Source organism: Mus musculus, chromosome 12, assembly GCF_000001635.26.
Source record: "Mus musculus strain C57BL/6J chromosome 12, GRCm38.p6 C57BL/6J".
Taxonomy (NCBI): domain Eukaryota; kingdom Metazoa; phylum Chordata; class Mammalia; order Rodentia; family Muridae; genus Mus; species Mus musculus.
This window is the reverse complement of record NC_000078.6, coordinates 64,901,001-65,022,896: the sequence shown is the minus strand read 5'-3', so window position 1 is coordinate 65,022,896 and position 121,896 is coordinate 64,901,001. Positions and strand designations below refer to the sequence as shown.

Genomic DNA, 121,896 nt, shown 5'->3' with positions numbered 1-121,896 from the left:
AATTTCCTGTAATTCAAGAATGGTAACTTGGGCCGGGCGGTGGTGGCGAACGCCTTTAATCCCAAAACCTGGGAGGCAGAGGCAGGCGGATTTCTGAGTTCGAGGCCAGCCTGGTCTACAGTGAGTTCCAGGATAGCCAGGGCTACACAGAGAAACCCTGTCTCGAAAAAAAACACCCCCCCCCCCCCCCAAAAAAGGTAACTTGGGTCTACTCTTACCTTGCAGTGATAAAGCCAATGGAATAAAAGAACAGGTCAGTATTAGAACTTGTTTTCACTTTAACATATATGAGAGTTAGAAAAATAGGACACCTGTCACACATCTACAGAAATAAATCCTTTTATTTTAAACATTCCTTTTCTTCTTTAAGATGCATACAGTACTTGTAAGCCCAAGAATTCTGAGAAAAACTATAGAAGACCTGGCACTATTTTTGAGAATTACACAACTGGGCAGCAAAATAACACCTTTATAAATGGACAGACATACACAAATTAAAAATTTAGTGTTTGCACACAAAAATAAAGTTACATTCAACACGTTTCTTGAACGTGCATTCAAATGTTTAATGTTTTCTAAGCTTTGGTCATCATGCTTTATTATAACTCTTAAATTTCACAATTGTGCAGATGATCAAACCCAAAAGTTTAGCAAATATATCATAGTAACACAGCAGCTATAGGAAGCTAATACTGCATAATCACATTAGCAGATGGTTTAAACATGTTATTCACAAACAGCACGCAGACTTCGTGATAACAGTTAAATGACGTTTCTTCCACTTCATAAAACAAGACAGAGTAATGAGACATAGCAGAACATGATTACATAATAAAAAGTATATTTTTAATTACAAATCTAATTGTACATATGGGGCAACAAATTGCAGTTTCTATAGAATAGTGCAAATGAACAGGATTTTTCCCAAAAAATATTTAAAATTTAGTTCATCCCAGGTGCCATGGATTTCATATCATTTTATATTTCATATTAGTTTATATTCATTATTTTAGGTTTTCATGTGATGGCTATCAAGACAGATCTGTACTCACAGGTAGGCTGCAAATAAACATAGCCCCTGACTTAATTTACTGGACATGAAATTCAGGCACTCAAAATAAAAAATGTAAGTTTAAAAAGATTTCATCTGTCATCAAGTAAATTGTTCATCATAACTAGTTCATCAAAAACTCATAATTCACTTAAAACTGTCACATCAAGTAATTCCTCTAAACTCTTTTTGATATGTGGTGGTTGAGATGCAGCCTGATTTAGTAGATTCTGACCCATCTGGGTAAAAAGTGCTTTTGATAATTTAGCTGTGGCTGTTCGAATATTTCCACCAGCTCCAGGCAGGGAGCCACTATGTGTCATATTCCCTAAGAGGTGCCATAAAACCACCAGCACTTTCTGTTCTGTGGCATGAGGCTTCCTTTGATAAAGCTCCGTAACAATATCTGCAACAAAAAACATGAGCAACAGTCAGAGATTCCCCAAAGTAAATTCAAGGTCTCTTAAATAACGAGTATCCAAAATATGGGCTTCTGCCCTGGGCTACTTGTCCTAAAATGTTAGGCCTACAAAACAAAACAAAACAAAACAAAACAAAACAAAACAAAACAAAACAAAACCAAGCAGGCAAAACTGGGAAATACTGGGCTTGTCAGGTGTCAAGAGTGCCCTATATATGACAACTAGTTCAGAAAAAGAAATGCTAAAGATCTCAACATTTCCCACATACAGGTAAATACAATTTATAGAGCTCAACTCATTGACCTTTCATCAAGCAAACAAAACACTGAACCCTCCTTCATTCATGAGCATCCACATTGACTCTAATGCCTGTTTAACACAGGAAAAACTTCTTTTCCTTTTCCCTCTCCTCTTTAAACACTCCAGTGTTGGGCATCAAACCTAGATGTTTAGAAGCCTAAGGAGGTAATTTATTATAGAACTACAATTTCAGCCCTAGAATTATTTTAAAGACTACTTTGGAGTACATGTCTTAAACTGTTCTTTTGTAGACTATTACACAATTTATTTCTAATCTGTACAGCAGTCATATTGAATTGACAGCTATAATAAATTAAATGGAAACACCCATCAATTTATCCTTAATACCATTTGCAGGAAAATAAACATACCTGGAGATCAATATCATAAACAATAACATATGTTCAATGTAGAGGATATACCTGTATAAAAATGTCTTTATATAAACCCTATGCTAGGTATAATGAATATATCACAATAAAAATTATTATTAAAATACATTACTTTAGAAATTATTACTTCAGACTAGGCAGTGGTGACACCTGCTTTTAATCCCAGCACCAGAAGGCAGGTGAATCTCTATGAATTCAAGGACATCTTGGTCTACAGAGGAAGTTCTAAGACAACCAGGACTACAAAGAAAAACCCTGACTCCAAAAAACAAAACAAAACAACAATAACAAAAAGGAAGAAGAAAATAGAGTTTACTTAAAAATATTTTACCAGCAAGCTTTTCTGTCATATCTTGTTTTGCTTTTCCATTTAGAAACTGAGCTTTTGTGCAAAATGGCTGTAGAAGCAAGTAATTGTCTAAAATAAAAAAAAAAAAAAGAACAAGAATCATGTCTAAGAACGAGATCTCAATAATTCTGAATAACAGCAATAATAGGAAAAACAATCTCAACACTGCAGATGTAATAACTTAAGAAGCCCACATACTTAATCCCTACTTAGAGTTTTCTGTAACAGGTAAAGATGAAACAAAAGTATCCATAAGACACTGAAGAAGCTACTGCAGGGCATCTGAACAGCTTAGTTTCAAATGATGGTGGCTTTATAATAAAACAAGAAAATTGTTTTTATGGAGAAGTTTTTACATTTAATGATATTTTTAGAAAAGTATTTTTTTTTATTATAACTACATCATTTCTCTCTTCACTTTTCTCCTTCCAAACTCACATTTCAAAAGATTCACAAGAAGTTATAAAGGTAGGACTGACAAGCCTTTCGCAATGAAAGGTTACATCTCATATAATTATAGGAAAATATCAAGTCAGGTAGTATGGTGCACTCAGGAGGCAGAGGCAGTCGGGAGTTCAGGGCCAGCATTGTCTACAGAGTAAATTCCAGGACAGCCAAAAAACCCTGTCTTAAGGAAAAAAAAAAAAAGAGGTTCATGCAACAATTAAGTTACAGAAATCCAGTTTACTGAATGCATAGATCATTCTTTCAAAATGATTCTAAAGCTTTATTACATTATAATGCCATGACATAATTTCCATGTTATGCCCCAAAAGCATGTAATATTTTATATTTAAATCTATAATCCATTTTAATCTCATGAATATGAGGTTAAAAAAACGAACATCCAATGAAAAAGATAATCAATTTAAATATTTCATCACTTAAATAATTTATGAAAAAGTTTCAGATACACTATTAAATGCTATTAAATGAAAAATATTACTTATTTCAACATATAAAAATACATGGGTTCAGAAAGCATGAAAGTGACATCAAAAAAATGTGAGTACCAATTTAGGATTCCTTACCTACATGTTGACTCAGTGCGTGAACAACATTTGTGGCTGCAGCATAGATGCCTGGATTCTTGGAATTCAGGTTGTTATCCACAATTGCAGGAATCAGCATATTGATTATAGGAGACAAGTTGTCTCTAAGTAAAGGAATCATTTTGTGCATTGTTTCTAGAGCCACCAGATTCACTTTGCTGTTAGAATCATGAAGTCGAGACTTAAAAGCATCAAAGATCTGGAAATAAACTGGTAAATTACTTAAAGTATAACAATGTTCATCCTATACTAATCCTTTTGCCATTTCATTTCTGCTTTACTCTCTCTCTTTGTACACACACACACACACACAATTTAAACTGAACTTAGATAACATAAACTTTGATTTGTTAAATTTAAATTTTACAGGTAGTAAATATGTACTCTGAAAGCTGTATTAAGGAATGAAGGCTGTAAATGCAGCTAGATGGCTTCACGGTGAACATGAAATGTGCTGTTAGCTAGAAGATGCTGTTCAACCTCATGCTAAGAACTTGGGGAAATTTTTTTTATCTTCATTCAGAACAAAGACGAAGAAATTTTACTATAGATACTTTATATAACTTTAGTTTAAGTTGTTAGCACAACTAGATGGAATGTCACCTCCTACCCCTGAACTACAGGAAGATCAGAGCAAAGGCCTCATGCTTTCATCACTACGCTGGATCTCTAGTGCCTACATCTTCCAGTAATTTAGTTTTCCAGGCTGCTCATGACTTCAGCAGGAAGACTGCAGGCATGCTCCATACGCTAGCTTATGTGGTGCTGAGGATCTAATCTTTTTGTGTTTTAGGCAAGCACTCTACATCCACAGCCTTCTCAGAATAAAGTTGTATGTTTTAATACAATACTTCAACAATTATTCCTTTTCTTTAGGTTCCTTAACTTTCATAATCTCAACACACAATAGAGTTGACTTTAAGGAAGCTTTACGTCAGGTCAGGAAATCAAGGAGCTGCTCTATGAAGCGAAGGCCATTAACTAATCATTCCTTATACTTACTTATTTTTAAGTTTTCACGTGAAAAATGATTTAACAAAGAGATTTACTTTTATTTAACAGATACTAGAAACCTACTCACTGGAATGCGAAGTAATTATGGCCTGTTTATCAAGTTTAATGTACTTATGGAAACTTAAAATGGAATTTAATTAATAAATTACTAACAGGATTAATTCAATTAAGTTCTAGTAAACAGCCAGGCATGGTGGCTCACGCCTTTAATCCCAGCACTTGGGAGGCAGAGGCAGGCGAATTTCTCAGTTCGAGGCCCTCCTGGTCTACAGAGTGAGTTCCAAGACAGCCAGGGCTATACAGAGAAACCCTGTCTCGAAAAAAACTAAAAAAAAAAAAAAAAAAAAAAAAAAGTTCTAGTAACCAGAAGTAACCTGTATTCTCACACTACAATGTTTATTTCTATGTCCTTTGTTTATATAAAACAAAAATTATATAAATATATAAAGTAGGATAAAGTATATATCCTATTTTTGTATACAGATTTCTAAAACACATAAAAAGTTTTAATGTCTGTAATGAAGCCATATTGAGTTTCTTAAATTGTCATTTTTTTAAGAGTATGTACTGAGTCTCTCAACATATATTTACTGAAGCCAGGCTGAGAACTCACAAAATACTAGTAGCTTAACAATATGTGGGATGTTTCAGAGAAATACTGACTCTCTTCTTTTTAAGACTTTTATTTTTATTTCTGTGTATGTGTGCTCCTGGGTGTGCTCAAAAGTACTGGAGTTTCAGGCAGCTGCCAGAGTAGGCACTGGAAAGTCAACTCAGGTCCTTTAGAACAAATGCTCTGAACTGCAGAGCTGTCTTTCCAGTTCCCTACATGACCATTTTCATATGTTTTTCTATTACATTTTAGTTGCCACAGCACACAGCCTATGTGATCCATAACTGACATCAAGCTTCTTTCTTCCTTCCTCTCTCTCTCTCTCCCTCTCTCTCTCTCCCCTCCCCCTTCTCTACCCTCTTCTCTCTCTCTCCCCTCCTCTCTCTCTTTTACCCTCTTCTCTCTCCCCTCTTCTCTCTCTCTCCCCTCTCCCCACCTCTCTCTCACCTCTCTCTCTCCTCTCTCCCCCTTCTCTCTCCCTCTCCCCCTTCTCTCTCCCTCTCCCCCTTCTCTCTTCCTCTCCCCTCTCTCTCTCCCCGCTCTTTCCCCCCCCTCCCCCCCTCCCTCTCCCCCCCCCTCTGGTTTCTGAGACAGAGTTTTTCCGTGTAGCCCTGACTGACTGCTGTCCTGGAACTCGCTCTGTAGACCAGGCTGGCCTCGAACTCAGAAATCTGCCTGCCTCTGCCTCCCAAGTGCTGGGATTAAAAGCATGTGCCACCACTGCCCGACATCAAGCTTATTTTTAACACTTTTAAATAACATATATAAAGCTCCATGGTTTGGGATAATTTGCTACACAATTTTTTTTATTGGCTATAGATTACAAATGAAAAGTAATCTTGAAGGGCCATGATACCAAGGCCAAGGACCTGAATTTGATCCTTCAGATCTTGTGTGAAAGGAGTAAACTACCTCCTAAAAGCGGTCCTCTGAATTCCACCTATGGGTAGAACTCATGTACACACGTGCGTACACATGCACACATACACACACACACACCGCAATGCCTAACAAAGTTAACTCAGGTCCTTACCTTCACAATGTTGCCTACAACAAGCTCCTGATTGTTTTCAGTGTCTGATAAAAGTTGTTTAATCCCATTAATACGATCACGAAAGTCTTTTGCATTTAATAATCCTGTTATGACTTTAATATACTCAGCACTTTCTAAGGAATTACGAGGAGCTGATTTTCTGGGGACTTCTCGAACTTCAGTTACTTCCCTAAAATGAAAGGTATATTTCATTTTTACTTCCCTACAAACCCAAATTAAAAATTCTTATTACAAGTTCAATTTTTATTTCTAAGAAATTCTGTAGCCCACCTGCATTGGGAACGCCAATGGTTTACTAGAAAGACTCACAAAGTCAGCATAGTTTTACTAATGGCTGAGATTTATAAACAGATAGATAGCAATCAAAATGTGCAGAGGGAAAGGCACATGGATCTAAGTCTAAAGAACACCAGACAAAAGTTTTGTTGTTGTTCTTTCATTTGTCTGATTGATTTAGGTTTTTTTTTTTTGAGACAGCATCCCACTACATGGTTCCTTGCAGGCTTGGAAACTGTAGACAAGACTGGTCTCAAATTCACAGAAATCTACTTTGCCTCTGCCGTCCCAGTGATGGGATTAAAAATGTGTGCCACCATGTCTGCCTAGATGCAAGCTTTTAAGGAACCTGTCACAGCAGCCCTGCACAGAGCATCATGTGAGATATAGTCTAACAAGAAGATTATTAAAGATAAAGACTCTTCCCTGGATTGTTATGGTGTCTGCCTAGAATGTGACAAAATTACAGACACCTTGAAGTCTCCTTGAAGGAAAGCAGCTCTTCTTTATGTTGTTTTATATGTTCAGACAATTTATGCATAATCAACAAGCTTACAAATTAGAGAATAGTGCACTGCTCTTCAAATCCTATTTTCTAATGCTAGTTAAGGACTAACTTTGCAGGCAAAATTAAGAACAGCATTTTTCCCCCCCAATCAATTTACTTATTTTGCCGATGTTGCTATTATTATTATTTTTTTTTTATTTGAGAGAGGGTCCTTCCAAATTAGCCCTGGCAATCTTCCACTTCAAAAAGATCCTCCTGCCTCTACCTTCCTAGTGAGCGCTGGGATTAAAGATGTGTACCATCAAACCTGGCCAAGATCAGTAGTTTTAAACTGGATGTGGTAATATACATCTTTAATGCCAGAACTCAAGAGGCAGAGGCAGGTGGATCTCAGTGAGTCTGGGGATAGTAAGGCCTTCATAGAAAGGCCCTGTGTAGAATGAGCAAACAAATAAGTAAGTAGAGTGACAAAGGGAGACACTGGATGTCAACTCGGGCCTCTGCATGTACATGTAAAAGAGGACACACACACATACCCCACCCCAAAATCTTTAAAGCACAGAATGTGAAGCCATGATATCTGAAAGGCTTTCTCGGTCATCTATCAACTCATTTAGACTACAGTTGAGCGTGCCTCATAGCCTCACTTTCCTAGCATCCTTTTGATGCATGAATACAAACACTTGTCCTTACTTAAGAATCACTAACTGACTACTGGTATTGGATAACAAGGAAGGGGGACTTCATCTTAGTTTCTACAATGCTCTAGTTTCAAGTAGAAATAGAAATCAACACCCATAAATCCCTTGGGTCCTACCTCCCTCTAATCTGTTACATACAGTTGTTTTGTATATAAGCAAAGATCACAAATGCTGCACCTAAGGTATTTGCCATGGCTTACATCCTATCTAGTCTTAAACCCCTATCAGGTAGCAGGATCAAGACAGGTAAAACAATAAGGTTCACTGCCAAAACTGCTCACTTATATCTTACCTAATAACTTCACTAACCTGCTATGGTTAGTGACCCCTCCCTTCTAATCTGAGACACCTTCCCTCTACTCTGTAAGTGTAAGGAAAGTTTCTGTGGGTTGAGACTGGAACCTATGCTGTGAGTGGCAAGCATTATTAAAAGACATTTCTTTCCTTTTAGTAGATGTATGTGTACAATGCATGTGCACACAATGTCTGTGAATGTAGGCCCTTACCTGCCTTGGAACTCATACAGAGTGTAGACTTTCAATTCGATATTAAATCTATACTGAAGTATATGAATAATCCATCCATCTATCTATCTATCTATCTATCTATCTATCTATCTATCTATCTATCTATCTATCTATCTAAACTATTTTGCTTGCTGGTTTTATGTCAACTTGACACAGAAGCTATAGTCATCTGAGTAAAGAGAACCTCAGTTGAAGACTTCCTTCCATAAGGTTGGACTGTAGGCATTTTTCTTAATGATAGGGGAGGTCCAAGGCCATTGTGGGTGGTGTCATCCTTGGGCTGGTGGTCCTGGGTTCTATAAAAAAGCAGGGAAGTAAGCCACGAGGAGCAAGCCAGTATGCAGCACTCTGCCATGGCTTCTTTATCAGCTCCTGCCTCCAGGTTCCTACCCTGTTTGAGTTCATGTCCTGACTTCCTTCGTTGATGAACAACAATGTGGAAGCTTAAGCCAAATAAACCCTTTCCTCCCAAAGTTATTTTGATCATGGTGTTTTATAACTAGGACACCTATGTACCTATTCATAAGCACTCTTTAAATACATTAAAAATATACCAGACAGGGGCCTTCAGAATTTTATAACATGCTTAAGTAATTTAACAACCATAACATGTTGATAATACAATTTAAAAACTCTATTAAGCTATCATTATGACCTTTCTGGTATGATTTTTGAATTACAAGAATTTAAGCTTGTGCAGAGGCAGGTAGATTTCTGAGTTCAAGGCCAGCCTTGTTTGCAGAGTGAGTTCCAGGACAGCCAGGGCTACACAGAGAAACCTTGTCTAGAAAAACCAAAAAAAAAAAAACAATTGAAGGTTGAGGACCTGAGTTCAATCACTGGGACTCACATAGTAAAAAGAGAACAGACTCTTAGGAATTGTCTGCTGACTTCCACATGCTCACTGTGGCACATGCTCCCCCTCCCAAAGACATGCACACACACAAAATAAACAATGTTATTTAAATTTGTTTTTAGAAACTATGTAACAGGCGCCCAACACATATAGAGCAGAGGACTGCAGGGGTTTGTGTTCATTCAAGATGATGCACCTAATCCTCAAGAGACTGGAGGTCCCAGGGAGTTTAGAGGTCAGGTGGGGTGGGGGTTGGGGAATCCATGTGGAGACAGAGGGGTGGGAAGGATATATGGGATGTGGAACAGTCAGAGGAGGGTGGATGGGTGGGGAATAAATTATGGAGTGTAAAAAATTAATTAATTAAAAAAACAATGCAGCCGGGCGTGGTGGTTCACGCCTTTAATCCCAGCACTTGGAGGGGCAGAGGCAGGCGGATTTCTGAGTTCAAGGCCAGCCTGGTCTACAAAGTGAGTTCCAGGACAGCCAGGGCTATACAGAGAAACCCTGTCTCAAAAAACAAAAACAAAAACAAAAACAAAAACCCCAAACCAATGTAAAAGAAAGGTCATAATGATAGTTTGAAAGATTTTAAAACTTCTATTATTAGTATATAATGATTGTTTAATAGTTTAAAATTGTACATACAGTAATACTTAAAAACTCAACAATACTAATTTTTTTAGTTGGCATTATAGATAATTAGTTAAATATGCTAAAAACAGTTTTGTTTAAAACTGTTCTTTCCTACTGAGAAAGGTCATTAGAACATCCAGTTGAGATAATGAGGGTCACTTCTCAGACATGTGAACCATCAGATTATGTTACCTCTCAGAAGAACTGAAAGCATCTCGAGAAACAGAGGATGACCTTGTGTTCCCAACACTGCCAGGATGAGATCGCCTTCCTTTTGCTGATGCTGTGTCTAGAGGTATCTCTCCCAAGCCCTGTAAGTCAATGGGAGACAGCTTACGAATTGCCTCCTCTACACAGCTCTGATAGAGCACAGCAGCTGTAGGATGGAGCCTGGGAGAGCTCAGTGGGTAAAAGCACAAGCCTGACTCCAATTCCTGAAACTCACACAGAAGCTGAGTTGAGGGCAGAACCAATTCTACAAAGTTGTTCTCTAACCTTGACATACTCACCATGATATGCTCACAACCACACACACACACACACACACACACACACACACACACACACACTATAACAAATTAAACATTTTTCTATTTATTGTACTTGAAATAACTCCCAAATACAATCAACTTCATTTTAGTCATTTCTTTGCATGGCTATTTTAGTAAGTTCTATATGATCAAGTTCTCTATGAAACAGTCAATACTAAGAGGCAGAAAAATTGATCTAAAATGCTTGTTACTATATTTATTTGTATATCCCTTTATAATTGAGTCCTTAGCCCAAGTGACACCAAGTTACAATATAAAAATTGTACACTAAGAACATTAAAATGTACCTTTTAACATTTTACTACTATCCTCATTTTATAAAAATAAACAATGAACTGTTGTGCTGACTACTATGTGGTCAGAATTGTAACCCCAGTCTTACAGTTCTAACATAACAAACATAAGCCTACCATATTTAAGGTTTTATTCTAGCTTGGAGATTTAAAAAAATTATTTATATATACATATATATACATACATATACATATATATACATACATATATATATGTATATGATGAGTACATCATCGCTGTCTTCTGACACACCAGAAGAGGGCATTGGATCTCATTACAGATGGCTGTGAGCCACCATGTGGTTGCTGGGATTTGAACTCAGGACCTCTGGAAGAGCAGTTGGTGCTCTTAACCACTGAGCCATCTCTCCAGCTGAGGTTTTCTTCAATGTCCCACCATCATTTACTACTTCTTCTTCTTTTTTTTTTCTTTAAGATTTACTTTACAAATTATTTTCACTGTTATTTTATGTGTTTTTCCTATCTGCATGTTTGTGCAGCACATGTTTGTCTGGTCCTAGGAATCCATAAGAAGACACTGGCCCTGTGGAATTCAAGTTACAGACAGTTGTAAGCCACCATGTAGGTGCTGGGAATAGAACCTGTGTCCTCTGGAAGAGTAGCCTGTGCTCTTAACCACTGAGGCATCTCTCCCATAATTCAATTCTTAATAAGCAATAGACATTTACTCTATAGGTCCAAGTGTACATATATCTACTTAGAGTTCAAGTGTAGCCCTATTTCAATATAGGGAAGATAAAAGTAAACTAAAAAACAAATGTTTAATTGTTTATATTCTTTATCGTTAAGGAAAAATAAACATTGTACTCATTTTTACTTATTTCTTTATATATTATTACTTTATTTATTTGGAGGCTTTTTGTTTTTGTCTTTGTTTTGAGACTGGGTGTTATGTTGCCAAGGTTAAGCCAGCACTCAATATTCCAGGCCAGGATACCCTTTCTTCTGATTTCCCTGCCTCCACCTTTCAAATGCTGTGAATGCCTGGCTTATAAGCTTTGTTTTTAAAATTATTTTACATAACAAACTTGATTTACATACCTTTAGCCGTAAATTTTTAACGGATTCTTTAATATATGGCAAATCTTTAGATGGGATATACTTTTCAAGTAGTTTTTCAAAGTTAGGATGACCCATCATGAGGAAAAGCATCTTTCGACCATAATACCTATGGATTTGTGAGAAAGACATAAATACTTTTGCATATATTAACACATTCAGTTTCTGTCCTTGATGTACTTTGCCCAGTGGATGGGGCTATGGACAGTGAGACTGCTAACCCCTTAGGTAGATACATCACTCAAATTCAGATACACTGACTACTGAGAGAAAAGCATCCCCTTGCTCTCACATCTGCTCCCTTTTAAAGTCACTGCAGCTTAAATCTTTCAGCCATAAGTCAGATGGAAAGTACAAGGTTTGGCACTTGTTGATTTCGTGTGTGTGTGTGTGTGTGTGTGTGTGTGTGTGCACAGCAGCCCATATTTAAGCTTGCATTCTGCTGGATCAAGAGCTAAGGAAAGTGCATCCTCTCTGTCTTGGCATCCTCATGCATGGACCTTGCTGCTCCTCAACAGCGAAAAGGTCTGGCCTTTGTTAACCTTCTCTACATCCTGTCTTTCTGACCCCCTCTCTCCTTTTCTAACACAAACTTACTGGACTCCACTCTTCAAAATTCTATTCTTTGTTATTAAAGATACAAGTTTTAAAAATGAGGTCGCTGTTAGATGACACAATTAAGGTTGATATGCTACTAAAATGGGGGGAGAGTCTTCAAGCTAGGATTATGTTATATAAAACTAAGCCAACCCCTCTTCCGGTAAAGAAGCCAGTATGAGTCTAATAGTGGAACATCACTCATCATAGAGGCGCATACTGGAGAAATCTTGGAGCAGAGATCTTACTAGCACAGTATTATTCTTAAAAGAGGACTGGCCCTGAGACAAGTCAGTTACTTACGCTGACAGGTGTCAACACAGGAAACTATAAGACTCAAAAGACAAGTTCTTGTGAGAACAGAATGATCTTAGGACAATCTGTCAATCAGATCTCCTCAGTAATGAAACTGAAGAAAAGGACATGATAGCAGATTAACAGGGAACTTTCCCCTCAAATAGGATAGGGATAAAGGTATGCACCACCACTTCCTAAACCTGTATACTTTCCCCATAATTAGACAGCTTATCATGTCCATCCTTCCCTAAACTTACAAAACTGACTAACAAAGACTAAATAACTTAGTGAGGGGCAATAGTGTTAGAGAAAAGGAACTTAATCTAGGTTTCTGAATAAATAAAACTTTTCTGTTTATGCTGGAAAACTATTCTTGTGCACTCTGTATGAAGCAGCATCTACATCATATTTTGTAAAGATATTCTCCTTCTGATTAAAGTGACTAATCTAAGGTGATGGGTTTAATAAAGAGCTGACAGCCTATAGCAGGGCAGGAGACTAGGTGGAACACCCAGGAAAAAATAGGAACTCTGGGAAACAGTCAGATTTGGGAGAGTCTCCAGCCACACTTGGAGAAAGTTGGACATAAGAAACTGAGGAGAGTTCAGGAGCCATATGGCAGAACACAGATTAAAATAAACAGGTTAATTTAAGTTTAGAGCTGGTTGGGAAGAAGCCTAAACAAAGGCCTAAGGTATTCATATTAATAAAAGGTCTCTGTGTCTTTGAGCTGGAGACTCAGAGAGAGTCCAGCACCACTATATGTACCATGCTATAAATATTAGCTAGCCTTCTCTTGCTGATTGTTATTAACCTTCCTAGACTTGTTCAAGTAATATTCATCAGAAATTTATAAAATATTGTAAGCATAAATACTTTATTTTCTGTTGCTATTATGTGGTTAAACATTACTCCTATACTTGACATGTGTACCTCTTTGATTTTTATTTATTATATGTAAGTACACTGTCACTGTCTTCAGACACCGCAGAAGAGGGCGTCAGATCTCATTACAGATGGTTGTGAGCCACCATGTGGTTGCTGGGATTTGAACTCAGGACCTTCAGAAGAGCGGTCAGTGCTCTTAACCGCTGAGCCATCTTTCCAACCCTCTAATTGCTTTAAACACGTAAATTTTCCCAAAATTTTTGTGACTTTTGCCCACAATAAAGTTCTGCCACTTTTCTGCTCATTTTAGTCTTGTGTCACTCAATGACTTAAAATCTTACTAAGAATTATAAACTGGCATGTGTAAATTTGGAGAATTCACTATGTGTTTGTTCAGTATCACTTACACTTGGTAAATAGGACTCTCCCCCAATATCAATCATTTTTCCATTCAGAAAAAAATGTTTCTTTCTTTTTAAAAATCTCCACCTTCTAAAGCCGTATTTCTAAATCTTTAGTGTGGGTAAAGGCACTGACCTTCCAAATGGGTGACTTGAATTCAAGAACCTACATGGTAGGAGACTTAGCAAACTGGTCTTTCATATGCAAACCATGACATGTGTATTCCATGGCACACTTGTGTTCCTCTGTTCCCACACACAAAGTAAATAAATGTTAATTTTTAATTAAGGAAAAAAAATAAGACTTAGAAAATATTACCAGTTATTCACCTGGTTTCTTGTGAGCTGTCTTGAGCAAACTTAGCAGCAGCAGGCAATAAACGATCAGCCATATCCTTTGTTCCAGATGAAATTCGCTCTGGGTCCATACATTCTACTACATCTGCCAAGTGCTGGGCTGTACATCTTCTTACTGCAATGTGCAGATGGCTACAAGAGAACATGATTGAGTGAAACTAACTGGAGGCATGAACAATATTCTAAGAGTACAACACCTCTCTTTCAGTGAGGTGTGCTTCCTACAAACATATAGATCTGAATTTTAATCTCATCAGCTGGTCTGCAAGTTTTATTTTTATGATTCACTTTGAGGCAGGTTTCCACTATATTGCTCTGATTAGTCAGTACCTTGTGTGGCAGGCCAGGCTACTTTCTATCTCAGACCTCTGCCTTCTGCCACCCATAGGCTGAAGAAAGCATGCAATAGCACACATAAATGATCAGTATCTGTTAATGGTGAGTTGTGCCTACTTCTATTTAAGGTTATTGTGGAAAGGCTGGTAATTTGTAGTTTTGCTAACTGGTTCGGGTGGAGTAGACTAGTGCTAGTTCTTCTCTTCTCCCTATTCATATTAGGGCTTGTTTACTGTGTCAGGAATGGCGGGTTTTCTCACATCCGTCTCTTCTTCTGATGAAATGTATTCTTTCCTGTGCTCACATGAATGATTTTTCTTTAGTGTACAGTATTACTTGAGTGTTTTCCTCCGTGCTAGTTTGCTTATCATGAATTGCCTGTTTGTGCATTCTGTTCAAAGTTCCTCATTTTTCCAGTAGATTTAAAAGATAGCTTTATCTTGTATCATGGTTGGCAGCTATTTACTTTTTATGGCTTAAACTATACCATTCCATGTTTTCTGGGCTTTGAGCTGTGAGACATTTGATGTTATTCTGAGGTGCTTTTCTTTATAGGTTAGCTATAAGGGTTTTTGTTGTTGTTAAGTCATTTTTTAAAGTGTGTACATCTGAGTACATGTGTGTGGATATGTATGCTATGGAAAGAGTGTGGAGGTCAGAGAACTCATGGGAATTGTTTGCATCTTGCAGCATTTAAGTCCTGAGGACCAACACACGGTGGCTGGCAGCTTTGCCTACTGAGCCCTCTTACCAGACCCTTCATCATAGCTTTTCCTATTGGTTCTCTGCTTTGCATTTTTAACAATGTTTTTATTAGCATTCATTAATTAATACATAATAATGGGTTTCATTATGACTTTTTACATCTTGACTATAATTTGCCATGGAAAAGTTCTTTTCTGGTCAAGTCTATTTGATGTTGTAAATGCCTTTATGATTAGAGTTGCATTTCCATTGCAGCCTCAGAGACAGCTTCTAGCCTATCATCTTACCGTAAAGTCCCAATGTCCCAGAACTGAAGAACATGACTGACAATAGTTAAGCTTTATTTAGTTTCAGATCTTTGAACATACGTGATATTATTAGAAAAACAATATTATGGTTCTTTTTATGCTTAACACAGGATTGTTATCCTGTAGAAAGTATTTGTACAAACTCTGCTTTTCTCCTCACTATACACAGAGCACAATTTACTCTGGAGTTTGAGGGTATTTCCAGATTCCTCTGAGGATTACCTTTGTCCTCCATTGATGAGAGAAGTGACTGCACGTGCAGGAGTTACATTATTAACCATAGCTTTCAATGCCTTGTCAACATCTTCCCTTATGAAGGTATTCGATTCTCCAGCTTTGTGCAACAAAGCCCTTACTGCACTATCTAGTTCTTGATCCATGCTCTTTTTCAGGTATGTAAAAAGGTCACCTAAGCACACCACAGCAGCACGGGACACTCCAGAGCGTAAATTTTTCACCTAAAAAACAATTATTAAACAGGACTTTTTACCACATGTTAGAAACTCAGCAATATCACTCTGGAATGTGTTTGTCTTTATCAATAAAATATCATAAGATTACATGTTTGCTTGTGTAGCTAAGGTCTCTATAGTCCAGGTTGTCCTGAAATTCTCTATGTCCTGAAACTCATCATGATACATATAAACTCAGAGCTCAGCCTGAATTTACCTCCCCCTCACCCCCAATGCTGGGATTAAAGGCATGCTCCACCATACCTGATTATGATTATGTGTTGTTATACATCCTAAAAATCAACATCAAATACCTTTTCAAATATTACAAATTAAGAATGCTCTACTTTATATACAAGTACACTCAAATCAGGTTATGCAGAGTTGTCTAAACAATGTTAAAATCATGTATGTTAACTCCTAATAAACAAGTCACAACTTATCGCAAAGCATTACCTCTTGAACTACTGCAAAGGTTGTTTCATGCAATTTTGTGTTCAACAGGTCGGAATGGAAAGCAGCTAAGCATCGGACAAAATTCAGTCCCTCCATCTTCTTCTCCCTATGGACACAAAAAGACAAAATCATCTTGAAACGGGATTTAATTAGAACAGAATTTCCAATGTCTTGTCTTGTCTTTTCTTTTCTATTTTTCTCTTTTCTTTTTTGGCAATGAGGAAATTATTTTCTTATTTATTATTGCTTTACTTTTAAAAAAAAATTTATTTATTACACATAGCTGTCTCCCAACACACCAGAAGAGGGTGTCAGATCTCATTACAGGTGGTTGTGAGCCACCATGTAGTTGCTGGGATTTGAACTCAGGACCTTCAGAAGAGCAGTCAGTGCTCTTAATCACTGAGCCATCTCTCCAGCCCCTATTATTTACTTACTATTTAGTAATCCCTAAAATCTCTCTATAAAAATTTTAACAGAAAAACCCACCATAACAGTCAAGCTAAGTTATTATTTCTCTCAGTAAAAGTGCTATCTTCTTTCTGGCAAGGAGGAGACAAATAACAAATCAAGTTAAGAAAAGCTTAAGAGGAAAAAGGAAGACAAAAGTTACTTGTTAGTTAACTAGTGAGGAAATGTCTCAGAGCAGTGAACACTAACAGTGTTTTCTATAGCTTGTATTTTCATCTTTCATTTTCAGACTTAAGGGGTCTGACAAAGGGTCGATACTAATAAAGGAGGTAGGGACTCCACTGTTATTTAGGTTTAACATCATATTTGACGGTTTTCATTTCTATGTATAAAGAATGTAAAGTATGAAACAACTTTAGTTGGTAGCACTGCTGGCATCCATGGTGTGTGCACTTTGTGAGTATGGGCACATACCATGGCATGTATGTGGAGGTCAAAGGACAACCACTGGAGTTCATTCTCTTTATCATGGCTTCTTGGATCCAACGCAAGTGGTCAGGCTTACAATGCTAGCAATTTTACCAGCCTAATTTTGTTGTTGTTTACTGTTGTTGTGGTGGTGATGGTCTTATTCTAGTCCTGCTGGCATGTGTATATGTATTATTTGTATGTGCGCACATGTGGATATGAGTGGAAAAGCCAAAGATCAACACTGGGTATCTTCCTCAATTCCTCTCTATGTATTCACTTGATCCCAGAGGTTGCCAGTTCAGTTATCTAGCTGCTGTCTGGACTAGGGGTCTCAGGTACCTCTGTATCAATGACTTCTGAGCTCTGGAATTGCTGGTGGGCATTATGTGGGCTTGGGGATTCAAACTCTGACTCTGCTTTTTGCAGGGCAGGTACTTTATCCACTGAACCATTTCCTCAATCTATATTTTCAGTTTTTATTAATATTTTTCCTTTTATATCTTCAGATTTTTTACTCTTTTCTTCTACCATGTCTAGTAATCAGTTAATCCCATTCACTATATCTGTCATCTCAAAAAGTAAAATTCCCATCTGTCCATATTTTTGTTTTTTTAAATACTTTAAATCTTTAGCTTCACACATGGAATACAGTTATAATTATAGATATGTGTTTGTTAAATTTATTATGTGTCATTTTCATATTAATTAAAATTGTTTGTTTTATATCTTCTTAGACCTATATTTTCCTTCTTTTTTTTTTTTTTTTTTTCAAGCTTTACAGCCTTAAGGCTCAGGGAGAACTGTGGAAGAGGGAGCAAGACAAAATATCTGTATGAGCCAGAGGATCAAGAAGTTTGCTGAGTGACTATGTTTCACAGGAATGTCAGAAGCTGTACCCAGAAAGTATCACTGACATGACTACCTAAACAGGAGCTGAAGAAAGGCGGTAAGAACAGATAAGAATAGATATGTTAGGTCTCAGGCTCCCAATCTGCCTAGAAATCAGCTCAAGCTGACCTCTACTCATCCTACTTTACTTCCATGAGTTGCCTCCCTGCACTTTCTCACTATGCTCTCTCCACTCTTCCACTTCCTGAGTCCTGGCTATGTCCAGTCTGCTTTCTTTTCTCTCTGCCCTGGGCTCTTTCAGATGCTTCTCGATCTTTACTCTCTCTTATCCACAATAAGAACCGTCTCCAAATAGAGTGGTCCTGACAACAGTTTCCTTTACTGTGCTCCCTTGCAAACACTAAGGTGGATGGGGAAAAGGCCACGGAGTCCAGAAGCGAGTATCAGATACCATACCATCAAGCTGTAGTTATAGATGACTGTGAGCCACCACATGTACACTGGGAATCAAAATCAAGTCCTCTGCAACGGCAACAAGTGTTCTAAATCACTGAGCCATCTCCAGCCTTAGAGTGTGTCTTAGTCAGGGTTTCTAATCCTGCACAAACATCATGACCAAGAAGCAAGTTGGGGAGGAAAGGGTTTATTCAGCTTACACTTCCACATTGCTGTTCATCACCAAGGAAGTCAGGACTGGAACTCAAGCAGGTCAGGGAGCAGGAGCTGATGCAGAGGCCATGGAGGGATGTTCCTTACTGGCTTGCTTCCCCTGGCTTGCTCAGCTTGCTCTCTTATAGAACCCAAGACTGCCAGCCCAGAGATGGTCCCACCCACAAGGGGCCTTTCCCCCTTGATCACTAATTAAGAAAATGCCTTACAGTTGTATCTCATGGAGGCATTTCCTCAACTGAAGCTCCTTTCTCTGTGATAACCCCAGCTGTGTCAAGTTGGCACAAAGCTAGCCAGTACAGAGAGTTTTAAATTCATATATTCTATGTAAAGACATATTCTATTGTCTTGTGGTTTTGGGAGGTGAGGGGGTGACAAGGTAGCCCATGGTGCCTCAAACTCGTTATAAAGTAGTGTCTGGTTCTGAACTTCCAACCTTCCTGATGCCACTTCCAAGGTGCTCTGATTATAAGTGTACGCCACCTCTCGCTCTCTAATATACACCAGCAGAGTTGAGAACTCACAATAAAGACAAGACATCAGCCATCTAAAATATATACTCTCTGGTGATTTACAAAAAATAGTTGCCAAGGAAAGACCATCCCTGACATATAGAATGACTGTAGCTTTGAGAACACCAGAGGACTGAATTCTACAGTATTCCCAAAACAGAATAAAAGAATCAGGAAGCACTACAGCAGGAAGAGAACCAACAAGCTGATATTTCTAAGACAAAGTGAATTTACCAAGACAACCACGACAAAAAAGATAGTGTAGATTTAACAAAATAGTGACTTTAGTTTTAGTGCATGAGTCCTAATTGAAAGACAATTAAAGAAGGTTAAGAAGTGAACAGGAGGTGAAACTGTAGAGATGATGAATCACTTTTCTGAGAAAGTTCAGTTTCAAGAAGAGAGGAAGAAATGGGCAAATGTATACAGCTTACTAAGATTTTAAATAGACATACATTATAGCACACTTTATTTTTGTGTGTAACCAGTGAGTAACACCCCAAGCTCAACGGCACATTGATGTTGATGGACATAGCCTGGCAGAGGAGGAGGAGGAGGAGGAGGAGGAGGAGGAGGAGGAAGAGGAGGACGAGGAGGAGGAGGAGGAGGAGGAGGAGGAGGTTTGGAACTGGACTGCAAGATACTTGAGGAAGTCCAGGAGAATAAGGGGAAAAATGCCACCAGGTGCTCCAGCTGAAACCCTGACAAGGATTTACAGAATTTGGGACATCTGGAAGGGTTGTTAACTTACCAGTCCTCATCGGCTAAAAGCCGCAAGGCTTCTGTAAGTGCTATGTCTGGTTTGGAAAATGGCCGTAGTTCTAATGAATCCATTATCTCTGGACTGTGAGTGACAGAAGACATTCGTTCTTTATATTGTGGAATGACTCCAGAAGATGGTTCATCTAAAACAAAACATTAAATAAGGCAAGAACAAACCTTTACATAAAGGATACAAGCATATTCAATATAGGTGTTATGTGAGTATTTTCTCATATAATATGCATAAGTTTATTATCTAAATAGACAAACAAAAACTTTGTAGTAAGTCTAAATCACATGTACTTAAAAGTTTATCTTTTATATTAATTTTTTTCCATAGAAAATAATAGCTGTAGAAAGTATAGATTCAAGTTACAGGAAAACACTGAAATATACCAATTAGAATATTTGACTATGCAAGACTGACTATTTGAAGAACTAAAACTTGACACTGAGCAATTGAGTTGCAACCCTAACAACATATAGAGAGTAGTACACATTCAAAATTATTAACATATTCAATGTAATAAAAATGTTTCTAACCCTGAACCACGGCCAACCTAGGATTTTTGTTGTTGTCATTGTTTTGGGTTTGATTTTTTAGGAGCTATTATAAATCTTGATACCAATCACGCTTGATCCATTATTTACTCTACACAGTGAGTTCATTAAAGCAGCCCTTCACAGAAACAGTTTTCACATTGTCTTCAATGACTCTGAGGCCATACATGCATCTGTACCACATTGTGACTATGAGCAGCCTTCTCCGGGACTATCTAGTCCAGCTTCTGTCCCCCTCCCAGAACAGAGCCATCTCCTGTTGGGGGGTGATTTTTGGTCTTGGGACTTGCTCTTTGGAGTCTGTCACTTTTCCACTCTGATAGATGCATGCTAAGAGCACAAAAGCTGTGTGACTGAGGCTGAGATATCTAAAAAACTATAGGTTTTTTTTTTTTTGGGGGGGGGGGGGTTTCGAGACAGGGTTTCTCTGTGTAGCCCTGGCTGTCCTGGAACTCACTTTGTAGACCAGGCTGGCCTCGAACTCAGAAATCCGCCTGCCTCTGCCTCCCAAGTGCTGGGACTAAAGGTGTGCGCCACCATGCCCGGCAAAAAACTATAGTTTTAAGAACAAAAGGAGAGGAATAGAGTGCAGGAAATAGTCAAACTCAGGGCTGAAATCAGCCAAACAGAAACAAAGAGAACTATACAAACAATCAACAAAATCAGGAGCTGGTTCTTTGAGAAAAGCAACAAGATAGATAAACCTTTAGCCAAACTAGCCAGAGGGCACAGAAACAATTTGTTCCAAATTAACAAAATCAGAAATGAAAATGGAGACATAACAACAGAAACAATAAATTCAAAAAATCATATGCCTTTAATCCCAGCACTCAGGAGGCAGAGGCAGGCGGATTTCTGAGTTCGAGGCCAGCCTGGTCTACAAAGTGAGCTCCAGGACAGCCAGGACTATACAGAGAAACCCTGTCTCAGAAAAAAAAAAAAAAAAAAAAAAAAAAAAAAATCATCAAAAGCCTATACTCAACAAAACTGCAAAATCTAGATGAAACGGATTTCTAGACAGATACCAGGTACCAAAGTTAAATCAGGATCAGATAAACCATCTAAACAGTCCCAAAACCCCCAAGGAAATAGAAGCACTCATTAAATGTCTCCCTACAAAAAAAAAGCCCAGAACCAGATGGTTTTAGTGTGGAATTCTATCAGACCTTCAAAGAAGACCTAATACCAATACTCCTCAAACTATTCCACAAAATAGAAACAGAAGGAAGACTACCTAATTCATTCTATGAAGCCATAGTTATGCTGATACCTAAAGCACACTAGGACCCAACAAAAAAAAGAACTTCAGACCAATTTTGCTTGTTAATATCAACGCAAAAATACTCAATAAAATTCTCACAAACTAAATCCAAGAAAACAGCAAAACCATCATTTACCACAATCAAGTAGGCTTTATCTCAGAAATGCAAGGTTGGTTCAAGAGGTTTGGGAAAGGGAACTTGTAGTGTCCACCTCCAGCAGAAAGACAGGACATCAAGTGGAGGGATGGAGTTGCCATCCCAGTCAAAAACTCTGACCCAGAATTGGTCCTATCTAAAATAACTGCAGGCCTGTCTTCCTGCTAGAGGTGGGCTCTGTAAGTCCCCTCTTCCTACTGTTGGGCACTTCATCTAAGGTCCCTCCATTTGAGTCCTGAGAGTCTCTCACCTCCTAGGTTTCTGGTGCATTCAAGGGAAGGTCACAAAAAGAGACCTATCGTGACTGCCCTTTGAAAGACCCAATAGGCAACTGAAAGAGTCAGATGCAGTTATTTGCACCCAACCAATGGACAGAAGCTGCTGACCCCTGTTGTTGAATTAGGGAAGGCTGAAAGAAGCTGAGGAGAAGGGCGGTCCTGTAGGAGGACCACCAGTCTCAATTAATCTGTACCCCCGAGATCTCTCAAACACTGGACCACCAAATAGACAGCATACACCAGCTGATATGAGGCCCCCAGCACACAGTAGAGAACTTCCAGGTCTGTGTTCATTCAGAGATGATGCGCTTAACCCTCAAGAGACTAGAGGCCCCAGGGAGTTTAGAGGTCAGGTGGGGTGGGGGGTTGTCTCCACCAGGAGACAGGGGGTGGGCAGGAGGTATGGGGATATAGAACAGTTGGAGGGTGGATGGGGGGGGGCAGGTAAAATATGGAGTGTAAAAAATAAATTAGTTAAAAAAAAAAAAAAAGAACTGCAGGGACAAAAATGGAGGGGAGACTGAGGGAAAGGAGGTCCAGGCCTAAACTGGGATCCAGCTCAAGGGGAGGCTAAAGGCCTGACACTACTATTGATGCTATGTTGTGCTTATAAACAGGAGTCTTACATGGCTGCCGTGTGAGAGACCCAACAAGCAGGTGAAAGAGTCAAATGTAGAAACCTATGGACAGAAGCTGGAGACCCCTGGGGTTGAATTGGGAAAGGCTGGAAGAAGCTAAGGATGTTGACCCCATAAGAAGACCAGCAGTCTCAACTAACCTGTACTCCTGCCGGAGATCTCTCAGACACTGAGTCAGAAAACAGGCAGCATACACCAGCTGATATGAGGCTGCCAACACATATACAGCAGCAGACTGCCTGGTCTGGCCTCAGTGAGAGAAGATGCACCTAACATTTGAGAGACTTGAAGCTCCAGGGAACGGGGAGGTCTGGTGGGGTGAGGGTGGGGATATCCTCTTGGAGATGGGGTTTGTGGGTGGTGGTGGGGAGTAATGGGATGAGGAATAGTTGGAGGGCGGACCAGGAGGAGGATAATGACTGAATTGTAAAAAAATATTAAAGAATAATAAAAAAAAGGGAAAAAGAACAAAAGGAATCAATGTGGTCTAATTTCTAAAAACTGTTTGTATATATACTTACTTTACTACATAGTTATTAATTTAAAAAGAAAGACCATTGATCTTTATAGAGGCAATTATAACAATACAGACTTTTTCGATTGATATATAATATTTTCATTAATTTACTCTTTGACAACTTTACACATGGATGTAAACTATTGTGTTAACACAATTCATCCACCCTCGGCTCTCCCCCTAACTAGACCCTATCAATAAGTATATAATGAGTATTATAAATCTGAAGTCCATGTGGAGCAATATGAATGGTGCTTCTTCCATAATCAGGTATTTACTAGACATTTTCAAGGCATGCTCTAAGACACTGGGAAAACACTGTCTCTCAGCAATGCCCTGAGAGCACTGCACAATATAAGGTTATGGATTAGAAGGGGGAAAAAAAAGCTAAACGAACCAAGAATGGGCTTTTGTGAGGAAAAAAAAAAAAGAAATCAATCGATTCTCTTTTCATGTAACAATTTTTAAAAAGAAATTATTAGGTACTAGAAAATAATTATCATAAAAGATTATTAACCATGATATTTGTAAGGAAATCTTGTAATCACAAGAATAAGAACTTTCACTTGATGCTGTTCACTAATTATACATACAAATCCTTCAAAAATTGAAACTCTAAAGCAACAATGTATCAGCCCTACTTTATTGGGTTCTTTATTATAGTCCTTTATAAATGTCTTACAGATTCTTGGTTTCTTTAGATTTAGTTTATCTGATGTATTACATCAGTCTCTGTGGGTGTCTGTAGAAGCCAAGAAAAAACAAAGGTGGTTGGGGGACACTCAACACAGGTGCTGAGCAGTGGTACCTCACATGGTAGGAAGAAGATGACAAACAAAGAAAAAATAAACCCATTTCAATAAGCTTTTCTGGTTCAGAACTACTTTTCATTAGGTGTCATGAATGTTTACACACACACACATACACACACACACACACATATATATATATATATACACATATATATATATATATATATATATATATATATATATATACCCCTAGCTTTGAAGTATTATAACCCCAGAAAGAACTGTATATAAACCAGGGCAGGACACGCTTAGAATCTCAGTACTTGGGAGGTAGAGACAGAATGATCTGGAGTCATCTGAGGCTACATAGTGCATTTAAGGCAAGCCTACAAGACATAAAATCTTATCTTAAAAACACTACCACTCATGCTCCAGTGGGTAGCCCTAATCTTATGCACATATGGGCCAATAATATGTGCATAATAGGACTTCATGGATCAACGAAAAGAACACGCAGTTGTGTAGTATACCCAAAATCTATTCATTGGTCTTAAAGACACCCCAAGAGATGGCTCAGTCATTAAATGCTTGACATATAAACATTATTTCTATCCCTAAGATCCATGTAAAAAGATGGGCATGGCAACACAGACCTCTAATCTCAGCAGATGGAAGAAGAGAGGGAAAGATCCCTGCAGCTGTAGCCAGCAAGTCTGGTTGATTTTGCAAGCTCCAGGTTTAGTGAGAGACTCCAACTCAAAAAATAAAGCAGAAGACTTAGATGCCAACCTAGGGCTTCCACAAATGCACACACAGGAAAATGCATGAATACAACCAAGCAAGTGCATACAGCCAAACATGGACAGGGGCACACACACACAAGCATGTGAGCACACACGGCCACACCTCAGGAATGTGTAGAACATAGTAGTACTCAAGGACAAACTGAACAGATCGATAGTGACTTACATTTTTAATTACATTTACTTGTATGTGTGCATGCCAGGTTGCACTTATGAAGGGCAGGGGATTCCTTGTGAGAGGCAGGTGTCACCTTTTACCATGTGCTTCCTAGGATTCAAATGTAGGTAAGGTTTGGCAACAAGTGCTTTTACCCTATGAGCTAGCCTACCAGCCCTAGCCTGATTGTTCTGGTAATGATCTAACATAAGCTAACTTCACTATCTCAATTACCGTAACTATAACAACAGAATAGCACCTTTTATTGAAAAGGGAATAATTCCAGTGAGAACAGAGGGGATTGTTGAGTCAATCTGGATCTAAAAACAATTCAATAGTTTCATATGCTGAACTAAACTGAAGCTGTTCCCAGGTCTTAAAGCTAGGCACAGGCAGAAGCAAACCATAAGAAGCTGCGTGCATATACTGCTCCGTGGTGCATATACTGCTCCGTGGTGCATATACTGCTCCGTGGTGCATATCTTGCTCCGTGGTGCATATACTGCTCCGTGGTGCATATACTGCTCCGTGGTGCCCTGTTGCAACCACTGTATTTAACAAGCATTCACAAAACAACTTACTCTCGGATGTCATTTTCTCGCTTCCTAGATGCTTTATTCGTTCCCAGGGATTCGTCTCTTTCCGTTCACAATCTTTAGCATCAAGAAGTTCTTTTTCTTCCTTTCTCTTTTGTCTCATTTTTTCATAAGTAGATTTTGCAATAGAAACTTTAGTCTGCATGAAAAAGTTGAAATATCTGGAATTACTTAGAAAGCTTGACTTTTTAAATGTATCTATCTCAGAAAAGTGTATGCGTGCATGCACGTGTGCAGGCATGGTGAGAAAGAGCAAGTGAACAGGAGACATACATAAGCGCATTAAATGAAAACAATAGAAAACAAACTATGCTGTCTTGAGACAGGATCTCACATAGCCCAGGTTGGCTTTTCCCTCTCTATGCAGTCCGAACACTTTGAACTCATGATTTTCCTGCCTCTTTCTCCTAACATGCTAAGATTATAGGTATACATTATTGATCCTGGACCAACTACGTGTTTTTAAATCCTTATTTTAGAACTAAGATCTGACAGAATTATATAGTACTAATATTTAATTAAATTCTTGCTTAAGGATATCAATCTGTCAGTGTTTGAAGATACTCCATAAACTGTTGAATATATATATGCACAACCATATTATATAAACCATGAGTGTAGCATAAAAGCATACTATATATCAGAAATTTAAGTGATTAAAAATCAGAAATTTCAATTACCTAAAACATTAAAAATATAAATCAAGGGGCTGGGGAGACAGTTCTGTTTATAAAAAGTATATACACTGTTAAAGTTTGCCGAACTTAAAATTGTAGAACACAAATAAAGCCAGGTATAGTGGTATACTTCTCATTCTTCTACAAGGTGGGAGATGGAAACAGAATTCCCAGAAAGCTTGTGTAGCAACTAGCCTGGCTTATACAGTATAGTGATGGAAATGTTTCCTCAAACAAGGTGGAAGTTGTGGACACACAAAGTTGTGTTTTCACTTTCACACAAACACACACCCACATTCCCCCCCACACACATACATGCACCTACACACACACATATACACCCATACACAAATACACATGATGCAGGAACACATAGACAAGTTCAAAATAAAAGTAAAGTTGTTAATTAAAAGAAGTTTGCCGCCGGGCAGTGGTGATGCACGCCTTTAATCCCAGCACTTGGTAGGCAGAGGCAGGTGGATTTATGAGTTAGAGGCCAGCCTGGTCTACAGATTGAGTTCCAGGGCAGCCAGGGCTACACAGAGATACCCTGTCTCGAAAAACAAAACAAAACAAAACAAAAAAAACAACAAAAAAAGAAGTTTGCCACCCCACAACTTATATAAAATACAATTTGAGATATTATAGCTAAAGATTAATAGATAACCTTACATCTTTGTCATTTTCAACCTCAGGATATAGTGGAGCATTATGCTGGACTGCTCTTCCATAAACCCCTGATGGCGGTTCAATGCTTGGTTTCACTGGAAACGTGTCCTCACTTTCCACAGAGGATATTACTGGCTGGCTGCAAGTTGTTGGTGCTGAATTTGGATTTCCAAATACACCTGCAATCAAACAGTTATTGGTTACGTAATGGCACTCTAGATAACCAATTTTAATATCACGTATTTTTATCTAAGAAAAACAATGCACTGTCAAACACATGTTAACTAATCATGAAATAAACAAACAAATATCCTAATCAGACAAGAAGATAGTGGTTTCTGAAAGTGTAAGTGAAAATCACATATTTAAGTGCGGTTCATGGGAAGACTCATAGGAAGACTGCTATGAACTATACATTTAAGATGACTTCTACATGCAAGACTTTGAACTGGGATTTGTTTAGATACACAAAGAAGAAAGAAAAGCATAAATTTTGAAGTAGATAAAGTTTTATGGAAAGTTTAACCAAAAAAAAAAAAAAAAAACCCAAAACCCCAACAAGCCTATGTCTAAGGTATAGCAGTTTGAGTAAAAATGACCCCCAAAGGCTTATAAATTTTAATCCTTGGTCACTAGGGAGGGGTGCAGTTTGAAAAGATGGAACTATGGCTTTTTTTGAGGAAGTGTGTCCCTGAGAGTGTGCTGCATTGAGGTGTCAAAGGTCCATACCAAGCCCCGAGTCTTTCTCTTCCTGCTGCCTGTGGATCAAGATGTAGAACTCTCAGCTATTTCTTTAGCACAGTGTCTGTCCTGCATGCTGCCAAGCTTCCCACCACATGATAATGGACTAAACCTCTGAAACTATAAGCCAGCCCCAATTAAGTGTTTGTCTTTATAAAAAGTTGCTCTGGTCATTATGTCTATTCAGAGGAACAGAATACTGACAAAGACACAACAAAAATTGAAATTATGGACAATAAATTTTCAGGAATAGTCTAAAGATAATTTGAGGAGAGTCTTAAATGAGATTATCAAATTAAGTATTTCCAACAAATTCTATTTCATAATACTAAACAAAAAGATGCATCCTTTGTTGTGTATCTGCCCACATCTTAGCTTTTCAGTTCAGAAACAAAGGAGCACTAGCACCAGCATTCACCTTACTCTGCTTTCTGACTGCACACACGACAGACGTGCGAAGCACTGCCTACGGATATTACAGCCCAAGCTGGCAGCAGAACTTGGCAGTGTAACTTTATATTTTTATTTTTATACAGACAAAAACTAAGAGTTATATGGCCGTAAAAATTTACGTCAAGGTTCCAGAAAATTCTTGAGTCCAGGCAATGTATGACAGGAATAGGTTCTATGCTGGTTCAAGGTGGACCTTGAGAGGCTACTGAATAAAACTGTGTCCACAACAGTCTCAGGCCTTTGAACACGTGGTCCCCAGATGTTGATATTATTTGAAGGTGTGGCCTTGCTGGAGAAGTATGCCACTGGGAGGGCCAGCTTTGAGAGTTCATAGTCTTGCCCTACCTCTGGTTTGCCCTCTGCTTCCTGCTCCTACCACCATGCCTGTCACCTGATGCCATGCCCCCCTACCATCATGGGATTGTATCTTCCATGGCCCCTGCTTCAGTTTTTGACTCTAGGTTCCTCCTTGAGGTCCTTCCAGCCTTGGCTTCCCTTCCACATGGACTATAAACAGTAAGCCACATAAACCCTTTCTTTTCCTAAATCAGTGTTACCACAGCAACAGATACCGTAGGATAGATAAGCTATGAAGCCTAATTTGTAACGTAGACCTCAGTAGGTAAAGATACCAGGACCATGGAATATTTTTGAGGGAAGCTTCATGCATATAGAAGAGCCAGCTAAAGAAGAGGGCAATGTGCTGCAGATGGTAGAGCTGGAAGACCAGGGACACGCAAAGCCAACAGACCGGAAATTGTGATCACAAGGCACACATGGCTATAGGATTTGGCAACAGTTCTGTTGAGTTTCTATCTTGCTCTGGTCTGATATTACCTTGGCTTTATTCCTCCTTTTTGAAATGGGCATGCTTATTTTGTGTCATTGTATACTGAAGTATGCAACTTGGTTTTACTTTATTTTAAAATTTATTTTATCTTATTGGGGTTCATGCTGTAAGACTGCCTTCAGTCTCAAGAAATTTGGACTCTTTAATGGTGGGACTATGAGAAGTTTTGAAGTTGGAATAAATACATTTGTATCATGAGATGACTGTGACCCTGTGGGGCCAAAGATGGAATGTTATGATTCAAAGTGATGCGTTTGAACATCATACTGACAAGGGGTGTAGACGTGTGATAATAAATCTACTTGACTGAAACTAGAATCATCTTAGAAACACACTTCTGGGTTAGTCAATGAGGACATTTTCAGATAAGCTGACTGAGGGATGGTGCACCTTAAAGATGAGTAGGCTGGGGTCCTACACTGAACAGCAAGCAGGAACTAAGCTGAACATGAACATTTATCTCTCTGCTCCTTACTGCAAATGGAGTGTGACCAGCTACATTGCTGCCATTATGACTTTCCCACCACAATGTACTCTATTCCCTGACATTATGGGCTAAGTTAAAGTCCTTGTCTCTCAAGTTGCTTTTTGTAAGGTATCTGGTTACAGTCATGGGAAAATAAAAAAGGCAGCATTTATTTAAAAAAAAGAAAATTTAAAGGTACTTAAAGTAATTATCCTACTTCAAGGTTGTCTTACATCTTTAAAATATATAACATGGGTTCATTTTGATTTACTAGAAATAATACATTTTATATTAAATTATATTATTAAAGATAAAGACTGCGATTTAGACTTTAAATCATAATAAAATTATCATAGTTACCTTAAAACTGTCCAACTACTTTTTGAAAGTTACTGATATGAACGACCCATAATTTCACTCAAGGACAGAAATAAGAATTTAAGCATTCATTTTTAATTATTTAAATTAATATCGACAAGATTTGCTTATGTGTAAAGAATGCATAAATTGATAGGCTAGATAACTTTTAAATACCTTTTCCAACAATTACTACTGAGTCTTCTGATAAGGTGTTTGTAGATGTGAAGTCAAAACTGGAAATCTGCTGTAAATTTGATGACCTAGTAAATCCTAAAACAAAAAGGAAGAAGAAAGGAGAGAGTAACAAACACATTTAAAAACATTATAGACTATTTTAGGTTATGAGGCCTTTAAAATTGAAAATGTATTTTATAAAAAAAAATAGATGACTGAAGTCAGTAAGTATGTAAAGTCAGAATGCCCACTAGACATTAGCTCCCACAGAGAACGACAGCAATGAAGCCTCCCGTCCCGTCCCTTACGGACTCTCTACAGGCCAGGGTTGAGGATGAGAGAAGCGTATAATCGTACAGTTGTGCACTGATCATCAGAGAGCTAAGCAATGAAAATGGAGGAACCCGTGCATACCATACAGAGATGAGGCCAATCTCAAGAAAACCGCACTCTTCTAGGCTGCTCGAATTGGTTTACTTGCCCAGTTTACTACAGGTAAATACACAGCCTATCATCCTTGACCAGCTGTTATTTCAGATCAGAAAAAAATTAAGCCCCCCCCCCTTTTCCTTTGTGTCATTTTTGAGGCAGAGTCTTGCTATGTAGCCCAGAGTAGCCTCAAATGCAAAAACATCTTGCCTCTACCTCCTGAGTCTTGAGACTGCAAGTATGCACCACTATGTCTAGCTAAAATGGTCATCTTATCTGCTCCACAGTTGTCACATGCCCCCCCACCTCCCAAAAGGCAGCTCTTTACTTATTGAAACTCACAATATACACCAGGTTGGCCTTAAACTCATGGCAACCCTCTAGTCACAAGCTCTCAAAGACTGAGACTCCAAGAAGGAACTACCACCTGACTAAAGAAATTGCTTTAAGTGCAGCTAGCATAGAAGAATTTAGGAAATGGACAAAGCACCCATCCACAGTACTGATCACTATTGCAGTTTAAAAATATAACAGTTACAGTGGCTAGTGACAATAGAGAAGTTCTAGCTAGCAGAAGGAAGGAACTTTCCTGCTGCCACATCTTGGGCCCACGGTTGCCACCTACACAAACAACTTACATGGTTTTCTTACTATATCTGAGTGATGACATTTTTTTTTTTTTTTTTGGTTTTTCAAGACAGGGTTTCTCTGTATAGCCTGGCTGTCCTGGAACTCGCTCTGTAGACCAGGCTGGCCTCGAACTCAGAAATCCACCTGCCTCTGCCTCCCAAGTGCTGGGATTAAAGGCCCACCACACCTGGCTGAAATGTCTTAGAAAAGAAAGCTGTTGGTATGTATGTGGCTGTACATGTTCTTGGGGTAAATCTCAGTATGGATTCCTAGTTTTAACTAATGTTTACTCCTTTGAATTGGCTCCTTTAGACAAGAGCATAGACCATAAACCTAAAGAGTTATTTAAGAAATAACCTATCAGCAGAATGGTAAGTTAAAAACCTTAAAGTTAAGAATTCTTAGAATTATTTTTTCTTGGTATGCTTAGAGAAGATTCTGACTTAGATATATTGAATATTAAAAATTAATTTGTCATGAAATTTACAAACCTTTTGTATACTTTTGCCTTGGGTGTTCCTTATTTTGTATTTTTAAAGCACTAGGTGAAATGTCATGTGACCTATCATCTTCAAAATCACCACATCCAAACCCATAGTTCATACGTTGGCCAATTATGCTTACACTGGGTGTTGTTATCCCTATAAAATAAAATAATATTTATTTAAATAATGTGGTAATATTTACAATAGGTAATATCTTTCCTCTAAATCGATTTTGTTAAATACTTTTTTAAAAGATCAGCAATATTAGAAATTATGTTAGTAATTTTTAAAGTTTTACTATATTTTAAGCCAAGTAATTTTCAGTGAAATAAAAAATATAATGTTTGAAAGTTAGTTAAATAATTGTATGTTAAATGATGTAGTGGTGCATGCTTGTAATCCTAGCAACCAAGAACTAGAGATAAGAGGATCACAAGTCTGAGGTTATCCTAGGCTACATAAAATGTTCAATGACAACTAGGGCTACAAAAATGAATTAAGAACTTAACTGATTAAATTAATAAATAAAATCCTTAAATTTTCACAAAAAAGAAAAATGTTCAAATGTTATAGCAATGGCTAATTATTAAGAAAGAAAGAAAGAAAGAAAGAAAGAAAGAAAGAAAGAGAGAAAGAAAGGTAGAAAGAAAAAAGAAAAAAAATCCAAAGGTTTCAAGAGAGGCATAAAGGGGCCTATGTTCTTTACGCCTTTCTCTTGTGCTCCCATGTGATGAGTGTACACTGGTCTGGCTAATGATGCAGACATTTTGCATAATTAAGAACTCTGCACCTGGAATCATGCTTAGCAGACTAGATTTCTGCCCTGCAGCTTAACTGCTGAGAGATCCTGCTAAGCCATTTCATGTGTGTAAAATGAGAAGGAGAGTAAAACCTTTCCCAGAACTGTCACATGAGTTAAATGCAGGAAATTGAATGCTAGACATAGTGGCATGTGCTTAAAAGCTCTAAAGCCTGGGATGGTGAAACAGGAGAAACACTGTGAATTTGAGGCCAGTATGGGCTACATACAAAAAGGTTAAGGCTAGCCTGGTGTATACAATGAGGCCTTGTTTTATATATCCCCTCTCCCTGGGATTGGGGTGTGAGGGCAAATACACATAAAGAACTTAATATACTACCTAGCATATTGCAAATACTCAAACAATATTATATCTCTAAAATATACTAGTGTTGTTTATGACCCTTTAACAAGTATGTACTACTTGTTAACAAGAATGTACTACTTGTTAACCATTTTCCTGTTTAAATCATCTATACTCTACCACTACTGGAACTTCAAAATATTTACTAAGTAAAAATTCCTATTCAGTATTTTTGCATCCCTGCCAACTTTAATACATAACTCCAATATAAAACAGTAAGCAATAATATACTTCATTTTAAGATAATGCAATACTTGAGGCTGAAGAGATGCCTCAACAGTTAAGAGCACTTAATGGTCTTCTAAAATACCCAGGTTCAATTCCCAGCAACCACATGGCAGCTGACAATTGTTTATAACTCTAGTTCCAGGGGATCTGACGTATTCACACAGACCTATGTACAGGCAAAACACGGTACACATAGAGTAAAAATAAATTGTAAGTAATATAATACTTTAATGAAAACAAAATAACTGGAAAAGTGCTGGCTCTTGAAAGCTGAGCTAGGAAGAACAGGAAATAAAGGGTTTCAGCTAAGTTTACAAAAATCTGCTTACACTAACATGGCCCTAGATTAGATCTCCAGTACCACATAAGACTGGCTTAGCAATAGCAGCACATGTCAGTTATCCCAGAACTTGTGAGGTAAAGCCAGCAGGATCAGATGTTCAAGGCCACACAGCAAGTCAAGACCACCTGGCTACATGAGACTTCTTTCAAAAAACTAAAACAAAAACCTCATTTTAAATGATAATGGCCTTCCAGAAGGAACTGAATTTTTAAATTCTTAGTTTTAATAGTTAATCTAGGTATTAGACATTAGTAGAATATACTGGATTTCGGTAGAAATGTTTCTACTAATGTTTGGCACTGAAGGTATTGGAAAGTCATTTAGGGAGTTCAGTATTATTTACAGTAAAAGATACAAGCATACACGGAAACAGTCCCTGGAAACACTGCAGTCAAGGCATGCTGTCTTTATCATCTTTATACCACTTCACACAATGTCTATTCTGATCAGTATTTTTTCATGTTTTACAATAAACAAAAGTACTTTTGCAGGAATCACTTACAAACAAACTCAATCACTAACAAAGCAAACTCAAATGAAAATGATTCTAAACATTAGGTATTTAATAGTTTGACAGACTGTTAAGTTTATCAAGGATATCTTACACTAAACCCAGTAATAACAGATGTTCTTAAGTTTGTCACTAGAAATCACCAAGATTTGATAAGAGTACTGATTTCTTATTATAATCAGGAGTTCACTAGGTATGAGATGTGGCCTCAGAATCTATTCCCATGCAAAGATTAAGTATGTATGGAAATTATCAAATATTTATTAATTCTGGAAAATGCAATCTATTATACATAGAGGTAGGTACGATTATAATCAATCGCTGACTGATATAAATTCTGCCTAAGTTCACAAAAGTAGCAGCAGAAAGGAACTCAAAACCAGGCTTTAAGTCAGTTATTTTTTCCAATCCTAAAGTAAACTTAGAGTTCCTGTTACAGTTAAATTCAATCTAGGAATCAGCTGCCTCTTCAACCCTATACAAATGTATTTAAAATTCTAAATAATGTTAGGATGCTCAGAATTAAAAAGGATTAAAGGATTTGTTTAAGGCTGTCTTTACGTCTCTCCCTGTAGTGATATATACTAGTGGAAGCCCGTCAGGTACTTTTTATGTGCTATATACTTAAGGCTCCATTACTCTTCTCCAGCTCTTTATTATCAGATTGAGAAACAAAGTTTCAAAGTGTAATTTGTTCATGGTGTAACTATTACTATATATTAATTTGGAATTGTAGTGGTCTTTAATACACTAAAGCTAGTAAATAATGACTCTGTATGTTGAGTCTATATCTCAATGTTAACTATTAGCTTTTGCAAGCTAGAAAGCCAAGCACTCATTTAAGTCAAGTATTCAAGATTAGGATAGGCACTTGGCAGATAACTGAGGAAAACAATCACTGGAAACCAAAACTCTGAGAGTTACCTGGACTCAGTGGCACATGCTTGTAACCTCAGCATTAAGGAGGCTAAGTGAGAGGTACTGCCAGTTCTAGTCAGCATTACATAGAGACTACTTGAAAATAATTAATAATACTAAAAAGAATTTGAGATTCAAAGAAAAAATATAATTGCAGTTAGCATGAGTGTGTGGCTCAGTGGAAGAGGACTTGCCTCGTATGTACACGGCCACACAAGAGACCAAATACATATGCAAAAATCTTATCTGCAACAAAACATTATAAAACATATAATAGTATCCAAAAAAGGTTAGTTATCAATGCTGTCTGTGATAGAGAAAGTACCGGAGCCAGAGGGCAGGATGGGTATACATCTCATCCACACGAGTCTGAGCAAATGCTGAAGGATAGAAAGTGGACTAACTGTGCTGAGTCAACTGATCTAAACCACTGAGTCGAGTGGGCTGATAAAAAGAAAGGAAAAAGGATAAAATGAACTGGGAAAGGTCAGCAGGAGCCAGACTGTTGAAAAATGGCCAATATAGTCAGCTTACAATGGGAAATGGATTATGAGTGAAACAGACTGAAACTGTGCAGCTGAGCAGGCTAACCAGGTAAGAAATAAGGAACTGTGAAAGCAAGCTGTGGTGATGGGATTAAAAATGATACAACTAAAAACAGAAAGTTAATTATCTTATAAATACTCATATATGGGTAAATATAATGTAAATTAACTCTAGAAATGTTAGGAGTTTTTACATTGAAGTCATATAAAAATATAGCCCAGTTTGGTGTAATTTAACCACGATTCGAAACTATATTAGTAATATAGTTTTACTAATCATCAAGAAAAGTCATATCCAGGTTCAACTTTTAACAGACTATAGTGTAAATATTTTTCAAAATGATTACTAATTTCTAAATGTATTTCCTGAGAACTATTTCCTGAGATGTGATAATCTCTGGGTCAGAAAACTCTAACACAGGCATACAAATATATTTATTATTATTAGTTCATGTACATGTTAAGAAATAATAGTTAACTAGTATCAGCTAGTAGTAACTAGATGAATTTATTTTTTGAACCTTGGTGTTCTCAAATTGCTACATATTAGAATTACAAAGGGAGCTCTTGAAATGCTGACAGTCTGGTCTCAATGCATACCGACTAAACAAAAGATCAAATGGAGGAATCTGGCACATCAACACCAATGACTGAGTCAAGGAAATATTTTTTTCCCAGTCAAAGCCATGTTATTCTCATTAGCGTGGTTTTTTAATGAGTTATGATTAGTTACAAATTGTTAAGAACAAAAACCTAAATCTAAGATGTATTTGCTATCTTTTTTGTATTACAAACCAATCACATTCTCTTTTGTTGTTGTTTTGTTTTTCCAGACAGGGTTTCTCTGTGTAGCGACAATCATATTCTTTATAAAGCATATTCACAAAACACAGGATACCTGCACTGGGACTCTGTTCAGCAGCATGGGAGGTTTTCTTTGCAGAAGAAAGCCTTGTTGAGCAAGGTTTTGATCCAAATGTTGGAAATATGTCTGACCTAATGAAACAAAGTAATTTCAATAAACATTTACAATTCAGAACTGTGGAACACTCATATCACTTATTGTATATTCTTTTCCTTAACTCATTAGCATTCTAGGTAAATATGAAAACAAGAAGGAAAAAATATGGCTAAGCATATTTGTTGTTGTTTGTGTGGGGTCATTTTGTTTGACTTTGAGACTAAGTCTCACTATGTAGTCTTGGCTGCCCTTCAATTCACTATTAAGACTCGAAGAGATCCATTTGCTTCTGTTTCTCAAGTGATGAGATTAAACTTGTATATGGCCATGCTAAGTACTTTTGACTGCCTGAACCATAAGGGAACTAAATTATCTAAATTATCTTCTCAATTACTATATACATGTAATCTGCCATTATGTAGAGAGAAATAAGAGACTGGACTGTATTACAAACAATAGCAGAAACTGAGTTTTGCAAATACCATTTTCTAAAAAATTTTCTCTGCTCTACCATTTATATATTATAAAGGCCCCCATGCCTTGCTTTCACAAACCTTCATCATTAAATAATATTAAATCTGGAATGCAAAGAAACCTAGTAAATGTTATAATACAATGAGTGACAGACATTTCACAAAGCAACACCATTTACTAACTAGTTACCATGTATATTTTCCATTGGTCCGATTAAGAAATCAAATTAAGTAAAAAAAATTTTTAATATTTATTTTGTGTCCACAAATGTATTTGTATATGTATGAGTACATGTGTGCAACAGTGTGCATGTGGTGGTCAAAAACTGTTTCTTTCCTTCTACCATGTGGGTCCTGGGGCTCAAAATTGGGTCATTAGGCTTGGTGTTAAGCACCTTGATTCTGAGAGCCATCTCGATGGTTTGTTTTGAAGCTTTTGAAAGAGCCACTTCTCTAGACTACCAGAAATGTAAAATCATATTAAGTATATTTTAGTTGGATGAAAGAAAAATCTTCATTTTAAAAGTATGGTTTTCAGCACTGTTTCTCTTTCACCTTACTGAGAGATGACTTGTCTCAGGAGATAGTGATGTTCTTTGCTCACGATTCTTGAGGCAAGACACAAGTTGTTTAAGAATAATTATCCTATACACAGGAAGCTGAGGCAGGAGAATTCCAAGAGGAAAGCCATCCTAGACTACATAGCAGCCTGGACAGCTTGGTAAAACCATTCAAACAAACAAAAACAAAACAAGACAAAACAAAACACCCTCAAAACATAAAAGGGCTGCAGAGGGAGTCAGGATTCCATGCTTGTTGTCTAGCAGATGTAAGGCCCTGTCTATTCCCAGGATCATCCACATTCCCCCAAATGAATGTATTCCAAAGCTGTGAAACTCAAAGTGTAGAAATCAGAAGTTCTTTAAAGGTAACGAGGTCAATTTCATCTATAAGAGCTCAATACTTAAGAAAATAACTGAGACATAATTCTAAATGTTGCAAATATAAAATGAACTTCTCTTCGCAATTGGTTTGAAATTTTTAACATTATGTTGCAACTGTAGGAGATACAACACAAAATTTCATCTTTTTACAGGATCAATGAAGGACATTAAGTCAAAAAGATCTAAAAATTACTACATGTTTAATGCTCATTGTAAATTGTTACTTTGTTAATATTCTAGATCCACTATGTAAATATATCCCAATATTCTATCTAAGTAGGAACAGTGAAGGAATTTCCAAGAATAAAAGGTTTCTGAGTATAAGTTATGATTTAAGTTAAAATGTGAAAGAGAAAACCATAGGATAAGACAAATTTCTAAAATGAAACATAAAAATTCTTCTAAATTCTATTATTGCTGATATTTAGGCAGCCTCTACTTCCACTTGAGAGAGCTAAATCAAATTGAAGATAATTTTAAATGTGATAAATTTACTTGTGATAGCTGTATATTAACAAATAAAGCCAAAAGAAAACAAAAGACATCAAATTTTAGTAAGAATGAGCAACAGTAATAACTTCCATATTACCAATAGGAGTATCAAATTATGCCACCACTCAGAAAAACTATTCAAATATACATCTATCTACCCACATCATGGCATTTCTACTATTGACTTTCAGTCCAGTCCTAAATAAAGGGAGAATTATTTCAAATGAAGTATTCTGAGACTATGAAGTCACAGAAATTCCCAGAATCCAAGGTGAGGTCACTTTTTCAGAGAAGAGGTTTTCTGGGAAAGCAGGTATAAGGTAGCCAGGACCTGAATCTCAGAGCTGTTAATGTAGGCAGGTCAAATCCTCACTGGGCTGAATGATCTACAAGCATGGAATTCCAAATTTGTAAGATAATGAAAATAACATATAAAAAATAGTGGGGCAACAGCTGGGCCTGCCCTTAACTAGAGTGAACTTGTGCTGACCTATAAAAGTCAACTGGCAAGAAAGCAAATGATCCAGAAAAGAGCTAAGGGATAAAGAATGTTAGAATAAATCTTAGGGAAGCAACTAAAGCATTTGATACAAGGTCACACTCTCTTTCTATTTCTACTCCACTACAGGTAAGTAAGGTGCCGCTGGTAAAACTCCACATTGTGTTTTAAAGGTATTAAACTGTTTAAAGCTTTTAAACTGTTTGTTTTGTCTGAAATGTGGTCTATATAGCCCTAGCTAGCCTGGAGCTTGTTATATAGACCAGGCTAACTCAAGCTCTATTTGCCTCTGCCTCCCCAGTACTAGGATTAAAGGAATATGCCACCACATCCAGCATTTTAAAACATTTTAAGAACTAAAAATTAAATGGCTTTACTTCTTTTCTAGATAGAATGTTAGCGGTCTAGATCACAAATTATAGGTGAATATCAACATGTCAGAAAATAAAGTACATTATTCTCTTCCCCTGAGGCGTTGTAGAAAGAGAAGAGGTCAACGATTCTTGGCTATACACTCCACTTTCACTGTAAGAGCTGATGTTTGGAGAGGAAGCTCGGGACGGGGAGTCAATGGTCAGCTCAAGCTTCATGGCAGAGTCGGGACTGTCAACATCAGAGGTGCTGCTGCTGCCACTGAGTTTGGCTCTTTTCTTAGCTGCACTATTTCGAAGGGACCTAAGAGAGCTGTGCATCTAGGAAAAAGAAAAAGAAACAACCCATGGGATCAATTCTTATACATACATACATACATACATACATATATATATATATATACATATACATATATGTATATATATATATATATAAGATCTGGCCTTAGATTTTTGAACTTCATCAATTAGCCAACTCTCCATCTAGTACAAACAAGATAGATGATGTTATATGCACAAAAGAAAAATAGTATTCCATTGCTTGGGTTAATAAACAACCTACAAGGCTTTGAAGTGCTGTGAAGACAGTGTTCCTTCCACTATTATTAACCATGAAGTCACAGACTATAAGTGAAAGAAGCTAATCAGCTACTACAGCTCCTTCCACATTCTAGAGAGGGTACGAGGAGCAAGCCCTGTCACAGAATGGGACATTTACATGAAACCTGCAAGGGCTAACGTCAAAGTAATGGATCAACGTATGGAACTTCTAAAGTGAGCTACAAGTGAGTTATACTACCAGCCCCCAACAGAAATTATTTTCATAATGAAGAAAAACTGTTATGGTATTGAAAAGTACCATGCTTCCTCTTATAAGCTGTCTATATTACAAAATATGAAAGGGTTTTTTAATGACTTAAAAATGATATTTAGTTCTCACCTCTTCCTGATCCAAATCTTTATCTCTGAAATTCAATTCTGAAAGATCAATTGTAAGATTATCTTTTTCACTTTTCCAAATATCATCAGGCTGTTTCTTCATGTGTCCCATTGTGCTTAAGTCAGCTTTATCAGGCAAGAGGTTTATCCCCCTTGGTATGGGAGGAACAGGTTTGGTCCCATTTAGGCCTCTTCGGGAAGAAGGTGATCGCACCAAGGCAGGTGTAAGTTGAACTGCAGTAGTTTTTTCTTGAAAATTTTCTCCTGCATTAAAAACATATATATTTTATTTTCTCTTATTTTCATAGGAAGTATATTTGAGTCATAAGTATTTAGAATACAGTAATTTTAAATTAAAGAGTATATTATATTAGAGACTATAATATAAAATACGATGAAATAAAAGTATTGCTATTCAACAAACAATAAATACATGAAATCCTTCATATTATATAAAACACTATATATTAAGCTACATCTGGAGTTATCATAACTAACATTTGGCACATTTGGTCTCATTTCGTTATACAAACAGTATTTCGGTGGCTGGTATATGTTAAGCAGCATTGGGAACTGGGAAGAACAAACTAACAAACACACACAAGGTTTTTAGGGATTAAGATTTTTAGGGATCAAACTCAACACTTCATATATACTAAGAGCAAGAGCTCTACTACTATGTTATACCAACAGACCAAAATCCTAATTTTTAATATGGTATTTGATCTCATAAGCAGAACAAACAAATTAATAGAAAGGTATGAAGGGTCAGTGTGAAGAGAATATTGTGACATAACAGGCTGAGTAGAAAAGCTTATAGTTATAAAGTGAACTCTAGGTTTGTGAGTAACTTAAAAGCAGTAAATCTTACCTCAGAGGCTGAGGATAGAAAAGCATGTAGGATATAGGGAATGCCCTTAAATCCTTTAAACTGGATTTGTCTGAATTAATTTACATGCTAATGTCATGACTAGGGTGTAAGATATTATTATTATTAGTTGGTTTGTTTATGTGTTTTCAAGACAGGGTTTCTCTGTGGAGCAGAAGCCTAGCTGTTCTGGACTTACTTTGTAGACCAGGCTGGCCTGAAACTCATAGGGATCTGCGTGCCTCTACCTTCCAAATGCTGGAATTAAGGCATGTGTCACCATGCTCAGCAAGGTTTAAGATATTAAGAGAGAATATTTTAGTAACAAGAGAAAATTTGTTACAATCTTTTTTTTAAGCAATGAATGTCAACCACATAAAAAGGTATCAATCATAGCAAAATATGAAGGATTTTTATATTTTCAATGCTAAAGACTTGCTAGTAGGCCCTTGCAACATGTTCCTTTACACTATAAAGAACTGTCTCTTTCCCAGGTCTTCTTTTTTTTAACTTAAAAAAAAAAAAAAAGATTTATTTATTTATTTATTTTATGTGTATGAGTACATTGTTGCTGTCTTCAGACACACCAGAAGAGAGCATCAAATCCCATTACAGATGGTTGTGAGCCACAATGTGGTTGGTGAATATTGAACTCGGACCTCTAGAAGAGCAGTCAATGCTCTTAACCACTGAGCCATCTCTCTAGCTCTCTTTCCCAGTTCTAAAAAAAGTATCTTAAAGTGGCAATGTAAGTAAAGAAATGGCCATTTCAAAGCAATTTTTTACTGTTTCTTTGCTCTATTAAGTATATTATTATGTACTTTCCTAAATATTTGCAGGCCAGAGGAAAAGACATAATTAGCTAGGTTTTAAAATTTAATAATGTTATATATTAACTTCAAAGCATTAATTCAAACATAAATAAACTTAAATAAAACACTGATCTTCACCATCGTTCTTACCTGTAGGGTCAGATGATTTCTGGTTGGCAAGCTTTTTCTGTGGACTTGGCTTTGACAGTCCTTCGAAGCTCTTAAGAGGCCAAGAATTTGAGAAACTAATGGAATTATCTTGCGACTTCTTTGGTGCTACAGAAAGAGGAGATGTGTGCTTTGGACTAGTTCGAGGTGATGCGAGAGGATAGGATGGAAGGATGAAGGATCCTGGACTTGCATTTGAACCAGAGTATGAAGAAGTTCGTTCTGATTGACTACCAAATGTTTGCTGTGTCTTACTGCCAAAATCAATGCTAGCATATACTGTAACAAAACAAAGACAGTATGTTATTTACATACACACATCCATTGTCTCAGAGTGCAAAGGCTTTTCCTCTTCCACATTTAGATCTCCCATATAGCATTTCTGTTTTTGTATGGTGCCAGGACACAAGTTAATTAATTTTGAGAAAAATACTTCATATCTTCAAATACAAAGCTCTTATCCTTCTGAAATTTTCTACTACATTAGTAGTTATTTTCTTCTTGTAATTTTCTAAAATTGTATATATATAAGCATATATATGCATTTATGTCAAATACATATATAAAAAGAATATTTTTAGTGAATCTTTGTTCTTATTTTAATTTTGGTGGACATATTTCCATATCAACGTATTTATTCTTTGAGCATATGTCTATTGTACCTTTCCCATGTTTACAGTCTTTTACATTTTAAGAAAATTATCTACCATGGAGCTGTATCCCACCCATTAACAGCACTCCCCTCACCCTGACACACACACTTAAAGCAGCATTTCAGAGGAAGAAAATCATCCGATTGCATTTCTTTATGTATGTAGTCCATGCATATGCATGTGGAGGACAGAAGTTTATGTCAGCTGTGGTCCTTAACTGCTCTCCACTTTATTTTTGGACTAGGCTGAAGCACTCTGACAGCAACAGACTGTATTAAACAGAGGAATCACCCTCTGTCTTGCCCACACTGGCATTACAGGTGCACATTCCTGGGCCTGGAATTTACACAGGTGCTAGAGATTGAGGCCCACATGCTTACAAGACAAATTATTAACAACTGAGCCATCTTTCCAGTCCCACCACTAAAATTCAAATAATAAGTTTTTCCTATTTATGTTGGTGGCAATTATTGGTAAGTTTGATTTAATTCTATTATCTTGTCTTTGTTTCTGCATTACTTCAGTCCTATCTTTTGTTTTTGTTGATTGGGAAGCTGCCTTCAAACTTACTACATAGCCTATGCAGGCCTTGAACTTCCTACTTCTAGTTCTACCTTCCTAGATCTGAAATTAAAGGCATGCAAAACAGGCACAGCAGGTTTTGTTTGTTTGTTTGTTTTGTTTTTTTAATAATGGTTCTTGGGTGAAAGCTAGAGCCCGTGTGCTCTAAGCATACAGTCTCTGACTAAGCTACCACAAGTGTCAGATCAAATCCTACTACTACCTGTTTATGCCATCCTCTTACTCCTCTATGAATTTTTTTTCCTTTTGTAATTACGGTCTTGTGGGGAAACTCTGCTAATTAAGGTCAAAGTCCACCTCTAAGCTTGCCTCAATATGGACTGGCAGGGCTTCTCCTCTCACCTTGTCAGAAGCAGTCTAACCCCCCATACCCACCTCTACCTGAGAAGCCTTAGATTACAAGATCAACTCCTGATAAAAACCCATTTAGTTAGCACCTAAGATTCTTGAAATGCTTTCCCATGGTAATGAGGCATTTCAGTACCCTAATTCCTCAGCCAATGACCTTTGCTCATCCTTAATGTTCCTACCCTCAGTTCCCCAAAACTTTATAAGCCTGAATCACCCAAAGTAAAGTTGCATCCTTTTAGCCAGACCCTGTGTGGTCATTCTTCGTAGGTATACTCACAGGGCTTCTGAAGCCTCTGCCCTCTTTGCCCACGTGGACCTTGTCATCCAAGAAGAACCACCCTGTAGCCTCAGTTGGCCCAGACTTCATGTTTATGTCATGGCAATTCTCCTGCCTTGTCCCAAGTGCTGGGATCACAGGAATAAGCTACCATGTACAGTTTATATCCTGTCTCATCTAAAATGACCTGTCAGGAAATTATATAGTTCCTAAGAAGACACAATAAATTCCATGTAGCTTTAAAATTCAAACCGGTCGTGGTGGCGCACGCCTTTAATCCCAGCACTTGGGAGGCAGAGGCAGGTGGATTTCTGAGTTTGAGGCCAGCCTGGTCTACAGAGTGAGTTCCAGGACAACCAGGGCTAGACAGAGAAACCCTGTCTCAAAAAAAACTAAACAAAAAAACCCCCAAAGAACTAAATAAATGCATGTGCAAAGTACTATTTAATTAATGTTACTTTCAACTCATAATAGCCTTCATCGTATGTTTAGTTATATTTAAATCAAGATTAAGAAGTCTAACATTTTAGAGTAATAATTATAAAAATATTAGTATCATCAAATTCTAACAAGCTTTCGTTATGATCATACAAACTGGTGTGTGAGTTAGTGTCATGATGACACTAGTGTAACATTATAAATAACATCCTAAGTGTAACATAAATAATGCTGCTTTGTAAATCTGGAGCTTTTACCTTTATCTTGATGGCCATTGGCTGTCCCCAAAAACTGTAAGTCAGAACCCACACTGCCAGTTCTACAACCTATCTGTGACAATCCAAGCTGCCCACATTTCCCGGGAAGATTTGTCTGAAGATCTGCAGTATTACCTTTGAAAAAAGAAGGCAAGGAGGAACAAAGTAAAAATAAAGGTTATTTTATGAATACATATTTCATAAATGTTAGTAAAATTATATTCTGGATTTTAACTCATGACTACAGGATTTTCCAATGGCAAATGTCATCCTTTTCTTGCCTGCTTCACTTAGGAGGCCAAACACACAAAAATAAGAAAAATTCTGCCTTTCTCAAAGAGCACTCAGGAGACAGCAGAGGCAGAAGATCTGTGAACTCAAGGCCAGTCTGGTCTACATAGTGAGTTTATCTGCCTCCTGAGTGCTGGGATTGAAACCATATGCCATTATAGTCAGCTAAATACCTCCTTCTATGATAATTACACAATTAAACATCTTTCCAATTTCTCTGGCAGTTCTTAGATTCTTTTTTTACTTCCCTTTTCTTACTTTCTGTGAGGAATCTATCTAGCAAATCAGGTCAACTTTACCTATGACGTGTAATCAGAAGGGAGTCATTTTCACTCCAGTCACTGCTGTGCTGGTTAAAGCCTCTATAAACCTTGGCCAGGATTCTGACAGGGAACTCAGTCAGTTCTCCCTCTTTTGCCCTTTGCCTCCTTTCACCTGCTTTAAAAATAACATCCAAAATGCATGGCAGTGAAATGGCAAGTGACAGCACTACCTCAAAATTCTTCTCAGAATGGGCTGGTTCACTTAGCAGTCTCAGGTCTTACAGCGAGGCCTTTCAGTTTTTCCTCTTTCATTTCATTCAGCCATCTTGGTTATTCTGCCCTGAAATCACTTGCTCTTCACTCTTCACATCTAGTTTGCTTCAAACATTCCCCTCCTGAACATAACTGCCTGTTAATCACTTAGTTTAAATAAAATCTCCCACATCACCATCTAATCTATCATGTCTTAAATTGATTTAATATTTGCTCCCCTGCTCTACTAGAACTGACGCTTTCCTGTTTGTTTTGGTTTTGAGAGAGGGTCTCACTCTATAGTCCTGGCTGGCCTGAAACTCTTTTGTAGGCCAACCTGGCCTGGAACTCATAGAGATCTGTTTGTTCCTTCCTCCTAAGCATTAAAGGTGTATACCACCACCTCCAACATAGAATACAAGCTTTTTCACAGTATTATCCCTTTCTTGAAAGCTACATTAAGAACATTAAGAAATATATCCGACATGTAGACTTATGCTCAAGAAATATTAGTGTCTTAAGTGACCTTGGCCTTCCATTACTAACAGCCTACAATGAGATGACCTATGATCTCATGACACAATTATGTCAAAGTGTCTGCTTTTTAGCTAGTCTTCAATAGCATTTATTTCAAATATTTACTCACCAGCACCACATGTAGGAACTGACTCTGAGTTAAAGTCCCGACTACTCTGAAATAAGTTTCTTGATGACCTTTTTTTGCTAAAACATAAATCATCACTGGCTGGCATTCCTTGAGAGGGCTTTAATTTTGGAGACGGGATAAGGTCATGAGCTGAAAACTGAGAAGAGAGTAAGTTAGCAAATTTTTGCTAAGCCTCCTTGGTAACAAATAATTTAAAACCAATTACAAAACCCAGATAAAGAACAGAATTATTGAGTATGTAATGCAAACACTCATTCAGCATGACACATTAACAGTATTTTTCCTTCCAAGATAGAAATGCTAGTTTTTTCCTTCTTTTACTAGACTTCAAGTCTTTTCTTTACCTTTCTTTTATCTGGCAGTAAGAGTGGAGAAAAAACACAAAAGGAAAGGATGTCTGACTCATCAGCAGAAACTACTTAAGTCATTTCAGCATTAGGCAATGAGCAACCTAACAGACAAGCATTAGTGATTACTAATGTCCTGGAGCCCACCTAAAACCACTACAAGCAAAGGTAAAGAATGTTACTACAGGGCTCTGGTTACAACCAGTTAAGTAGGGGCTAGAGGGGTGCTCAGTGATAAAACGTGCTTACAGGCATATGAGAAGCCTGACTAGCAACAAACAAACAAACAAACAAACAAACATACGCCAAGTACACCACACACACAGTTCTTGATGGTTTCCAGATACTTCCTCATAAACAGAGCATAATTTGTTAGTGATGAAAGTTCTTCCAAGTCAGTATTACAATTTCCACAATTGTTCATATAGTAGTAGTTTAAGTATCAAATGGAATTAAACAAGAAGCCAATTACAGTTAACTTCCAACTGAATAATTTAAAACAAAAGATTAGCAGATAGACTAGTAGATGACACAATAACTATTCTTCGCTGTGCAGTAAATTTCACATTGTATTTGCTTTGTAATTAATGTCAACCTTTTTTTAACCCATCCTCTCTCTCTTATTACCTTTCCAAACTCTAATAAGTCTGTCAAACAGTGACAACAGCCCTGCGGTTAGCACTGCTATAAAGCCAAACCACAGGCTGGAGAAAGGCTCAGTAAGTCAAGGAACTCCCCGCCAAGTCTGAGGACCTGACCCCCACACGGAGGAAGCAGGAAATCAACTCCTACAAGCTGTCCTCTGACCACCACTCGCTAACTGTGGCATGCACATAAACACCACAGAAACATCATCTTCCACTTAAAGAAAATCAAAGACAAAGAAAATGCTAGAGGCAAAGAAGAGAAAAAAGAAAACACTCGATTGACACAGAATCCAAAATAAAAAAATAAATACATCTGACTCTTCAGAAGTCATGGAAGAGAGAAGAAAGTACATGAAATAAAATGCCAAGAAAATGAAAGGAAAAATCAAATGCTATCAGCCTTGCTAGAATTCTGAATCCATGGAAATTACCACAAAAGTGAAGAACAAAAAAGCATCCACAGACAAGCAGAAATTGGGCATTTTTCTAGTAAGACTTTGCCTTACAACAAATTTTAAGAGTTCTTCTTATGAAAAGAAAATTAAAGCCAAAAATCCTTAATACATACACACAGAGAAAGCAGAGCGAGAGAAGGAGAGAAAGAGACTGACAGACAGACATATAGAAGTGCACTGGAGAAACAATAAGGGAGATATAACAAATTTTTAAAAATTATTTAGTGTGTGTGTGTTGCCTGTATGTATTTCTATGCACCATGTATGTGTCTGGTGCCCAGGAGGGCCAAAAGAGAGTGTCAGGTCCCCTGGAACTATAATTATAGATGGTTGTGAGTCACTATGTAGGTGTTGGGAATTGAAAGCGTAGCAAGTACTCTTAAGCATTAAACTTTCTCTTCGGCTCCCTTTTTTCTTATTCTTGATTGCTCTAACAACTCAAAACAGTAGTATTAATGTTTTTATTTATTGTGTCTGTGAAGATGTAAACACATACTCTAAGGCAACTATAAAACAAATAGAAAAATAAAAGAGTAATTGATATGCTACAGAAAAGGAAAAGACAGGATCATAAACATTCTCAATTAAATCTATAAAAGACTAAAAATGTTAAAGACAGAAATAAACATAAGCAACAAATAGAAAATATGATATGTACTAATTCATATTAAGTGTTAATAGTTTAATCTATACCAATTACAACACAAGATGGGCTACAGAGATAGCTCAGCAGTTAAGAGCATTTGCTGTGCAAGCAGGAGGTCCTGGGTTCAAATCTCCAGAACACATACACATAAGTGAGTGAGAGAGAGAGAGAGAGAGAGAGAGAGAGGAGAAAAGCAGAGGATGACTGAACTTATGCTTGTAGCCTCAGTGCTGTCAGACAGAGACAAGAGAATCTCTGAAGACTCATGACTATCAGTCAGCTCAGGTTCAGTGAGAGGCTTTGTCTGAAGGAAATGAGGCACAGTGATACAGTCGGACAACAGATACCTCCTACATACATACACACACAGCCTATACCATATATGTATATATATACCACACTCACCAAAAGAACATTTTAAAGGAGTTGTCTGAGTAAAACAAAAAAGCAAAACCTAACTATGTATTTTCTACAAGAAAGCAATTTTAAATATATTAATGTATACATATTAAGTAAAAAGATAAAGAGATACCATGCTAGCATACATAAAAAGAAAGCAGGCACGGGGTGGGAGAGATGGCTCAGCAGTTAAGAGCACTGACTAGTTGCTCTTCCAGAGGACAATGGTTAGACTCCCAGCATATCCCTTGCAGTTCACAAAAGTCTATAATTCCAGTCTCACAGGATCCAGCAACACCCTCTTCTGGCCCCAGGAGCACTGTACATATGTTATACACAGACATACATAAAGGCGAAATACTTATACAAATAAAATTAAAAAATAAAAACAGGAAATTGGGTATGGCTATTAATTTCAGACAAATTGAACTTGAGAGCAAAAAATTAATAGCCATAAAAGGAGTACCTCTCAACAAAGAGATCAATACTCCAAGAAAATATCATTTTAACAACAATATAGTGTCAAACTATGAGATAGAAATAGCAGCAGAGCAGCAAGGAGAAATAAATGAATCCACTACTATAGTTGGCGACTCCATCATCATCAGAAATTGATAGATTCATATGGAGAAAACCAGAAAGGACAATTGCACTCAACAACCTGAACTCGATATAATTATCATCTATAGATAATTTCATCTACAACAGATTGGATATTCCTCTCAAGCTCGCATTCATCAGTATTAGAGAATAGTCTGGGCTAAGAAGACAGCAAGCAGGTACGGCACCTGCTGCACAAGCATGAGGACCTGGGCCTGGATCCCTGTGGATGCAGGATCTGTAACCCCAGTGTGAAGTGGATGGGGCAGACACTGGAGTTACAGATCCTGCATCCACTGGAGCTTGCTGATGAACACTCCAGCTCCAAGTTCAGTAGAAATCACACCTCAAAACAGAAGGCAGACATATACAGAGAAAGGCACTCAATGTCAATCTCTGTCTTTACATACTCACACTTGAAAACATACGCTCATCCACACACACATAGAAAGAGACCACACTCAAGGCCACAAAACACATTAAGAAATGTAAAAGAATATGTCAATAGCTGTTCTGAAACTGAAAGACATTAAGCTAGAAATCAGCAATGAAGAGAAAACACTACCCCCCCTCCAAAAAAATTAAAAAAAACAGTACTTGGAAATTTAAAAAAAAATACTTGTAATTTACACATAAGTCAAAGAAGAAATACTAAGTGAAATTTAAGAAAATTTCAAACTAGATAAAGATGTTTCTGGAATAGCAAAATTGTTTCCATTATTAAAAACTAAAGTTTTGGGGCCAGCAAGATGGGTCACCAGGTAAAGGCACTGCAGCCAAACCTGATGACCAAACTTCAATCCCACAATCCATATGGCACAAGGAGAACCAATCCTCTCGAGTTGTCCTATGACTTCCATATATGTATTATGGCACAAGTGCTTCCCATCTCCCCCCAATAAATAAATAAAATGTAAACAAGGAAAAGAACAAGTTAAAATAAAAGCAAGTAGAGGAAAAATGTAAAAAAAAAAAAAAGCACAGAAATCAGTGAAAACAAGAAATCAAAACAGACACTTCACAAAATTAAATGCTGTTTTTTTTTTTTTTTTTTTTAAAGATCAATAAAATTGTTAAGCTTTTAGTTAGGCTAAAAATGAAGACACATTTTTAACAGTAGAAATGAGAAAAAAAAAACCACATGAATTATATCAATATTAGGATGAAAAAGATAATTTGACCAGGTCAAATCCATTTTATAATCACCTTCCAAAACAGAAAGCATTAGGCACAACCATGTTCATTAACGAAATCTATTTGGCATTTGAGAAGAATTGCTGTCAACTTTCTGTACTCTTTAGAGGACATGCTTAGGGCAGATCTCCTACCTCATTCTATGAGGCTGTGCATATGCTTTCTGTAGGACTGCGACTCCATGAAACTCAGAAAAGGCGAACGTGTGCAAATAAAAAAGGAGCAGTGTTTGGCAAGGGAAGGGGCAGGGAAGGAGGGATAAGCATTCATAACACAGAGGCTATGTATAGCAACTAAACTATTCTTTATGTTATCACCATGGTGGATCCTGTGCACACAGATATACTTGCCAACCCAACAGAATAACAACGCAGGAGTGAAGCCTAACGTAAAGAAGAAACTCTTTGGTTCTTCTTGCTGTTCTTTCACTGACTACAAGCATACGCTCTATCAGTGGTGTGCTGGGAGTTCTGGAGCAGGCTGTTTAAGTGTTAACCACCTGCACTTTTTATTTAGTGTAGCTGTTACCCTAAAGCTGCTCTAAAAACAAACTAATAATACGCAATACACTTTTTTAAAGCTGCATGTTTTTAAATGTGTATATATTTTGTTCATGCTCTCTCCTTTTATAAAACTTACAGTATATTTCTACAGGCATTTCTGGGTACATATTTACAACCTGATTTCTGCGGTTAATTTCAGTTTCACCACTGAAGCTTTCATATATAAATTAGTCTACATGGGCATTTCAGAAATGCACTTATTTTCTGATTCCTGTTGTTAAGGTCAGCACCAGAATCTTTTTATTATAATTTATTATAATAATTATTACTATTGTTTTGACACAGGGTTTCATGTAGCCCTGGATGGCCTCCCACTTATTGAGTAGCCAAGGATGTCCTTTAACATCTCAACTGCCTTGCCTCCACCTCCCATGTGCTAGGATTACAACCATGTGCCACCATGCCCAGCCAGAACCAATCTTAATATAGCCACCAAACATCTTAGATTAGTGGCAGAACAAGCAGGCTTAATAACACTCCTTAAAAGAATGAATGTTTATAATATATAACAGTACAAAAATCAAACAGAAAAGATGGAACTGGAGATACACCTTAGAAGAGTGCTTACCTGGGTTCAACACAGCACAACAAATCACTAAATACAGCCCTTGGGAGAGGGAAGAATAAGTGAGCAATGAGGACACTCAGAAGTCAGTCCCATCTGCTTCTGTACTAGTGCAAAACACTGAACGCAAAAATGCACTTTATCCACTGTAAATCCTTGACTTACATTTTTTACCTTATGGCAAGGCAATATGCATTCAGTACAAACAGTATTTTGAATTTTGATCCTTCCTTGCACTGCTGAGCAGCACTCAGTCCCAGTTATGAGCAGAAATAACCTCTTCTCTACAGTATATTAGGCTGTGAAGCTATGATGTTCAATAGGCTAGACTTAGTAAATGTGTTTCGACTTATGACATTTTCAAGTTACAGTGAGTTTACTAGCGTATAAATCTATCACAAGGAGCATCTGTATTTGCCCTGCCAAAAGAACTAACTCATTCAAAGTTCTTGTAGGTAGTTAAGTTTTTTGTTTTTATTTCACGTTTGTGGTGCTGGAGGTGAGCCCACGGCTTGTACATGCTAGGTAACATTCTCCATCTTCAGCCTTTAAAATTACCCTTTAAGTGGTAATTCAAAGTACAAAAATAACTATGCAGCTAGACATAATGGGACACACCTTTAATCCTGTGCTCAGGAGGTGAATCACTGTGAGTCTGAGGTCAGGCCAGTCTACATAATGAGTTTCAGGATAACCAGAGCTACATAATGAGACCTGTCTTTGGGAGTAGGAGGGTGGGTACCAAAACCAAACCAAAAGGCAAGGAAAGTTATGAAGACATCTTGGTTTTTATTTACTAGATACTTTGGACTTAATTTTTTGTGTGTTAGGTAGGATACAGTGCATGATATTGGAAGTTAGGCTTTCGTTACAAAAGAGGGGAGACCAAATATAGAGTAATAGAAAATATCAGAGAACTTACACTGCCAATTCAATTCAAGATACTCATAAGAAGTTATTAAAACAGGCCGGGCGTGGTGGCGCACGCCTTTAATCCCAGCACTCGGGAGGCAGAGGCAGGCGGATTTCTGAGTTCGAGGCCAGCCTGGTCTACAAAGTGAGCTCCAGGACAGCCAGGGCTATACAGAGAAACCCTGTCTCAAAAAACCAAAAAAAAAAAAAAGAAGTTATTAAAACAAACAAACAAACAATAAGATACCTCTTGGTTCTGTCCACTGAAAGGGCCAATCTGCAATGGCAAGAATTAGCAATAAGTGAAAACATACACAGAATTTGATTTTGAAATACTACTCTGCTATAATGGTAATATTAGGATCCTAGGTGGAGAGTGGGAACAGCTGATTCCAAGTGGGAAACAATAAAGATATCAGGTAAGTCTTAGCATTCTATCTTAAGGAAAGACCCAAACACTAATCATGCCAAATGTGACAGGGAGCCAGCCACTGGTCAAATATGGGACAATTTAGCATTAAAAATCCTAACTTGATAGCTAACACAAAAATGAACTCAATGGTATTTTTAGAAAGTTTTTGTCCCAAAATGCTTTGTCTGAGCATATATGTGTATTTCTAACCCTTACAGGCTTTTGCTTATATAATATGGTTTCTGGTTTTGTGTTTTTATCATATTTCTCAGTGTTCAAGTGTTTCTTGAGCTTTTTCTTTGGCTCGTTTTTGTTTTTTCCTGTTTGCTTCTTTTATCCTATTCTGGTTTGTTGTTTGCCTTTGAGTTGCCTGTTGGTTTTCTGGTGGAGAAAGACTGGGAATTGGGTGGGTGTGGAGGTGAAGAGGATTTGGGAGGAGCTGGGGGAGAGAGATTGATCAGAATATACTTATGGAAAAATGTGTTTTCAATAAAAACTAGAAATATAAATACATTTTTAAAAAGTGTACTCTGGGGTTGGAAAGAAAGCTCAGCAGTTCAGAACTCTGTGACTCTTACAGAGGACAGAGTTTGGGTCCTCAGTATTTACACCAGGCCCATCACAGAAGCCTGTAGCTCCTCTCGCTCATTCAGAGTTGACACCCTCTTCTAGCCTCCATATATGAATACACACACACACACACACACACACACACACACACACACACACACAGACGAATGCACACACAGAGTCATACCTACAGACACATAAATAGAAGTTAAATCTTAAAAAAAAAAAACCTTTTTAATGGCAAAAATTAAAGACAGGAGATAATGATTACATATCAAAAAGAATTTTAGGTAACAAATATAGAGGAAATGTTTTTGTCTTTAATTATATTTTGTAGCTCTCAATGTAATAATACAAATAAAACTATTCACTGGCTGTCAAAAGCAATGAGTAAAACACTGTTGAGGTATGTGTAGTCTCAATGCAATATCTACAGTGAAGGGGAAAATATACCTTTATAATGGATCTTGTCACTTAATCAAATGCTAAACTGAGGTATCACTCAAGGTGGGGCAACCTCACTGTACTGTACCCATGACTGAGGTAATATAGTTGCTAATTATTTTTAACCTGAGTCTACTCAAATAGAAACAATCATATAAATTCATGTGAGATATCCTACAAAACAATTACCCCAAACTTTCAGGGGAAAAGGGGCCTACCATGAAACAAACAAACAAACAAACAAACAAAAAAAAACATACAAGTCCCACACACAAGTAGAGACATAATACTAAATAAAAAGGCACCAACTATAATTGGATAGGGGATGATAACTGTAAAATAAATGTAAAACACAGTTTGGGAACAAATGGAAAAAACTAAATAAAAGCTATATACAATTTAATTACTAGTATTCTATCGTTTTATTACTATTAGTCATAAAATAACTTATTTTAAGACGATGTATGTTATAATGTAAAAGAATGAAATCCAAAATGTGTGCAATTTACTATGAAGTGGTTCATAAAATACAGAGTAAAAATAAGGCAAGATGTTAACTGGGAAATACAGATGAAGTATACAGTACTAATGGTACTCTGAATTTACATGTAGATTAGTAAATTTTAAAACAAAAGCTTCGCAGGGACAGGAATCTGAGTTCAAGGATCAGAACCCTGAAGGCTTTTCTGCTTTTTGTTTTTCTACTGGAATCAGGTATTCCCCAGCACTCTGTACTTCTAGCCTAGCACTTAACACATTCATTGCCGGGTTATAATCCTCTCCAGAAACCACTTGGAAGTACAGTTTAGTTCTTTATCTGGTACCTTCTGGGTATTCAGTGTTTGCTGTATGACTGAGGTGGCATGATTACAACCCATAATTGACACCCACTTATTGGCCATAGCTCATTGTACCTCAAGTTTAATCAAGGAAACCATTAAAAGCACTGACCTACCCCATACTATTATAATGGATGTTCACATCAGCACTTAATTCAAAAACTTAACTGTGAATTCTTTTACTTTTAAGTTAAGAATATTAAGCATACCTGCTCGGTATCTTTAATGTCCTTGGAATTGGAGGTCTGGTTTTCTCCCATGACTCCAGGCTGCTCATTTTCCCATGGCAGTTTATTTTTCCCCTTTCCAGCACTTAAAACCCTTCGGGTACAGATAGTTGGACTGTAGGATCCATAAAGTTGCATGCTGTCCCTGGTGTGGTCACCACAGTAGCAGTGTGCACTCTGAGTCCTGTTACCGGACATAAGCCAGTCTGTATCTGCTCCATGTGCCAAATGGCTTGACCTGCCCTGGGCCGAAGACGGCATGAGTATTGCATACTCCACAAATCCCTGTTCTGTTAGCCGTGGAAGAGTTTTTCTGGCCAATCGGGCCTGCACGGCATTCATCACCCCATCGCCATTATCCTGCAATTCAACAGTATCTACAGCTTTAAAAAGAACATTGGTTTTACCTGAGCCCATTGATGATGCCAAAACAGCAAAGGCCTCTAAAGCTGCCTGGCGTACCCTGCGTTTGCTATCCACAAGAGCTGGAGCAAGATCAAAGGACAGTTTGGGTAAGTCAAAATCCTCACTGGGGTAGGTCAGGAGGGAACAGATGCAAATGTTCACTACTTCCTCCCGTACTCTGGAATGCTTATGTTTAAGGTTTTCCAGGAGCAAAGAAAGCACCCGCTGAGGACCCACTTCTTTCATTAGCTTTAGGAAGATTTTCATGTACTCCTGCTTGATCACCAACTTGTTGTCTGCCAGCACTTTCACAGAAGCCGCTATAACTGGTCCCAAGAACTGTTGCACCTGCTCTCCCAGGCGAATGACCAGCAAATGGAGAACTTGAAGTGTGCCATGGACCACTTTGAAATTGGAATCGTCTAGCAAGTTATACAATAAGCTAATGAAACCAACGAGACTAGCATGAGGGGTCGAACTTGGGTTAAATTTTCCCAGCAACTGCTTTAGTTCTTCAACAGCCTGAGTCCTGTTTTTATAATCTTCCTGATCCAACAGTCTTGCATGGAGTTCCTGGGGAATAATCTCAAATTTAAGATTGCTACTGGAAAGATTCACTACACACGGGGCAGCATCTTCAGAAAACCCGGAGGCTTCTAGCTCCAAATAATAAGGAACCTGACTTCCATACTGGGACTCCAGGCGGCGATTGTAGTGCCTCCTCAGTGCAGAAGGCAAACGCGAGATGTAGGAGTGAAACCTCTCTTGACCAAGTCGTTCTCCAATTTGTTGAAGTGAAGAGAAGGCTGTCTCGGATTCTTCTTCCATCTCCTGATCGCCAAGCTTTCGGGCCAGAGATATTATTACTTCAGTGAGATCCAAACCCTGCAACAAATCCTCAGGAGTGAACAAGATAGGGAGCAACAGCGCAGTGGAAGCTCTAAGCCGGGCATCTGGACTTTCCAGGCCTTGGATGAGAGTTCGCAGGACCTGCCCAGAACTACGCCTAAGACAAATATGCAGGATCTGCAGCGCATCTTTCCGTAGGGCAGGGTTATCTTCTCGTAACGAGACAACGAGCTGAGGCAAAAGCGCTAAACTGAAGGCCTCTTCCAGCTGACCCGCCTCGCCCTGACCCCGAAGAACGTCCGAGAGAAGCTGCAAGCAGAGCCTCTTCTCCTCACTGCCGCCTTCCACAAGCACTCGGCCCAGCGCCCGATATAAGGCTTCCTTGCGGCGGGGAAAGCCAAGCCGGCCGCCTCGCCGCGGCAAGGCAGCCTGCAAAGCCTGGAACGCCTCGGAAGGATCCGGTGCGGTGCGCAGGAGTTGAAGAAGCCGAGTCTCCTCCTCATCTCCGCCCGAGAGCCCACTTCCAGGCCCGGACCAGCTAGTTGAAACAGCCTCCGCCGGTAACAGGAGGGTCGAGGCCAGAGGCGACGGCGTCGCGGGGCAGGAGCCATGATCCCCGGCAGCCCCACGGCAGTAATAGTTTTTCTCGCCTCTCATGGTGCCCCCGGATCGACGACCATCAGTCCCTGGGGCGTAAGGACGACAGCGGCTCAGGAGGCGATAGGAACCAGGGGTCGCAGGAGGCGGCAGCGGGAGCAGCTCGGAAGGCGCGGCCGCCATGGAGGGTCGTCAGGTAGCGAGAGCTGGAGGGAACCATTGCCGTCTTGGGAGGGCTGGATGAAGCCCAGCCTTCCAGTTCCTCTCCAAGCCCCGAGCTGCAGAGGAAGAGAAGGAACGGCTCCGGTCAGCTGCCAGGCCGCTCGGGCCTTCCACTCCCGGAGCCAGCCTCCGGCAAAATGGCCCCCGCTGAGCCTGGGACCCCACAGGCGCCACCCGGCGTAACCAGGGCCACCACGTGACCAAACCGAGCGCTTCCATGGTGATGCACCCAGAGCGGACCTCTTGACCCGGAAACCAATCTGCCGCGGTGGATGCTGGGTTATGTAGTCCATGTAAGGACTTAAAGCATAGGCCGAAGATTCCTGGAAGAGGAAGTCTGAACGTAGCCAGAATGAAGAGGCGGGGTCAAGGCCTTAGACGGAAATGACGCTCCCTTGTCCGGGGCGGAAGTTTTCCACCCCACCCATAAGAGTTGAGGTTTGACGGGAGCAAGAGAGGATCCCATCCCGGGTTCCAGTTTTCCGTGGCTCCTCCTCCTGTTGCTGCAGGTGTTATTCCTGGGACTCAGGTATTTTCCTTTTGCTATTATACAGTGGTGCAGGCTTTGGTGGTGTGTTCCCCGAGTGCCCCAGGAGCCAGAATGCGAGGCAAAGAACTGGACCAGAGCAGGCAGAGAGAGACGACATGTTCTGCACAGTGCTGGTTACCATTGTAAACGTTCTACTCACTGCTGTCCAAAATAAGATTCTTTCTACCTGCAGCCTGCTTAGTAGTACAGGAGAACCTAACCGAGGCCAAGCACACAGAGTACTTTTTTAAAAAAGACTTTCTTGTCGTTGGGGACCTTCCTCGCCCCGCCCTCTTCTCCCTTGCCTCCTTTTCCTCTCTTCACCCGCTGGCTATGGAGTGTTAAAGGCTTCTGTCCCTTTTCATTGTCCGCATCACCAAGTTTTCTTATAGATAGGTAGAATCAGTGTTTTCCCCTTTGCATTAAACGGAGTGCTTAAAGCCTTTATCTTTTAACTCCTCTGTGGGACTTTTCCTTTCGCCCCACCTCCACCTTTCCCATCTCCCCTAGGATACTCCAGAGTCTCTGCAGTCTTTCAGTCTCCTGGAGACGGAGATCGCTAGACAATTTCAGTTGTGGTGCAAGTTCTTAGCATTACAGTCCTAAGAGAATTCTGCACAGAGGATTTAGGTTGATAGACATTATTTTAAGCAAAATGAGAATTTGATAGCTGATGAGTGTTTTTTTTTTTTTTGTAAAAGAAACTATAAATAGACTCAGTTCAACTAAGAGTATCTCCTATACGGCCACACCCCTTTGGGGCATGAAAGAGCAACTTTTTTGTGTGTCTGTATTTGAAACATTAATGCTGAATTACTGTATAGCCCAAGCTGGTCTTGAAGTCTTGACCCTCCTATCAGTCTTCTGATTGTTGAGATTACCAGTGTGCACTGTCAAACCAAGCTTGAAAACAGATTTGTTGTTGTTCGGCAGACTTTTAAAAGAAATAATACAATTACTTTTCAGTGAGAAAAGACTGAGTTATAATTTGAAGTTCCAAGCTTATATTCTTCAAATGCAAAAGTATTTCTGTCCCTCTTTGTATTAAATGGATATCTCTCAATTTTTATTTTATTTTATTTTATTATTTTGAGACTGGGTTTTCCTGTCTAGTCCTAGTTGTTCTGAACTCCCTGTGTAGACCAGGCTGGCCTCCAACTTAGAGATCTGCCTGCCTCTGCCTCCCAAGTGTTGGGATTAAAGCCCTGTGCCACCATACCCAGCTATATTATTTTTTGAAATCTTGAAATAATTGAGTCACATGTATCAAAGTGCTTTATAACAATAATTAATACTCCTGGTGATGCAAGTTGAAATTGTATTTATTAGTTTTTATTATAACATAATTAAAATGTTCTTAATTTTTTATTTTGGAAAAAGTATTAATATAAATGAGGCTGTATAACCATGTATCCTGTGCTTTGGTTTAAAGCTTTGGTGGGTTTCTTCACTTTCTTTTATCTTCTGTTTTGTGGTTTGCTGCTGCTGTTCTGTGTTATTTCACTGTCCTGAACACTGAACCGAGGGGCTTTGTTCATGCTGGGAAGTGTTCTGCCACTGAGTGTCGTCCACAGCCTTCATTCATCATTTGGATGTATAAGTAGATCTGCCTGAGTTTGGTTTAACACATGTATTTTAGTAGAAAAACAATAACAGACGTGCTGCTGTCCCCACCCATTTTCTATTTTTAGAGAGAGTAAGGATGGAAATGAAAACCAAGAGATGATTATAATGCTGGTCAGTGAAAAAGAATGAGTACCGGATGGCTGGGTGTAGGTCTTAGAGAGCACTTGCCTAACATGTGCAAGGTTCTGAATTACACCTACACTATTATGGGAGCTTGGAGGGACAGAAAGACAGATTCTCATATCCAACCTCAAAAGCTTACATGCATACTTCTTTTCATGTATGCTGAGACTTCAGGAACCCAGTCCACATGAAAGGGAACAGGAGACTGATGTATACAGTAGAATGTCCACATTAGAATGTCAGTTTATGTTGAAGTAGAAGGTAATTCTTTCTAGTCACCAGAATTTTCAGATTGAAAAATCCAGCAAACTCTTCATGTATCTAAGGACTTAGGAAGCCAAGTTACTAACCAGACTGAGGTTGTGTTGTAATCAGTATCAAAGAAAAGGAACTTAGGAAGTCTTGGATAATGTTTCATTATTGGTTATGGCATAAATATAAGAATTTTCCTTTCCCTCTGCAAAGAACACTACTGAAGAGACATGGATCCATAAATCAAGCAATAGTCCTATTATTTTCCTGCAAGCAAAGCAAAATGAGTCCTCCTTTCTCTCAGGTCCCTGTAGCTCAATGTGTGTTACAGATTGTAATTTATTTATGTCTATTACATTATGGCTTTTAGAAAACTTGGAAAATGCATTAGTTTCATTGTGGCTGTTTGGGGAATTAGACTACACTGTCACCTTTATTAGTACCTTTTAAGATGATCTTATACATAAATCTTATTTAATATATTTTATTTATATCTATTAGAAGTACTTAAGTTTCTTCTAATCTTATTTTTGAAGTCTAGGAGTCCTTTCTGTATTTACTAGAAAAACATTTGTATGTAATAATAGAATTAGATAAAGAACAGGCTTTTCTCTTCTTTTGGTTTTTCAAGACAGAGTTTCTCTGTGTAGCCTTTCCTATTCAAGAACTCACTTTGTAGACCAGGCTGGCCTTAAACTCAGAGATCTGCCTGCCTCTGCCTCCTAAGTGCTGGGAATAAAGGCTTTGCTTTAAAAGAAAAAAAAAGTTTAATAAGATAATAGGAGTGCATTTTTTTGTTGTAAAAGTAAACCTCAGAAATTTGAATAGAAATATTTAGGGCCATACTAAAAGTTGTAAATTTGAGTGCAGCAAATTTTAATGATTTCAAAATATTTTAAACAAAGTTAGCAGATTACAGGAAGGTATACCTCATTCTTTGAGGTGTATTTAAGTAGCGTAAACACTGTTTCTAGAGCCAGAGATAATGAAGTTGTTGGATGAATCACTTTATGTCTTTGTGTGTTCTTACCTAAGTTTTATAGGCATCCTTGAAATAATGGAAATGAAAACTAAATCCTGTAAACTATAAAAACCTGCACAATTTAAGAAGTCTTCATTAATAAGTACAATGTAAATGAGATGTTATCACTATTAAGCAGTAATTGTAGTCCTTTGTTGTGTGTTATCTGCCAAGTACTGTGCTAGCTACTTTGTAAATACTGATCTAATCCTCTCAACAACACCAGGGTTCGCATTTTAAGGATCAGAGGAAGAAAATAAAACTTAAATTAGTCAATTTAACTCTTTGCTTAGAGCTTTTAGAAGTTTGGTAAAAAGGGGGAGGGTGCTAAGACTATCAGATAAAATTTGATTTTTTCCATTATTAATCTTTATATTTTATGTATTATTTGATTATGTATTTTAATCTATTTTTTCTGTGTCTGTTCTGAATCTTACTAGTTGTGTCAGAGCTTTAATAAAGTTAAGAAATTTTTAGTTTTTGTTTTATTTTGTTTTGTTTTTGTTACTTTGTTTTGAGACAGGGTCTCTCTCTATATATATAGCCCTTGCTTTCTGCTGCATATTTCCAAACCCAAGATATAAGGATTCATGTTAGTGACAGGAAGCTAGTTTTACTTTGGTTTCTCTAGGTCTAATAAAAATAGTTGTCAGACGAAATGCAATTTTGCCAATTTATTCTATAGATATGTACTGGTAAAAATATATATTATAATTGGTTAGATTCTACTGTAAGGAAAAATGAACTGTGGGATGAAAATTTAATGACAGCAGTTATGATAAAAATCTGACTTGTTAAATTACATTGGATTTTTTTACGCAGATCTTCTTTTCTATTTCTGTGCTCGACTGTGATCTCTATTTGTATGGGGACAGTTAATTGCCTCCCAGCTGATTTCAGCACCACCTCTTTGTAGCTTAGGTGTCAATTAAGTAGATAGATACTAAACTTGCAACCTGTCCTTTATTATCTTGGTTATAACAACCTAAAAGTATGAACTCTTCTTTTAACATATTATGGGTGTTGGTACAACATGAATATAATTAGAAATGAAGTACAGTGCTGTTACCTTGTTGAAAGTTTGACATTGATACTGTTTGTTCATTATTGACTTGATTAGTTCATAGATACACAATAGATACATAGTACTCATTTGATATTTGTTTTACTTTAGCAGAAGTTTAAAAAAATATGACTATCATGTAGAGGCAACTCAGTGTATCAGATGTACTGTTACACCATCAGTGAAGGGAATATCGTTACCTAGACTCCTCTTTGATTTGTTTTAGTGCCCTGATGTACTGTTTGTGAGATCTGGGCATTTCCATGTGTGTATATTTATCATTTATTCTTTATAGGCTTACACTTTTAGAATTGTTTGAGACAGGAAGCTTGCTCACTACCAACAACAATTATTAGGAATAAAGTTTACATAAATCTTATTTTTAATGCTCAACTAAATAGTTGCAATTAAAACCTTAAATAAGGAAGGTAAAATAGAAGGTTTCATCCTGTACCCAGGTTGGTCTGGAACTCACCGTAAATCCTCCTGCCTCAGCCACCTAAGTGCTTTGGATTGCAGGCATAAGCCACCAGTCTCAGCCTGATAGAACATTTAATATACCCAGATATTAAATTACCATATATCCAAGGTCATAGAGCTGTTCGATACATTTGGCTAACTTTGCACTTGACTCAGACTTCTCTGGCTCTAGTTCACACTTTGTTCCCTATTCTTTCCTGTTTCCACAGTACTTGCCTGCCCTTCTCTACAAGGTTGTTGTTGGTGAGATAAATGAACACAGTAAAACTGATAGCAAGGGTTTTAAAGAGCAGAAATTATTTTTTCTTTGAGTTACTTTTAGACATTTATATATAAATGGCTAAGAACCAGGTATAATCAAAGTTACGAATATTAAATAAGTTACAAGTAAAATTTACAGTATGTCGGCTGGAAAGAGCTGCCCTGATTCTCACTGTTCACAAGCGTAAGCATCACCAGGCGAGCTGAAAGCAGGCCGTCTGGCTCCCTCACCTCTGCGCTTCCCTATTTTACCTTCTCTATTTAAAGTTCTAACTATAATTATTTTAGCTGAGCATTAAAAATAAGATTTATGTAAACTTTATTCCCAATAGTTGTTGTTGGTAGTAAGCTAGCCTCCTTCTTTTTTGTGGTCAGCACAGACAAAAGTCTTTTAGGTGGGAAAACTCGTGGTCTTAAGGCTAATATTGATACTGGTAACATATAGCACCTAATAGTTATTGGGTACTACATGCCAGCACACAGAAAGACATATCCCCTTTTTAAATGCAGTTTTGACTATGCTAAGCACATGAGAAAACGTGAGATTTTAAGATGACCTTTATAGGGTCATAGAGCTATTAAATAATTTAGATAATATTGTAACGTGAGCAGTCTGATTCTAGTGCTAAATCTCTTAAAATTATATTGTCATGCCTATCTAGATCTGTGTAGTATGTATCATCTATGTGTGCTTATATATATTGTGTGAACACATTATTTACCAGTTATGTTATGCTTTTATACCACATGTACCATAGACCCTAGAGTGAATTTCTTATCCAATACTAAGAGGTAGCACAACATAGAAAGCTAACGAAATTGCCAAGACCTCACTGCTAGACACTGCTTTAAGCATTTCATATGTATACATTTATTTAACCCTCAAATCAACCGTTACAGTAATTAAACAGCATTTATCCTGGGGCTTGCTATATAATCCTCAGTTTTCCATTTTCTATACTCAGAGCCCTCAGATCTATTACTCAGTTGACACAATCTGAAGTATTCTCTTCAATGGATGTTATGGTTTGTTTCAATTCCCTTTAAAGAATGATGCCCAAAGAATGTGCACCTGATATGAACTGACATTTCCAGAACAAAATGAAAGTCTCCTTTCTGACATTCCATGCATTATAGTTCTATTAATAAAGCTTAGGCCTACAGCAGCTTAGAGTATTAAAGTAGTACTGAAATTAAAACCCCTAAATCCTTAAAACATCCTACAGATTGGTTATTTCTATCCTTTACGCTCATGCCAATGTTTTGGAATGTTTATATTTTGTCTCTTTTAAAGTTATTATGCTAGTCAGGTTGTAGTGGCACCTCACACCTTTAATCTCAGCACTTGGAAGCAGAGGCAAGCAGATTTCTCTGAGTTCATAGTCAGCTTGGTCTACAGAACAAGTTCCAGGACAACCAGGGAAGGCTACACAGAGAAACTCTGTCTTGAAAAACCAAAAACCTAAAAAAATATATTATGTTAAAAGTCAGGTTTTTTTGTTGTTCAGTGTTTTTGCTGCCCTTTGTGGTCACTACATAAAGGAAGGGCAGAGCCCTGGAGTGTGGTCTCGTCCTACAATACACCACTAGAATCATCCCTCCAGGCTCTATTGTTTTAGTTGTATGCACTGGGCATCTGCTAATTTACCTAGCTGAACTAGGTTATAATTTTAGATTTGTTCTCGAATCTAAAATTCTTTAAAAATCTCTAATTATACATAAAAATACACTTTTCTGATATAAAATGCTAAGCTCACCATGAGAAGAAACGGTCTCTGATATGCCTTATTCTTGATAACTCCTTTAGATTAGATTCAACTTACTGACCCGTTTTATGTACTCACAGATCACGTCATTCATTATTTTAGAGTGTTATCTGGAGCTAAGGTGATTCTTCTCAGACTGTTTGTAAAATTCAGTCTGGCTTTTGAGACTGGGGTCCAGTCCTACAGCACTGGTATTGAGTTCGGGATCTCACTTCTAGGTCTTTGTAATGATCTTAGTATGTAAATGCTTAGTCTGAGAGAAATATGCTCTTATACAATAGCCATCTCTTCCCTTTCAAACTTTCTAGTTTCCATTGGCATTGTTCTCTGTTCACTGTTTAGCCTGAATATGATTCTCCTTGTTAAACAGTGAGACAAATGAAAATGGGGAGTGGTTTAAAAATCTGCACGTATATAATTAAGTTGATTGTATATAAAGGAATAGACTTTAGAGAAATTTAAAGTTGACCTAGACTTTTGAAATTTGTACTGAGGAAGAAGGATGAAAAGGGAAAGGTTATGGACAATACCTAGCTCTTAGTAAGAAAACATTTGGAAGAGTGCACATTTTATAGAGCTGTAGCATTAATAATCACATGAACAGTATTGTTATGAGAGGCTGTTGTGAGAAAGGATACAGATGAGTGAACATGGAGGTCATAGGGAAAGGCAGTTTAACAACAGCGAACCTTTACAAAGCCAGTCTGCACTGGTATAGTGAGGTGGTTATTGAGAAAATAGCAAGTAGCTAGTGTTTCAATACTAATTTGGCTCGAAGCAACTTTTTCTCCACATATTGATTTTATTATAGTAATAGCTGAGTCTTTAATGAAAATACACAATGAAACATGTAGTTTCCATCTAAAATTCCTCATAGTATACAACATTTTGGTTTTCCACTTCCTAATATCTATGACACAGGAGTTGAATTAGATAATTGTTAAATTCCTTCTAACTCCAGAAGCCTCGAACCCAGCAAATCAACAAGCAAACAAGTCTGGTTTGTACTCTTTGAGACACAGACTTACATTGGCGTGACTATTTTGAAGTAACTGTTCGTGTCTTATATTTTTCTGTAGATGGACCACACAGCCCCGACCTACATGCTTGCTAACTTAACCCACTTACATTCTGAACAACTTCTGCAGGGATTGAATCTTCTTCGCCAGCATCACGAACTCTGTGACATCATTCTTCGAGTAGGTGATGTTAAAATTCATGCTCATAAAGTGGTCCTTGCCAGCATCAGCCCATACTTCAAAGCTATGTTCACTGGCAACCTTTCTGAGAAAGAGAACAGTGAGGTTGAGTTTCAGTGCATCGATGAAGCTGCGCTGCAGGCCATTGTGGAGTACGCCTATACGGGCACAGTTTTCATTTCTCAGGACACAGTTGAATCTCTCCTGCCAGCAGCAAACTTACTCCAGATAAAACTCGTTCTTAAAGAATGCTGTGCATTTCTTGAAAGCCAACTTGACCCTGGTAATTGTATTGGAATTTCTCGTTTTGCGGAGACTTACGGTTGTCATGACCTTTATTTGGCGGCTACTAAATTCATATGCCAGAATTTTGAATCTGTTTGCCAGACAGAAGAGTTTTTTGAGCTTACACATGCTGATTTGGACGAAATTGTCTCCAATGACTGCTTGAATGTGGCTACTGAAGAGACAGTTTTTTATGCATTAGAATCTTGGATCAAGTACGATGTACAAGAACGGCAGAAGTACTTAGCCCAGCTGCTGAACAGTGTACGGTTACCATTGCTGAGCGTTAAGTTCCTCACTAGGCTCTATGAAGCGAATCATCTTATCCGTGATGATCGCACCTGTAAACATCTCTTGAATGAAGCCCTAAAGTACCACTTCATGCCTGAACATAGACTCTCTCATCAGACAGTCTTGATGACACGACCTCGCTGTGCTCCCAAAGTACTGTGTGCAGTAGGAGGAAAATCTGGACTCTTTGCCTGTTTGGATAGGTAAATAGAAGGGTTTCTTAAAGGAGTAATACTGACACATTTTATACTTTTTAAATGTGATGATTTTCTGTATTTGAAAAATATTTTTATTTTCCTTTTACTTGCTGTTATGGTGCTCTTCCTCTCCTTTTTATTCCCTAAAATTTTATAAGGATATTTACGCATATTTTCATACATTCTCTGTGATACTCAATTATTAGTTCTTTCCTCACTCTAAATGTGTACATTTGTCTATCCTGAATGTATACTAATATTTCTTCTGTTTCACTATTTCCTCTTCTTCCTCCTCTTCTTTCTCCTCCTCTCCTCTTCCCTGTTGTCTCTCTCTTCACCCTCTCCTTCTCTTCCTTATGACAGGATGCTAAAGAAGAGAGCTAGCAACCTGCAATGAGGGCAGACTGAGGATAGAAGTTGGTTTGAATGAAAATAGTTAAAGGAATATCAAGGAAATGAGAAAAATAAGAAACTGCCATAAATAATAACTTTCATGCAAAATGTTTTTCATTGTGTTTTTTACAAGGATATTGTAAAACTTTCTTTTTATTTTCCTAACATTTTATAGCGGGGATTGCCAGTGTGTTTCTATAAAGAGCCAAGTAGATATTTCAGACTTATGGGCCCTCTTATCTTTGTTGCATCTATTCAGTTCCACCTTTGTGGGGTGAGAGCATCCATAGACAGCATGTGAATGTTTAAGCATGGATGTGTTTCAATAAAACTTTATTCGTAAAAGTAGATGACCTTAATCTTAGCCCATGGCTGTGTAGCTTGCCAACCCTTGATTTAGTTCTGTATGCAAATCGCCTTTCAACACTGACAACATATTTTGAGGGTTTTTTTTTGTCTTTTCTTTCATAGAGATCACTTCTGAAAATGTTCATGTTTGATATATTCTTTTAATATTGTTGATTTCTTTCTAGCAACTTCCAAAAAAATCTGGTAAACTTTTTTCTTTCTCCAATAGAAAATTTGATATTACATCATTGGCAGTTCACATAGTGCAAATATTTAACCAAGTCTCACTATATATTTTCTTTATAGCCTAAAACTACTGTTATTGAGATTAGGCTACAAGTAGGTTATTTGCCGTGTTAATCACCCTTGTTGATTGTTTGACTTATGCTTGAAAGAGTGGAATATTGGCATGAACTAAATAACTGACCTCATGAGAGAATTCCAAATATGAGTATATACTGAAAAAAGCCTGTGAAATTGCCTCTTGGTTTCTCAGATATTAAAAGCATGAACTTGTTATTGAAAAATCAGAAAAATGGCCTTATATTTATATCTAATAATCTTTTCCTCACTGAGTCTACCATAGCAAAATTTAAAGTAGCATTTTATTAAGCTGTTTACTACAGCATTATTAATAATTGGGAAAATTGGAACCAGGCTGATAACCATTCAGCTTAATTTTACACCAAACAGTGCTAAATAAAGGGCCTTCAATAAATTCACAGTTTAGTAAAATATATTTGTATATAGTATGCTAATGAAATGCTAAAGATAATTCAGTGCAACTATTAAGAGGGGTTATGTATACCATTTAAGGGATTTAGCGAAGATTTTATAGGGATGTTTATGTCTAAGTTAAGTTATTTAAAGGAAAGCAAGAGTCAAGCAAAGAAGAGAATGTGTCAGAGACAGTAGCACGATGCAGTGTAGGTCACACACAAAGCTAAAGGCTGTTTGGTAGTGAGGCAGATGCCGATATGAACCATAGCTGATATTATTGTATGCCAGTGAGGGAGGGTGTGTGTGTGTGTGTGTGTATTGCGAAAGTATTTTAAAGAGGATAGTATAATGATCAGATTTGCATGTCAGATCATTCTGACTGAATTTTAGAGGAACACAAAAGAGCAAAGACTAGCCTCTGAATGGCTAGGGAAGAAGCTATTGTAAGAAGTTCAGGCAAGGAAAGTTGGCGATAAATAAGGATTGGTAGTTTAGAGCATTGGCTGCTCTTGCAGCGATCCAGCACTCAGTTGGCGCTTACAAACTGTCTATAACTCTTAATTACAGGAGATCTGATACCCTCTTCTACACAACTTTTCCTGGCCCATGTAAGCACCAGGCATGAATACATACAAAATAAAGAGAGAAGGTGAGGGAGGGAGGAAGAAAGGAAGGACAAGAGAATGGAGTAGTTTAAAAAGTGTTTGGAGAGAGTAAATTGATGGAGAGAGAAGAAGCATGCTGAAGAAGAGGGAGAAAGCAAATATGGATGAGATCATATACAAGACAAGGAGCCACTTTAAAGGAACAGACACTGGGTTTAGTTTCAGACATATGGAAATTAAGTGCCTATTAAATATTCAAGTAGAAAAAAATATCCTACTTTTTGTTGGATTTGAGTACATATATCTATGCTCTTTTCTCAAAATTTGGAAGTCACACAGGATAAATTAAACTATGAAATCTTTGATGAGCTTTTTTTTACCAGCATAAGTGTCTTTTTTTTCCTTTCTCTCTCTTTCTTTCTTCCTTCCTTCCTTCCTTCCTTCCTTCCTTCCTTCCTTCCTTCCTTCCTTTCTTTCTTTCTTTCTTTCTTTCTTTCTTTCTTTCTTTCTTTCTTTCTTTGGCAGATTAAGAACATATAGACCAGAAAAAGAATTGATTAATGAATGTCAATCTAGAACCATTTTAGAGATTAAAAAAAGAAGAAGAAGCAGCAGCAATGAGTTTCAGGGACCCCAAGGAATTCTAAGTTTGTCAAGAAGGAGGGAAGATGATCAACAAATTCAAGTATGAAGAAAGGTCTAGAAAGAGAAAGATGAAAAAGTAGCTGTTCTACTTGACAGTATAACGATCATTAATGTCTAAGAACCTTGCAGTGTGTTGAGTATGAAAGAAGAAAGTGTAAGTAAAGAGAGCAACAGATGCGTCAGGAAGGTTTGATTTGTTCTATTTGGTTCTTGAATAGAAATATCTGAGTATGTTTGAAAGAAGATGCCCATAAAGAAGAGAGTGGACTGACGATACAGGACAAAGGATGGTTCCTGAAAAAGCAATGTCTTGAAATAGTAGGACAGTAGCAGAAATGGGATTGATAAGTCAGAGAAAGACTAAAATATACAAGTAGTACAGAGCCATGAGAGAGAGGGTCTGGGGAGATCCCGTTCTGTGGAATTTTTTTTTTTAATGTAGGGCTTAAGGCTTGCTAGAGAAGAAAGTGTGCATTAGATGGTCAAGTTAGATAGAGGTAGCCAAGCTTCTGCTTAGACATAGGGAGTCATGAGCATGACATACTGAAGATACTTACAAGTAACTGGGAATGTGTTAAATCTTGAATGGACATGTGGCAACACATTTACACTCACTCCATGAAAGTATTAATAAAATTGATTACCGTTTGCCCTTAGAAGACTTACTGGGGGCCAAATGTCATACCGCACACCTGTAATCCTGGCACTTGGGAGACAGGCGGTAGGATAGTCATGAACACACGGTCATCCTGATCTACCTGAGTTCTAAGCCAACCACGCCTACATAGTAAAACCCTGTTTCAAATTAAAAACAGAAGAACAACCAGAAAACATTAGGATGAGTAGTACCTTTGTATGCAGTGTCTGCTTACATGAGTTATCTAGCATGAGTTAGGTAAGCAGAAATCCATGAATTCTAGATAATTCCCCTTTAGAACGTCTAGGTTCATTCCCAGTGAGATTTTTTTCCTTTTTGTTTGTGTGGTTTTTTTCTTTATTTGTTCCTCACACCAACCAATTTTCTAACACCACTAGGGTATTTAAAAGTTCAGTTCAGTTCCGATCACTTCTCCCACCTCAATGTCGTCAGGCGGTTGTTCCTCTCCTTTAAACAACCTCTTTCTTTTCCAGTTATGCCATATGTCTCCTGAATCCTCACCTCTTTCCACTGCTAGCACATGTTACACACAAACATGTTCTGGTTTAAGCTCCCAGCAATCCTCAATTTTATGTGTTGCATTATTTTGCTTTTCATTATAATTTTCCACATACTAAGTGTCTCAAAGATATGAAGGTTTTCAACATTTTTATTTAAATATATTTCTTCAGAGATGTGCTTTCTCACCCGTCAGCAAAGTTGTGAGATATATCTGACACTGCATAAGGAAGGACTTCATTTACTTTCATGAGAACTATAGTATGTGGATATAATATGGTTTTCACTTAAATATTAAAATTTTACCCATATCCAGAGTGAACAAACCCCACATGTACTATTTAGTCAATCCTAATAAATGAAACAAAAGTTGATGTAGTAGAGTGTAGCCAGCACCCAGAAGCAACCTTGAACTCCCTACCTGTTCTTCCTTGCCCAAAGGTAATAACTATATGTGTTTCTGATCCCGGAATTAGTTTTATGTATTTGTGAACTTGATATAAATGAAAATATACAGAATTGTTTTAAATTTAACATCTTGTTCTCATGTGTAAAATTAATTTTCACTGTGGTATGAAATATCATCATTTATTTGTTTGATGCTTGCTACACATTTGGACTGTTTCCAGTCTTTTGAAGTTATACGTGGGACTTAGGCATTCACTCAGGTGCATACACATGTGGATGCATTTATCTTAGACACATATCTAAGAATGCATCTTAGTCATGGGGCAACTGTATACAATACATCTAAATACTCTACTATTTTGCCATTTTCTTTGTGATGAATTATTGTTTTGTGCTCCAGTGAGCATTTTTGGATATGTTGCCTACTACAAAATTGGCTGTAGTAAGTACTCAATAGAAGAGACACATTAAGAATGAAATTCCAAGTGAAGGTATGTATTCTCCACCTTGTCAGATAAAACTGTTTTCTAAAGTAGTTTATACCAGTTTACACTCTTAGCCAGTGTGACCATGTTTGCACAACACTATTTCCAATAGTTATTTTCTGTCTGCACTTTGAACAGTGTGGAAGGTACATCATGGTTTATTGTGGTTTTGATTTGCATGGCCTTGATTATTAACAGCAATAAACATGCTTGTTCATGGGCCATTTGTATATTTTAATCTATTATTTCTCTGCTTATTCGCTAGTGTGGAGATGTACTTTCCCCAGAATGACTCTTGGATTGGTCTGGCGCCCTTAAATATTCCTCGCTATGAATTCGGAATATGTGTTTTAGACCAAAAAGTCTTTGTTATAGGTGGTATTGAAACTAGCGTGCGTCCTGGTATGACTGTCAGAAAACATGAAAATTCAGTGGAATGTTGGAATCCTGATACAAACACCTGGACTTCTCTCGAGAGAATGAACGAGAGCCGGAGTACTCTCGGAGTGGCAGTGCTCGCGGGAGAAGTTTTTGCCTTAGGTGGATATGACGGGCAGTCTTACTTGCAATCTGTAGAAAAATACATCCCCAAAATAAGGCAGTGGCAACCTGTGGCCCCAATGACAACCACAAGAAGTTGTTTTGCTGCAGCTGTCCTGGATGGAATGCTATACGCCATTGGAGGCTATGGCCCCGCTCACATGAACAGGTATTTAAGACAGTGATTGAGTTGCTTATGATTGTAGATATCTACAGAAGCAAACTTTACATTCATTTCTGAGTTTTAAATTTGTATGTATAAAAGGACTTTTTAATATGCTTAAGTAATATTGACAAGTATTTGGGGATTTAGACTGCTCCTAAGTGTAATATTTTATATCACTGAGGTTCAAATCTCTATTAAATTTTAAATTCAATTAATGTAGTAAACTGCATTTTAGAGCTGAGAAACCTAAAAAGACAAATTGAGATTTTTATCTGATGCAATTATGTGTTTATCACGTGTGTACATGATCTTTTCTCATGTTGTTTAATGGAATAAAGTAGAAGTACAATTCTTGTATTCCCATGCATTATAAAATATAAAATTATAATCTTGTGCCAGTGAGATGGCTCCGTGGGCAGATATGCTTACTGTACAACTGAGGTTGTCTTGCAAGCTGTGCTCAATCTCTGGACCCCAGGATAGAGGGAAAGAGCCACAGCCACAGCTCAAGAGCCTTTCTTGTCTTTTTGTGGTACATTCATGCCCATATTCATGTGTACATAATAATTACTGTAAAGAAGCAGCTTTTAAAATTAGAATATTATTTCATATTTCTTCTGGATTATTTGGGCATGCTACACATGTCACCATACTATTAGAATAAGAATGATTTTTGTATTCTGTAATATATTGAATAAAGGAGAAATACAAATAAGAGAAGTAAAGTTTACAAGATACCAACTGTATGTACTGTGAATCACAGTTCTAAACCTTTGTTTAAAATTGCTCAAGAGATTTTTTTTTTATAGCTAGTAGTAGTGTTTTACTCACTGTGAGCAATCTAATAAAGAAGACTTGTGCTTAAATGTACTGCACCACTATTTTGTATGAAGGATTGTAACATCCATGGAATTGACCCTGCAGTCCCTCATGGATATCTAACTGTATAAAAGAATAACTTTCAGCTATTGTGTCCTGTTCACAAAGTAAACTTTTCATACTTGGTATCTTATCCACAGATACCTAAACATTTGGGACAAATTACCACTATTTTTATCTGTTTAATTTTAAAAGTGTGGTGGGCTTTAGTTTTTCAGGACTAGCAAGTAACAAAACTGACCTATGAACTAATTCTTCATCATGTAAATCCTTGCAGTGTGGAGCGTTACGATCCGAGTAAGGACTCCTGGGAGATGGTTGCGCCCATGGCTGATAAGAGGATTCACTTTGGCGTCGGAGTCATGCTAGGTTTTATTTTCGTGGTAGGTGGGCATAACGGTGTCTCACATTTGTCAAGCATTGAAAGATATGATCCTCATCAAAATCAGTGGACTGTGTGTAGACCAATGAAAGAGCCCAGGACAGGTAATGATTTTTATATTCATTCTTTTGTTTGTTTTGTGATACTGGGAATCCCGGGCCTGCGCATGTAAATACTGTACAATTGAACCACATCTTGAGTTGTTAACTCATTAGTTTCAGCATAGTGATATTATTATAATATTAGCACCTTGGACCTTAACAGCATATTTGCTAGAAAAGAATTTCTTGTGTATATGTGTATGAGAGAGAGACAGACACAGCGATAAGCAGAGAGGAAGAGGGAGCAGCAGGTAGACAGTGTGGTATACCACATGGGTGGGAAGGTCAGAGAAGAATTTTACAGGAGTTGGTTCTCTCCTACCTGGTTTCGAGCAGGGTTTCTTTTCATTTCATACTGCTAGGCTGCATACTGGCCTGCAGTCTTGCAGCCACTTCTCCTGACTCCATCTGCCTCTCACAGTAAGCCACTATAAGCGTAAGTCTGTGGGGATTTTCATTATGTGCTGACTTTCTTTCCGCTGGGTGTGTATCAAGAAGTAGGATAGCTGGATGCTACAGTAGTTCTGTTTTGTTATTGTGGGGAATTCCATACAGACTGCAGTCATGGATGGACTGACTTCCACTGTTCCTGGTTGCCGTAGCAGTTTCTTTTCTGTGTGTCTGGTAGAATGGAATCTCAAGGCACTTCTGGTCGTCATTACTTTGATAGCTAAAGACTGTTAGACATTTTTTTCATGTATCTACGATTTGTACTTTTGAGAGTTTACTGTTTAGTTGTTTATTCTTTTATTGATTTGGATTTTTGTTTGAGTCATTCATATATTCTGAACATTAGTTTCTAATTAGATAACTATCTAGCCTACTTTGTTTGTTTGTTTGTTTGTTTGTTTGTTTTATGGGCTGCTATTTGACTGTGATCATAGTTTCCTTTCCTGCTCAGTCTTATTTCTCAATTAATGTTTACTAAATGGTCAGAGTCCTTGTCTCTCTAACTTGAACAATTTTCTATTTATTTTCTTCTTGCTGCTTCAACATTTTAGATCATACACTGATGTTCTTTTTAATGTATTTTGAGTGGGTTTCTGTATAGGGTGAAAGACAGGCATTTAGTATCACTCTTCTATTTGTGGATTTGTAACTGTCACAGCACCGTTTGGTAAAGAGGCTTTTTTCAATATGTGTTTTTGGCTCCTTTTTCAAGGTGGCTATAGCTGTGGGGATTTGTTTCTAGGTCCTCTGTTGTATCCCATTGATCTAAATGAGTGGGGGTTTGTTTGGTTTTCTTTTGTTTGTTTGTTCGCAAAACCATTTATTTTTATTTGGGAATTGCGATCTTTAATATTTAGACTTATTATTAAAAGGTGTACCAATTTGGAACTGTTTCGTTGTTTTCTCAGGTCTCATTTGATTATGTATCCTGGCATTGTTTCCTGTGACGACTTGAGTGTGCCTATACCTTCCTTTCTAGGATCATTTATTTATTTATGTATTTGATGTATGTGAGCATATTGTCGCTACCTTTGGACAGACCAGAAGAGAGCATCAGATCCCATTACAGATGGTTGTGAGCCAACATGTAGTTGTGGGAATTGAACTCAGAACCTCTGGAAGAGCAGTCAGTGCTCTTAATTACTGAGACATCTTTCCAGCCCCCTAGTATCATTTGTAATATGTCATGGAGGAGAATTTATTTTCTGGTCTTTTCTATTTGGTGTCTAATAGATTTCTTGTGCGTGGATAGGCATTTCCTCATTAAGTTGGGGAATGGTCTTCTGTGGTTTATTTTACTGAAGATACTTTCTATGCCTTCACTATGATTTCCTCTTTCTATACCCTGCTTGGGTTCCTTAAACATATTTATAATTTCTGTTTAGAATCCTTGTCTTGTACATCAACTAAATTTCTTCTTTCCTGGGACATTACAAGTAGGGGTGCTAATTTATAGAGACATACTGTCTTCATTATTCATGCTATTGGTGATTGTTGCAATTGGGACTTAGGCATCTAGAATTTGGTTATTATTGTTTTGTTGGCGGTGTTGTTTGTTTTTGTTTGTTTGTTTTGGTATGGCTGTCTGGTCTCATCTTTGATGAGTGGCTGTTTGGATCTTTCTTTGCTGTTGCCCCAGTTTGTCAGGATGTGGGCCAGCTGAGTGGTGCTTGGTGTTCAGAGGCCACTCTGTACTGAAGCATGAGAAGTGGTCTTAGCTCATCCAAGGATAGATGCAGTAACATCTGAGCCTCAGGAGCTTAGAAGATTCTCATCACCAGTACTCACAAGTCTTGGGAGAGTTCTCCACATTCTGCAGTTGATCCTTGTTGGTACCAAGGGCCAGCGTCACAGTGGGAGTGTGTGGTCTTCATTGGGATGGGGTTCAGGACACCCTGCTCTCAGATAGAGGCAAGTGAGGTAGATGCCGCTAGGCTGTGAGGCCTTGTCTGGAGTTAGGCTGCGAACACTAGGCAGGCTTGGGAAGCATGCTTGTGTGTTAGTGTGGAGACTGAATTGTGAGTAGGGAGAAAGAAGGTGGGTGTACTGGGCCTGGGACCTTATCTGTGCTGCGGGATGCCTTGCAGTCCTGGACTTGCAAGTCACTGGAATTTATCAGTCCTAGAGCTAAGTATTGGGTGAAATGTCTTCCAGACAATGGGGTGGGTGTTCTGTGTCTGGGCTCCAGTTTAGATTCCTAGTAATCCCCAAGCAGCACAGTGGGTTCGGTGGCTGGAGTTTTTATGGTCTTCAAATTCACAATTACATAATTTTAAAAAACAAGTAATTATCCTCTTTCTCTCCTATTTATATCACTTTTCCTTCCTTTGTCTTGTCGTCTTCCCTGTTTTTGACTAGAGAATGTAGGTGTTACACTGAATTAGACTCTCATCGCCTGTTATATCCTTTCCTGCTTTTAGTAGAAATGACCTCAGTTTCCCTCCTATCACTTTAGATTTGGGGAAATTTCAGCTCTCATTTTATGAAAAGGTTTTCTTTGTCTTAATTTCTATCTCAGGCTCTCTTGTTGCTATCCCGTAACTTATTAAGTTCGGTCTCTTGATCATGTCCTAGAGGACTTGAACTCTGTGGCCATCTCGCCCTTTCATAGATCTTGTCCTTATCCCTGTGACGTTCTTCTTCTGTATAACATGGGCTGTCACTGATGCTTTTCCCTCCAGCTCTTGCCTGTCCAGTATTTCTCATCTGTTTCCTGCAGACCCTCAGTACCTACCTGTGCTGCTTTCTCATCCACGTGGCTCTCTTGCCTTAGGTCTTGATGTTCTTACCTCACCTCATGTTTGTTTGCATTCTCTTTGGCATCACTGATTATTTATAAAATTTGACTTTGAATCCTTTTTCTATTGCTCATTTCTAAGTTAGATTCTGAATTCCTTCAGATATTTTAATATCTTCGGATTCAGTTATCAAGGGATTACCTGTATATGTATGTATATATATGTATGTATGTATACACACACACACACGTACATACACATACCAACCACATAACCATATACCACATACAGCATATGCATACCACATATGTACCACATAAATCATATACCCTACACACCACATATGCCACATGCATACACGTGCCACAAAAACTATATATATATATATATATATATATATATATATATATGTATGTATGTATATATATATATACACCACATAACCACACAAAAACCATGTAACCATGCATATACATATACCAAAAAACACATATATATCACACATATACACATCACACACACCATGTATACACATACACACATGGACATGTACACACACACATATATACTACATACACCACACACATACATACATACATGTGCCATATACCACAAATACACATCACATGATACACATACGTAACATTCATACACACATACACCATGCTCATACTACACATTCACTCACACTTTGCTATTTTCTAGATGGAGTATATGTTAGATTTTCTTTATAAAGTCCTTATAATTTAGACTACAAAGGGCTATTTTCATCTGAGCCCCATGAGAGTTTATCTAGTGTGTATGTAAGCCTGCTAATGTGGATGTGCTGGCTCCACCGTCTGAACTGCTCCCACCAGACACACTAGATGGATGACTGCTCCTTTCAGAGTCACTCTTTTTTTTTTTTTTTTGAGTTCAAAACTCTTTTTCGTCTTCTTCTTTTTATTAGATATTTTCTTTATTTACATTTCAAATGTTATCCCCCTTTCCTAGTTTTACCTTCAAAAATCCCCTATATCCTCTCCCCCCCCCTCCCCCTGCTCCCCTATACACCCACTCCCATTCCTGGTCTTGGCATTCCCCTATACTGGGGCATAGAACCTTCACAGGACCAAGGGCCTCTCCTCCCATTGATGACCGACTAGGCCATCCTCTGCTACATACATAGCTAGAGCCACAAGTTCCACCATGTGTTTTCTTTGATTGGTGGTATACAGAGACAAAGTTCAGAGCAGAGCCTGAAAGAACGACCATCCAGAGACTGCCCGACTTGGGGATCCACTCCATAAACAACCACCAAACCCAGTCACTAGGCAGATGCCAACAAGAGCTTGCTGACAGGAGCCTGATATAGCTGTCTCTTGTGAGGCTCTGCCAGTGCCTGGCAAATACAGAAGTGGATGCTCACAGTCATCCATTAGATGGAACACAAGGTCCCCAATGAAGGAGCCAGAGAAATACCCAGGGAGCTGAAGTGGTTTGCAGCCCCATAGGAGGAACATCAATATGAACTAACCAGTACCCCCAGAGCTCCTTGGAACTATACCTCTTATTACGTGGATTTAGCATGGGAATTTTCCACAACTTACTGTGGTCCTCTGAGACTACACAGCTGAGTCAAGCCAGCATTGTCTCTGGAAGCCATAGACAAAGCACAGGACTGTGATTATCTTGTGTGCCAGGGCTTTTCTCTCTCATCGTCACCACAGCTCTGCCTCTGTGGTGTGGCTTCCACTTAGAGTCAGGTAGATCCCTTTCCATGAATCTCAGTCCAAGTCACAGTGACTTCTTGCAGTGCTCGGTCACTGAGGAAGGCGTGGCCTCTGTTGTGTGGAAATGTGGAGATGCCGAATGTTGTGCTTTCTTTGCCCAGGCTTGAGTGTGAGACCCCTACAGAGATGACTGCCACCCGTATTACCAGTGAGCAAGCTTGAAAGTGCAATCTGTGTGCCTGCCCTGTGCCATAAAGAGCAGGCTGGCCTCGAAGTCATAGAGAGCCACCAACCTCTGTGTCCAGAGGACTGGGATGAATGGTGTGCACCACCATGCCAAGCTAGAAATGCCACCACAAACTTCATTTTTCCAGCGTGTCTGTCTCCTGGTGGGCATGTGGAGCCCCTCAGATCCTTCCTCTCTCACTGGAGGGTGCTCCTCTTGCTTTGCTATTTGCTGAGTGCACTGGGCTTTGCCTGCTGCTCACTGTTTCCCCCCCCCGCCCTTCCACACCAGCCACCTCTCTCCACAGCCACATGCCCTAATGGTTTCTTCAGATTCTTGAGGATGTCTAAAAGGACTGTGTGTCCCTAACCCACCATCGCCCCTGCCTCCCTCCTCGCGGCTGCTTTATTTGGTTTATATATCACTATCTTTACGTTCCCTATCAAATATTCTTTCCTCTGCAAAGAAGATTGTTCAGTCAAAAATGAGTTGCATTTTAGGATTTCTAGAGAAGAAACAAATACATCATTAGGTATAAGGAGAAATTGTTATTTCTGAACCTAAACTCAAATGATGTTACTTAAAAGGCAGTTTTAAATGATAGAAATGCTTTAGGGGTTTTCACAAAGCTATGAGTTATGATTGAAAACTTCCAGAACCATAGGCACTCAAGGGACATGGAAAGCACAAAGTACAGCGACCCTTCTAAGTGAGGAGCACAGCTTCTTTGGTGCCCTCACTAAGGAAAGCCACGAGAACAACGAGAATGTTTAAAATGTAGGTAGTCTTACTATTTTTAGAACTATACTGGTAATGTCTAAGGATTTTTAAGACATAAGTTACATAGTGTGATGTATTTGAAGACATGACAAAATGAATGGCTTATAGAAAAACATACAAATATACATTATAAAATATACTGCTTTCTTTCTAGTTCTTTAAGAATGCATGGCAATACTCTTATCTGATCATCGTACAGTGTCACACTGGACCCTGTGAACATGTACAATTATTGTGTGTTGAAAGAAGAAGCATATTTTGAAAATGCTTTCCTGTTTGTTAAGGGTTTTGGTTTGTTTGTTTGTTTGTTTTATTTTGTTGGGTTTTGGTTTGTTCATTTCCTAGTAAGCCTATATTGCTGTATTGCCTGTATAATTATAGGATATTGTTGAAATGAGTTTTGAAAATGCATTAAGATATAAATTATTCTCTGTGGGACATAGTCTACTTCTTAATTAACCTGTTTGTTCTTTTCTTTTCTTTTCTTGCTGTGTTAGGAGTTGGTGCTGCAGTAATCGATAACTACCTGTATGTAGTCGGTGGTCACTCAGGGTCTTCCTATCTGAACACAGTACAGAAATACGACCCTATCTCAGATACATGGCTGGATTCAGCAGGCATGATATACTGTCGCTGCAATTTTGGATTAACTGCACTTTGACAAGTGTGAACTTGTGGAAATCGCACAAGGAGGTACTACAGGAAAGAGTGCCCAGTGTCCTGAACCTGACAGCTAGCTGCACTGCTTTCTTTGTAACGTAAAGTGACATGAAGACTCAGTTTTGTTGGGTACTTTGAACTGACTAATAGCTTGCTCTTGATTATATAGTGAATTAATAATTAAACAAGGGAAAAAAAAAAAGGAAAGACCTAAGCAATTAAATCGTGCACTTTTCTTCACTGAGACTGGGAAAGTTTTTATGTTCCTACATGTAGAAAAACCTTGCTGCATTTTAGTTTTATTTTCAATCATTTTAGCTCTTCTTTCTTGATCTGTATTTGATTTACTGGGATGAGAGAAGTTCAGACTCTGGAGTGTATCGTATGACTGGACAAAATGTGGATTGTGATTGTTGGATGTAAATTTGTATGCTTCACATGGTGTGTGTGTTTGATTTTTAAAAAGGGCTGCTTTTACTTCGGGTACTTTTAAGGATTGTAAATAACAAGTCAATCATCACAGTGCTCTTTCTGCTGAATGATTTTAGGGCTAATAGTATGGTAAGGTTGCAAAACAGTGGTTTTCGTATCATATTTGGGGCCCTGCTTTAAGATATTACATATTTATTGTTTATGCTTTTTCTGTATAAGCTGGTTGAACTTTGTTACTCATCTATGCTTTGGTAAGCAGGGATAGAAAACTAATCATGTCTGACTCAGTTCTTTAGTGCTACACAGCAGGCTTCTGATAGTGGATGTAAATATATTTGAAAGATGTTTAGTCTCACCCTCGATGCAGTGTTTTCTTTGATAGGTTCTTAATTTTAGTTTTTTTTAAGGTCTTCATTTTGTTTTCAGTGTTCAAATATAAAAATGGTGCTAACTGTAGGATGTATAACGAAGCTATAACCGATGTTATTTGGGTGTCCAATGTGAGATGCATGATACACTTTGATTAGCGTTTTCATTGTTACTTGTGCTTGTGTTAATGATTACATTAGTGTTAACATCAGAACTATCTGAATGGCTTGAGTTATACTTCCCATGGCTTTTGAATGGTGACTTAGAGATGATGCTTTTTCCCCTTCTTGTTTTAGAGATTACATGTCCTTCAGCACAGAAATATATGCACCAAACCCAGCGTGCTAGGCAGGTGTGCATCACTTTCTTCATCTCTTAGGTAACCGAATACTTTTAACTTATTGAGGAAGACTGGAACTTGATGTTTACTTGAATAAATGGTTCTAAATTTGGTTCTGCTTTGTTTAAAGAAACAATCTTTCAAAACAAAACTGTTACAGCAGCTGACGGCTTATTTAAAAGAAATAGTTAACTTATTTTCGCATGGTTTAGTAAATATCTGTTAGTCTCTAACACATTAACTTGCAGTTTGTTATGACGTTGGTACTTGCATTTTCGTATTTAGTAATTTTGCTTTCATGTGCTTTATGTTTTTTTCTTTTTTACCCACCTATACTCTCTCTATAATGTCTACAAGATCAGTGAATATTTTTTTCCTAAGAAAAAACTCATCCTGCATTCTTAAGTGCCATATTATTGTAACTGTTGTTAAGAAGCCATTTGTAATATAAAGCCTAGCTTTACCTGTTAGCATACATGTTATGACTCAAAAACTATAGCCGGGCAATTTGTAGTTTTTCTTGTTCTTCCATAAACTACCAGTTGTAGATTTGAGAATATACTATGAAACTATGTAAAATCATCTTTAGTCATAAAATAGCACCATACTTTATAAATATTTGCACAGATTATGAAGCCTTGCAAGTAATTTTTAGTCTCTTCTAATCTAGCACTTAACAGGAGCTAAGAAAATCAACTGATATTTTCTATGTCACTTGTTTGAGTATCATAATGACACATAGCAATAACTTTTTCATTGATTTGAATAAATCTGTTGAATAGGAATAAGGTGCACTATTGTGGTTGGTCTGAACTTTATTTAAAGAAAAGAATTTAAATTTACTTTTAAAAAATCCCTAATTTAGTCCTTGTGTTTATATCAAATTATTAAATGTATTCTGTTACACTAACTTTAATATCTTCCTCACAAAAGTGAAGTGAATTTGAAAGACTAGAAAGTTATTTTAAATATAAACATATCTATTCTAATCATCCTGTTTTAATAGTGGTTTACCCATGTATTTTTTCTGTTATGCAATTTATATATAATCTGTAGCCATTTGGTAAATTAGATCAAAAAGTACGTACTGATTTTTTTTAATCTAAATATTTTATCTGGCTTAAAAACTTAATGCAAAACATTTTGGGCAACAGAAGAATCATGTTCCTGTGAACAAAGTATAAAAACATATAAAGCCAAAAAAAAAACCACTTAAAATTTAGAAATATACTTATTTTAAGAATCCTGTTATATTGTTCATAATACCCAGAGCTACTATATGGCCTGACACCTGGTAAGTTTACAACAGAGATTTCTCTTACAAACTTAAGAAGTTTCATATGAACACTGTGCTGATAAGTTGTGAATTTAAAGTTCCATGTTTCTTATGCTAAAAAGGATGAAATGTTAGATTATAAATCCCCAGAATAAATGTTTTTAGAAATACATATATTTAATATATTACATATAGATAGATAGATAGGATATATATGGTTATATTACTATATATCAATATACATATTGATATATGTGTATATTATCATATATATAATATGTATCTATCTATATGTATATATTCAAGCAAAATCTTGAAAGCAATTTAAGACTGCTCAGAAATATTTTGGGAAAGAGTGATAAGGGAAATAGAAATCTGATCAATTGCAATGTCACTTATCTTTTATAATTATGTCAAAGAATGTGTATACAGTGTTTGGGTATTTAATATTTACTGTATGTAGTAATTGAACTTAATTGATTTTTAAGGCAAACCCAAAGGATATTTGCAAATTTCATGTTTTTGCTAATATTACTTTAAATGTGAATGAGTATTAAATTATAGGCATTAGTATCTAATGATAGAAAAATGGCTCCTGGTGTTGAAAGTTTTTTATAGTTTGACATATGAGGACTCTACTACATACATGTAAGACACCATGTGAGATGCTGAGGCGGCATCTACTGAAATGTAGATAGGATACAACCCTCTCAAAAGAGTAAAGTGTAACAGAGTGCATTTCCTCCAGTAGTTATTATGAAAGTCTATAGCTTACTTCCTTATTTCTAAGGTCATAGGAAGGAATTTGAAACCTAGTTTATATATAAATACTTAGGGTTCAGTTAGGTTTTAATGATAGAAGCAAGACTTATGAAAATCATAATGTTTATAGAATCCATGTGAGGCCAGGAACTGTGGCTCAGAGGTTAGACCACCTGCTGCTCCTACAGAAGACCCTCATTTGGTGTCCAGCACCCAGAGGAGTATAACTGCCCCACAGCTCCAACTCCAGGGTTCTGATGCCCTTCCAGCCTCCCTGGGAACTCCCCACACATAGACACACAAATAAAAAGAAATCTTTTCTTAAGCAAAGATTGCCATGTTTCTTGGAATTAGATGGTTTGTTTTCTAAAGGAAATGCAAAACTAGGAAAGAACACACCCAGAACCTGTGTTCTAGAACATCATGGCAGCGTTCCGGAGCGCATTAAGGAAGACACTTGTATGGAGCATGCAGTGTTTGGGGTTTTGTTTTACTTTAGTTTCAGTTGTAGTGTTGGATTCCTGGTATTGTCACCAAAGTGCTCATTTTTAGGAAAATCAGATTCTATAATAAAGTTACTGCTTAAAGTTCAATAAATTTACGATGGCCTCTCTAAACCTTCTGTTCGTGTTCAGAGAATTACAAAACTATGTGACATGTCAGGTTAACATCAGCTTCTGCTACTTAACCCTTTCTTTCCCATATTAAACAGCACTTTAATTAGAAAAGATATAATTAGGTAAAAGTTCTGTGACTGAGTATTTATTGGCTCTTCCAGTATACCGAATTCAATGTTGATACTCACATTTAGAAAATAAGTTTAATACGTTTTAAATATAAGTTTACAAATATTACTAGTGTGAATATGGTCAAATAAAAATCCAGTTTACATCTCTGCAGAGAGAAAAATTGTCACACGGTTTTCATATTACATATCCACATGTCTTCTACATTTAATTTTGTCAAGATATCATGTGTAAAGTTCCACACATTTTAAAATACCAAGCAAAAAGTTCCAAGTTTGCCTTAATATACATGTGAAGTTAAAGAACTGGATGATAATGCTTGTATCTTTGCCTTATGAATTGTGCCGTGTCATGAACCAGAGATGGCTGTGATTTTAACAGGCCTCAGAAGCATTGTCAATGTAGAGTACCAGTGAGTGTCCTCTGTTGCAAATAGTGTGCTTGGTTGTCGGTGAGGTTCATGTTTAAATGTTTTTGTACCTGTATTTACCTCTGAATAGATACTTTTTAGCATCAGGGTTTTATTTTATCTTTGTTTACATAGTAAAGTGGCATTTAACTTGTTGAAGATTGTATTATTTCATTTTTTTTATTTTAAAAGTTTTGTGCACATTATTGTGGTAATGCTCTGTAATGGTTATAGTTATATTTCATTTAATGTGAAGAGTTTAAAATAAAACTGAAAAATGTAAATTTGTATCATGTAATCATTATTATGAACTGAACTAATCTTTGTCATGAATAACTCATTATTTTAAAGATGTATTTATTTTATGTATATGAGTACACTGTAGCTGTCTTCAGACACACCAAAAGAAGGCATTGGATCCCATTACAGATGGTTGTAAGCCACCATGTGGTTGCTGGGAATTGAACTCAGGACCTCTGGAAGAGCAGCCAGTGCTCTTAACTGCTGAGCCATCTCTCCAGCCCCATGTACAACAATTAAGTCACTGGTAAATTCTTGTAAATAGATGGATGGATGGATGTCTCCAAAGATATGGTGCAGATGTTTCACAGTATAAACCTGTATGTAATGCTAGGGTGATCTTAGATCTGGAAAACAGGGATGGACCAGCCAGCCCCTTTAAGAGGGTCTGCTGCGTGCTTCAGTGTTGGACTATTGCCAAGTCCTAACAGCATCTGGAAGAAAAATCTATTAGGAGAAAAGATGCTGCCTAAGTGACGGTACCCAGCAATGAGTCAGTAAGAGGAGGGCCCAGGATCCAAAGGCCACAACAGACTCCCATCCCACTGGGGCTCGTCTAATAGAAGCAGTATTTTCTATTTCCCTCCCACTCCTTCCTTCCTTCCCTCACCTTTCTTTGTCCTCCATGTTCCCTTTCGTTCCCTTGCTTCCTCTCTCCTTCCTCTCCTCCCCTATTGCCTTCCTCCCTCCCTATCTCCTGCTGCTTCTTTCTCAGACTGGCTTTCACTTTGTCATGCAGCGGACACTGGCACAGCTTTCCAGTCTAACCCTTTAGCTTTCTCTGTGTTGCTCTTCTTTTCAGGGTACCCCTAGATCACTACCCCATAAGCCCAGCATCTGTAGAGTAAGATAGGTTTCAGGCCAGCCTACTACAGGGAGGTGGCTGTATGTTAACTGCTGCTTTATAGTGTCATTAATACAAGCATGCCATAGGGCAAATTCTATATCTATGAACTTCAATAAATGATCTTGGTATTTAATATTATAATTATCAAAACAACTATCAAGGAACTGAAGAGTTGGCTCAGTGGTGAAGAGCACTGGCTGTACTTCCAGAGGACCCAGGTGCAATTCCCATGTCCTGCATGGCAACTTACAACTGTCTATAACTCCAGTGCCCTCTTCTGACTTCTACAGGTACTGCACACACACACACATATGCAGGTAAAACATCCATATTCATAAAATATCTAAAAAAAAAAAGTAACTGCCAATAAAATTGTAAAAAACAAAAGTACTTACAAGTACCTGTTATAAGTTCATGGTAGACGACTGAAGTCACACTGAGGCCAAAGAACAAGAGGTACGAACTGATGGCTACCTCCAAGAGTACAGAAAGCAGCGCAGCACTGCCTCAGAGAGGATGCCCCAGTCATGAGTCAGGAAAGGGAGACCCCAGGTAGTAACAGGACACCGTGATCTCGATCCAGATTCCTGAGACGTGCAGTGTGCGTGGTGGTCATTTCCCTGAAGGTTCCCTCTTGGCCAAGGCCTTGGGCCAGCCTCATACCTGGAGTGTGAGTTATGTGCATGCTCGCTCACTATCCTATGCCTGAATTTTACTTTCATTTAAAATTTTTTTCATAGAATATAATCTGATCATGCTTTGTTTCTTCCCTCAACTCCTCTCAGATCCTACCCACCCACCAAACCCATGTTCTCTCTCTTTAAAACAAACAAAAAGCAAAGAGGAAAAAAAAAACCCAAATCCCACAAAATGAAAACCAAAATATACATGCAAAAGACTAATGAAACAGAGCAAAAACCCAAACAGAGCAATGTGAGATTTGAGAAATAAAAATATCACAAAAATACCACTGAGTCCATTCTGTGTTGAAGTGTTGGCCATCCACTGGTAGGCATGGGCCTTACCTTTATATACGAATAATAAACCCAGTGAGTCCATTGGAGAAAATTAATTTTCCCTTTGAAAAAGGGTAGCAGTTGCTGGTAGCTTCTCTTTCTTAGTACTGTAACTCTGTCTGCATTGATCCTATGCAGACCTTATGTGAGTTGACACAATAACTGTGACTTCATGTGTTTTGCCTGCCTTCTTGATGTAGGAAACTCAGACTTGAATTTGGAACTTAACGGATACAGTATGAAGTCAAGAAGCGTTTTGAAAGGAATACATTAAAATGTTGACATGAAGATTTCTGTTTTGGTAGGATGTTGTTTTTGTTTTGTTTTTGTTGAGACAGGGTCTTTCTACATAGCCCTGGATGTGCTGTACATCTTTATGTAGATCAGGTTGACCTCGAACTCTCAGAGATCCACTTCCCTCTGTGGGAATTAAAATATGTGTGCACCACCACAGCCAGATGAAATTAAGATCTCTTGTTTAAGTGGATACTTTCAAAGTTCTGCCTTTTTTCCCTATGGCATGCCCAGGACTGTCCACATTACCAGAGGTCACTGGAAGATCAGTCAGTTTAGTACTTGCAAATAATGAGGAGAGGAGAAAGGAGTGTGGTTGACCGAACACTACATACTACTGAAAATGACAATGGACTCAAGTCCACTCCTCCCCCACTTCACTCACAATAGAAAAATATCCTGCTCCAGGAGCTTCCTCTGGACTTCTTGAGTTCTTTCTTCAACTTGCTAGATGGTTCTTTTATTTAGGACAATTGTGGCTCAGAGAAGTGGTGAACAATAATAATTGCAGGAGTCTGAATAAACTCAGTGGAATTTAGAAACTTCTCATGCCAAACCAGAGCTCAAGACTAGGAGGGAGAACCTGTATTTAGAAGAAGAGGGGGGGGAGGGGAGGGGAGGAGGAGGAGGAGAAGAGGAAGAAAGGAGGAAGAGGAGGAGGAGGAGGAGGAGGAGGAAGAAGAAGAAGAAGAAGAAGAGGAGGAGGAGGAGGAGGAGGAAGAGGAGGAGGAGGAGGAGGAGGAGGAGGAGGAGAAGAAGAAGAAGAAGAAGAAGAAGAAGAAGAAGAAGAAGAAGAAGAAGAAGAAGAAGAAGAAGAAGAAGAAGAAGAAGAAGAAGAAGAAGAAGAAGAAAAGAAGAAGAAGAAGGAGAAGAAGAAGGGGAAAAAGGAAGGAAGGAAGGAAGGAATTCAGAAAAGCTATAGTGAAGTTCTTTTATTTTCTGGAACTTTGATAATACTTAGTCATTTCAAACATTTTTTGTAAATTTTTTTTCAACAGAACAGAACAAAGATGGCAGGGAGCATTTAATGGCAGGGAATATCCACATTCTTGAGACAGAACAATTGATGGAAACCACACAGCAGTCGAAGCTCAGGAGAACACACAGTCTGACCATAGATAGGAGAAAAATCTTTATCACCTATAGTATTTCAGACAGTGGGTTGAAATCCAGAATTTATAAAGAACTTATAGAAACTAAATACCCAGGAAATAAAACCACCAATCAACAAAGGGGCTTTAAGTTAAATAGAGTTTGGGGAAAAAATACACAAATGGCCAATAACTACGAAGTTTAATATTCCTAGTTATTAGGAAAGTCCAAAATAAATCTATAAGCTAACCAACTCATCCTGGTCAGAATGGCTACTGTCAAGAATTCTGACATCAAATGTTCAAGAGGATTTTGATAAAGGGGAGTCCTTATTCACTGTAGTTTAAATGCAAGTTAATAAAAACAAATGTGATTAATCAGTGTGGAGGTTCCTCAAAAAAATGGAAAGGACTCTATATGAACTAGCTACTCTACTCTTGAACCAGAGAACTCCATATCCTACCATAGAGATATATGCATATATATGCATACTCATGTTGTTCTATTTATGATAGCAAGAAAGTAGAACCAACCTAGTTGTCCATCAGAAGATCCATGGATAAGGATCTGGTGCATATATAAAATGGAATAATATTTAGCTCTAAAAAAACCAGAATGACAAAATTTGCAAGAAAATGCAAATAGACTTAGAGTATATTATAGACAAGATGATCAAGTCTCAGAAAGGCAAACAAACGCTCTCATTCTCCTTCATATTTGGATCTTAGCCTATAATGTATACATATATCTAAACAAATGTATGTGTCGGTATGGTGTAGCATTTAAAAAGGATAAGAAAAGTGATTTTTTAAAAGATAAAATGCAAACTAATAAGTTTATGTATACAGTATATATGTTATACCTCATGATCTCTCAAAGTTTTGGGGATTGGTTCTAATGCTTTGATTTAATCTGGAATCTTCCAGAAGAAGCAGGGCAGCAAAGACTAGAGAACCTTCCAGAAGAAGCAGGGCAGCAAAGGTAGATCACACATTCAGAGAGTGTTGAGTCAGGAGCCTCAGAGGGAAATCTGTTATAGCCAGGTGAAGGGTAAGAACTGCCCAACCTTTGAGCTAGCCAAGGCATTCCAAAAATAAGCTATTGTGTGGGTGTCTTTCATTTGGGGATCCAAAGAGCTCCTGGGAGGGTAGCTGGAAGCTCGGGATCTGCTGGGAGCACAAAGCAGTTTAGCTAAAAACTCCCCAATGCACAAGGCATAACGCATTTTCAATGTAAAGGCAGCCCTTTAATGGACAATGTCTACACATGATTCTATGAGGGGCTCTGACCTTACTGGGATACCTGAATTTTAAATTGTGTTTATTGTTTAAATATTCCTACAGGCTGTAGTTCTTCGTAAGTACTACTATCTTATTATTTCTTATTCTTTAAACATGAATTCTAACAATTCTAATAATAGAGTGTGAAAATTGTTAAAAGTATGTTTAAGAATATTATAATTTTGAAAACTCAGAATTCCTGGGAACACTTATTTATTGTCCCAAGAGTTTGAAAATATTAAAACTTGCCCCTTCCATATCTCATAGTTCTATAATCTGTTAGACAAATGAGTTTTGAAAGTTGCAGGATCAAAAGTACCCAAAAAAGTCAGCATCTACATATGGCAATAACAAATTACCTGAAAAATAAATTGAGAAAGCAATTTCATTTACAGTAGCTATAAAAAATGTCTAGGAACAAATTTATCCAATGACATGAGGCCTCTGTAATGAAAACTATCATGACTGATGACAGAAATTAAAGAACACACATACTACACATGCAAAGAAGTATCATGGAAAGTTCATGGAGAAATCAACATGCTAAAACTTCCAGTGCCCAAAATGACCTGCATATCCATTGTAATTGCTATCAAATACCAATGACATCACAGTTGAAAAATTATAAAATGTATATGAGACTTCATACTACTTTCTTATAAAATATTTTACAAAGCAGCATTATACTGGCATTCAAAACCAATGGAGTTTGGGGTTAGAAAGACCCCCAAAACAAACCCACACTTTATAGCCAGTTGATTTGTAGACAACTGTGGTAGCACATGGAAGAAAGAAAATCTTAACAAATAGTTGCTTGGGCAATATAGCAGCCTAAAAGTAAGCCACCATGTCTCAGCACTTATCAAAAGAAACGGCGTGGGGAGGTAGATCTGTCACTAAAGTACTTGCTTTGTAAATATGACGACCTGAATCTGAACCCATGTTTTTAAAAAGGAGAGTATGATGGCACCTATGTATAATCCCACCTCCAATAAAATAGAAAAATATGTGGACAAAAACAAAGGAATGACATGTGAGGTTGTCGTTTGGTTCCCACATGACATGCACATGGGTACATGGACAAATACACACAATATACACACAGCAGCTCACAATGGATCAGAGGCTTAAATGTAAAACTTGAAGCTACGAAATAACTATAACAAAAGACTCATGAAGTGTTTCAAAATATCATAACAGGCAACTATAGTTTTAGACAATCCCCCAAAGCCCAGAAAATGAAAGTCAAAGTAGACATATGACAGTGTACTAGACAATAAGCATGGGGAAAAGTGTTCTAAAATGGAGAAGTTATCTGCAAATTATACATCTGATAAGGCTAAAAGGCAAAAATATACAAAAACTAAAGAAAAAAACCTGAGTAGTAGACATTTCTCAGAATCATACAAATGGCCAATAAAATTATGAAAAATACTCAGCATCCTGGAAATGGAAATTAAATTTAAAAATTACTTCACTCCAGTTAGAGTCATGATAATGAAAAAAACAAATAAAACATTTCTGTTGGTAAAAACGAAAAGGAAATACTTGCACTTAGTTGGTGGATATGTAAATTAGTAAACTATTATGGAAAAAAAGTATAGACACATAGTGGCCTGATAATGAGATGTTCACTGGAGGCTCATGTGTTGGAAGCTTCTTTGACAGTTGATAAATGGTTAAAAAAGATATAGGGTGGTGAAAGCCAGTCTTTTGGATTGAATCTTCATGGAAGCTGTGACCAACGGATATCTTTTTGTCTTTTACATTATTTCCTTCTGTTTTTTCCCAATCAACAAAAGATGATTTATTCTTCTTATGTTTGTTTATTTATTTATTTATTTATTTATTATTTTATTAAAGGAACTACCAGGCAGCAGAGATGGCTAAGTTGTTCTTCTGAAAGAAACAGTTTTAGTTCACAGCACACACATAGGCAGCTCATAACTTACTTCAGTTCTTCAGGGACCTGATGCCTCTCACATCTGACCTAGGGAATCTGCACTTGTGTGAACACACATAGATACATAAATGATTCAAAATTAAAATAAATCTTTAAAAAAATGGAATGACCATATATATATATTCCAGCAATCCTACTCCTAGGTATGTATACAACGGAAATGAATTCAGTATTCTGAAGTGATGTGAGCCTTCCTATGTTGGTTACAACCCTTTGGCAGCATCCATGAAATGGACACAAAGAAAGTGTTCATCGGCTCATGAAATATAACTACTGTTTATCCACCAAAAGGCAAAACCCAGGAATTTAAAACAGTGTGAAGTGATTTGATTGTCACTATGTCAACTGGAATAAACCAGATACATAAATATGTGTAAGAGCTCATATGTGGAATCTGAAAAAGTTAACCTCACAGAAGTTGAGAATATCATGGAGTCTAAGAAAAGGGGGAGGGCATGATGATATCAATCAATGGGTAGGAAGTTATTGTTAGCTGATAGCAATGCTTTCGGCAGCTCTGTTGCGCAGTGTGGTGGCTATAGATAATGTACTATCCAAGAAAAGCTAAAAGAATCCCAGGACTCAGACCAATCTCAGACCAATCAGGACTACATAATGAGATTCGGTATCCAAAGGAGCAAACAGACTCATAAGAAGTTTAATGTGTCCTTAAGGTGAAAAGGGTTAGGAAAGAGTAATTCCACTTTCACTGCCTGCCTTTTACCTTCTGTATTTTAGGGTAACCAAATTATTGCTTTGTAGTACTTTGAAATACTTGCTTTGTAGGATCCCAGAGAGTAGATCCTGAAGGAAGGACAGGATTGGTAAACCATCCACAACTTCAGCAGCAACTACCAAGAGCTGCTATGGCCATGCAGATTTGAAAGAGGCTAGCACCCTCCCAGGTACGCTTGGCTCCCTAGAAGTGTGATGGCCTGGCACATGTGCCTCATGAGCTGATGCTTTGTCTTTCTAATAGACTCCCTAAAATGAACGAATTGGGGAAAAATCTAAATAAAACCAAGACTGTACACCCAATGGAACCAAGACTTAACCTCTAAATTTCAATTTATACAAAATCTGTCCCAGATGTGTTAAATAAAGCAAAAACCACTCAGCCTTATCCAAGAACTGGGGCAATCTACAGCACAATTGCTTGTTTATTTAACAAACATAATGCATGAAAGAGAAGGGAAGGAGAAATATTTAGTAAAGAAAGAAATAACAAATGCAACTGTTGATCCTGTTTAGGTCCTGACCCAAAGCAACTAATTCTCCCTGAAAATTAGTGAATTAATGTCAATCGAGCACAAAATGTTATAAAAAGCATTAATTTTTAAAATTAATATTGTCTGATCAATACAATAAAATGTGTAGGTGTCTTTAACTAGAGTCTCTTTTACTTATTTGTCATAACACATGCTCTCTGGGATTTTTTTCCCCCCATTCAGTGTGGTGAATGAAAGTAGGATTGGCCCTGCAGAAGAGAGGGAGGAAGGATGGTAGGAGCCAGAGGGTCAAGGACACCCCAAGAACATGGCCCACAGAATCAACTGACCATGCTCACAGAGACTGAACTGACAATCCAATCGGAGCCTGCGTTGGTCTGATCCAGGTCCTCTGTATGTTATCCTAGTGTAGCCTGGTGTTCTTGTGAGATTCCTAACAGTGGGAACAGGAGCTGTCTTTGACTCTTATGCTTACTTTGCGGACCGTTTTCCTTCTTCTGGGTTGTTTTGACCACCCTTGATAATAGGCTATGTGCCTAGTCTTATTGTAACTTTTGACATGTTTGGTTGATATCCCTGGGAGGCCTGCTCTTTTCTGAAGGGAGGGGCAGTGGAAGGGAGGGTCTGGGAGGAGTTAGGGATGTGGAGGGGAGAGGTAACTTTCGTCAGGATATAATATAAAGAGAATTTTTTTTTAAAAGATAGTTAGATGTATTGGGTGAGTGCTGAAAAGACACTGCCAAAATAGATGCTCAACTGGGGGAAGATTTTTTTATTGTGGATAAGAGAGAAAATCTACAGAGGCATCTGGAAAAGTTCAAAGCAGAGAAAGAGCAAACAAAATAAAGCAAAAGAAAAAAGTGGACTTTTCCTCCCCCTCCCTCTCTCCCTCCAGGGAAGCAGAGAAGAGACAATAGCAGGGATAGCAAGAGAGAAAATACTACAGAATATCAGGTTATAAGGAAGATAAGTAGCTGGGGGCAGGGGGAGCTGGGTTTTATCTAACTGCAGCCATCCTTCTCTGATCCATCTTGACTTAACCCAAGACTGTCATTTCTGGACATAGGCACTGCCTATTGAAGTTTGGGTACTGGGGTTTCCTTAGGAACTGATGCTACCAAAATGTGGTTAATAATAGCTGAAGCTGTGTGATAGGGACACGGGAGCTCCACCTCTGTTAAAAACCAATTAAGGGGCTGGTGAGATGGCTCAGTGGGTAAGAGCACCCGACTGCTCTTCCGAAGGTCCAGAGTTCAAATCCCAGCAACCACATGGTGGCTCACAACCATCCGTAACGAGATCTGACTCCCTCTTCTGGAGTGTCTGAAGACAGCTACAATGTACTTACATATAATAAATAAATAAATCTTAAAAAAAAAAAACAATTAAGAACTACAAAGGAACACTCACTGGAACCGATGGAGTGAAGTCTTACCACAACACAACACATGGCTTTATTCCCAGCCTTCCATTCCAGTTTGGTCTCAGAAGAGTTTCTTGGCATCTCAGTATTTCAGATTCCTGTAATCCATCCAGCATATTCTCTCTCTCTCCCTCTCCCTCTCCCTCTCCCTCTCCCTCTCCCTCTCCCTCTCCCTCTCCCTCTCTCTCTCTCTCTCTCTCTCTCTCTCTCTCTCTCTCTCTCTAACACACACCCGCCACCCTGATTACTTTTTAAGAGTTATTTTCATTCCAAATATTGCTCCCCTTCCTGGCCCCACATTCCGGAGTTCTTTGCCCCATCCCTCCTCTGCCCTCTGCCTCTGAGTGAGTGAGTGTTCTCCCACCAGCCTGCCCATCCCCACCTCACTCCCTGCTAGCATCCCTCTTCCCAGGGGCATCAAGTTTCCACAGGATTAAGCTCATCCTCTCCTACTGAGGCCAGACAGGGTAGTCAGTCCTATGCTACATATGTGCCTGGGGGGCCACGGACTAGTCTATGTATGCTTCTTGGTTGGTGGCTTAGTCTCTGGGAGTTCTGAGGAGGCTGGGTTAATTGACACTGTTGTTTTTACTATGGGGTCGCAGTCCCCCTCAGCTCCTCCAATCCTTCCTCTACCTCTTTCATAGGGGTCCCCGACCACAATCCAATGGTTGGCTTTAAGTATCTGCATCTGTCTCCACAATCCAATGGTTGGCTTTAAGTATCTGCATCTGTCTCCACAATCCATTGGTTGACTTTTAAGTATCTGCATCTGTCTCAGTCAGCTGCTGGTAGAGCCTCTCAAAGTACAGCCATGCTAGGCTGCTATCTGCAAGCACAACGTGGCATCAGTAATAGTATCAGGGTTTGTTGCATTCGAGTATGGGATGGATCCTATGTTGGGCTGCCTCTGGATGGCCTTTCCTTCAATCTCTGCTCCATTTTTGTCCCTGCGTTTCCTTTAAACAGGAACAATTCTGGGTCGAAAACTTTGAAGATGGGTGGGTGTTCTCATGCCTCAAATGGGTGCCAGGTCTATCAAGTGGAGATGGTCTCTCTTCAGGTTTAATTTCCCCACTGTTGGGCATTTTAGCTAATGTCATCCCCATTGAGTCCTGAGAGCCTCTCACATCGAAAGTCTCTGGGACTTTCTAGAGGTCCCCCCAACCCCCACGCCTCCCACCCCACACTGCTGCTTATTTCAATTCATTCTCCTGGTCTTCTGGGTTACTCTCATGTCTCCCTCCCATACCTGATCCTGATCCCCTCTTCCCCTTGCCCCTCCCCTCTCCCACCCAGACCCCTCCCTTCCTCTGCCTCCCATGATAATTCTGTTCCTCCTTTTAAGTGGGCTTGAAGTATCCACACTTGAGATACTTCCTCGTTAAGCTTCCTATAGTCTGTGTGTTGTATCATGGGGGTATTCTGAACTTTTTGGCTAATATCCATTTATCAGTGAGTATATACCATGCATGTCCTCTTGGGTCTTGGTTACCTCACCCCCCAAAAAATGTTTTCTAGTTCCATCCATTTGCCTACAAAATTCATGATGTTCTCATTTTTTAACAGCTGAATAGTATTCCATTGTGTAAATGAACCACATTTTCTGTATCCATTCTTCCATTGTGGAACGTTTGGGTTGTTTCCAGCTTCTGGCACCTACAAACAAGGCTGTTATGAACATAGTGGAGCATGTATCCTGTGGTGTTGTGGAACATCTTTTGGGTGTAAGCCCAGGAGTGGTATGGCTGGGTCTTCAGGTAGAACTATTTTCGATTTTTTGAGGAACCTCCAGATTGATTTCCAAAGTGTTTGTACCAGTTTGCAATCCCATCAACAATGGATGAGTGTTGTTCTTTCTCCACATCCCTCACCAGCGTGCACTGGCGCTTGAGTTTTTGATCTTAGCCATTCTGACTGATGTAAAGTGGAATCTCAGGGTCATTTTGATTTGCATTTCCCTGATGACTAAGGATGTTGAACACTTTATGTTCTCAGCTATTGGAGATTTTTTTGTTGAGAATTCTCTGCTTAGCTCTGTACCTGACTCTCAACTTCTTCCGACGAGAGATCAATCTACCAGTTTTACAAAAGAACCCAAGAGGTAGGCTCTGCTGGAGTAGCACGCACCTCTGTGCTTCAGATGGAGCAAGTGGAGCAGAAGCTGAGCTATCGCCTTACATCTTCACAAAGGACTGCAGGACATGGTTTATATTGCTCTTTTGTATCTTCCTTCATGACTCGGAATGAGGCTGATTTTACAATGGTTTCTCAGTAATATGAAAATTCTTTCTGCATACCTTTTACTTTAGAAAGCAGAGTATAAAAAGCAACCGCTTAACCGAGAGATCTCAAGGTTAACATTTTAGCATGTGATCCCTTTCAAATATGTTTATGTATTTTATGTACAATTTCAATAATTCAGGCTATATTAGTTAGTTCCAACTTGCACCTCTGGATTGCTCTCACCAAGAATGCAGCTGAGGGTCTGGAGAGATGGCTCAGTGGTTGAGCGCTTGTTGCAACAATAATTTTCAATTAACACAGTTCAAAGACAAGTCACCTGGCATTCTGGTTCAGGGCCATCTTGAGTCTCTTACGTGGCAAGACTGTGATCAGCCATTGAACTGCATGTCTACGTTCAGCTGAGTTCAGCTAGGACTAACTTTTGCTGTCCTCTTAGAGTTCTCAGCCTGGACAACTGACAGCATAGTGCCAGCTTCAGCAGACCACTACATGACCCTAGCTCCCCTGCTCTGGGTTCTCCAGTTCTACACAGCTGACCATGTAGTCTTTTAGAAAGGTTTTTACCATAGAAAATAATTATCACTGAGCTTAGAAATTATAAACTTTCCTTTTCATGTATTTTACACCAAGTGCTTGGTACATTATTTAAAACTAAAGTTTCCAAGTTAAAAAATAAAGCCACAACTAAGTGTATATGCAGATTTCTACCTTTTCTGTACGGCACACAAGCAAACATAAACACAAAAGACACACACATACACACACACAAGCTAACTTGCATGCACAAACACACAGATCTTTTCTTACCCAGAAGCTAACACGTACACACACAACCTTGCTTTTCTGGACCTGTACACAAGCTAACACATACACACACATGTACACACACAACACAGAAACACACATGGATACAAATCACTTTGAAAAAATTAAGTGTGAGATTGGCACAAGTTGAGGGTAACACCACTCGTATTAATCCACCCCAAGTGTAGCTCAATCTGTAAAATTACTTCCTTGCCTTTCTGGGGTAGTTTGTGACATTTTGATTAAGGAAATATTATTCCCTTTCTTCCGATTCCCCTTTTTCAGGTTCATTTCTCAAAGGGTGTTTTGCTTTATAAAGGAAGTGCCCCTTCAACACCATCACATTCTATACATGCTATTTCACATTTGACTTTGTCTACAGCTTGCCAGCTGAGTGTGGTTTCTTTTGTAGAAGCCAATGAGCAACGTAAACAACAGATGACCTTTTCTTCAGCGCCAACCTCTCAGAGTCCAGAAGGAATAATTAAACCCTACCACACATCAGTGATACGACTGATTTTCTTTAGTGATATGAACACTACCTTGATAATTTTTTTTTAATTGTAAAAAGTTTGTAAGACAGAAGCTGGGAGACTATCTATACACAAGAGGTAGAAATATGTTTTATTAGCATGTTCAAGGTAGTCAAAAATTTAACATCTTAACCCTCACAACAACCCTGTGAGGTAGGTAAGTCATTACAATAAACTAATATCCTAAATAAAGTGCAACTCCCTGAAGAATCTGTATTAAGAATAACTTAGTCTATAATATAACCATACCATTTTGTATGGATACACTAATATTTGTGTTCTGTATAGTTTGATTCATGCAATACATGTTACTAGAAAAGCCTGCTATAAATCAAATTCCAATAACCATATTTGGGGAACTATTTAAATAAACCCTGGGTGATTTACAAAAATACTACCATTCTTATCTTCTGATAAAAATATTTTTCCTAATATTGACTGAAAGTGAGATGTTAGCAAGGTTTCACCCTCAGCTGCCCATCCTTTGAGCAAGTTGTCTCCAGGCACCACAGCATTGGAAGATTTAGAATGAAACCATAGCAATTTGGTATTCGGCAGTGAAGTCTGTGGTCATGTAGTCTTCAGATATCCTGCACCCAGTCTCAACGCCAAACATAAGCAATGGTATTTCGCTGTAAACACTAACACTAATGAGAGTTCACCAAGTATTCTCCCTAAAAATATTTTCCCTTTAAATTGCAAAAAGATGAGTGACATTAGGTTATTTATAACAAAACATGAAATTCGGTTAAATGGTTTGACTTTGCACCCGTGGCTCAAACGCAAGCCTCCTGACATTAGTAAGCTGTTTCAAGGGAACCAGATATTATTCATTTTTAAAAATATATCTTTTTCTCTGCCCCACTAAAACACTGATCTGGAAGTATTACTAGGTACCCTATTTCCCTCTTAAATATATAATACATTTTTTAATGTTAGTCCAACACTAATAAACATCCAGTGGCCTAATATTTTTGATAGTTGCCTTGTTTGCAAAATAATTTACTGGAGAATTTTCATTAATTTAATGATGAGATATTTACATAATTTATTTGTAATGCTTACCTTAACTAAAGTTGAAGCTTAGCTAATGCCTGAAATGTGCTGGTGGGTTTACACTTTGGCAAACAGCTATAGTAACTTGCTACTACAAAAAAATGGTTTAATCTACAATATATATATATTATATATATAATATATATATAGTTTTAAAAATTGCCTTAAGGAAATTAGCAAGGGGTAAAACGAACTAAGCAATTGGTAAACTAAGCCATCCATAAGCCATCCATTCAAATCCTACTAAATCCAATGCAGTGCACTTGAAGGTAAGGCAAAGAAATACAGTCAGGTAACCAGAATACTGACTTTATGCTAGGTGTTACTCAGGTATCTAAAAAGGGAAATCTAGAATTCAAATAACAAAGTATTTTCTTGGATTTAAGGATAGAAGTGTAAAAAACTGTTGAGGTATTTATATAAATAAAAAGTACAAAGGCCACGAGATACATTTTATTGAACATAACATATGCTTGTATAAAAATAACCCAGAAAATACTTTAAAAATACATTTTTTGCATAGATCATCCATATAAAACATTTACCTGGGGCAAAACAATGAAAAATACATCTCTGAAACTAGTATAGTTCAACTGTTTCCTTGGATACCAAGTATATACAGAACAAAAGCCCTTCATCTGGGAGCATGGGCAGGCGGGAGAACAATTTAATTCAGCATCAGTCTATATTTATTTCTCTGTTGCTCGAATATAAACCAATGATGACAAGAGGAGAAACTCTGGGGGTTTATTTAACAAAATTAAATTCACATTTCTGAGGCCATCATAGTGCATCCAATGTCCGTCAATCTGGAAGGCTGCAGAATAATGATGCTCCTCTTTGTTAAATAAAGTGGCGCCTTCCAGCAAATATCTGCAAATGAACCGCAACATGTAACAAAGTGATTAGATTTCATCTTTATGATAGTCTTCTTTAAAAATATTACTCCCCCTTACAGATATATACTATCATTTCTGCTTCATCAATAAGAACTGATATATATATATACACTAGTGACAGCTCCAAGGTTAAATAGGTCTTATAAAAAGCAAGACCAGGGTTTGTTCTGTTCTATAATCAAGGCCCTAATCACTATACATGCTGCTATTACCCCATTTCTTCATAGTGGACTCTGATCCCACTCAGAACCCAAAGGCCTTGTATTGTTGTTGTTGTTGTTGTTGTTTTTAAGAGTTTTACTGTGTAGATGTCTGGTCCAGAACTCCCTAGTACAATGGGTTGGCCTCATACTCACAAGAATCCTCCTCTTTCTGAGTTACCACCTTCAGGTAACAGCATCTTAATGGCTAGTAAAAATCACGGTGGACTAGTTTTTTTCTCTAGTTTTGTAAATCAAGCAAATAAACAAACACAGACGACCAACTACCTACTTGTGATCAGATAAATCCAAGTAATAGGGTACATATGCCAGGTCTTCAGGTTTCCAATGCTGCATATTTAACACAACAAAAGGGGGTGCCCCGTGGCAGAAAACTCGCTGGGAAAATTCTCTTAAGCCACCACACCTAAAGTGAAAATTGGGCATGAACATTATTATACATGGGACAAACTACTTCTCAACACTTCTGAACTTAATTTTCTAGTAAGCATAGTTATACTATTCTAATAGGTAGTGGAATAACTGTCTTGTTACCTTATTTTCTTAGTTCTGGAGGTTTATAGGGTTCTCTATACTGCAAGTGATAATTTAAAAAATCCTGGAAAAGTCAATTGTTTATATTTATATTAAGTTATAAAAGCATGAATCTGTTGAACCATCAAATAGCTCCTATTTATGCATACAGATTTTTCTTGAAGGTAGATCCAATAATGACTGAGTGGAAATAACTCCTTTTCAGGATCTTCTATTAACATGAAATGAATTTTCTCTCTCTCACAGTAAATATTAAGCATACTGATCAAATACAACTTTACAGTAAAATCTCGATTAACCGGAATGCTCAGGGCAAAGTCCTCGGATTGGAAAATATTATTGACTGTACTAAGTTAGCCATTTACTTCAGTACCTGTTGCTGAACTATTTAGGTTCATTTTTTTTCTTAAGAGTCATTACCATATGTATCTTTTATATTTTCTTCTTTTATGTTCAAGATCTACTATGGTTTTATAAAACCATCCTTCAAAATATTAATTCCCAATGCACAAAATAATGTGGACATAGACATTTCTTAAAGATTGGAATGAATGTTTATGCCCCTATTAACTTCTTTTTAAGAGTGTTAAGTTTTTTGGTTGTCATTTACCTTTGCTAAATGAGGAATGCAGAAAAAAGTCCGCTTAATTGAGGGTCCTGATTAGCTGGGTTCCGGTTAACCAAGGTTTTATTGTACCTACTCAGCAATGAGGAAAAAGAGAAAAGGTATTTGCTTTGTATTCATCAACTGGCAATAGTAACATATTTTATACTTACATCTGATAACAATTCACAACATGTGATGACAAACTAAACTACATGAGGAGCGCTGAAACTGTCAGGCTACCTAAATATTTATGCACTGCTATTTCAGACATGTTTTAACTTCAAAGAGCTTATCAGCCTAGATTTCTTCATAACACAATAGAAACACTTTCATTTCAAATGTCTATCATGTACTCACCCACGCTCTTCACAAAGTTCAATCTTGGAACAGAATAACTCATCCACAGCCAGTCGTATCAAGTTTCCATGTGGAATTTCTTGGGGAGGACTACAATAATAGCAAAATGCAAGTGAGAATGGCTTTTAACAGTTTACTACATTACATCTTAGAGGCCAATGCAGTATGAGCAGAACTAATGATGTAAACCATACAACCTCTGCTGTATTAGGGTTTGCTGGCTGTCTCATTTAACCTTGTAGCCCAGGTTAGCCTCAAAGTCACAATTATCCTTTTGCTTCAACTCCTTGCATGTTGGCATTATAGTCATACAGTAGCATACCTGACCAGCCTTATGTTTTAGGCAAATACTATAGAAGCAGCTAACTAAATAAATACTGCATAGCTAAAGTTTCCATGATCCTAATGTAAGAAAACCATTTCCTGATAAACTTCAAATCTACACCATCTTATTAGCAATACAGGGAACTAGGTGACACGTATGTGCGTACAATGCACATTTCCAGTCTATTAAACTGTTTTTTTCCTGCCTAGAGCCAAATTCACCTCTGACAATGTCTGGATTTGTCCGTCGTCCCCCCAGAATGAGCCCTCTTCCCTATAAGGAGCCCTGAGACTTTCATGTCTGCCATCACTCCCGCAGGTCCTCCCAGCTTGGCTTTCCCTACCATCTTTTACTATCCTGGAAGTCTGCGTTTCCTCTGAAAGCCAAAGCCACTCAGCTGCCTCTGCTCCTTCCCAGATATGAGAAGTCAAGCTTGGAGTTTCTGTCTATAAATATGCCCTGGGCCTGTCCACAAAAGAGTATTTCTTTAGTTTTCTTGTTCATGTAGAAGTATTCTTCCTGACAGGACCATCCAAAAGATAAAACACTCAAAGCATTGAAGTGCTCTTTGACAGGATAAGTCTTTGGCATAAAGGACCTAGTAAGCTCAGACCAAGAACGATTCACTTGGCATACTGAATTATCTTATTTCTTTGCTACTAAGAAGAAGTTACTGGGTAGTTTTGTACATAGATGCATTATAATTAAGCAAAACTCATTTAAAGGTAAATGTGACAACAGAGAACTGAGAGCAGCTTACTTTATGCTAATGGTGCGCTGCTGATCTTCCTGCACTCGGGTAGGGCAGTGCCAGTTAGAGCAGTAACTCCCTTGAATGGTAGACATAAGATTTTCAAGATTTTTTGTAAAATTATCATGCTCGTTCCCAAACAAATCAATTACTAATGAAGCTTTATGAACTTCAGATTTGTATTGCTGTTTTTCCATCTTGTCCCAAATCCAAAGCAGCTTCACAGTTGTAAAACTATAGGTGTCCATTAAATAAAGAAAACAGTCGACAAACTCCCGGCCAAAATGCAGAGAGAGTTCCCTGGGGAAGCTTTCGTTTTCATTAAGAATGACATACAGTAACATCAAGAATCCATCTATGGTGCAGGTATTTTTCAGTCTGATCTCAACATAGAGGGGTGTACAAGATACTGCTTTGCGGCCAGCTTTGATAGTAAAAACTCCTCCCCAAGGAAGAACAGGCCTCCAAAATGATCGATCTTGGTTATAGTTATTTTTAATTGATGCTTTGATCTCTTCAAACAGTGTCTTCATCCTGAATTTTGGAAGTGAAAAAGAAAACATAAAAAGAAATGAGATTTATTTAAAAGAAAATGACTCTACTTACAGAGTCAAATTAGATTTGTAGAAGCCTTCTCAATATGAAAATAACAACAATTTAATGCATTTGCAGGTATGGGGCAATATGCATTGGTCCCAGGAACACACAGAAGGTCAGAGAGAACTGACTATACAGAGTTCCCCTGTGATCTCCGCATGCATGTTGTACTATGTGCGGCCATGGACAGATGGACACACACACACTTTTTTTTTTTTAAATAAGTGAGCTTTGATACCTAGGCTTTTTATTAGTTTTTAATAGACACGGGCTGGAGAGATAGCTAAGTAATTAAGAGCACCTGCTGTTCTTGCAAGATGACTTAGGTTCGGTTCTTAGCACCCACATGGAGTCTTACCACTGCCTGTAACTCCAGTTCCAGGGACTCCAGCACCCTCTTCTTGCCTCTGTGAGCACAAGGCATGTACACTGTGCACATACACATACCCAGATAAAACACCTAAATACACAAAATTAGATGAATGTTTAAAAAAATCCAAATCCCTCTTTTTAAGGTTTAGAATAACCATCTGATGGGCCGCTGTATTAGTTATATTAGTTTTTATGTGTGATATAGGAAAACCTTATAATAACTGAAAATAAAAGTTATTAGAAGGTATAAACTTATGAAAATGTCATAGAGAAACACTACTTTGTAAAGTTAACATGTGCTAATAAAAAAATTACATATTATATTTTTTAGTCTTAATGTAGACCTCTTTCTACCTCCTCAAATAAAAGCTATGCTTCAGTTCCTTGTTAACACAGGCAGTTCCACTTAAGAGATTGAAATGAGACTCTCAGATATTTTCAAGTACAGAAGAGCAATCTCCTGGTTTTTATATTAATTATACTGCAAAGTGTATCTATACTATAAAACAAGGCCATCATGATCTGCTGCTGTAGATGAAGAATAATCTGGCATTTAACTTAGACAACAAAAGTAAGAGCACTTGGAGCAGTCGCACAGCTAGTATTTCTATTCACTTTGGGATATTTATTTGCATTTTAGAATTGTGCTGGTCTGCATTTTAACTACAGAGGCCATGTTATGAAACTTCCAGAATTTAATCTTCTGACTCTTCCCTCTGCCTGTTCTGGGAAGAAAATGGAGTGTCCTTCTCCTTTAAACGGCTTCATTTCCATCTCCTAACCTTGAGGACAGCCAGACACTGTTTTAAGAGTCACTGGCACTATTTTAATAAAGGTGTTTGCATCCTATGTATGTTACATAAGCAATTAAAAAATAACAATCTCTGTTGAGAGTATTTTGTAGAAGTAGCTTCACTTTACTTAGGAACAAATAACTATAAATGACAACACTGCTTTCCAATGTCACTTACACAAAGACGTTTAAGGGGATAAATCTGAGCCACCCCCCCCTCCACACACACACTCACAATCAAGAAAGAAATGGCTCAAGCCAGTCTCACTTGGACTACCTTTTCTTTTCAAATATCACGTCCTCCTGAACCCAACAGAAACCCACTTCTAAACCTGAGTTTTATGTCCAAAATTAACTTCAAAACTATTCTGTGGTAGCAAATTCCACTGTACATTAACACGTGTACACTGTTTTCTACTTGAGACAAGATACTGCATTCTAAATTATCTAGTACTATATTTGCTTAGAATCCTGGGGGCTTATATATAGACTGTTAGCATTGGCTCTCATCAATCACTTTGAAATAGCAGAGTGTGACACATCTGGAAACAAAAGGAAACACGTTAAGATAAACTGATTAGTTTCATTTAGAGTTAAAACCAAAACCCAAAAACTCTAAGGCATTCAACAAACAATTTTCTTAAAATGAGAAAAACTTTTCATGATCTGAATTTTACCTCTTGAATTTTAAAGAATTTTTGTACCAAGGTTTAGGCGCTTAACTTTGGATTCCTAAATATTATACTGGAAAAGGAAGCCTAAATCCTAGCGTTTCTGTTGAAATTAACTTTTGGATGTGATCAAATGAAGGGTAACTAGAGCTCTGAAAAGCAATGATTATAAATCTGCACCGTTTAGACCGCATGATATCTAAGATATATAAGGCACCACCTAACTTTAGAGGCAAGGCTGGAAGACCTTGGGAACGCTTAAAATTCTAGCAATAGGTCGGTCAGTTGCTCAAATGTAAATTACAGTAAAACTTAAAATAAATCAAACTAAAAAAGGAAAGAAAAGGGAGAGACGGCTGCAAAGAGCTTTAATGAAACAGCTCGGAGTTTCTGGCACGTCGTCCCTGATGGATATACTGGGCTGCCTCTTACCTGCCTCCATCCCAGCGCCTTCAGTAGCACTGAGCCTGGGAAACTCCCCAACCTCAGTTTCTCCACCAACAGGACCCCCTTTTTCTGAGCTGTCATACCCAGGGATCACACTGCATTCCCCGGAGGACTCGACCACCTGTCGCGGGAACCGAACACCGCACTACCGAGGGGCACGGGACCCGCTGTCCTGCGGAGTTGGGGAATCCACGCCCGCGCGGCCACGCCCACCCTCCCGCCCGGGCGGCCAGGTCTCGGGGCCGCAGACCGCTCCTCCGCGCCTACCTCCCGCGGGACCGAAGACCGCCGGTGCCGCCGCACCCGTCGCCGCCGCCGCTCGCTCATGGAGAGCCCGGGCCGCCGCCGCCGTGGCCGCCGCATCTACCAGCTCCTCCGGCTGCCTCGGCCAGCCCCGGCGAGCGTGCGGGCCTCCGGCACGGCCTCCATCGCGCCCGCCGCGGCGGGAGCCACCGCAGCCGCAGCGCCCAGCCCCACCCGAGCGGCCCACGCAGCCGGGACCGCGGGGCGCGGCGCGTCGCTTGTTACGGAGCAGGATTCCGCGGGCCACCCCCTCCCCCCCCAGCCCGGCCAGGCCAGCCCAGCCGCCAGCCGCGAGGCTGCGCAGGCGCGAAGGCCCCGCCCAGCGTGCGCGTGTCGGGTTGTGTACAGCCTTCGGACTTGCCCAATCCGAGCCAGAATCAAGTGTAGGAGGGCGGGTCCTGGCAGAGAGGGGCGGGGCCCCAGAGTGACAAGGTGACAAGGTGGGTGGGGCAGCCGGAAATGGGCTGGGTTTTCCCTGAGGCGCAGCTGTCTGGGCTGAAGCTGTTTGGCATTTTGAAATTAGTACCAATTTTGCACCAGTCTTGTTTTTATTTTGATTCTAGGAATCCTTAACTCAGAAAGAGAAAGCTTATTTTCTTAGCATATTATGACTATGGGAGATAATCATTTACATTTGTATAGGTATTTGAAGTTGATGTATATGGAAAAAATTGAATTGGCATCATAAAAACCGTTTTAAGATTAGCCATAGCAGTATTTTACAATGGACGGGAATACTATTAATACGTAGTAAAGCCCCATTATAGTGCTCAAAAATTAGAGATGTTTCCACTCAGCAAGTGACAGAGACAGACACTCAAGTGGAAGATGTTTTAATTCTAGAGTTTGCGGCTTTACCCATAATTAATTTTCATTAGTAGCTTTTTAATCTTCGAAGAGTTAAAGCCCTGTGTGACTCTGTACCTGGAGGGTACTCCTTAGAAACGCTACGTCTACTCTCAATCAGAAATGGAGATGGTCAGATTACTCCATCGAGTCTTTCAATAAAGACTGTAAAGGGCTCCAGAATACAGGAGGGCAGATATGAAGAGCTGAATGCCAGTCCATTAGATGGGAGTTTTCACAGGTTGAGCTTAAGGGAAGTGGATGCCTTCTTGAACAACACCTTCTTGAATGACATAATGCTTATGCAAGGCTGGACAAGGACCTTATGCACAAATCTCTCTAGATGGAGGTATGCAGGCTGGCAAAAAAAAAAAAAAAAAAAAGCATGAGTGCAGATAAGAGAAGAAACAGTTCTCTAAGAAGAGGAAAAAGATTGCTCTGCCCAAAGAATTATAAGTAGTAATTCCTACAAAGCAATTCTTTTCATTTTCTGGCTTTTGAGTTTCTTACTGCATTTTACAGATGAGAATTACTAATACTGTGATAGCTTAGACAAATTATTGTGTTGAAAAAGTTCACATGATGTTAAACTTACCTTGGTAGAAGAACACCCCTTTAGAATATTTGTAAGTGTTGATTATGTATTTAATTCACAGTCTCTCCAAGACGCCAAGTTCATTTTTACAGTAAATAGCTCATTGTTTTCTTAAAAGCAGATATAGATGGCGGTGGGTGGAGAAGAGCAGCAAGATGTATCATTAAAGTATGTAGCATTATTGAGGTGTAACTGACATGTGGACCATATTTCAAGTACATATCATTTGGCAAGTTTTGACATATGTGCAGTGGTGTGAAGCCACAGATGAGCGTGTGCTTCACTCGCAAGTGTCCTTGTGCTCCTTTATAGTTTCTTCCTTCCTGCCCCCAAACCTAAGCAACAACCATTGTTTTATTTTTAGTATATATTCATCTCCATCTTCTCAAGTGTTACATAAGTACTGTCACCTCTTTGTTTGCCTTCTTCCATGCAGTGTAGCTGTTTGGGTATTCACCTATGCTCTCTGGGCAGTAGTTTCTTTTTTAATGCTAAGTGTAATTCACTGTGTGGATAAGCTGAATTTTCTTTTCTAGCCAACAGTTCACGGACAATCAGAGTGCATCTAGTCTTAACCTCTTCTCAAGAGAGCTGCAATGAAGATTTTTGTGGAAGAAAATATGTACATAGACACGTTGCCTTTGCTGTTGTGTGAGTGTCTGAACTACTTGATCATATGGTAGATGCATGTTTAACTTAAAAAAAAAAGCCTACAATATCTTCCAAAGTAGATGTGAGATTGTGCATTCCCACCATGAAGGCTCTGCTTGCTCCACATGCTCACCAGCATTGAGTACTTAGAGGATTTTCCCAAGGGATGGTTGGGACAATTATGTGAATTGCTACATGTTAAAACATAGACAGGTCAGAATCTAGAGGGCAGAAGTGACAGTGGAGCTAGCTCTCAGTCTTCAGTAAAGTGGGGGAAAAGGACCCATGGTTAAAACTTCATGAGCCTCACATGTGTTGCGGTAAGGATGGACTTCAGAGCTAAAGGGAGATGAAAGGTTAAGATGACAGAATCTGGAACATGAATATGAGGGCTTAGAGTTGGGTATGAAAAAGCCAAAGGAGACAGACAAGACGAGAAAGACAAGGCTCTGGGCTCCTGTTCTCAGGCTGCCTACCTGTCTGCCCCATCCACCTCCCAATGCCCAGGAAGATACAGTATCTATAATAGTATCTATGAGATGCTATTGATTGTCCTTCCTATACTCCTGCTTCTGCTGCAGGTAACTAAGGATAGCAGGCAAGAAGCTCCCACTTAGGAGATGGCCAGAGAGCACTTCACAGAAAGCTAAATAGGAGAAAACCAAAACTGCAGGGACATCTTTTGGGTTGCGATAGGGTTCACTCTGTGCTGATAAGGAAGGGAGAGTTGCACGGTGGTCAGGTGAGTGTGGAAACTAGGGGGACATGGTCTAATTAGCAGCAAGACACTCCCAAAGTTCACAGTGGCAATTCCACATCGGCCATGGCTTCCAGCAAGCAGACGGTCAAGAACAGCAGCTGATAAAACACACATCAGAAGCGGACTGAGGAGGCTTCATCCTCCCCTAACTGGGTAGGAGGCACATGAATAGCACTTGATTATCTTCCTGGTTGGGAGAGGAGAACACATGAAGAGCATGTGGGCTCTCCATGGGCTTAACTCATAATAGCTCAGAGAACTAACCAGTCTTACACCAGTGACCTCAGCCTTTATGCAGTTACTGCCTTAATCATTATAAGAAGCACAGAAAAGGGAGTTTGGTGAGTTTTTCAGCATTAAAAACCATCCTACGATGGGGAGCCCCTATTAATTTTTCTTCTTACCTTCCCTCCATTTCTTACTTCTCTCTAATTCTCCTTAATAAAGTTTCCTTCACTCTGCACACTCCCAGGAATATCTAGTGTCTTTCATCTTCATTGGTATGAGAGAATGAACTCGGAACCCTCTGTCCCACTTTGACCTTCAGTGACAGTGAATATTCATGCCCTGCTGCACCCTAAATTCTTGGGTCTTGCATGACTAGGCCATGAAAGTTTCATCAAAATAAAAAAATAAATAAAAATATGAAAACTCATGCTGTCTTTTTTGAAGTAGAACAATTTCAATCGTTTATAGTCCTCAATAATTTTCCCCAGCATGTCTGCTTTAAGTTAAAGCACACGTTAGCATGGCTCTTGTCTCCCCCATGCCTTTTGACATGAGGACCATTTTACTAAGTGGCATTAGCGTTCAATTGCCCCAGCCTCAAGTCTTACAGTAGACTTATGCTAATTAGACTGGTAGTGTGTGTGTCTATCTTAATGATGTAGCTAATACAGGGCCCATGACTCTCTGACTAGATGAAAGCTTTTACATCCTTCAAATCTCACACTTTGGACTCTTTGGCTGGTCCGAAGGTTTAATTCAAAGGGTTGAGTATAACACCACAAATGTGCCTGGTATTTTCTTATGTCCTGTTGTATAACTTCCGGGAAAACAGATGTCTGCCTACAATGCCACCCAAGCCTAACTTAGCAAATTGGTGGATTTGTTGGGGTTGCTTTCAGGAGTGTGGCTGTGGATTGACTCAAAGGCAGCTGCATCACTAAGAAGAGCACTCCAGTGTGGGAGATGGGTCACAAAAGCTGTATTCGTGGAGCTCCCTACACACAGCTATGCCTGCCAGTGTCTCCTCTCTCCAACAACTGTTCACTACTTTGTATATAACCCTGGAGAAAGGCTTTGTGAACCTTGGAAATTTCAAGTTTCCTGAGCTTACTAAATTTCATCAGCTATCTAGATCTCACCAGCCTTCACTCTTACTGAAGAGAATGTTCCAAGGAAATAGCTACCAGAATAATTAGCTCCCTTTCCTCAAAGCTGTAATACCATAAAATGTTCTGTGACTCTCATTTCTCTGAGTACATGTATGTATTTGCATGCTTAATCTCTCCTATGTCCCTAAGATCCAGATGGAAGATGAGCTATCTACCCACTTCTGCTTCATCAAAATTTGTCTTTATCATGGAGATGAATTTACTGCAGCACAACATTTATTTATCTGACTAATTAAAGTTTTATTTTACTTTTGAGCCGAAGCATGCGCACTATTTTAATGATCTCTCCTGGCTGTTTCTAAGAACAAAACTATCAGCAAAGTATGGCTGCCTATATTGGGTGAAATGTATTTTACATGTCTTCTTTTCCCGAGGTTTGGTAATCACAACAAAATTCTGAGAACTCTTATAGTCTATTTATGGCCCCCAGAAATGAATGTAACTACAAATACCTTCTTGCTTCTAAACCAGAGAGGATTAGTTAGTGCTCTCAGAACAATACTTCTAGAAAGTAGCTTGGCTCTCCCAGTTGGCGATTCCTGCCTGCCAAGCGGATGCTTTTGGGTCAGCATCCATTTGTCTTTCTGAATTATTCAGTATCTGTTATGTAAAAATGTGTGGACTTCACTCTCCTAGCATGTAGGAAAGCTCTTCACAAGTACTGCTTTACAGTTCTAAGAGGCAAGTGCTGCTCAAAATGGCCTTGGTCCCTGCCCTACTTTTGATTCTGTGGCTGTGATAAAATATCCTGACGAAGCAACTTTGGGGAGGAGAGGCTTATTTGAATTCACAGTTTGAGGTTACGGTGCATCAGTGTGGGGAAGTCACAGCAGAGGCGGGAGCTCGAGACATCACAGCACATCTACAGTCAACAGAGGCAGAGTGAATGCAGGCATGCTTATTTTCTCTTATACAGCTCCTGCCCCACAACACGGAATGGTGCTGCTACTTTGGGGCTTCATTTTTCCACATTAATTAAGACATTCAAAACAGTCCCTAGTAGACATGCCCACAAGCCAATCTGACTTAGTTCCTTATTGAGAATCTCTTCCCCCATGATATTGTGTTGTAACAAGTTGATAATTAAAACTGTCACAACTCACTACCCTTTCAACCTGATACACAAACACTTCTCTTTATGTCTCAAGTTTATCTCCTAGTATAAAACATAGTTCAACTTTTATAAGTCGTCAGAATCTTTAAGAACTCCACAATGTCAGATTTCACTTTCTCCCATCTCAGTCTGCACAGAGTTGAAGCTCCTATTTCTACTAATAGAAGTGTTCACAGGGTGCATAGTGGCTTCCCCCAACAAGAACCAAAAGAGCTACAGAAGCAGCAAAGATTGTTTTCTGAAATAAATTGTCCTTGGCTTTGGATTGCTACAAAATGACCGCAGACCCCTCCTTTACTTCACAAATGACCCAAACAGTGGCATCAGGCAATTAAATATTATTTACATTCTTCCTGCAGGTCTCAGTCCTCTACAAAAGTAGGCAGAGCTAATCAAACCTTAAAGCATGGCTCAGTCAAGAGTCTTGGCCAGAGGCTTCAGAAAAATAGACACTCAGATCCCCCATCACCTTCAAGAACACAAACTAAAATGATCCTTTTTGGAGTGCTTTATGGGAGACTGTGCTCATATAAAGATTTAATAGCAGACCCCAAGAATGGATAGTTGCTAAAATATTTTACTAATTAGGAACGATTTCAGAGGGCAGTGAGAATTTGCTATCCAGGGCTTCTCAGCCTCAGATCTTAAGATCAAAAGCTAGGAACAGGTACTAATAAAAACCTGCAAAGAAGGCTCCCTGTCATAGCAACTTACTCTAAAATGAAAGGGACCCTATATTGTCATCTTGGCTGCTCCAATGGCAGTGAAGGTAATTGGGATAGCTGGCTTTATCTTAACCCAGTTAAGTCTGTCCTATAGACTCCAGAACTAAAAGAGCCAACAGAATACTCCTGTGTGACCACTGAAAATCTATACCTGCTGTTTAGAAAGCAATTGGTAGATAAATGAAACAACTCATGATGGTGTCAACTTGCCCCTGACCCTGGTAGGGTCTTAGAACAGAGAGTAACTCTGTGAGTCCAAGCCTGGACGTATGTACCCAAAGCTGCTACCAGAATTCCTTATTGGCCATGCACAGACCTCCAGAAAACCACACTTTACAGTTTATGCCATCTAAGTTGACTGGCTCACAAATGCACCCTCACTCCCAGATTTTTTAATAAGAACTCCTTTAGGGAGGTCCTTTCTGCCTTGGGGTATGTAAGATCATATATTTCTATGGCCCAAGACAATGCCTCCCTGACCCTACCAATCTCTGAAAACACCAGTGCTCACAAACGAACAGTACTTTTGATCCCACTGGCAAACACTCTGGGTGGATTGGTAGGAGCAGGCAGCTTTGCAGTGGTGGAATCATATATCGAACAACAGTTAAAAAAAAAAAAAACCCAAAACAAACAAAACAAATCCGCAGGACTATGAAAGAGATGAGCAGAGAATCTAGCTCAAAGTAGAAATCAAATAGATTTCCTGGCAGGAGTAATCTAAAATAGCCTTAGACGCAACTCACAGCAGGGCAGAGCCAGGGTTGCTTATAATTCCAGGAAAAAAAAATGTTCCTTTTATGTTAATACAGCTAAGCAAGTATAACAAAATATCAAAAACACCCTGAGGAGTTGAAACAATTGAAAACGCCTCTCTGTTTTTGGAGTCTGGGAACCTGATGTAGTCACTCTTCCAGTTGCTAGTAGATGTAGAAGGAGGAATGCTGAGCGATCATGAATATATCAGAGGCAGGCACAACAATGGACTTGAGGCGATACCTTACCAGCCATGAAGGCTCTGGGAGGCAAGAGAAGATAGATGCCAGTCAGGCAAGAGAAAAAAGCCTTTGAGCTTATGTGGAGTTGTCCATCTGTGTTTGATGCATCCTCTTCGGTGCACTGAGGGATGTGCTATATTCAGCAAGTGTAGGAGGATGGTTGAATTGGAGTTAAATTCTAAACCAAACCTTTGAGTTAAGGACAGTTTTGTATTCGTCGTTTTTGATTGTTTGTTGTTGATTTGTTTTGGTAACATAATGATCTTTGAACCAACAAGGTTGCTACCCATGAATAGATTTTCAGATAGCTCATCAAATTAGCCGTTTGTTTGGCTAAGGCACTCATCTGTGTACCACAGTGTCTGTCAAACACAATTTTACTTGGCCTCATACATATTTTAATGAACAATAATTAGATAATGTTCACAACTGCTTTATGAGTTGTTCCTTTTTTTTTTTTTGAGAAAAATAATTGGCTGAACATCAGGAGAGATTCTCTTCTACCCATTAATTATTTCTTTTTTTTTTAAAGCAAATCAATGAAGGAATGGTTCAATGTTCCAGGAAATGTATGTCAGTCATGAGTCTATTTTTTAAAATGTATATTGAGGGTCTAGGGAGATGACCCTGAGGTTAAGAGCACTAATTGTTTTTTCAAAGAATCCGTTTGATTCCCAGCCACATGGTATGCTTACAACTGTAATTCCAGTTCTATAGGCTCTGAGGCGTTTTTCTGATCTCTGTGAGCACCAAACATGTGTGTAGCACAGAGACATACATGCCAGCAAAATGCTGACACACTAAAGTAAATGAGTAAAGAAACAAATAAACATCCTAAAAGGTCATTGTTTAAAAAATTCAAAAATACATATTGAAAAATGTTTGTTTAGCTCAAAATCTAGAGGAAGGGAAGTTTAAGGTCAGCCATTATATCTGGTGAGGGCTTTTCAGGCTTCATCAGAAGTTAGAGTAAGGAAATTAAAGGTGTGTGTGTGTGTGTGTGTGTGTGTGTGTGTGTGTGTGTGTGAGAGAGAGAGACAGAGAGAGACAGAGAGAGACAGAGACAGAGAGAGACACACACAGAGAGAGAGACAGAGAGAGACAGAGACAGAGAGACAGAGACAGAGAGACAGAGACAGAGAGACAGAGAGATAACGAGACAGAGACACACAGAGAGAAACAGAGAGAAAGGCAGAAAGGAGAGAGACAGAGGAGAGAGAGGAGCCAATTCAAGTGTGTGAGGGGTGGAGCCAAGCTCACATTAACATCTCTTTTGAAGTGGCCATTTGCTCTTGTGGGAACTACATTTAACCCCTTCCTTAACATTTTGTTTAATCTTTTTTTTACATGCCAATCAGTTTCAACTTCCTTCTCTTCTCCCAGTCCTCAAGCCCACCCCACCCATCCACTCCTCCTCCATTTCTCTCCATATCTTCCATGGATATCAACCAAACATGGCATGTCAAGTTGCAGTAAGACTAGGCACACCCCTTTGTATTAAGGCTGGATATGGCAACCCAGTAGGAGAAAAGTGGTTACAAAAGCTAGCAAAAGGTCAGACAGCCCCTGTTCCCACTGTTAGGATTCCCACAAGAAAACCAAGCTACATAACTGTAACAGGTATGCAGATGATCTAGGTCAGGCTCATGTAGGCTCCCTGCGTTTAACCCCTTTTTGAGGGCAGAGACCTCATGATCTCTGTTTATTTTTAGTTGGCACATGACAGCTATACATATTTATGGGATATGGTGTGACATTTTTTTTTGTAATATAATTTATTACATATTTTTCTCAATTACATTTCCAATGCTATCCCAAAAGTCCCCCATACCCCTCCCCACTTCCCTACCCACCCATTCCCATTTTTTTGGCCCTGGCGTTCCCCTATACTGGGGCATATAAAGTTTGCGTGTCCAATGGGCCTCTCTTTCCAGTGATGACCGACTAGGCCATCTTTTGATACATATGCAGCTAGAGTCAAGAGCTCCGGGGTACTGGTTAGTTCATAATGTTGTTCCACCTATAGGGTTGCAGATCCCTTTAGCTCCTTGGGTACTTTCTCTAGCTCCTCCATTGGGAGCTCTGTGATCCATCCAATAGCTGACTGTGAGCATCCACTTCTGTGTTTGCTAGGCCCCGGCATAGTCTCAGAAGAGATAGCTACATCTGGGTCCTTTCAATAAAATCTTGCTAGGGTATGCAATGGTGTCAGCGTTTGGATGCTGATTATGGGGTGGATCCCTGGATATGGCAGTCTCTAGATGTTCCATCCGGTGTGACATTTCAATACATGTAAATGATGTGTAATGACCAAATCAGGGTGATTGGACTTTCTTCTCAGACATACAACAATTCTTTGTGCCGAGAATAATTCAGCTCCTCTCTGTTGCTTATGCTGATTCAATTAATTGTTGTCAACCATATTTATCATCTTGAAATTAACCACCCTTACTTTGGACTCAAGAGGATGTTAAAAGTCACCACACCTTTGATTTCTCATCAATTCCTCCCTTGATGAGAGCCCTTGACATAATTTCTCAAGGACATGAACGGATTTTGAAATTTTCCATTCTAGGAAAGGTAGAGAGAAAGATAATGATCTTAGTCAAATTATTTTCTTAGCACATGGTCCTTGTGGAGCAATTGGCTTCTGATTCTACACTCCAAGTGATTGGCAGCAATGTCATCTGATCACTAGTGTCCCTTCTTGTTAGAAGCCTGAAAGCTGACTCCTCTTAGGAAGTGATTAACGAAGCAGCACGTTTATAATGATTCCAATAAGAATTCAGGACTTAGAGACTGCAGAGCTTTTGTTTCCATTCTCTTCCCTTGGCATGGAATATAAATCATCCCGTGAAAATGAACTGGCCTAACCTAAGCTTTTTGTACCATGCTGGCAAACACCAGCAGTCAAGTGATTGTATCTGAGTGTAAAGAAAGCACTTGATTTTGCTAACAGTGTCTCCTGGGGGGTCTCTCAGCTAGAGGTTTCATCAAACTGAAACCCAGACTAAATGCCATTTCGTTAAAAATATGCTTTATCAATATGCCTATCAAAATGTTAGAATGGAAAATTAATTTACTAGATTGTTCAGATGCAGGTGTGAAAACTACAGCACAACTCTGTTTTTGCTTTTTAATACAAAAATTTTCATAAGATGATCATTTTAATTACTGTGTTCCTTATGCTAGTTTTATGGTAGAGAATTGAGGGCCCATTAAACAAATATTTATGGCCATATTTGTGATTATAATGTTCCTCCAGCCAGTGATATCTAATCATTAATTAAAAAAGCCAAATCAACATATGTTATATAAATACTTACAAATAGTTCATTGATTTTTATGTTGTAAGAAATAGAGCTTAATGTTAATTAGCAAAGGGATATTTGTTGCTTTTGCAGGATTCTAGATAGAAAGATCCAGGCCTTCTGTTCCAGTATTAGAAATGTGAAGTGAGATATATTAGTAGTTGACCACATTCAAGGGGCTTCAGAATAATTTGGGATAATCAAAATAACACAGAAGCTAGATATGTTGGCACATGCCAGTAATCCCAGAACTTGGGAGGTGAGGCAGGTAAGGAAATGGAAGTCAGTCTGATCTACATAGCAAGGGCTTGTTGTATTAGTCAGGGTTCTCTGGAGTCACAGGACTTATGGGTAGTCTTTATATATTAAGGGAATTTGTTGATGACCTACAGTTTGTAGTCCAACTCCCAAACAATGGCAACTGCAGCTGTGAATGGAAGTCCAAGGATCTAGCAGTTGCTCAGTTCCATGAGGCAAGCAGGCAAAGAAGAATCTTCCAAAGAAGATTCTTCTCCAAAGAAGAGTCTCCAAGAGAAGGTGTGGCCCAGATTAAAGGTAAGTACCACCACGCCTGGATCTTGGACTTCCTTTGTTCCAGATGACCTTGAACTCAGAGATCTCCTTGCCTTAGTCTCCTGGGATTCTTAGCCACTATGCCTCAAGATCACCATGCCAAGATCCAGGTCAAAAAATTGTATCCCCCTCAAGATCAGGACCACAGGTGAGCCTTCCAATTCTGGATTGTAGTTCATTCCAGATATAGTCAAGTTGACAACCAGGAATAGCCACTATACTTGTCAAAACAAAATGTCTTAGTAAGGATTTGTATTCCTGCACAAAACATCATGACCAAGAAGCTAGTTGGGGAGGAAAGTTTATTTAGCTTACACTTTCATCACCAAAGTGATTTCATTGCTGTTCATCACCAAAGGAAGACAGGACAGGAACTCACACAGGGCAGGAACTTGGAGGCAGGAGCTGATGCAGAGACCATGGAGGGGTGCTGCTTACTGGCTTGCTTCCTCTGACTTGCTCAGCTTGCTTTCTTATAGAACCTAAGACTGCCAGCCCAGGGATGGCACCACCCACAATGGGCTCTCCCACCCTTGATCACTAGTTGAGAAAATGCCTTACAGCTGGATCTCATAGAGGCCTTTCTCAAAGGAGGCACCTTTCTGTGTGATAATGCTAGCTTGTGTCAAGCTGACACATAAAACAAGCCAGAAATAGGTTTTCATGGGGACTCTGGGTTCTAAGAAAAAGTTAGAAATCAAGCAGGATGGAAATGGAATTTACAGAGATGCTAAATCACATCTTTACCCGTCCTGGCCCATTTCCTTTCCCCTCTCCAACACTCTCCCTCCCTCCCTCCCTCCCTCCCTCCCTCCCTCCCTCCCTCAACTCTCCCATGGAACCCTTTTCTGTGGTAGGGAAGGTGACTCCTGTTCCTCATTTTGTTGTTCATGTTTCAAAATGAAAGAGACCAGACCTCTGCCCTCTCAGTCTTTGTACATCAAAGAATATCAGTGGACTCTGGCATTGCTTGTGTTCTGTATAAATCCCATGGCTAATTGTGAAAAGGATGGTCATGTCATTACTCTGACATCAAACAAGGTTGCTGGTTAACAATTCCATCAGTACCATAAGGGTGGAGAAGGGAAGTTTTCCAGCAGAAACTGAGGTGATTAAAACAGACACCTCCCACAAGTTTCACCTATCTGGTGGTAACATAAATACCTTGTTGATATAATGACTTATCTTGAGATATTCTTAGTACCGAGGAGTTATAAAAATGGCACACACCTTTTAGGTCTCAAGGGAGAAGATTTCTGAGTTATGGTGTAGGCTAAATATGATATATAACTGTATCATTTAAATATGTATCTCCTATCTCTCACCTATTTCTCACCTGTGATCTTCACGCGTATTGTAGACAGCCTTCTAAAATGTCTCCCTGTGTTCCCCTCTTGATATTTATACCCTGGTGTAATCCTGTTGAGAGTAGGATGCACCTATTGCCTTTGCCCCCAGGGATAGTTATGGAACATCACTTCCAAGATTGGCTTATAGAAGACTGACTTTCACTGGTACTTTTTCTTTTGTCCTTTGACTGGTTTGGTTTGTTGCTGTTGTGTTTTTTATCTGCATGTGCATGCCACAGAGTGAGTGACATGTAGGTCAGAAGACAGCTTGGAGGAATCAATTCTCTCCATCATATGGGTTCCAGGGACTGCACTCACGTGGTCAGGTTTCCTGGCAAGCACCTGTACCCACCGAGTCCTCTTGCCAGCTTCTTTTGATGAAGTGTTAGGGAGGACTGAATAGCAGAGAGCTCTGCATAGCCTTTGGTCAATAGCCAGCCAGGAACTGAACCTGGAGAAGAACCATGTGAAGGAACTTGGAAGCCCATCTTTTCTCAGGGAAGCCTTGACGTGATTACAGCCCTCATGTCCTGACTGCAGTCTGTCAGTGACCCTTAGTAAGAACATAATTCATAAGCCAATGAAACTTTGAAGTAGTAATTCAAGTTTTCAGCTACTTGTTGACTTATTTTATGCAAGTTTGTTAATTAGGAATAATTAATTCAATAGACGCTTAAGCTAAAAATCTTCTATTTTGGTGGAATTTTATGGATGATAAAATGATAAAATGCACATGATGAGACGCATTAATCACTGTAGCTCAGGTTCTGGTTACCCAGTGATTATAACAGACGCTGCATCATCTGGTGAGTCTTTTCTTTGTTAGATCTGGATTTCTGTGCTTTGTGTTCTGTATTTTCTGAATCATGATGCTTCTTACTCCATATATCAATTTGCCACAGAGTCGTGTGTTAGAATAAGGTAGTTCAGATACTAGAGAAAATTAAAGCCCCAAGGTGCCACACTTGGTGCATCCTGCTCCAGGGGCTGCTTCAGTTGACAGATATGGCTTTGGTCTTGGTTTTGTCTGCCTGTTCAATCTTAGATTGTCTAAAGATTAAGGTTTGTCCTGTGCCTACACCTAGGTAACTGTCTAGGTATAAGTAGGAATCTATGTAAACATTTTTCGGAAATTAATTAATTAATTGATTTTTCAATTTTTATTAGATATTTTCTTTATTTACAATTCAAATGCTATCCCCAAAGTCCCTTATAACCTCCCCCCAACCTGCTCTCCAACCCACCCACTGCCACTCCCTGGCCCTGGCATTCTCCTGTACTAGGGCATATGATCTTTGCAAGACCAAGGGCCTCTCCTTCCAATGATGGCCGACTAGGCCATCTTCTGCTACATATGCAGCTAGAGACACGAGCTCAGGGGGTACTGGTTAGTTCATATTACTGTTCCTCCTATAGGATTACAGACTTCTTCAGCTCCTTGGGTACTTTCTCTAGCTCCTTCATTGTGTTCCATCCAGTGGATGACTCTGAGCATCCACTTCTGTGTTTGCCAGGCACTGGCATAGCCTCACAAGAGTCAGCTACATCAGGCAAAATCTTGCTGGTGTATGCAATTGTGTCTGAATTTGGTGGTTGATTATGGTATGGATCCCCAGATGGGGCAGTCTCTGCATGGTCATTTCTTCCGTCTCATCTCCAAACTTTGTCTCTGTAACTCCTTACATGGGTATTTTGTTCCCCATTCTAAGGAGGGATGAAGGATCCACCCTTTGCTATTCCTTCTTCTTGAGTTTCATGTGTTGTGCAAATTGTATTAATTTATTTACTTTACATCCTGACTGAAGCTTTCCCCTCCCTTTTGTCCTCCTAGTCCCTCCCTCTTCCTTCTCCTACTCCCATTCCCCACCCTTTCTCTTCAGAGAAGGGGAGGCCTCCATGGATATCAACCCACATTGGCATACCAAGTTGCCATAGAACTAGGTGCATCTTCTATGAAGTTAGACAGGGCAGCCCAGATAGAGAAAGGGATCAAAAGGCAGGCAACAGAGTCCCCTGCTGTTAGGGGACCCACAATGAAGACCAAGCTGCACATCTGTTACTTATGCAAACATTTTTATCCACATTTTGTCCTTTTCCTAGTGTCCCCTAACCAAGGAGTGAAAGGTTGGTCCTTTACTGAGCTACCGCTGTTTCCAATAGACAGGTTGATATTTTGAACTGCTTGCATTTCTCTCAAAATTCTTAGGCTGAAATCATAACCCCCATTATGATGAATTAGGAAACTTGGCCTTTGGGCAGGCGACTTAATCACGAGGAAGAGGTCTGCACTGTAGAAGACTTGCTTCCAACTCTGACCTCTCCAGGACCTGATCTTACTGGCACCTTAATCGTGACCTTTCTGCATCTACAGCTGTGAGAAACAGATTTTTTTTTTTTTCTAAGCCCCATTCCTGACGTAATACTTGGCTTTTGCAGCCTTAACTGAATCAGTAGGGACTGAACTGCAAGCGTTGCTTCTTAAGTGTGTGTCCTGTTTTGTTCTTGCTACGTCCACATGTTAGGCACATTCAGATCCTCCGTCCTGTAGATCAAAGCAGGCAATGAACTCCCCGTGTCTCACACCCCTTGAATTGCCATGTCCCTCTGTCTAGACAAAACCTCTCTGCCTTTTGTCTTCACCATGCAGGTGTTTGACTGGGTTGTTACATAATGCTGGAGTTTCCTCTAGGCATATGGTTGCTTTAGGGGGAGGACATGAGATGTTTTGTTAGGGACTCAGGTAGACTTTAATTTAGTTCCTGTCCAACCTCAGCACTAAGGGTCCTTGAGTGCTGGCTTGGCTGTTAATAAGGTGGTGATTTTCCAAATGATGATTGTCCCTTACCTGTGTTTCTTTTAGTTGGGATATGTACAGGAGAGTATGTATGAAGGAACAGGTTTTGAATTTAGCATCAGCCTAATGCAATCCAAATCTCATTTTCTTTTCCCAGTAATGCGGCTCTCTGTGGGATCAAATGAGTAGAATCAGAGAGCCTGGAATTTGGAGGCAAAGTGCTGTGTGGGAAGACTGGCTTTTGTCTGATGTGCAGCAGCTGGCTTAAATTGTGGCAGCCAGCTGCGGCAGATGGTGTTGCTGGAGTGCAGCTCTGCCTGGGTTTGGCAGGAAGAAAGGTTCATTTCGAGGTCAGGACGGATTGGAGACTGCTGCTTGAGAAAGCAGGGGTATGGCTCTGACAGTACAGAGGTGCTTTCATAAATCAGGGAAGACTTCTTTCATCGATCGTGGACTTGCTGAGGTTCTGATGGTGTGAACACAGAGCACTCGGCAAGGACAACCTCTCGATGGAGCCAGAGAAAACTGACCTCAAAATGTCAAGGCGCTGATGCTCGGGCACTTCAGGGATCCATTTAGCTATTTGCCAGCCCTAGCCCCGTTTCCTTTCTAGCTCATATTCAGGTCTGTCTTCAAGAGGCAATGGATTGCTTGGTTCTCGAGAGACCATCAAGGTCCATCTGCAGTAGGAAGTAAAACAGTGTGACTTGGGAGTGCTTGTTATTTATTTGCACTTTTATTTTTAATGTGGTTCTTAGAGGCTGATGATTCACCGAGGCCCCAGGAGCTGAAAGCAGATGAAGACAAAGTTTTGGTGAGAAACATCAAGGCCAGTGTTTGGTTTTAGTTGGATCCCTGAGAACAGAAGTCGACAGTAACCTAGCAGGTTACAAACACTTAAAAAGTTTCTGTAAACCTCAGATTTAAGTGATTTGATTAGGTGTAATTTTCTAAATTGTAGTTTCCAAGTATTTATCACAGAATGATAACCTTCTGGCAAGATAGAAATCAAGAATAATTTCTCAGGTGAGATGGCTCAATCAGTAAAGGTGCTTGCTGCCAATCCTGGCCCCTGATGACTTGAGTTTGATCCCTGTGCCCCATATGGTGGGCAGAAGGAGAGAACTGACTTCCACAAGCTGTCTTTTGACTTCCATACCTGTACCTGCAAACACACACACACACACACACACACACACACACACACACAGAATAATTTTTCATTTTCTGTTTCCCCTTTTATCCACCTTTACTGAGGTAAGACCACATTTCTCCTGTAGTTACAGTTGGACCTGCTTTTGGAATTGTTGATTTGGAAAATGTTATGGGGCAGCATTTGCTTCTAAATTCTGAGGCTGTGGAAGTGGGGTTGATACCCGTCTGTCTCCCTGCTGTTTTGAACCTGAGAAGTGAGATTCCTAGTTTAACTCTGAGGATACAGAGGGAGTAGTACTTTCCAGGCAGGGTAAGGCTATAGCTGAAGACTGGGTTCCAGCAGGCCTCTGTGACTGCTTACTGGATGTCACCCGGCACAAGAAGAGAGCAAAGGAGGAGAGTCACAGCTCTATTGTCACGTACATTATAAGTTTACCATGAAAAACTTAACAATGAGGTTGGCGTAGTTAAGAAAATACAAATTTAGAGTTAGTGTAATGTCATGGTGAATTCACTCATTTAAGATGTGAAGAGAACCATATCTTTTAGTTTTAATTTTTGCTTTTAAAGTTTTTTTTATATTATTACAATCAATTTTTACATTCCAGTTAGTGTTTAATAGTACATCTTTTTATGTGTTGGTACCTTTATCTTTCTGTGCTTTATATTTTATCTTTAAAATTGTCATTATTATTTCTTTGCATTTATTTTGAAAATATCTTATTTTTTGTAACTTTAAAAAATTAAGATATAACTACATTTCCCCTCTCTCTGTACTTTCTCTTATCCCCTCTCATATTCTCCTGCTTCCTCTCAAATTATGGCTTCCTTTTCTTTGATTACTATTGCTTTATATGTGTATAAATGTACAAATATATAAATAAAAC

General features: G+C 38.6%; 4 protein-coding genes across 12 annotated transcripts; 2 read left to right on the top strand and 2 right to left on the bottom strand.

Annotated features, from left to right (window-relative positions):
* Positions 1-323: 323 nt before the first annotated feature.
* On the bottom strand, positions 324-57,321 carry Togaram1 (TOG array regulator of axonemal microtubules 1). 6 transcript variants are annotated; one of them, XM_006516020.4, is made up of 22 exons: positions 54,869-57,321; positions 52,642-52,671; positions 46,046-46,202; positions 44,594-44,728; positions 42,018-42,314; positions 40,189-40,451; positions 39,331-39,569; positions 36,407-36,504; positions 31,807-31,956; positions 30,257-30,352; positions 27,216-27,391; positions 25,852-26,005; positions 20,136-20,289; positions 16,473-16,578; positions 15,787-16,022; positions 14,189-14,347; positions 11,658-11,784; positions 9,944-10,062; positions 6,227-6,416; positions 3,546-3,765; positions 2,497-2,583; positions 324-1,457 (listed from the first exon to the last, which is right to left on the bottom strand). In XM_006516020.4, exons 1-22 carry the CDS (start codon positions 56,918-56,920, stop codon positions 1,192-1,194), a joined length of 5,511 nt encoding a protein of 1,836 aa, XP_006516083.1. In that variant the 5' UTR covers positions 56,921-57,321; the 3' UTR covers positions 324-1,191. The 6 variants fall into 6 exon arrangements, with proteins under 6 accessions (XP_006516083.1, XP_006516085.1, NP_001351254.1 ...); XM_006516022.4 differs by lacking the exon at positions 31,807-31,956; NM_001364325.1 differs by lacking the exon at positions 52,642-52,671 and having other exon boundaries at positions 54,869-57,155.
* On the top strand, positions 57,316-81,411 carry Klhl28 (kelch-like 28). Of its 3 annotated transcripts, none has more exons than XM_006516157.4 (5): positions 57,316-57,488; positions 65,160-66,058; positions 71,078-71,521; positions 72,675-72,883; positions 73,185-76,496. In XM_006516157.4, the coding sequence occupies exons 2-5, from the start codon at positions 65,160-65,162 to the stop codon at positions 73,280-73,282; spliced, it is 1,650 nt and encodes a 549-aa protein (XP_006516220.1). In that variant the 5' UTR covers positions 57,316-57,488; the 3' UTR covers positions 73,283-76,496. The 3 variants fall into 3 exon arrangements, with proteins under 3 accessions (XP_006516220.1, NP_079983.1, XP_006516219.1); NM_025707.3 differs by lacking the exon at positions 73,185-76,496 and adding an exon at positions 79,284-80,457 and having other exon boundaries at positions 57,361-57,488; XM_006516156.4 differs by lacking the exons at positions 57,316-57,488; positions 73,185-76,496 and adding exons at positions 59,465-59,596; positions 79,284-81,411.
* A 16,894-nt stretch (positions 81,412-98,305) lies between these two features.
* Positions 98,306-104,986, bottom strand: Gm527 (predicted gene 527). Its single transcript, NM_001025605.1, has 5 exons — positions 104,706-104,986; positions 101,568-102,092; positions 100,483-100,572; positions 99,256-99,390; positions 98,306-98,737 (listed from the first exon to the last, which is right to left on the bottom strand). The coding sequence occupies exons 2-5, from the start codon at positions 102,089-102,091 to the stop codon at positions 98,554-98,556; spliced, it is 933 nt and encodes a 310-aa protein (NP_001020776.1). The 5' UTR covers position 102,092; positions 104,706-104,986; the 3' UTR covers positions 98,306-98,553.
* Gm51965 (predicted gene, 51965) lies at positions 104,338-108,247 on the top strand. 2 transcript variants are annotated; one of them, XM_030247022.1, is made up of 2 exons: positions 104,338-105,173; positions 106,719-108,247. In XM_030247022.1, the coding sequence occupies exon 1, from the start codon at positions 104,363-104,365 to the stop codon at positions 105,167-105,169; it is 807 nt and encodes a 268-aa protein (XP_030102882.1). In that variant the 5' UTR covers positions 104,338-104,362; the 3' UTR covers positions 105,170-105,173; positions 106,719-108,247. The 2 variants fall into 2 exon arrangements, with proteins under 2 accessions (XP_030102882.1, XP_030102881.1); XM_030247021.1 differs by having other exon boundaries at positions 104,338-105,181.
* Positions 108,248-121,896: the final 13,649 nt, after the last annotated feature.

Coding starts and splice junctions, on each gene's coding strand:
- Togaram1 (XM_006516020.4), bottom strand. CDS start 56,920: ATGGCGGCCGCGCCTTCCGAGCTGCTCCCGCTGCCGCCTCCTGCGACC. Junction 42,315..44,593: donor CAATGGCCATCAAGATAAAG/GTAAAAGCTCCA, acceptor GTTTTGTTACAG/TATATGCTAGCATTGATTTT. Junction 6,417..9,943: donor GCTTTCAGTTCTTCTGAGAG/GTAACATAATCT, acceptor CTTTCATTTTAG/GGAAGTAACTGAAGTTCGAG.
- Klhl28 (XM_006516156.4), top strand. CDS start 65,160: ATGGACCACACAGCCCCGACCTACATGCTTGCTAACTTAACCCACTTA. Junction 66,059..71,077: donor CTCTTTGCCTGTTTGGATAG/GTAAATAGAAGG, acceptor CTTATTCGCTAG/TGTGGAGATGTACTTTCCCC. Junction 71,522..72,674: donor GGCCCCGCTCACATGAACAG/GTATTTAAGACA, acceptor AAATCCTTGCAG/TGTGGAGCGTTACGATCCGA.
- Gm527 (NM_001025605.1), bottom strand. CDS start 102,091: ATGAAGACACTGTTTGAAGAGATCAAAGCATCAATTAAAAATAACTAT. Junction 100,573..101,567: donor CAGCGCACCATTAGCATAAA/GTAAGCTGCTCT, acceptor CTATTATTGTAG/TCCTCCCCAAGAAATTCCAC. Junction 98,738..99,255: donor TTGGATTTATCTGATCACAA/GTAGGTAGTTGG, acceptor GTTCATTTGCAG/ATATTTGCTGGAAGGCGCCA.
- Gm51965 (XM_030247022.1), top strand. CDS start 104,363: ATGAAACAGCTCGGAGTTTCTGGCACGTCGTCCCTGATGGATATACTG.